We start from the raw sequence: 144,179 nt of genomic DNA, 5'->3' as shown, positions 1-144,179 counted from the left end.
ATTTGGTTTCCTGTACAGGGGGCGTGTCTGAGCACTGGTTTTCCACTAAGTCACATTTAAGACTTGTTCAAAATGAATGATTCGTCCATGAACGTGAATAAAGAGATTAACTATTGTGAGTGTTGTGCTCCACTTCCTTTTTAGTGTTTTTTTATCGAGTATCTCATACTCCCTGCAAGTCTCTGGGCTCTGGGCTAAATACTCATTAATTAACAAGGTTTTACCCAGTGATCCTTAGCACTCATCTTCCCAGGCTCCGCCCTCCGTAAAAAAAAAGGTGTCTTCCAGACTTAGCTTTCATATTCCATTGTTAAACAGTATTTTGAGATAGACATTCATTATGCATCTGTGTAATGCAATGTTTGAGTTCTTTTCTCCAGTCTTTCTTTCATGACTGAGGTTACATAGTGATCCTTCTGCAAACGCACTGGCGTCTTCTTATCTTGGATTCTCTCTGCCCTGTTGGGGAGGTGGTAGCTCTACTTAAACTCAAATTGCATGGTTTGTGTACTTCATCCACCACTGTTAGATTAAAAGCTGGAAATCTATTAATAAAGATGGATTTCTTTAAACCTAAGCATATATCAGAACCAAGTTCTCACCTCCAGTGCTGGAAGTAACAAAATCTGTGTGAAGAACTTTAAAAATTAAGCCAAACTGTGTGACAATATTTTATTGGTTCAACAGAAGCTGTCGATAGGCCATTTCAGTAAGAGATGCTGTGTCTGCAGAACTGAACTGATGGCTAGAGGCTGATATTATTGAACGATTAGATGCCTCAGCCTGGGCAATACCCACTGTACTGACTCAGAAAAAAATCTGGAGTGATCTAAAAGTGTGTGAATCTCAGTGAACTTCACCAAAGCAATTTTTTAGACAGCTATCCCTTTTCCACAGATCATGAGGTCACAATTGAGAGGTGTAACCATATTCTCCACAATCGATCTTCCAGAGATTACCGTAAAATTCCACTACATGTAGACAGAAGAGCCTTGAGTGCATTCATTATCTATTAGAATCAGGGGCAAAAGTTTTGCTATGTGCTAACTTTGGCACTTTCAGCTTTCCATAAACCGATTCTTATAGATTTTCCAGGGATCCAGTTCTCTCTGGATGAATGCATTCTGTTTGCTGACTCTGTTGCTGATATCAAGCACATCCATATGCCCCATGTGTCCATATGCCCCCTAAAAAAAGAAAATACTGGAATAAGGCACTCAAGAGCACCATTCTTACTGTAAAAAAAATAAATTCTTGGGACACCATTCATTGTGAAATTAAAAACATGCAGAAAAACACCACATGCCACCACAGGAATGTTTTAATTTCAACTTTTATTTGGCAGGCAAATGAGTGGAAGTTGAAATTCTTCTAGACCCTACCATAAAATATAGAATAATATGAGAAACATTAGACAAAAGCAACAAGTGGTGAAAGCATATCTAGAAAACACAGAGCGAAAATTCCAAAGCTCATAGAACGTAAATTGGGATGTTCCTCATTTTGTACCTCCGCATACAGAGCGCCCTCCTGCGAACCAGACAAATTCTGCCCTATTACTGATCAGAGTTGTCAACAGAAAGAAAAAAATATGCTTTGTACTTGTCACATGTACTTTACAGCACATTGCAAGTCTTTCTTTCCGTATCCCTGCGATATTACTAAGCTGGGTTCAGAACACAGGGTCAGCCATGTTACAGCACCCCTGAAACACAGAGAGTTAAAAGCCTTGCTAAAGGGGCTTGAATCCACTGGCCTTCTGAGCTACCACCTCGTAAAATATTACTCCAGTAAAATTGCTCCCCTTTCAAAGTACAAATGTCTTCAAATGTATCCAAAACACTACGAATCAATATGGTTATAATGCAATATAATTTTTGCCACAAGACTATTTGATTAATCAACTCAGTTTATGTGAAAAGACTCGAACGTTACTCTCAGCACACCAGTTTATTAATAGAATGATATTAATTGGTCATTCATTGATAGATATCTATTAAAATGATCATGATCCCAAAACCTTGAAGCTGAACAATTTCTTTTAGGACTAAATGAAATAACAGGATTTGTGATTCAGGCATTTTTGGTTTAAAGTTTTTTTTTTGTATTATCACTCTAAAAATGTTCTGCTTGCTGTTGAACTGAATCGGAACTGGATGTCCGTGCTAAGTAGATACCACCAAGAATCAAAAAAAGAGCATGCGCTCAACCCTGATTGGTGTCTTGCTGCATGCCGGAACAGTTACGTTTTTATCTGCTCCTGAATAAAAACGACTCATTTTGCAAAAAGTACGATATATGACTGTGGTGAAGTTCAATCTCTTTAAATGAAAATACTTCAGATAGTACAGCAACATGAAAAAGCTACTTAAGCACTAACAAATACATTTACTTCATCACAGTCTACCACTGCAGTTTAAAGTGTGGCTGGATGAGAATTATATATATTTATGGTGTGCACAAGCCTTAGTACATCTTTTAAAAATTGCACATAGTGTTCCAGTGGCAGTTCCAAGAAGTACTGTGTACTTAGGTGTTTTGTCAACAACGGTACCAGAGATCCAAAATTGCCAAATAGTTCCTGCATTGTAGCGCCTTGCAATGTGTTCAGCTCAATATAACACACGATTTTCTTTGGAAAAAAAAAGGAGCTTGTCTTGAACGAAACAGTCAACTTGGCCACTTGAATTGCTCTGATCTCTTGTTTCGGTGCTGATTTGAATCACAGCAGTAGCATTTGCATTCACAACTTACTTGCATTCAGCTTTGTAATTTCCCAAAGTAAAATGTGTGCCATTATATGAACTCATTCTTACCTGCAATCTTTGTACGCGAAGTTCAGCAGACATTCGCAAGCTCAGGGACACTGCGCATTGCATTTTTGACTTGATTTGAAATTTGTATTGCAAAGCGCGATTCAATTCAATTTATTTTTATTTGTATTGCGCTTTTAACAATGAACTTTGTCTCAAAGCAGCTTTACACAGATAATGTGGTGATGAAGAATGAATAAGATGTTCTTTAGAAGTGTAAATTAGTCCCTGATGTGTGAGCCGGTGGCGACTGTGGCAAAGGAAAAACTCCACAAGATGGCAGGAAGGAAGAAACCTTGAGAGGAACCAGACTTAGGAGGAAACCCATCATCATCTGTGTGGCACCGAATGTCCATTTATTACAGATAAATTATGTTAAAATGGATCAGATGCAAACTGTAATCCAGAGTCAGTGTAGCAGACTGTTGACATCAAGTACAGTCCAAATCCAAAATCCTCAGAGTTCCTCTTCTTACTCTGTAATTTCATGGATCCCCAGGGCATTGATGAAAAACATCCCCAGCTGCACAGACTGGCCTCCAATAGAAGAGAATCCAGAGGCAGGCCAGGACGAAGTGGGAAGATCCGAGGAGAGGAGAGGGACAGGACAAGTGGTCACTGGAACCTCAGGATCATGTTTAACTCGACCGAGATAGCAATAACCGTTCATGAATTCAAATCCAACTCACTTTCTCAGCAATTTGGTCTCTCATCATTCTGACTTTTTTTGTCTCCAAATGCATAGAATAACACCATATTTGTGGAATGTGTGATGAAATCTATGCCTCTCAGCTTTGGTCGTTTTCTTATCGTGTTTGCAAGAGTGTAGAAAATTCTCAGTGCCTCTCTTCCAAGTCAATGTAACAAGCTTTCAACTTTTGGACCAGTCATCTCGATCAGCGTGACTCACCAAAAGATAGTTTTCAATCGTTTGAACCCATGTTCCGAAAGTATCGCAAGTATGTAGGAGGAAGAGAAACCGAAGTTCACGACAGCCAGTTAGTTGTGTAGAGCAAATTATTCAGACAGAATCGACTGAATGTGAATGCACATCTTTTTACTAAAGACATACTCTGCCCTAGTAGATCATTTCTATTTTTTTTTGGACTGACGTGCATCTATAATGGAAGCATAACTATTGCATGCCGTGCCTATTGCACCGAGGAAACAAATATTTTTAAATGGTTTTATTGTAAATTATCCTGCGAACATCGACACCTAAATCTGTAGTCCGTTGGATGTTAGGATCAGAGCAGACTTTTTTTTTTGTACAGTGTTTGCATAGCAAATTAATTTCAAGTTACACCCATGCTGTTAATTTTTGATGCTGATATAAAACAGCCTTTGTTTGCCCCAATGGTTTTGTCCAAAATGTATCATCGTGAAACATTCCACAATGACGTTATCTACATGCTTGTTTGGCCAATCAGGTCCACAAGATAGGTTAAAACACACTGGTTCTATGCCTAAAGAGTAAGTATAGTTATATTTGTTGCGCTCACGCAACAACGAAGCCTAAGAGTATACAGTATACTCCCCACCTTACGAACGAGTTACGTTCTACAACGACCGTTCTTACCATGAATTTGTTCGTAAGTTGTTACTGTGTTTGTTATTGACTACGCATTGACTAGATTGATCTCCTAATGATGTAAGAGCTATAAATACTATTAAATAAACAATAAAATATACTGAAACGAATCTAAATATTCGAAATACTGTATTCAATATTTTGTACTAAGTAATAAAAAAAATCAATTAAATGATAAAAATCAATAAAACATTTTATTCGACCGAGTCCAGTGCGCATCATGTAGACTCGTTAGGGTTGACGACTAGCTCACGTCGACTCTCCTCCATTTTCAATTTTTTCGACTGGAAAATTTCACTTTGCGGACAGGTTTGTTCGCATCCGTGAAAGTTCGTAAACTGAATATTCGTAAAGCGGGGAGCGTCTGTACTTATATCCGTGAGATTAGTTTTCAAGAAAATACATTTTCAATTATTTAAAATCTCAACCTGTACTAATTTTCTAAAAAAAAATTCAAATATACAATATGACATACATGCACATACAGTGGGGGGATCATTATTTGATCCCCTGCTGATTTTGCAAATTTACTCCTTACAAAGTAATGAACAGTCTGGAATTTTTAATAGAAGGTTTATTTCAACAGAGAGAGAAAGAATAACAAAAAAATCCAGAAAAAGTTTTTTTCACACAACCAAATTAATCTTGTCCCTTTAGGAAAGAACACCTAATGTCAACTTATTATGAGTATGTTCAGATCTACAATCTTGTCCCTGACGTCCTTTGACAGCTCTTTAGTCTTGCCCATGGTGGTGGAAAGGTTAGAATGAAAGAGGTTGATTATGTGACAGGTGTCTTTTATTCACATAACGAGTTGAAGTTAGAAGTACTTTCCTAAAGGGACAGGACTCATTTTGTTCTGTGGGAGTCGGAATTCTTGCTAATGTGGTACGGGATCAAATACTTATTTCACTCAATCAAATACAAATGAATTTACAACCTTTAATGTTTTTTTTTTATAGATTTTTTCTTTTTGTATTTTGTCTCTCCCTGTTAAAATAAACCTACCATAAAAAAAAAAAATCTAGATTGTTCAATTCTTTATAAGGGGTAAACTCACAAAATCAGCAAGGGATCAAATTATTATTATTCGCACTGTATAGGAAAATCTTTCTTTGGGATATAAAGGGTTTATACAGAGTCAATCATTGATGCTAGTTGTGATCGCATATTTATATTTAACTTGTAACATAGAGAAACTGTTCAACTTTTTAGTCAACTTTTAAGAAATGAACTATTATTTAAATGAAACATTCAAAACAATGAATTGACAATCACCAACAACCAAACAGGTTATCTGAATAGTGCATTTATGATACATTTATATGCATTGTATGAATAGTTTATAAAGCAATGTTTAAGAACATATAAAATGCTTAGGCAAAAATGCATGAGGATTGCTCCACTTTGTCTTTATGTAGAAGCAAGAATGACAGCCATCAGTTATAGTTATCTTAAGGAGTTTAGGATTAAGGTCCGTGTAAGACCTATCAGTTTTTTTTTGTTATTATTATTTAAACATATAAATACAACTTGGCTTGAGGGACTCCTGAGGCAGCTGACGGGTACCGGCAGGCCAAGCGAACTGCAGCCCGGGTGGTTGTCGAGGCAAAAACTCGGGCCTGGGAGGAGTTCGGTGAGGCCATGGAGAAGGACTATCGGCTGGCCTCGAATAGATTCTGGCAAACCGTCCGGCGCCTCAGGAGAGGGAAGCAGTGCCCTACCAATGCTGTTTACAGTAGAGGTGGGGAGCTGTTGACCCCAACTGGGGATGTCGTTGGACGGTGGAAGGAATACTTCGATGATCTCCTCAATCCCGCCGTCACGTCTTCCATTGAGGAAGCAGAGGCTGAGGGCTCAGAGGCGGACTCGTCCATCACCCAAGCTGAAGTCACCAAGGTAGTAAAGAAACTCCTCGGTGGCAAGAGATCCGCCCTGAGTACCTCAAGTCTCTGGATGTTGTGTGGCTGTCTTGGCTGACACGCCTCTGCAGCATCGCGTGGCGGTCGGGGACAGTGCCTCTGGAATGGCAGACCGGGGTGGTGGTCCCTCTTTTTAAGAAGGGGGACAGGAGGGTGTGTTCCAACTATAGGGGGATCACACTTCTCAGCCTACCTGGGAAAGTCTATGCCAGGGTACTGGAGAGGAGAATACGGCCGAAAGTAGAACCTCGGATTTAGGAGGAACAGTGTGGTTTTCGTCCAGGCCGTGGAACACTGGACCAGCTCTATACCCTCTACAGGGTGCTGGAGGGTTCATGGGAGTTTGCCCAACCAGTCCACATGTGTTTTGTGGATTTGGAAAAGGCATTCGACTGTGTCCCTCGTGGCGGCCTGTGGATGGTGCTCCGGGAGTATGAGGTCCGGGGCCCTTTACTAAGGGCTGTCCGGTCCCTGTACGACCGAAGCAGGAGCTTGGTTCGCATTGCCGGCAGTAAGTCAGACTTGTTTCCGGTGCATGTTGGACTCCGGCAGGGCTGCCCTTTGTCACCTGTTCTGTTCATAATTTTTATGGACAGAATTTCTAGGCGCAGCCAGGGGCCGGAGGGTGTCCGGTTTGGTGATGACACGATTTCGTCTCTGCTCTTTGCAGATGATGTTGTCGTGTTGGCTTCATCAGACCAGGACCTTCAGCATGCACTGGGACGGTGAAGTGTGAAGCGGCTGGGATGAGAATCAGCACCTCCAAATCCGAGGCCATGGTCCTCAGTCGGAAAAGGGTGGCTTGCCCACTTCAGGTTGGTGGGGAGTTCCTGCCACAAGTGGAGGAGTTTAAGTATCTTGGGGTTTTGTTCACGAGTGAGGGAAGGGTGGAACGGGATATTGACAGACGGATTGGTGCAGCTTCTGCAGTAATGCGGTCGATGTAGCGGTCTGTTGTGGTGAAGAAAGAGCTGAGCCGCAAGGCGAAACTCTCGATTTACCGGTCAATCTACGTTCCTACTCTTACCTATGGTCATGACCTCTGGGTCATGACCGAAAGGACAAGATCCCGGATACAGGCGGCCGAAATGAGCTTTCTCCGCAGGGTGGCTGGGCGATCCCTTAGAGATAGGGTGAGAAGCTCGGTCACTCGGGAGGAGCTCAGAGTAGATCCGCTGCTCCTCCACATCGAGAGGGGTCAGCTGAGGTGGCTCGGGCATCTGTTCCGGATGCCTCCTGGACGCCTTCCTGGGAAGGTGTTCTGGGCGCGTCCCACTGGGAGGAGACCCCGGGGAAGACCTAGGACACGCTGGAGAGACTATGTCTCCCGGCTGGCCTGGGAACGCCTTGGTGTCCCCCCGGAAGAGCTGGAAGAAGTGGCTAGGGAGAGGGAAGTCTGGGCATCTTTGCTTAGACTGCTGCCCCCGCGACCCGGCCTCGGATAAGCGGGAGAAGATGGATGGATGGATGGATGGATGGATGGATGGATAAATACAACTTCATTTGTTTTTAAGTTATTGGCATATTTTTGTGACTGAGTTAATTGGGTTTGTGGTAAACTCAAACAACCTGGATGTAATTCAAATAATTATCCATCAGCACAATGTTCATTGTTAAAAGCGCAATACAAATAAAAATTCATTAAATTGAATTAAATTGAACATTCTGGCTTCATTCTGAGATGTATGGACCACTATGTGCTTTTTTAAAGCAGCAAGAGACTAACAGTAAGGCTGGATATAAACAAACAAAAAAAAATTGACAAGCGCTTTCAGGTGCTGTTGGGTTCGAATCCTAAGAGAATTTCTATTAAAATACCACAGTACAACTTTCCACCAGCCACACCCTCACTTAAGCCACACATTCATCCTAGCAGCTCCCCGTCCTACTAATCATGCACACCTTACTCTCATCAGCTCACACTACATAAGCACACACTTCCAAACACTCCCTGTCCGTTCTACCGATTAGTCTGGAGAACTTCACTGGACCTTCTGACTGCTCTTTTCATTGAAATATTTCGTTGTGGATATATCTATTGAACTGCTCTTTGCCTGTGCATTCTGTCATCCCGTGCTTAATGCTGGTTTGGTTTATCTTCATTCCCTTCGTTATTAAACACATCTTTGTTCTGTTGAACTTCGGCTTCTGCTCGTTCTTCCAGCCTGACACTTTCCCCAGAGATTAGGATTGGATGGTAGATTTGATGTTAGATTAGAAATATTGTGAACTGTAGGGCATTAATCATATTTGATTAATTTACTTTGTGTGATTAAACAAATAGAGAAATGAATAAATAATTAATTCTCTCTTTGTATGTGTGTGATCAGAAACAAAAAAAAAAACCTTTTATTCTTTCTCTGCTATTATTATTACATAAAAAAACTTAAAACGGAGGCCATGTAATTCATAGTTTGTTCTCCAATTACGAATCAAAAACAAATGATTGTAACATACACTGAAGAAGATACTGTGATTTACTTATTTTTATAAATCTTGTAAGTTAATTGATTGTTTGTACTAATGACACATTCATGCCACTTTTGTCTAATATACGCTTTGTTCTAATAAGTAATTGGTGTTATTAAGCAATGTACAGGCCAACAATGAGCAACATTACATCTATTGGAATGTTTTAAATGTCAAAATTCAGAACTGAGGCTGAAAACACTGACATTAACATTAACACCAGGAGATTGGAGCTCCTCATTTATTTACATTAAACACAGGAATTTAGTTTTTGTTCACATACAGTACCTGTGAAAATCTTGGAATTTCTTTTATTGGTTTTGAAACATGCATGTTCTTTTTGTTTATATACAACAAAAAGTAAAGTCAAGAATTGGACAGTGAATGACTGGAAGAAAGTTCTGTGGACAGATTAATCTAATTTTGAGAGTTTTCACTCTAAAAGAAGAACGTATGTAAGAGAGACCATGGGAGAAGATGTGATCAGACTGTCTCACCGCCACAGTCAAACATAGAGGTGAAGCTTAATTGTTTGGAGTTGTTTTGGAGAAGGGGAGGTTGGATACATATTGTGAGTCAAAGATAAACTGAAGCAACATGGCTACCATTCCATATTTCAACACCATGCAATTCTGTCTGGAGTGCCGCTAAATGAAAACAACTTCACAATAAGCCAAAGCATACATCCAAGCTCTGTAAGTGAGCAAACAGTTGACTGGAGTTTTATCTACTGTATCATAGAATGGCCTGTCCAGTCACCGCACTTAAATCCTATTGAACTGCTCTGGGATGCACTGGGTCTCAATATCAGTAAGAAATCTCCCAACTAGTGAAAACACTTTTGGCAAGTTTTACAAGTAGTTGAAGTTGAGGGTTTGGAGAAATGTTACTTCAAAGTAATATGTTATATTACTTTGATGCATATAAGTAAAATAAACTTGTATTTTATTTTTACGAATGGTTTAATTAAACCTTATTCGATGTGGGTATATTTTGTAAGCATTTAAACAAATGGCAATTAATGTCGATCAAAATGTCATTTGAAGCATGCTTTGTTTTGACTTTAGATAAATGGATGGAAGTGTAACGTTAATGGTAAAACGTAAGTAAATAATTGAATGTAAAAGAGTAGCAGTTGAAGAGAATTAAAACAGTATTGCTATTAATTCTAATAGAACTGAGTGCTTGCGTGACATTGGGTTAATACTCTCGCATTATTAGCACAACAGATTACAGATAATAGACTCAAGCAGTAATTAAGACTGTACCACTGCCAAAGTTCACCATCAGGAACTAATGTTGGGTTTGGTGACCTAAAAAACAGACAGAGAAAAGGTCTGTATGGGCAAATTAAATGTGTATAAGCAAAACAGATTTATTTGGCAACAATAAATAAATGGCTCTGAGCCCTTCGGCACAGTCAAATCTTTTTAAATAATCTATTTTAACAGTTTGCAGCTATAAGAGAATGCTCTTCTGTTGTAAGAATGCTAATATTCTCTCTCTCTCTCTCTCTCTCTCTCTCTCTCTCTCTCTCTCTCTCTCTCTCTCTCTCTCTCTCCTGTCTCTCTCTCTCTTTCTCTCTCTCTCCTTTTCTCTTTTGCATTCTTTCTCTCCCCAAGTAAACACAAGTATAATACAGCTCATACATACTGTATGTTTAGGATATAAATTACTTTCATAACTATGATGTAAACCAGAAAAGAAAGATGTAAAATGCAGATTTGTATGCTCAGTATATTAGCAATCAATCAAAAATTCAATCAAAATTATTATTACCAATCTGAATTATATTAGGGATGTGCATCACCATGACTGAGGCCAATGCAATTCGCATCTCGATGCATAGACAACGATACGATACATTAAAGATGCATATATAGCGGCTACTGATGCGATGCGATTCACCCCTATTAAAATGCAGCGCGTCCCGATTTCGATTTCTATATCCGAAAAATATCATAAATTTACTTAAGTGCCTTCTGTAACACTTGGACCTTCCACAGGCAGGCCTTTGTAGTGCAAAAAAATAAAACAAAAAAATATTAAATAACCTAAACTTTATTTTCCTGCTCTGTCTCCAGGAAGCTGCAGCTCTACCTCTGCCATGTTAATCTGTATTCTCAGGACACGCCTCGGTCTCCGTGGTGTTGTAAAAACGTCATAATCATATAGCAGCACTGATGCTGAGAGAACCAGTTTAGCAAAGAGAAATCAATTTACATATAAAATATTGGTCACTTTTTAAATAATAAATATCTTATTAAAAATATTATAAATATATAATTATTAGTATATATATATATATATATATATATATATATATATATATATATATATATATATATATATATATATATATATATATATATATATATATATATATATATACATGCATCACGATTCAAATGCCAACTTGTATCCGATGCACACTTTTATGCATTTTTATGCATTAGAACAGTAACTTTTATGCACCAATGTGAACGGGTGAAGTTTTATTTAGTTCTTTTAATATATTTTTTTCTTAATTAAATAGAAAATGATTTATTGTACACAATAATGGCTTTTCACACACCTCAAAGATAGCATGCTCCCCAGTCCCGCAAATGTGAGGTGAAAGAATTTGAGCCAAAAAAAAAAAAAAATATATATATATATATATATATATATATATATATATATATATATATATATATATATATATATATATATATATATATATTTGTATTTATTTATCTATTTCTTTTTTTATTGTAAATCATCAACATGGCCATTAGCCTTCAACCACCTTATCTGCTTCACCAGCTAGAGAAGTAAAAAAAAAAAAAAAACAGCACATAATGTGTGTAATCATTATCATGTAATAAATGAGTCACTGTTAATGATTTAAGCATTGCTTACTAACAATGTATGACCATGACATCACCTTGCTAAATATTTTGGGTTTTTGTACTTTCTCACTGGGTATTAAATTCTGGATATAAATACAGACGTGGTTTCATATTGTGAGAATGAAAAATTCTATTATTTTATTATAATCGATTATTCGGATAAAATCCTATATATATATATATATATATATATATATATATATATATATATATATATATATATATATATATATATATATTATGTTTTGCTTAGTATAACTATATAAAACCTTAATTCAGGGTATTCATGTTCATGTATAAAAGTGTACTTTAAAACGCCACATTCTGAGTTTAACTATCTATAATTTAGACATTTTAAAGCTTATAGTAGCTGCTTGTTGAGGAGTGCATGGGGAATTTCTCATTTCAACAAATTCACTCATGCTGAGTTGTTTCTTTCTGTAAAAAACATAATAATAAAAAAAGCATTCGAGTACGCAAGGTGAAGCAATTTGTGTTAATCAACATTTATATTTTATTTTTCAGATGGCAAGTAGACAACTATGCTTAAAACAATCTACAGTATATAAAATATAATAATTATTTTGACAATTTCTGTTAAAAAAAATGCACAGACATTTTGTTCAGTTGTGAAGATATAAGCATCTAGAATATATAATGAATTTAATAAATACATACATTACATATAGGAACATTAAAAACAGGCATTTAAACCTAGTAAAGCCGCAGTAAATCACGTTTGAAAACAGATTAGTTATTGTTGTAGTAGGCAAATGTTATAAAAAAGAGAATAGAATGGAGAAACATTGCAAGCTAACATGCCTGATTCAAAAATTGGTGTACAAATCTATAAGCATTCGCTGAAACCCACAACAGTGACTAAAAATGTGATCGTTTACTGCTGCAAATTGCTGCTTATAGATGTAGTGTTTGTTTGCACTGTTTTAATTTAATCTATCACTATGTCGTGAGTGAGCTGATTGCGCGACCTGATGCTCGCGAGTCACGCCAGAACAGATCCAGTGCGACTGTCTCGAAGTTACAAACAAACAGTTCAAACAATAGAATTTGTTTAAACTACTACTTTCACATGATAAGGTTTATACAGTTTTTGCTGATCGTGCTGATGTTTCGTTTTTATCCGTGACACCGGTGTGGTTTTTCTTTTTGTGACTCATGCATCACTGTGGTACTTCTATTCCACACAAGCTTCACTTTGCATAACTTGCAGGTACAATTTTCCTTGTTGAGTTTACTATAAAATGCTCTCATGCCTTGGATGACTTGGGACCTGTTCCCTTGGCATTTCTCAAACAGCTGTATTATCTTGCCGTCACGCTAAACTAAAACATGAGCAGTCCAACTAATCAATAACAGCATTCGTTGACAACAAATTTCATTATAGATTATTATCAATTTTTTTCGATTATGTGTTGCAGCTCTAATATATATATATATATATATATATATATAGTGAGGAAAATAAGTATTTAAACACCCTGCTATTTTGCAAGTTCTCCCACTTAGAAATCATGGAGGGGTCTAAAATTGTCATCATAGGTGCATGTCCACTGTGAGAGACATAATCTAAAAAAAAAATCCAGAAATCACAATGTATGATTTTTAAACTATTTATTTGTATGACACAGCTGCAAATAAGTATTTGAACACCTGAGAAAGTCAATGTTAATATTTGGTACAGTAGCCTTTGTTTGCAATTACAGAGGTCAAACGTTTCCTGTAGTTTTTCACCAGGTTTGCACACACTGCAGGAGGGATTTTGGCCCACTCCTCCACACAGATCTTCTCTAGATCAGTCAGGTTTCTGGCCTGTTGCTGAAAAACATGGAGTTTGAGCTCCCTCCAAAGATTCTCTATTGGGTTTAGGTCTGGAGACTGGCTAGGCCATGCCAGAACCTTGATATGCTTCTTACAGCGCCACTCCTTGGTTATCCTGGCTGTGTGCTTCGGGTCATTGTCATGTTGGAAGACCCAGCCTCGACCCATCTTCAATGCTCTAACTGAGGGAAGGAGGTTGTTCCCCAAAATCTCGCAATACATGGCCCCGATCATCCTCTCCTTAATACAGTGCAGTCGCCCTGTCCCATGTGCAAAAAAACACCCCCAAAGCATGATGCTAACACCCCCATGCTTCACAGTAGGGATGGTGTTCTTGGGATGGTACTCATCATTCTTCTTCCTCCAAACACGTTTAGTGGAATTATGACCCAAAAGTTCTATTTTGGTCTCATCTGACCACATGACTTTCTCCCATGACTCCTCTGGATCATCCAAATGGTCATTGGCAAACTTAAGACATGCCTGGACATGTGCTGGTTTAAGCAGGGGAACCTTCCGTGCCATGCATGATTTCAAACCATGACATCTTAGTGTATTACCAACAGTAACCTTGGAAACGGTGGTCCCAGCTCTTTTCAGGTCATTGACCAGCTCCTCCCGTGTAGTTCTGGGCTGATTTCTCACCTTCCTTAGGATCATTGAGACCCCACGAGGTGAGATCTTGCATGGAGCCCCAGTCCGAGGGAGATTGACATTCATGTTTAGCTTTTTCCATTTTCTAATGATTGGTCCAACAGTGGACCTTTTTTCACCAAGCTGCTTGGCAATTTCCCAGTAGACCTTTCCAGCCTTGTGGAGGTGTACAATTTTGTCTCTAGTGTCTTTGGACAGCTCTTTGGTCTTGGCCATGTTAGTAGTTGGATTCTTACTGATTGTATGGGGTGGACAGGTGTCTTTATGCAGCTAACGACCTCAAACAGGTGCATCTAATTTAGGATAATAAATGTAGTGGAGGTGGACATTTTAAAAGCAGACTAACAGGTCTTTGAGGGTCAGAATTCTAGCTGATAGACAGGTGTTCAAATACTTATTTTGCAGCTGTATCATACAAATAAATAGTTTAAAAATCCTATATTGTGATTTCTGGATTTTTTTTTTTAGATTATGTCTCTCACAGTGGACATGCACCTACGATGACAATTTCAGACCCCTCCATGATTTCTAAGTGGGAGAACTTGCAAAATAGCAGGGTGTTCAAATACTTATTTTCCTCACTGTATATATATATATATATATATATATATATATATATATATATATATATATATATATATATATATATATATATATATATATATATATATATATATATATATATACATTTGTGGGGGTTGTGGGGGAATATCTGTCCAAAGCAGAATTTCTGTCAGTAGAATGTACATATGGGTGAAAAAACTCATTGATGAAACTTCTCTATCTAACACTGTACAATTCCTTTACCTCATTTTTCTCAATAGTCTTGGATGAACTAGCATATTTGATTGAGAAAGATGGTAATATAGACGGTAGAAAGTGTTGCTCACCAGTGTTAAACTTTTGACTTTTTTTTTATTATTTTATTTTTTTTTTACTAAATATGCTAATTACATTACATTACATTGGTCTATGTAATTAACTATAATGTGATCTAAAACAATTTTTTTGTGTGGAGTGAAGAAAATGTGTTTTGTTATAAAATATAAAAAAGTTAAAAGCATGGAATCCAGGTTCAGTGGATAGAATGAGTAGAGAAGGAACATAATATAAGTTATTTCTGTGTGTTTGTCAGAAAGGTGTGGGATTCAGCAACAATTGTCATTTGAATTTAGATCACATAGGCTTGTATGTGAAACCAAAAAAGAATGAATAATAAAATAATATGATTAATACAGAGCGCTGCATGACCTGTGGTTCTTTGTAAGCCACTGAGCTAATGCAGTTCCTTCATCTGTGGGTTTGATTTTTTTTTTTCAGTAATGTAGGTCATTTGCAATGATTAAAAAACATGCATTTAAGCCTACTCATACGTTACATAATGATGAGCTCAGTCAAGGCTTTGCATTTAAAATGGTTTATGTATTTTCAAACCTATTATCAGTCTAATTAATAGTGCTTTATCTCATTATTTGTAGGCAATTATGTATTATTCCTGAGTGCCTATGAAACAAGCCTCGAGTGGCATTTTCTCTGGAAGTCAGCTTTTTTATTTTCTTCAATAAAAAGCTGTAGCTGTAGCAAACCCTTATCCTTTTGGATAGATCATTAATTAATTGACTCAAAGTAACACAGTGAGTTTATGCTACAGTTTAATAGCCTGCAAGATACGTCCCCTCGCTAACAATTACATTTGTTGTAATTGTTTTTTGCAATATAAACTCCAAACTAATTCAGGTGCATATAGTCAGTCAAATATATCATCATCATCATCATCATCATCATCATCATCATCATCATCATCATCATGATGCATTCCTGCTACAATATAATGGTTTTATGGTCATAGTTATTTATAGCAAAGCAAAATATATTCCAATTAACTTCAACAAATAAAAAAAAAAAACTAGAGAGCTTGATTATGTGACATTTAAATATTAAAGTTGCTCCTAAAAAATAATAATGGATATAAAATAAATAATAATTATTATCATTATTTGTTACCAAGTAATTAAAGCGATCATCATTAGAAATAAAATGAACCTGCACTTAAAAAAGCAATAATTTTTGCGATTCCATCCGATTTTTTTGACAATAAACACTGATAAATGTAAGTTTTGCCACTTATTTAAAAAAAAAAAAAAGATTGGAGAAAAAAATCCTAAAAACAATAATTTTTAATTAATGAATAGCCCTTCAGTCAAACTGGATATAAAGAGCACATTAAAAAAAATTATGTACAATCGCCCCAATAAAATTTACTAATTAATCAAACAAACAAATAAAATACATTTGTTAAAAAAAAAAAAAAAAAAACAATCATTCTAAGGCAATTCTAAAACATAGGATTAGAAAGTAGCTTGCTATTTAGCTGGCTGTATCTAAACTGATCAGTACTGTGGTAAAGATCATTAATACAATTTCTATTAGCCGAAGCGAAATACATTAAATATTCAACAAGTACTTTAAATTAATAAGAAAATATTGGGGGTTTCAAGGAGGTATATTTGATTGTGAGGGGCAAAGTGATGATTTTTTTTTTACAGTCTGAAGGACACAGCTTTTTGAATGCTTATTTGTTCCAGGAGTTCCTGAGCCTTTACCCAGGCAGCAGGTGCAGCGCTGGTTGTTGATCACTCATTAATTATCTATTGTAAAATAATTCCCAGAAAGCATTACAAATCAACAGAATGATAGAATCAAATCAACAGCTATAGAACGACATTGTTGACAAAGGAAACCTGTGTTTTGGAAAATTGTTGTCCAACATTTTTATACTACAAGGAAGATTTTGTTATTTTGAAAAAAAAAATCATTAGGCATTGTTAAAACTTACAAAGATTAAGAAAAAAAGGATTCATAGTAATTAGAGGGAAATCCTTCAAAAAAAAAAAAAAGTAATACCTGCTCCCACTATAGTTTAATATTCCTGTTTTTTTGACCAATACACATAGAACCCAATGTGGTCTTCTACTATTGCAGCCCTAAGGTTTGACATGTGCATTCTGAGATGCTTTTATGCTCAACGTGGTTTTAAAGAGCAGTGATTCAAGTTACTTTTTTCCTCCTGTCAACTCAAACATGATTTCAAACCCAATAAGACATAACAATAAGACATGATTTCCACCTGCAGAACTGGTTCATGCTTAAGCTTTTAGTTTTCCACACCATTCTGCATGGTTTCTGCAAACTCTTAAAAAGTCTCGAATAAAAAAGATCTAAATTTTAGGCTTTAAAATGTATTTTTGAAAATAAAAAGTATTTTTAAACAGATCCTAATTTTCTGATGTCCATGTAACATTACATCTAATGATCATTAAAATGCTCCCACAGCACTTTAGAATGTTTTTTTGTTGTTGTTGTTGTTTTAGTTCTTTCGCTAGTCCAAATATAATTTGCTGTTTTACGACTACAAGTGAGACCAACATGAAACAGCTGATCAGCTTTCTGTTATTGGCACGAATCTCTTGGATTTTACTGCAGACGTAAAACAGATTTTATTGTTTAGATATGGGGAAGTGCAAGTTTAGTGATACTTGAAAAACTTTTGAAAAAAATAAAAAAGAAATTTAGGGCTAATGCCAGTCACTAAAACTTATTTGTGTGTGTTTTATGTCGTGATATACTCTAGGTCTTAAATTGTATTCTTATGGCCTTCATGTGGTCTTAAAAAGTCTTATATTTGACTTGGTGAAACCTACAGACACTCGGTCCATTAATGCTAGAGACTATAGTGCACAGGAATGTCTAAAGGTTTGATCTGGTGCTAAAAGCTCTGCCACAGTCCAAGTCCAATGTCTGATTTTAAAGCTACATAAAGTTTTTGAAGGTATCTACATGATTTATGTATTGTGTGTTTCCACCACATGCTTAGCTGCACAAACGAGCAGATGTACCTGTGTTCCAATTATAGTGATCCCTCTGAGTTCATGCTGTCTTTCCCCGAGTCCCTGCTTGCACACAATGTGCAATGTCCTTAACTATTATGTGACAATAAACGTAGCTATTAATCTGTTTATTTCTCTCTCTCTCTCTCTCTCTCTCTCTCTCTCTCTCTCTCTCTCTCTCTCTCTCTCTCTCTCTCTCTCTCTCTCTCTCTCTCTCTCTCTCTCTCTCTCTCTCTCTCTCTCTCTCTCTCTCTCTCTCTCTCTCTCTCTCTCTCTCTCCACACACATGCTACTCCAGAGGCAACAGTGATCCTGACCCCTTCTGCTGCCTGATCCTTCCTGATGCCCCACTTCTGGTTAAAGTTCTCACCCGAAAACCACTCACTGTTGAGAGTCGCCCAAAGGAAAGCCTGAAGATACATGTGATTTCTGTTACTAACACTAGAAACCATAAAGATGGCTTTGGGCTGAAAAAGATATGAGCACCTATTGGGACACCTGACTATTCCAGCCTAATGGTGTAACTGGTGCTATTCTAACAGCATGCATTACTACGTTTGCGATTTCATTATTAACAGCAGATTAGAACAAAGAGCAAACCTGAAATGTTTGAGGTGTTTCGAGTGGCATACGGGCTATAAGAGTGGAAGAACATCACTGGAAGATTAAGAAAGATCAGGAAAACCTTTAACAAGCTCAACCCCTGAAAATGTCAAAACCGTTCGGCAACTGGTGCATGATGATCGTCTGAGAATGAGCCACTTGATCTCACTTTGCACCCGTTCTACTCAGCAGATTTGCCTCCTGGGGACTTCGCACTCTTCCTGAAGATAAAGATCCAGCAAAAAATATTGCTGTTTAGACACCATTGTGGAGATCCAGAGTGAATCGCAGATGGTGTTTGACACACTTCGAAAAGAAGACTTTCAGGACACCTTCCAGAAGTGGCTGCGCTGTATTGCTGTGCAAGGGGACTATTTTGAAGGTGACAGTGTGTGAACATAGATAAATAAAGTAATATCTTGTAAACAGAGCGAGTTTCGAAACCTTTTGATATAACCTCGTATGTGACACTTCCCCGAACTGTCGCCACAATTGTATAGGATTTGTCTTTGGATGTGGGAGCATTCGTTTTTTTTCTACTTGAACTAGAAGACCCAAACTTGTTTTAGCATGACAGTGCCCCTGAGCGCAAAGATAAAGATATGCTATAAAGCTCTGACCACTTCAAACAAATTAAACACATTTTGGATGAATGTGAATGCTGACTGCACCTCTGGTCTCCTCAACTACATCAGTGGCTGACTTTATAATCACCCTTGTGGCTGAATGAGCACAAATCTTTGGAACCACAATCTAGTGGAAAATCTTCCACACGTTAGTAAGAGCAAACACATCTTACCGTCTGGTGTCCACAAACTTTTAAAGCCAAAAGACCCTCACTTGATTTTAAACTTTCATTCAATGTGTGTGTGTGTGTGTGTGGGTGTGTGTGTGTGTGTGTGTGTGTGTGTGTGTTACAGAATGATCGGCCAATTCGTCCGAATTTTTGTGGTACAAACAACAGAATTTAATGTCATAATAATTGCTTACTGTGGAATGAATTATTGAATGAACTATTGATGAACTGAACTATCACTGATTTACTGTCAATGTCACCTCTGGCATTTATACAGTATATAAAAAAATGTACATTGTGAATATATTTCTGTAAAACTGAACTGCAGGTATAGAGTTCTTAACAAAATAAATAATATACTAAAATAAAATATCAAATTTATATCAAATAAATACTATCCAGGTGTACCCAGGTCAAATGCAATGAAGAGTTGTGTGTCTGGGAAGCAATTAAGGCATATTTTTTTTTCTTTTGGGAGATTTCTTTAAGCTGTTTTTATCAACATGTTGAGTTGATGTGGAATTTGGGAATGTGCTTGTTTGGGTCTTGTCTCAAATCTTGTACTTCTAAAGCATATGAAATAAAGAAAATTCTGCAAATAATGTAATAAAATGTCTATCAAATCATGCATGCAAATATATTTATCAGTTTGTTTATTTATTTAGTTATTTATTCAAACATTTCAACAATCTTACAATGAGACAAAAAATAAATACTGTACAGTGTATGTATGTATGTATGTATGTATATATATATATTATATATATATATATATATATATATATATATATATATATATATATATATATATATATATATATATATATATATTACTACATACGCAACAGCACCTGCTAGTGGACAAAAAAAGCAAAAATATAATCAAGAAGAAATGATGTCATATCGTCATATCGGGACATGTTTGTTTGCATTCATGATGCTGTGCGAGAAAGTGTGTAATTATGAGCCACTCCAATGAATGTTCACCTCTAATAAAAAAAAGTGTCTGATGTGATGGATCACATTTAGACACATTCAGACCGATCTCCACAGACAGATACAAACACTTATCACTTTGGCAACTAATCTAACTAAAACCGCTCCCCTAAAATGCTCAAACAGTTTAATTCTCTCATTTCTTTTCTTCCTCTTGTGCATGCACACTCATGGAAACATCTCCCATCACTTCATTTCCTGTTCATGTAATTGAAATAGCAGTAGCTAAAAAAATTAGGTGGGGTATATTTCATATTTTGCCTCTTACTTTGTGGTAACAGTTTAAAAATGTGTCAGATACTGTATGGCTCGAAAGGTCAGGTGTCCCAATACTTTTGTCCATCTTTTGCAGCCCAAAGCCAAGTTTTTATTATTTTTAATCATCAGCACTGGATTTATAGAAGTTTTACTTTTAATTGAATCTGTCCATATAATAAGCACATGAAAGGACTAAGTAATACACTCGCATACTTTTCAGCCTGTAATCCCCCCCCCCCTCCCAATAAATAAATAAATAAATAAATAAATAAATAAATAAATAATAGAGAAAAATTCTAAAATCTAAAATTTTTTTTTTTTTCTTCTTCTTCTGGAAAAACACTAATTCATTACAGCAGGTCATCAGAGCATTTCTATGTTACTTGGTGTGAAGCTGGTTGCCTAGAATCCCATTAATCCTCATTAAACCAAAGACATGACCAATTAGATAAAATGGGAGTGTAATAGATCAAAAATGATTTGATTTATTACATATATAATTCTCACAAAAAAAAACAAATCTTCCAAAATGTAATAATGGCCAAAGATCGAGGATTTCCTTAGACACACCACTGGCTTTAATGTAACAGTTTTATTGGTTTCGAACCTGAGGCATTGATACAGAATTCAATTATTGTGATGTTTATATCACAGATTTTACACCAGCTTTGAACATGTTTAGCCAATAAAGTTTTGTTTTTTTTAAAGAAACTATCTGTTTTATAATAAGCCATTAATCCTCTCTGAAACTTCAGAAGCTGGGTATTTGCTAAGCTGTATTTCTAAGCTGCTTGAAGCTTATTGAATTGTTAAAGCTTGATGGTTTAATTAAAAAAAACAGGAAAAAAAAAAAAAGGGAAAAGCCATAGATGAAGCAGGCAGCAAGATTGTGCAGCTTTTCAAACTGGATTTAACATACCTGTTCAATTCCATTTCATTTGTTGAATTTGATTACATGAAGGGGTTAGTTTGCTCTCATCTCCTACACTTAAAGAAGCAGGTGCAGTAGTGACTCAACTTGCCCCTTGGTGTAAATGAGAAGAGGAGGTGTGTGTTCTTGGAGACCTGTGATTAAATCAAAGGTGTATTCCGACCTCACAGTTAGGATATGCACCAGGCTCAGTATGAGCCTTACCAGGAAAAAGTAGCTACTGCAGATGAAATTAAGATTGATGCAGATTTTAACACATTTCTAATAAAAATAATATTAATTATAATAATTTTGGTGCTGTTTAATACTCAATTCTGATTGATGAACACCTACTAGATCTCAAATGGCATTTGAAATTAGCAAATGAGGCTTGAGATGGGATGCATAAGTTGTTTCCACTTTGCCTAATAGCCACATTATCGCCTGTCCGAACACTGTCAATTATTCCTTATATATAAAATGTATTACAGCATTAAATACACCATTCATGCAAAAGGATACATGTAAATCAAAAAAGAAGAGAAGGTACAACAAAATCAGATTTTAATACATGATATGTACAATATATAAATGTAGTCTATACATAGTATGTACACACTATAAATATTTTGGTCTGTTGTGAAATCACTGGACATGTATCCACCCTGTTTCTTATGCATGCTGATGATTTATTCAGTCCAAGAACTCCAGATGTAACAGCTCATATTTTATTCAATTTCTTCTTACTCGGCCCAAGTAGTTATGCATGAGGGCAGGGAATGAGTACAGCGGCAAAAAGAAAATAGCAAATAAACAAAATGGACATAATTAAAGATGCATTTCCATTTCAATCCCAAACAACTACATTTTAAATTAGTTTCTTTCACAATTCCGCTCCACGGCTTTTCTGTCTCTACCCATCTCAAAGCATCCAGAGATCCAGCTGTGTGACGCCGCATAAAGATAGAAGACTTCGACCCAGCAAGTATCCCGAGGCAGCTAGAGGTTGTGCCAGCTCCAGTCGTGTCCCACACGTCATGAAGATTTTGGACATTGGACTTTAAGGATAAACAACTTGTTAATCAATAATAAAAAAGTTTACATAAGCTGTTTACTTGGTGTCCACCTCTCTGACGACTTGTCCTGGTCCCTGCACACCACTTCAGTTGTTAAATCAGCTCATCAACAACTCTACTTTCTGTGCAGACTCAAGAGGTTTGGCCTCGTCCTCAAAGTACTCACCAACTTTTACAAATGCACCATCAAGAGCATCCTAGCTGGATACCTGAGCGTCTGGTACAGTAGCTGCACAATACAAGATTGCAAGGCCCTACAGAGAGTCATAAGAACAGCGGAACTCATTATTGGACATAAACTCTCAGCCTTGCAGGTCATCTACCACGCACAGTGTCTGAGGAAGGCTCCAAAAAATCACAGCTGATCCCCTTAACCCAGCACACAGCCTGTTCAACAAACTGTCATCAGGCAGACACTTCTGGAGTATTAATTCCAGAACCAACAGGCTAAAGAATAGTTTTTACCCTCAGAATCACCATCGAACTGTAATACAGTCTCACTGCAAACCACATCTGCTGACTGACTTGGTTAGATTTCATACATATTTGCACTGTTTAACAAACTGTGACTGATCAATTCTTCATTCTCAGAACTCTAAATTATATATATATATATATATATATATATATATATATATATATATATATATATATATATATATATATATATATATATATATATATATATATATATTTATATTCTTGAAAAAATATGTAAGACGGAGGATAACAAAGAGAATGTATTTGTTTGGTGTGGCAAAAAAAAATTAAAAATTTAAAATAAAAATAAAAATATATATGCTATTTAAGGGATGGCATCTAAAATTGCTATAGAAACTAAATTGAATTGAACTGAATGGAATTAAACGTGTAGATGCCTGTCATCTTAATGCTGTAGGTTTTTCAGAATTCACTCATTGTGAATTCTACACCTCTCACACTTCACCCAAACCTGGTCATTTTATGTCCATTTTAGGCCCTAGTATAAAGTATTTATATGAGTGTATTAAGTGTTTATTTGTCTACAAGCTACCATTTTTTGGTTTGTAAGAAAGTTCGCATGCACAGATCCAAATTCCATTTAAAGATCACCCAGTGCTGCCAGTTGCATTTCAGATTCCCAGCTGCGAATTAAATGTGGGCCAATTTACACACTTTTGCATTTAGAACAAACCTGGCAGGGACAACACACGTTATTTTAAACATGTCCCCATGATGTTGAAATCTTTCTCTTTAAAAAAATTTAAAAAAAAAGGTAGAAGATTGATGAACAATGCATGGTTACTTTTCTTGAAACATTTCGCTTCACAAAGCACGTCTTCAAAGGAGTTGCTAAATGCTGTCTTTTCCTTTCTCTTGAGAGCTGGTACATTTTAAAAGGCTGTGATTATAGTGAATTAGTCTGAACTCTGGGGCTCATAAAAACACTTTCGCGCATATGACTTCCGTGCGGCAGCTGAGTGAGAGAGCGAGAGAGAGAGTGAGAGAGCGAGAGAGAGAGAGAGAGAGAGAGAGCGAGAGAGAGAGAGAGAGAGAGAGAGAGAGAGAGAGAGAGAGAGAGAGAGCGAGAGAGAGAGAGAGAGAGAGAGAGAGAGAGAGAGAGAGAGAGAGAGAGAGAGATAATTTTTTGGTAAACAGTCTGTGTCCTGTAAAGGTGGAAAACAAATATGAATTATATACGCAGTCTATATACACAATATGGACAACATTTGTACCTGATTATTGAACATCCCATGCCACATTTAGTCTCCATTTGCTGTTATAATAACCTCCACTCTTCTGGGAAAATTTTCCACCAGATGTCTGAGTGTATTTATGGGCATTTGTATTTATTCAGGCACAAGAGCATTGGTAAAGTACTGATGTAGGTGAGGTAAAGAGGTCTGGGCTGCAGTCAGCCTTCCAATCCTTCCAATCCTTCCAATATTCATTCAATACAGTTGAGGTTAGAGCTTTTTATAAGGACACTCAAGATCTTCCACTTCAACCCGTGTTGACACAATGCCCCTGTTGGTACTTGAGCAGATCCTATGTCTGCTAGTTCAAGTGAAGGGAAAATGTCATGCTACCACATCATATACAACTGTGTGCCTCTAACATCAACCATGATACTGCGTCATTTGTTTAAAATCCATCTCTATTAGCGAAATATCCTCACAGACATTAATGCATTGTAAAGAAAATCAGGATTAAAAAAAAACCCATAGTAAATGTACCATTAATCAATGTGCCTTACTGGTCACTGTCTATCATTAACTAACCTTAAAAGCAAGGTGAACAATAAAATGAGATTGGCGGTGAGGCACTGTTGGAAATATGACCTCACTTCCTGTTTGGCTACTTGTCAGATTAACTTTTTGATTGATCTGATATTGATAAGTGGTAACTCAGTGGTTATTGCTTTGGATTACTGATCAGAAGGCCCAATATTGCCAAGCCGCCACTCTTCGGCCTTGAGGAAGGCTCTTAAACGTCTTTGCTTATGGGGCGCTGTATCATGGCTGACCCTGAGCTCAGACCTCAGCTTCATAACATCGCTGGGATATGAGAAGAATTATAATTATAAAGCACTTTTTTTTCCATTTCTTTCCCTTTTTTTTCTTTTCCATGTTTATGTAGAATATTTTTTTTTTTCTAATATCAAATCAAGGTGATATCCAAGAGGACAAAAAATGCAATCATGGTATTATTAGAATTCGGTGTGATCAAAGAAAACAAGGAAATTTTAATTTTTGTGCTGTGCATTCATCAATCTTGTGTTGTGAAGGAATTCTTGCAAACACATTTATTTATATATATATATATATATATATATATATATAAACACACAGATGTCTGGGCTTTTTGCACTTCAAATGAAGTCTCACTATAAACACAGGGAAAAGTAAATGAACATCCAAGTGAAAGAAGATCAAAAGAGAGCAGGCCAAATTCTTTAATCGAATTTTCCTCTTTGTTTGATACTTGGGAATTAGTTAACAACAAACGACCGTTCCCGTTTCCAATTCAGTGGACAAATGAGAGGCATCTCTCTTTTTTCTCTTTCATGTTAGCAGCAGCTCATTTAATGACTTTTAACTAAGAGCTGTTTTCATTTCATCAGAAACCTTCTGGACTTCCAAGACATCTTAAGAAAATGACAGCTCTCAGGCTGAAGGGTTGGAGGGGTGTGTGTGTGTGGGGAGAGACAGATCAGATCAGGTCGCTGATGTTCTCATGTCTAGAACATCGTAGCCCTAATCCAGGAACACACACCAGAGGGGACCACACAGCAGATGAGAAAAGGAGTACTCAAACACAGCATGAAGACATTTCTTCTTTCTCGCTCTCCTGCTGTTTTCCCAGAATGCCCCATGGAGTGCACAAAAGGGACCAAACAAGTCAGACAGTGGAAAAAAATGTGATAAAAGAAAGAAAAGGGTGATGTGTTATTAAGCAGTCTCTGAGAGGAATATAAAGGTAGATAAAGGGAACACGAAAAAAAAAAAACGCCAAGCCAAGCATTCTGTGACAAAGCATTATTTTTACTCCAATTTTTTTTTTACCTCCATGTTTGAAGTCACTTTGCTTGTGGGTACTATGTGTCTTACTGCTGAAGTCTGTCTGGGAAGATCTTTGTAAGTTCTTTGTGCTTGATTTCATGTACCTGTTAGCAATGGGTGTAGCTGGAATGCCAAATCTCAAATATACTGAGAGGTGTTCACATCGTTTTGGTTATATAGTGTAATTACACAAAGCAGAATGTTTGATTCAGCCATGAAACTCTATCTATGTGCTGATCTATTGGTGCGCTGATCTCAAACGTACCATCTCTATCTAAGATTATCCACCTTCGTATTTTCTCATATATATTTTCTCATATCATCTTTTATCATATTTTATTTGATTTTATATTTATAGTGATAGAAGAGTATCTGTGAGAGTGAAAGGGAAAGTTTATAGGACTGTGGTGAGACCTGAGATGTTGTATGGTTTAGAGACAGTGGCATTGAGTAAAAGACAGTAGGTGAAGCTGGAGGTAGCAGAGCTGAAGATGTTGAGGTTTTCGTTGGGAGTGACGACGATGGACAGGATTAGAAACGAGTTTATTAGAGGGACAGCGCATGTAGGACGTTTTGAAAACAAGGTGAGGGAGGTGAGATTGAGATGGTTTGGACATGTACAGAGGAGGGACATTGGGGTATATCGGTAGGAGAATGCTGAGGATGGAGCTACCCAGAAGGAGGAAAAGAGGAAGACCAAAGAGGAGGTTTATGGATGTGATGAGTGAGGACAGATGTAGAGGACAGGGGGTATAAAGACAAATGATCTGCTGTGGTGACCACTAATGGGAGAAGCCGAAAGAAGATGAAGAAGATTTTATTTTATATTTATAGACCATTTTATCCAATGCACACATTTCTGAGTGGCTGATCAAGTTTACATTTTTCTGCAAGTTGTATTCTGCATAAAACTATGTTTGTGACATAAAAGAAATTTTGAATTATGATTATCTAGAAAATTCTGATTAAACTAAACTGGGCACTATTTCTGCATGAACTACAGGTATATATGTTCCACTGACAAATCCATACAGAATTGCTGCAAGGGTTAATCTTACTCTATCTCTTCATCAGATTCTTAAAATCTCTATGTATGACAGTGGAGTCTTCAGGCTTGTAGCAGTCCACCAACATCAAATCTATTTACACACCATTCCAATGAATTTTCTTCCCAAAAGTTCCCATGGTCAAACAAGAGTTAAGGAATAAAACATGACAGGTTGTGCTGGTCTCCAGCAGAAAAAAAAACAGTGATGTATGATGTTGCCCATTTCATATATCCACTGAATTTGCTCTTCCCATGCTTCAAGGGTTTCCCCTGGGTACTCTGGTTTCCATCCTCAGGCAAAAGACATGTGGCGTTTAAAATTTTCTGTATTGTGTGTGAAGGGGTGTACAGTATAAGTGTATGTGTGTGTGCAATTGTGCCCTAGAATAGGTTGGCACCCCATCCAAAGTGTCCCCTACCTTGTGATTACTTTTAATAAATAAGCTCCAGTCACCCCTGTGACCCTGAAAAATGGATAGATGGAAGGATGGACGATGTGTCGTATTTAATATACAAAAAAAGGTTTTGTATAAATTCTTAATTAGATTCAGGAATCTAACAATTAAACATATGATGTTTAAGAAATGGCTTTAATCAGTCTATGATGTATGCATTCTCAAAAAACAGAAATTCTAGATGCCTTTATGTTTTCTGTGAAACCTCTCATTTTTAAGATACATGGAACTCAAACCGATTGTTCCTCAGCCCAGAATAGCAATTTCAAGTCTATTCATCTTGGCACTTCCTGTAAAAGACCTCCTGAACCCACTCCTAACACATTAATTCAGACAATAGTTCTCAGGTAGGTCTGTGCTGATTCAGCAGAAATTTTTTGCTACTTAATTAAAAAAGGCCCTAAGATGAGCTGGTGCAGATAGACTGGTTAATCACTTCTCAGGAGGATAGAAGGTGAGAGGTGCAGTGATAAATAAGCACTAAAAAGTGGAAAGTGAATCAGGGAACACCAGAAAAGAGAAGTGGAAAGAGGAGGGAAGGCATTCAGAAGTGTCAAAAAACTGTTTAGATGTATAATTTATGTATCTATAATGATGAGAAAGGGAAAAAGATGGACAATTGGTTATAATCCTTCACTTATTTTAACAGAGATCTCAACAAAGGCAGGTGAAATACTTTTGTACTTTTACGGGAGTCATATTTTACCGATCTCTACTTTAACTCAAGTACATGGTTTGTGTACTTTATCCATCACTGCTGAACACCTTTGAGATGAACTGGACCAATGACTGCAGACCTCTTGTGCCTGACTCACTTAAACTACTCGAATGAATATTCACAAATCCCCACTTCAATATGTCATGGATATCCTTCCTTCCATGGAAATGATGTGGAGCTTAAACAGAGCAGCAAGTATGGACTAAATATGGAATCAAATATTTATATAGGTGTGATGATCAGGTCTGCAAAAATGTTTGGCCAGATGTATATCACAGACATTACAATTTGCTACCAAATTAAACTATAAATGTGCTGGTGTATATTTAGAGATTTTACTAAGAAGTACACCAAAGCTACTGTAGTTCAAGTACCTAAAGAAAAGTACGCTAGATTACCGTAATTTCCGGACTATTAAGCGCACCCAAATAGAAGCCACACCCACTGAATTTTCCAACGATTTTTATTTTAAACATAAATAAGCCGCACCTGTCTATAAGCCGCAGGTGTCTACACTGAAACTAATAAACTTTACACAGGATTTAACGAAAGACAGTGTCTGTTACACGACTTGTATCTAAACAGTAGCCTACCAAGAAAGTCATTGTTCACTGTCTTCCTTCTTCCTTTCACAACTATTTCTCTTGGGAGTTTATCTTTTGGCATCGTCGTGCGTTTAAAAATCACCATCGATGAAGCTTTTCTCCCGATGCTGTGCAGCTCAGAACACAGGTGAAGTGTGTTTTCATGCCCGGTTGTTTTCAGCGTGACGAATGATTCACATTTCCTGTAGACAGTCCGAGTGAGAGGCAGGTCAAACGTCAGAGGAACATCATCCGTATTTATGATGTGGTGCGGCCCGATTTATGGGAGCGCATCTGATTTAATATAAAGAGTTTCATTGGTGAAATGTTATGGGGCTCAGTTTTTTGGATTGAAGTTTGTGAAAAACCCAGGAAAAATCCATAAATAAGCCGCTTTGTTGTTTAAGCCGCGAGGTTCAAAACGTGGGAAAAAGTAGCGGCTTAAAGTCCGGAAAATACGGTACTTTAAATAGCATATGTGAGTATATGAGAGTTGGGAAGTGGTTGCCCAATGGTTAAGATGGTGGACTTTAAATACCAGCACCACCAAGCTGCAACTGCTGGTCCCTTTAGCGAAACCCTTTACACTCCCCTTAATGTACGGATTTTGATTTATGATTAGTTTTCAATTTTCTTGAACATGAACACGAACAAGCGAGTCCAGTAATCTCATGCTAACTTTTTTTTAATCTATTTTTATTAATCACTTTAACTGTGTAGCACTTCTACAAAAATATCATCGTTTAATAAAATAAATAAATACTGAAACTCACTTGGTACAATAAAGCAGCTGTTTTTTTTTGTGTGTGTCTTACTTTATTTAATTTTATTTTAAGACAATTGCTGAAACATAAGTAAGAATCCCCCTTAAGTCTCCTGAGATATTTAATTCTACTTGTTAACATTTCTTCTGGTGGGGGTCAAGCTGCATTGCATCATCTAAATATATCTAGTTTTAAAATGAATATAGATTTAATAATGTTAGGCAAAGGTAAACTTTGACCTCAAGAATAACATGAAACATATGAGAATTCGACATGAAATTGCATGTAGGATCCTAGTCTGACTTTTTTTCATGGAGAATACTTGACTGGTGATATCAATGCATCTGATCCTGTGCTCTATTCTTGGAGTTTTGCTGATGGCTATTGAGCTGCTCTTTATGCTAATACCATTGTGGCTAATGTAAACATTGTGACCTCTCTTACTCTCTATGACTTCCTGTTTCATGTAGTAGTAATTAATCAAGGCTCTTGGATTTAAGATCTTGAATCTTAAGGATTTTTACTGACTCATTCTGTAGAATTTCCTTTCACGGTATTATATTACATCAGAGTGGAGTTAGATATCGTTGAGGTCAGAGGTGATTAAGCCCTAAGGAGGAGAGCGATATATCAGCCAATTAAATGCAAAAAAATGTCAACCCAAGTCCTCATTTTCAACTCCATACATAGAAAAATGCTAATTACAATTGCACACTTTTAAGACACTGTCATTTTAAAAATGTTGGCAGATATAATCCACTGTTTCATGACGTGTTTCATGCCTACTGTTTCTATGTTATATGTAGCTTCCACATAGGAATTGTTTGCAAAACTGGACTACAGCTAGCAGTATGAGAGATATATTAGGACAGGCATCACACTTCCCCATGTTTGGGGGGGAGGAGGAGTAGACAGGACAGTTAATAGGGTTGCCAGATTGGACATTTAAAAACAAACACTTTGCTGCCACCAAGATTTTATTGTACAGCAAATAATAGGATTTAAATCTAATAAAATACAGACTGTGTGCCTGTGATGTACAGAGCTGTGGAGAGTTTAAGGTATTTTGGGAAAAACTCAAAAAAGAATTTTTATTAATAAAGTTTAGTTAAGGTAAATCTTTCAGGGGCACCACACACCCACTCCCTCACCCACAGACACGCACCCACACACACACACATAGAACACTACTGTAATTAGTAAAATCCATCACAGGTGTGTAACTTACATTTGTCTCATTCATACAACTGAGCAGTGAAGTGTTTAGGGGCCTTGCTCGGGGGCCCAGGAGTGGTATGTCTGGGATTTGAACAAATTATCAATGCATTGTGTGTGTGTGCATGCCAAACCCCTTTGTCTTGTGCCAAAAAAAAAAATAAAAATTAATTTAATAATATTTTGGATTTTGAGATTTATTTGGGATGAGGATTTGGTCTGGAACATGGCAGGTATATTTAAAGGAAATATTCGATTATTATATCTATATTAGATGTCTGCAGCAACACAGTTGATAAAAAACAGTATAAAAACACAAACTAGCAGCTAGACTTTATTCTGGATGACTATATGTAGTTGGCTCTCAATTACTTAAAATACATATTATATAATAAACCTTTGAGATTAGATCAAATATGATATCCATTTAACGTAATGTATACTATAACTCTGCCAAATTGTATTCCAGTCCCTTCAAACTCTATGATCACAAGCTAAGCATCTCTAAGCCAATATTCACAATTAACCTACACGCTCAGGTTCCTTGGTGCTAAAGACCAGTTTGAATGACCTGGATGACTGCAAAACTTCAAAGCTAAACCTCATGCTTCATGCTGTAATAGATTCTCTCACATCCTTTCAGGGATTGATATACACTGCTCTGTAATTTAATGCTCTAATGTGTTCGGAGACTTTTTTTTTTCTGTGTTTACTGCAGGCAAACTAAATACGCACCCATTTTCGGCTTAGATCTGACCTACCAAACTTCAGAAGTGCTCTCATTCAGCTTTATCAGATGATGTGTATTGGGGTTTACTCATACATATCATACACCTAAGAGCTGGATGCCCCCTATTCGTAGTTCACAGACTGTAAAAAAAAATCCTCCTGGCTTTGAAGGAATCATATTTATCCCATGGTTGTTATTTGAACCAAATGTGTTGTGCTAGTTCATTTTTTTTTAACAAAGACTCAGAGATAAAAAAAAAAGAAAGAAAATGTAATCAATTATAATTCAATCTGAATTCCTGACTGGTTTAACCAAAGTCATAGTGCAGCGAGGTTTAAGCTGGATAGGTGTGTGAGTTGCATTAACATGGACATCTAAAATGTGTTTTGCTCAGCCTGTTCCAGAAGCTTTAATTGAAGCCAATGTGTACATCAATAATATGCAATATGTAGAGGATTCTATGTTTGAGGAATACTCAGAGGCAAGATCATTCGGAAAGCAATGCATTAGACCACAACACAGTCAAATTCTCAAATCTGATTGGTCTGAAGATATGGATTAATCTTTTATAGCAAAAAAGGCCTGGATAAGATTTCTAGCTGTAAATCAATGGGACAAATGAATGGATTTTTTTGAATAGGGCTTCTACACAGGGACTTGTATGAAGGCCACAATTATATGTATATTTTTTTATTGTTTACGGTGTGTATATATATATATATATATATATATATATAAAATTTTTTTTTTTTTTTTTTTTTTTTTTTACAAATTTCAGTATAGGTACAAATTTCGGCATGGAGGGAATATTAGGGAACATTACAAGCTTTGTTTCTTGTGAGAAAAATAATGTGGATTATGTTCAGTTAGTCCTGTCCAGTTGTGGACAGTACCGAAGTAAATGTAATTTGTTACGGTACTTAAGTAGCTTTTTTTGCATATCTGTAATGAAGTATTTAAATTTGGGGAGACTTTACCTTCACTTCATTTTAAGACTAGTATCTTACGTTTTACTCAACTACATTTTGCAATATCAGTCGTTTTTTTTATTTATTTATAAGTGAATAAAAACTGGTCAAGCACACACTAAGCCACCAAACAGGGTCGAGTGCACACTCTGTTTTGAACTTGTTTTGCAAGCAGAACATTTTAAGATATATAAATTATGCAAAAAACTCCCGACTCGAACTCCACACAACACCCGTGGCCTTTTTGATTTTTTTTAAGTAGTTATGATAATGGCTCATAATAATTTTAACAGATAACAATAAATTTTTTACTCATTTATATCATTCTATCAATAGATTGTTGAGCTTAAAGCAACATTTGTGTATTTTCCCATAAACTGAGTTGATTAAGCAAAGTGTCTTGTGACAAAAATGATAAAAGGAATATTATAGCCAAAATAAATTATAGTATATTGGATATTTGAAGGCAAATACTTATCTTAACATACTTTTTCTCAAGTAAACATTTAAAGGGGTTTTACTTTTACTAGAGTAATTTTTTACCTCAAGTATCTCTACTTAGCTCAAGTACATGGTTTGTGTACTTCATCAATCACTAGTCCTGTCATGTACTGATGATATACAAAGATGTAATTACAGGTAAAATCGTTTCACCTGAACCCTATTTTCAGCAAAGCTGAAAATGAAGAAATGAAACAGGGTCAGAAGATCTATAAACTACAAACCTACAAGGCTATAATTAAGATTACAATCAAAAAGGCTTGGTAAAGTCATGTACACTAAGATGCAACTGAGCAATATGAAGTTTTTTCCAGGCTGTGACCTGATTAGTATCTGTTAAAAACGTATGCAGTTCTTGCATATTGCATAAGTGCCAAGCTCCATTAATTAATACATTTGTCATTAAGTAATAAATCACTGCTCTCACACTAGACTTCGGAGACCTGCTGTGAATATGGTGGCAATCAGATACAGTATATGAATAATATAATAGTTTGTTTATCTGTACATGTCATGCAGAGTTTATATTCTTTTAAATCTAAACCTGGATGCTGTGACACAACTTCCTTCAGTGCTTCATTCTCCTAAGGGGGTTCTATTAGTCACAGTACTTCACATTGCAATAATTTGCAGGTCAGAGTTCATCATATATAAACTTTGCAATGTAGCGAAAAGCAAAACCACTACCGTGGTTCGTTCATCACCATTCTCATATGCTGAATAAAAATCAGTGGAATGCAGCTAAACAAGATTCAGATCAGTATTAATAGAAAAATAAATACAAAAATCAGAATTTAACAAAATTCAACAAAATTAGCAAAACCTGATATAGGAGATAGGAAGAGGTTTTACAGCTTGAGTGTTGTTGTATTCAGCAGCCATGTCTGTAGGTCATGCTTAATTCTGGGGGACACAGGTATTAAGATGACGGGACCATCCTTCACTTGGTCTGCTTACCCAAGAACAGAAAATTTTACCCGCATAAATAAAATAGTAATAAATAAGTAAATGCATAAAAAACCTCCTGTCAGCTCCTGTCCTCCTGTCAGCTGCAGTGTTCTGAAAGTAATCTGACTAATTATTGGCAACATTTCTGTGAGCATCAGTGAGTACGTCTTTCACCCAGCTGCATGCTCCCTTTGTATTTATGCCTTTAATATAACATCTTATTGACTGCATGGTTTGAATTCTTAAAGTGGTAGTCACTCAAACAGAACGAATTTCTCTGTGAGACAGAGAAAATGACTGCAGAGAATCGAGCGCACCAAAGCTCTGTTCCACCCTGCAGGAAAACCTCTAACAGAGGCGAGGGAGGCTAATGAATGATTGGGAAAAGTGCAGAAAATGCTGACGAACCAACGAAATCGTGCAATAAAAGTAGTGCTTTTTTCTTGAGGTAAAAAGGGGTAGGGGCTTGAAAAAAGAACAGGTGAGACTTCTTAAATGATGAGGTCGATCAGCTAAAGCAGTGCTTAGAGATCTCATGATTATCTCAAATGGGTGATAATAATTATCACCATATTGGTATTCTCTGGCCAACATTCTCTTTGGGATATTTGTAGAGCCTGGAGAAACCTACTGAGCCTGAATCCTGGCAAAAAGACAAAAAAAAATAAACTAGTTGGGGTCTTCTACCTGTAAGCTCAATGTAAGTAGATCTAATATAGATGTTAAGTGCATAGTATTATGTAAAAATTCAAAATGAAATAAGCAAAAGGTCCATCATAGACACTCACCCACAGTCAAACTCACAGCAACAAACCAAATAAGTAGTCAAGATTAGGGCTATTTACATAACAGGGCACCCTGATATGATCCTGCATAGAGTTATGAAACGTATGTATGCAAAAAAACCTAAACATACTTTTGGATATATTGATTTCTTTCCTAACCTTGTCTGTAGTAAAAGTCTGTAGTTTTAAGAGGTTAATAAAGTTGAAAATCCCAAAATTGTTTGCAATCACCATCATACATTTTTACAAGGAGAAAAACCAGAATTAGTTATGCGATTCATCTGACAGTTTTTTAAGGATCATGTCATTTGTAATAAATCATTCATGTAGGTGTTATCTACTCCACTAGCCATTTGACCACCAGCCTTATAAACTGGTAAATAATGAATTTTAATTGATTTAGCTTTTCAAATTTTGAGCAGAGCTACAAAACCATGAGGGGAGATTTATTTTTTTTCATTCATGTGTCTATCAGTGAACAGTTATTAACCTCAACAATAATAGAATTATAATGAATTGATAATAATTCTCACACAGATGAAGATGGGTTCCTCTCAAAGCTTATTCCTCATACCATCTCACCGGAATTCTTTCCTTGACACCGTCTCAACTGGCTCAATCACTGAGGAGAAAATTTTAGGTATTATTTAATAATGTTCAATTTTATACACACATTTTATTTTATTCTGTAAAGCTGCTTTGGGACAATGTCTGTTGTTAAAAGTGCTGCACACATAAAATTGAATTGAATTGAAGTCAGAGTAAAATGATTGGAATAATTCTACCTTTCTAGCTTTGGATTTGATATTAGTAAAATAAGGAATATAATTGTAACGGTTTTTAAAAGCTGTCAGGAACTGTGAGTGGAAGGACCTAAATGCAGGACGCAGGCTGATGTTCAGAAGGACAATTTTTAATGAGAAGGCAGAGCAAAAATCCTAACCGTCCAAAAGATTAAAAGGACGCTAGGAGGCTGAAAACAGGATAGAAGGAAAAACAGAACCTCAAACCTGGAGACCCAGAGCAGAAGAGACGAGAAATAGTCTGAGCAAAATGTCAGATAGCCGACAAAAAAATGTAACACAAAAACGACCGGCCGAATCTGGAAAAAAGGAGAGTTCGAAAAAAAACAAGAGATCCAAAAAACGCAAGTAAAAATATTCCACAGGGAAAAAGGGCATGAATGTCTCAAGACAGATGAATTGGAATGCTGACTGCACCCAGGCCTATTCAATTCACCTAGATCAATATCTTACTGTACTGGTTCCCTGGTGGTCTAGTGGTTAGGATGTGGCGCTCTCACCGCTGTGGCCCGGGTTCAATCCCCGGTCAGGGAACCGACCCCAGCCATTAGGGTTGCACAAGCCTTAGTGCCGGTCCCAAGCCCGGAAAAATGGGGAGGGTTGCGTTAGGAAGGGCATCCAGTGTAAAAACATGTGCCAAATCAAACATGCGGATGATCTGCTGTGGTGACCCCTAATGGGAAAAGCTGAAACAAAGTATCTAACTGTACTAATGCCTTTGTAAACGAATGAACTCAAATCTCCACAACCACACTTGCTGGAAGATTGGTAATAGTAAACTGGGACTAAATGTTTAATGGGATGTTTAAAAAGCACATTCAAATCTTGTATAAGTGACACACACTCAACTGTTCACAAGATAAAAGAAAAAGAAAAATCTTTTGCTTCCTGTTCCAGTTCTGATGATGTTTGTCAATGTACAAGGGGTCAGCATGTTCATTCTGATTGCTTTATACAGCTCCAGTAAGCTGTGATGCACTGCGTGTTCAGAAACATTTCTATCAGAGCCAGCTTTACATTATTTTTCTTTAGCAATTTGTGCTATACTAGGTCTTCTGTGGGATCGGACCTGGTGGGCTTTCCTTCATTTCTCACATGCATCAAGGAGCCTTGGGTGCCCATGAGTAGCCTTGGGTTGAGGAAATAAAATTGCATGAAAAAGGTGGCTCACCTTTTCCAACTGTCAATTTCAGTTGCAGTTTTTATTGCCTGCTGAGATTTTGTACGTGATTTTATCAGCATTCGGCACTTTAACTAGAGCTGGTTGACATCTGGCATCTTTATCTAACAAAGTGTGATATATGGATGCTAAAAAATGTATAACAATAATGATAATAATAATAACAATTACATTTGGCAAATTTGATGTATTATGTACTTTTTGTACACACACACACACACACACACACACACACACACACACACACACACACACACACACACACACACACACTTAGAATCTCTGTGGGCAGCTGAAAATGGGTGTTAGTCTGAAAATAAACAAACCTTGGACTCATGACAAAACGATGTGTCTGAAATCTCACACCCATGCCTTATTGAATTCATGCACCACATGTCACACTTTATTTAACGTTCAAAATGAGGCGATGAATCTGTTACAAAGTGAAAATGAGCTGTCACATTTTTAGGTGAAAGTAGAAATGAATAAACCCAACAACGTAACCAGAACTAAACTTAGACACAAAAATAAACCAAACAAGTCTCTGTGAAAATATGAAAATATCCCAGATAACAAAATCGTATCTTCAAATACATCTAAATAATTTTATAGTTAATTTCTTCAATTAAATGTGAAGTATTAAGAATTGGAAAAGTTCCATGAATACCTAAAAACAAGTGTTACAACTAATTGCATGATCGCTGCAAATTTCACAACATTGACAACATTGGTGCACCAATATTATGTAGAAACCTGCACATAATTCAGCATGCTTTTTCCCATGATGAACTGACACCTCACAGCTCCATTTTCCCTGAAGGTATTTGTGTGTTTGAAGTTTTTCCAAGAACATGACCAGGATAAAATGTTTGATAACGAGTGGCGAATTAGATTAGGAAAGATTAGATTAAAAAGGAAACCTTTTGAGATCAGATTTCACAGTGCTGCCCAGATGTTGTTACTCTTTATCAAACTTGGTATAACCATGAACAATCAACTGTCTCTTCTCACATTGCCAATCAAATGTCGTTTCTTTTTCAAAACGCCAGAAGAATTCATGTTTCTACTCAGGACACTCAGGTTCTTGCTCAGATCTTCATTAACTCAAGACTGGACTACTGCAACTCACTCTGAAAGACTGATCCATGATGCTCACCTACAAAGCTAGAAATTAACCAGCACCGTTCAACCTCATAGAGTTTATCTCAGCTCATATTGAACCACTCTCCTTCCAATTCTCAGCCACTGCTCGACTGGTCCTAACAATGGTCCAGATACAAGGAAAACATTTCCTCCAGTGCAGTGTTGGTTAGTAATCCACCAACAAAGAATTTTTCTTTTTTTCCTTTGAGAAATGAGAAGGTTCTGATGCCCAGAGCTTGACTGTGATGAACTGTCTCATCTACCTGTCCTATATATAATAATAATCTTATTTGAGCCTCAAAGAGCATTGCCAGCTCTTGAGAGTTGTATGCCAGACTGCTCAGAACTGAAATCATTCTTTCTTCATCTAACGAGGGTAAAATAGTCCATCATAGCTGATAAAGGTCAAGTGCGGATGTGGCTCTGATGGACTGATGCTGGGCTGTGCTCTGAGCAGGGCAGGAAAAAAACATATTTCTATGAGGTTTTCAAAAGCTGAATTTGATTTTATGTAAACGACATAAACATCAATTAGAGTTCCAATTTTTTTTGTTATAATTGTGTGCCATAGATTAAAACATCATAATATTATTTAATTAAGTGCATAATCTAGGTCTCAAATTTTTAAGAAATTGAAGTGTGTTGGCTTTAATAATCCAGTGTTCTGTAGAAAAAATATCCATATAAACCCATTGGCCATTTTAATACAAAATACCTGCACAGCAGGTTATTCATGCAATTATCCATTGTGCTAATTAAGTAACAGTAATGTGATGTATGAAATGATGTAGATAAAGGTCTGAATACTCTTAGTGCACTGCATATTTTATTCTGAAGCTTTTCAGAGTAAAATATGCAGTGCATTATGCATATGCAGTGCATTAAGAGTATTCAGACTCTGAAGAGCTTCAGAGTAAAATATGGAGTGTGTGTAGAGTATTTAGACCCCTTTCACTTTTTTAAATTAAGATTTTTTGCAGCTTGATACCGCAATCGTTCATATTAATATTCCACATAACTCTTTACTCAGTACCCCATAATGACAAAATAAAAACTGAATTCTAGAATGGTCCATAAATTTTTTCATACAATTATCACATGTACATAAATATTCAGTATGGTATGTCGCATGGATTGAAGGATTTTCTGCCATCTTTCTTGGTAAATCCTCTTAAGCTGGGTCAGTTGGATGGGGACCATCAGTGGACAGCCGCTTTTAGGCCTCTCCAGAATAGGGTTCAATTCAGGTCTCTGGCTGGGCCACTTTAGGATATTCACAGTGGCCCAGACTGAGATCCTGAGTGCTGTGGAACTGGTTTTTATTGAGGATATTTCTGTACTTTGCTTCATTCAGTTTTCTCTCAACCCTGACCAGTTGCCAAGTCCCTGCTGCAGAAAAACACCCCCACAGCATGATGCTGCCACCATCATGCTTCACTTTTGGGATGGTTTTGCACAAATGATAAGCGGTGCCTGGTTTCCTCCAGATATAACATTTAAAATTGAGGCCAAACAATTCAACCTTTGTTTCATGTAATCATATAATCTTTTTTCACACAGTCTGAGGTACCTGTTGGTAAACTCCAAGCAAATTTCCATGTGTTTTGCACTGAGAAAAGTCTTCTGTCTAGCCATTTTGCCGTAAATCCCAGTTTGGTGGAGAGCTGCAGTGATGGTTGTTCTTCTGAAACTTCCGGGTCCCGATTCATCGGGTTCTCGGTCACCTCTCTTACTAAGGCCATTGTCCCAGATTGTTAAGTTTGGCCGGGCGATCATTTCTTTAAATAATTCAATTTGAGAATAATGGAGGACACTGTGCTTTTGAAAATCTTCCGTGCATCAGAAATTTTTATGTAGCCTTCACCAGATCTGTGCCTTGAAAAATCTATTTAAAAGATGGTAGGCTGCAACATAACAAAGCCAAGGGGTCTGAATACTTTCTGAATGCACTGTATATGTGTATTTGATTGTGTGTTGCACTGGTGGAAAAACAAAAAAACATTACAAAATCTATCCACTTTAACTGTGGTAAGCAGAAAAGCATCTCATAATGCACAGCATGCCAACTCTTGATGTAGACTGAATGCAACAGCAGAAGATTATTCCAGTCTAGTTCTATTCTTGTAAGTCAAGTGCAGGAAGCTGAGACTTCAATGTGTGAAGGTTCAGAAAATCTGGACAATTGAAGATCTGGTGTGAAGAAAGGTGGAGGGATGGTAGAGGAGTGTTTCGGTCTGTTGATCAATAAGAAAAAGTTTTTTTAATGCTGCTTTTGCCAAACAGATTTGGTAACCCTGGGTCATAATGCTTAGAAGGAGTTTTTAAAGTCATGCATGAAAAAATGAGTCTTACAGTTTATTAACTTTTCATTTTTCTGAAAATTTACTTTAACCTAGAGTTTGTTAGGAACAAATTTCATTTGCAAATGTATCTCATCACTGAACTTTTTTCTCTTTCCAAAAGCTGGTTGAGGGCTTTGCTCTATAGTTAATCATTTGCAATCTTTCACAATGACTTGCCTTAAGCAGAGGGCTTTCAGTAGGTGGTGCAATTACAGCCTCAGCAAACGGAACATTAAGTTACAGCCTCATGCACCACCATATTGTGTTTTCTCGCATATGTACTTCTGGCCTGCAGTCAGAGAAAGCAAGAGAGAGAACGATAGAAAGAAAAACAAAGGAGACAGATTGAGTTGAGACAAATGAAAAAAGATAGATGGAAAATGACAGATTGACGAAGAGGGATGAAGGCAGAGTGCTTAGAGGATGTCAGTCAATAGACAAAGACAAGATACAGCTATAAAAACAGACAGTTCCAGATGGAGTTATAGCAAAAGTAGAGGGAGGGTTTTAAATCTGCCTTTAGACTTAGAGTAGGTCTAATGGATATTGAACTGGCGAACCGTGCCATATATTACATGTAGGAGATGTATGTTGTTTTACCTGTCAATAGAGGTAACACAAGCTACACTATATAGACACCTGACTATAAGATTCATGTTTTTTTAAACATTCTATTTGACATTTAGTTCCCATTGGGTGTTATAATAACCTAAACGTTTCTGGGAAGATGTTCCACTATATTTTGTAGTGTGCTTGTGGAGATTTTATATCACCCAAATAAAGATGGGTTCCCCTTTTAAGTGGGTTCCTCTCAAGGTTTCTTCCTCATAACATTTAAGGGAGTTTTTCCTTGCCACAGTCACCATGGCTGCTCATCAGGGACAAATACACACATCGTTCACCATAACTGTTACATTCTGTAAAGCTGCTTTGAGACAATGTCTGTTGTGAAAAACACTATAGAAGTAAACTTGATTTGACTTGACTTGTGATTAATCAAACACAAGGGTAGTAGTAAAGTCAGGTATTGATGTAAGGTGAGGAGTCCTGGGTTCCATAGGGTTGAAGTCAGAGCTCTATAGCTGGCCACTCAAGATCTTCTACTCTAATCCATGTATTAATATCTTCATAAAGCTCGCATTGTGCACAGGACTATGCATTTTCATAATGGAACAGTTTTGCATTTCCTAGTTCAAGTGAAGGTAAAATTTTATGCTATTATCCAAAGACATTCTATGCATTTGTGTGCACAGTGACAAGTTTCTTGTAACAGTTTGGGAAAAACCTATACCAGTTTATATATTATTTGTGCAGTTTTATTGTTAAATCCTTGTTCTTAAATGTTAATTTTGCATGTAAAAAAAAAGATCGTCACGGTAGCGATGATGTATTTAAACCATCCCACATCCTTCAGCTTGTGGCATTGACATTTAATTTAGCACAAGGGGAAAAGAGGTTTAAGGATAAATTCCAGTAACCAAGGCATTAAGAGAACTGGATCAAAGCCTGATCTGTTTTTTTTCCCACAAATATTGTCTCATTTTTGTGCATTATCGAAAAGATTTTCTTGGCCACCCTCTACTGGAGAACAACCCATTACTGTTAAATAGCAAAACAAATTAATACAATGTCAACCAAATAACATAGCTTTGCATATAACAGTTCCAACATACACGCTATTCCAAACATCATCCCACACGCAATTAGCAGCAGCTAATGATATCTTCCCCGTGAATAAATTACAAATCTGTAGACTGTCTTGTTTATGCTCATTACTGCACTCCCTGGGTCTCTTACGTGTCAACACACTGTTACAGCCCATCACTTAGCCCCTCTCACTTTTTAGCGTGTCTCCATTCTATCCGGTTCAGCCGAGCAGCGCCAGTAATGATGTACTGCAGCGATGCATCAGTCTGAGTGACAAGGGTCATTTTGCGAAGTCTTAGCAGACAAGCTCATAACGGCAAATTAGCCTGGCGGAATGAAACCAACAGCAGTGACAGACATCACAAGCCACTCAATTACTGTCCAGACACAAGCAGGCTCAGCTTTTTAATAACCCGAGGTGGAGGGACAGGGATAATGAACGGAATTCGGATGCGCCCGGGATGAGTGTTTAGGGATCATGAGTCAGGAGGAAAGTAGAAGGAAGGATACGATAACTCCAACGAGACAGGTAGGAGGGTGAAGAGTAGCGAGAAAGTCGATACTCACCACATGCCAGAATTCATTCGAGTGGGAAAATTCAAGCTCAAATGCATCTCAAACTTATTTGTACAGTACACATGCATATATATACAGCAAGAGTGACCTATTTGAAAAGATAGACAGACAGGTAGACTAACATACACAGCCAGAGGCATAGACAACATCTCTCCAATTCTAAACTCACTCTCTCCTCCTTTTTCTCCTCAGCTGAATGCACCAGCCTTCCTGCTTCACTGCGCTTGCTGACAGAAAATTGGCCAATTAGAAGAGCCAAGGGCCGTCGTTCTACTGGAAAAAGAAAAGAATCAAGCTTGGCACGATAAAATTATCTATATATATATATATATATATATATATATATATATATATATATATATATATATATATATATATATGCAAACAGTTACATGCACATAAAGGGCTAGGCTAGGACTCCAAACACATATGGCACCATTAGTGGCCATGCTGGAAGCCTCCATACTCTTGACAATTAGTTTTGTGTTGCATCAGCTCACGGAACGACAGAATCAGCAATACAGATATGGGCAGTTGTGCCTGCGAGGGAGTTTGGGATTTGGAAGGGGTGCAAAAATGCAGCAATTTGGTGCATTGTGGGTAGTAGAATATAATGGCTAAAAACCACAAGATTTGTCTTTGATTTAATGTCTAAATAAAGCATTACATTTACTCTTTGGTAATTGTGAACATTTGAAACAGTGACTGCATCGCAGCAATTGCACAGAAGAATCTGTTTTAACTGATAAAAAAAAAATGATAATAAATATTTATATATATATATATATATATATATATATATATATATATATATATATATATATATATATATATATATACATATACAGTGAGGAAAATAAGTATTTGAACACCCTGCTATTTTGCAAGTTCTCCCACTTGGAAATCATGGAGGGGTCTGAAATTGTCATCGTAGGTGCATGTCCACTGTGAGAAACATAAAAAAAAAAAAAATCCAGAATTCACAATGTATTATTTTTTAACTACTTATTTGTATGATACAGCTGCAAATAAGTATTTGAACACCTGTCTATCAGCTGGAATTCTGACCCTCAAAGACCTGTTAGTCTGCCTTTAAAATGTCCACCTCCACTACATTTATTATCCTAAATTAGATGCACCTGTTTGAGGTCGTTAGCTGCATAAAGACACCTGTCCACCCCATACAATCAGTAAGAATCCAACTACTAACATGGCCAAGACCAAAGAGCTGTCCAAAGACACTAGAGACAAAATTGTACACCTCCACAAGGCTGGAAAGGACTACAGGATTTTCATACATAGCACTGTGTTTTGTTTTGTTTTTCCACAGTAGTGACAAACAAAACAAACAAAAAAAAGACATCTAGTGAGTACCAGTTCTGCTGGTGGAAATGGCTTGTTTAGAGAGCCAGACTTAAACGTTAACTTGAGCAACCATGGTGAGGAGAAAAGCATGAACACACAAAATGTCAGAAAAGTACATTATTAGCAAAAAAAAAATAGATTTCACTTGGACCTTATCAATGACCCTTACCACAAGTTCATACAAACAAATAGGCTGCTTTTTGTAAGACAATATCTGTCTGACATGCAGAATAAAATGTGCACTGCGCCAAGAAACAAGTTAAATTATCACACCATGTATATAAAATGTTGCATTGAGGTAATTAGATTAATAATGTTACAGTGGACATGGAAATGTCTGATAACATATTTGAAAGGGGGTGGTTTGGTTATAAATAAAAAAGCTTTAGTGATCAATTCATAAACAAAAAACCTCTGGGCCAGAACCTACAGCTCTCAGTAAATCCAGTCCAAAATCAAACAAATTTAAATTCAAATCTACAAAATTCAATCAAAAAATTTAAATGTTTGTTTAGCAGTTTTTCATCCTCTAACAAACTAATAACCAACTAAAATAATCTCCACTCTTGTATGATACAGCTGCAAATAAGTATTTGAACACCTGTCTATCAGCTAGAATTCTGACCCTCAAAGACCTGTTAGTCTGCCTTTAAAATGTCCACCTCCACTACATTTATTATCCTAAATTAGATGCACCTGTTTGAGGTCGTTAGCTGCATAAAGACACCTGTCCACCCCATACAATCAGTAAGAATCCAACTACTAACATGGCCAAGACCAAAGAGCTGTCCAAAGACACTAGAGACAAAATTGTACACCTCCACAAGGCTGGAAAGGGCTACGGGGAAATTGCCAAGCAGCTTGGTGAAAAAAATTCCACTGATGGAGCAATCATTAGAAAATGGAAGAAGCTAAACATGACTGTTAATCTCCCTCGGACTGGGGCTCCATGTAAGATCTCACCTTGTGGGGTCTCAATAATCCTAAGGAAGGTGAGAAATCAGCCCAGAACTACACGGGAGGAGCTGGTCAATGACCTGAAAAGAGCTGGGATCACCGTTTCCAAGGTTACTGTTGGTAATACACTAAAAATGTCATGGTTTGAAATCATGCATGCCACGGAAGGTTCCCCTGCTTAAACCAGCACATGTCCAGGCATGTCTTAAGTTTGCCAATGGCCATTTGGATGATCCAGAGGAGTCATGGGAGAAAGTCATGTGGTCAGATGAGACCAAAATAAAACTTTTGGGTCATAATTCCACTAAACGTGTTTGGAGGAAGAAGAATAATGAGTACCATCCCAAGAACACCATCCCTACTGTGAAGCATGGGGGTGGTAGCATCATGCTTTAGGGGTGTTTTTCTGCACATGGGACAGGGCGACTGCACTGTATTGAGGAGAGGATGACCGGGGCAATGTATTGCGAGATTTTGGGGAACAACCTCCTTCCCTCAGTTAGAGCATTGAAGATGGGTCGAGGCTGGGTCTTCCAACATGACAATGACCCGAAGCACACAGCCAGGATAACCAAGGAGTGGCTCTGTAAGAAGCATATCAAGGTTCTGGCGTGGCCTAGCCAGTCTCCAGACCTAAACCCAATAGAGAATCTTTGGAGGGAGCTCAAACTCCGTGTTTCTCAGCGACAGGCCAGAAACCTGACTGATCTAGAGAAGATCTGTGTGGAGGAGTGGGCCAAAATCCCTCCTGCTGTGTGTGCAAACCTGGTGAAAAACTACAGGAAACGTTTGACCTCTGTAATTGCAAACAAAGGCTACTGTACCAAATATTAACATTGACTTTCTCATGTGTTCAAATACTTATTTGCAGCTGTATCATACAAATAAATAGTTAAAAAATCATACATTGTGATTTCTGGATTTTCTTTTTTAGATTATGTCTCTCACAGTGGACATGCACCTACGATGACAATTTCAAACCCCTCCATGATTTCTAAGTGGGAGAACTTGCAAAATAGCAGGGTGTTCAAATACTTATTTTCCTCACTGTATTATATGTGCAGTTTGCAATTTGCTTGAATATTCCTAACACACTAGCAGAAGCTCATGTTATATTATTATAATATATTAATATTATTATATTAACTATTTATTAATCTCATACAAAATAAATATTTTTAATCGCTTTCCATAATATATTAGATCGATTAGATAGATTAGATCTATTCATAGATAGATAGATAGATAGATAGATAGATAGATAGATAGATAGATAGATAGATAGATAGATAGATAGATAGATAGATAGATAGATAGATAGATTTTCATGTCACTGTGTAAATCTAGGGCAAGTTTTATATCCTAAACAATAAATACAGAACAACATCCTGAATTTGAGCATTGACACACATTTGTCTGACCTTTCTTTGGCATCTCATACAGAAAAACAAAGAGAGAGTGTTTTAAATATATATTTTTTTCATTACATAACACATTGTAACTCGGCTCAATGGGCCAGATGTATGCCCTGGATGAGGCCCAGCTCAGAACACAACTTGATGCGGCCACAAAATGCGCTTGTAATGTATCTGAAATTAACATTCAATTTGCAAAGGCTGTAGCTCATTACGCAAACGGCACCGGAGACTGCCCACAAAATGCAATGTGTGAGAGTATATTAGGATTTCAAAGCCACTGCCAAATGTTGCGAATGTAGAACCAACCACAGAGCCCTTGTAACTAGAGAGGAATTTTAGGATGGTGAAGATCAATGTGGTGATAATAAAGTGTCAGACTGGAGCGTCGGGACAATTAATTATGCATCTGTAATAAAGCTATAAATGCAGTTAAAAGTCTTGCATCTGAACAGAACAGTTTTTTTTCCATTAGAACCCAGATGTTTATGTGACACACAGTGATGTGATCCATTTTTATAGCTACTCTGCCATAAAGCTCAGATCAGTGGAGTGTTGCAGTAATGGTTGACCCTTTCTCCCATCTCCACACATGATCTCTGGAGCGCAACCAGAGTGACCATCTGGTGTTCTTCACCTCTCTTACCAAGGTCCTGCTTAGTTTAGCCAGGCATTCTACTCTGTTCCAAACTTCTTTAGCTGCACCACCTACATACATCATCTGTACCAGAAGTATCAGTTTTAACCTCATGAAATGACAAAATTTGTGTTTTTGTGCAAATTAAACAGGTAAGAAAACACAAATTATATTTGATGAAAAGGATTAACAAACGTAGATGTCCTTGTAAGTGAACATGTGACTAAATCAGTTTCTGTTCCTGTGTCAGCCATGGTTGAAATAAAAAAACAGGAATATACACAAATATATTTGAGCTTGTACAACTTGCTGCAGATGCAGTTTGAGAGCTCTGACTCATGCACGCTCTGATTAACCAATCAAGAGACAGGAAAATGCTGATGTGTTTGGATCACTTCTAGTGGGCCTCAGAGTAAGCAGTTAACAGTTAAGGTGAACGATGTGTATTTATCCCTGATTAGCAGCCATTGCGATTGTGGCAAGGAAAAACTCCCTTAGATGTTATGAGTAAGAAACCTTAACAGGATCCAGACTTAAAAGGGGGACCCATCCTCATTTGGGTGACACCAAGAGTGCAATTATAGTCTTTAAAACAATACAGAACACTGGAGAGTGAGAACTAATATGAGCACTGGAATGTAACATTGTGAGTAATGTACTTTCTACAGTCTTTTACAGTAAATGGTGGTTTCAAGAGATGCCAGTTGTTGGCAAGCACCCATCCCCACTCCCAACATTCTAGTTCATTGTTATTTTTAAAACAACAACTGCAATCAAGGTCCACCATCACCCTATCCTAATAGAAAAAAAGTAATTGGCACCTGGGAAAAAGCCTGTCACATTAACAAAAACACATCATAAGGCAATTTGGCATTTTGATAATCTCCTCCCTTTTCCTACACATCGAGAAGTAAGTTAAGGGCATTGCTCAAGTGCCCAGCAGTGGCAGCTTGCTAGTGCTGGGATTTGAACTTGTGACTTTCCGATCCAGAGTCTAATGCCTTAACAACTGAACTACCACCTCAGATCGTCCTCTGTGTAGCACCGTCACCCACCATTTTCTAATCTCCATGACAACTCCGTGATAACACCTTACAAGAAGAAGTCATGAGAATAACAATTGCCATTTGTTGCAAAAAAAGAGGAGAAGGAAAGAATGTAGAGTTCCCAGGGAAGGTTAATCAGATATTAGTCAGAGATACGGAATTCAAATTGGAACAATTTGCATTCAAATTGTGACTTTTGTAAGTTTCTTGATTTAATAACTTTTTCAATCTACCTGGAATTCAAATTCAACATCATGGTCACATCTGGAGATGTAGCAATTAATTGCGATTATTCCGAGCAGACCTTTTCTGCAGATGCTTTTATCTGACATTTCCTGTTCATTAATTACTGATATTTGACTAACAAACCTGTGGAAAGAAATTATTCAATATATTTTTTATCCATTTTGAGCTGAGGAGATTATGTTCTGGAAGCACTTGTTCACACAGGTGAAGTTTTATCTGCAGCTGCACCTGCAGGAGCATAGCCCAGATCATTTCTGTACATTTCGACTTTTTCTGAAATCAATAGCTGTAAATTGTGACGCGCATATGAGGGGAAAAATAGGAAAAGTAGCGAATGTGGAAAAGGTTAAGGAAAAAATTATACAAAGCAAAGAAACAAGACAAAGAAACCAAACACTAAATAAAAACCTAGAAATCCGTAACCAGGTCATGACACGTAACAAAAACAACATGGAAAGACAACAAACAAAAGACAACCAGTGCAGTAATCAGTAAGACTTAAAGCCATGTACTACTCAGTTGAGAAAAGTGGTGCTGTAGTGGTGCAGTAGCTTGTAGAAGGCAAAGTCAAGTCAAGTCAAGTTTATTTGTATAGCGCTTTTCACAACAGACATTGTCTCAAAGCAGCTTTACAGAAAACAACAGTGAAGGTGAATGGTGTGCGTTTGTCCCTGATGAGCAGCCGTGGCGACAGTGGCAAGGAAAAACTCCCTTAGATGATATGAGGAAGAAACCTTGAGAGGAACCAGACTCAAAGGGGAACCCATCCTCATATGGGTGACATCAGTCTTTGTAATATCCTGACAATCTGACTAGATGATTGGACAATTGGAAATTCAGGAGGAAGTTCACTAGTCACAGTAATGCCAGTATTGATAGTAAAACCAGAAACCATCAATTTTTTTTTAAGTTTTTGTCTCTGGAATTAAATATAAAGCTAAGCCATGAAAACCATCAGGATAAAGATAGCAAGAATGAATTCATATTAATGGATTTGTTACTGAATGAATCCAAAGTTAGCCCTGTTAAACATGTTCAAACATAGAGACATTAAAAAAGATGCTGCTGCAACTGCAAACAGTGAAGTAAGAGTGAGTGTGTAATAGAAATGTGTTTAATGCACTCATGGCTCAGTCAGAATATAAAGCGCTACATGCAGTATATAGATAAGCATGACCTATAGACTAAAGTGTTTTGAAAGAACCTATCAGCACACAAATAGAATTTCATTTCATTTTTATTTTTATATACAAAGCAATCGGATATATAATTGTATTGCTCTGTATGGACCCTGGTCAAACTCTGACCACAAAACTGAAGGTACACACTGGGAGAGCCAAACTTGTTCATGACAATGCTCCTGTGCACTAAACCAGCTCCATGAACATGTGTCTTCACATGGGTTGGCATGGAAGATCTTGATTGGCCTGCTATTGAACATCGATCTCGACCTTTTTGAATATCTTCAAATGAGGATGAATTGGAAAACTGACTACACCCCAGTTCTTCTCACCTCACCCACATCATTACGTGGATAAAGAGATTTATAAAGAATAAATCACAATCCAAACTGGGTGTGGCTGAAAACTGTATTACATACATTTCGTTTTTGAGTTCTGATTAATTCACTTTGCTCTCCACAGGCTATGGCTTTAGAGGCTCTATAAGGGACCTCACACCGACATTTTTGGTGCTGAAACGACAACTAGAGTTTCTCTATAGGGAGAAGAACCCCGAAAAGGGGGTAAATTGCTCTTGGGATAGATGATAGGTGCTCTGTGGGGTAATATTAACCATGTTCGAGAGGTTTGAGTGACTTTTCTTGGTGTAATGCACTGGGCAAGATAAAACACACTCCACTGTATGATCTCCCCTCTCATCATCCATGAGATCACAGGGTTCATGTGTAGCCTAGCTAGGGGTAACTGGGGATACTTTAATCCTCTACTAAGGGAATGTTTAGCAAGGTCATCACTTTGATGTGAAAGCTTCTGCTTGAATAACTTTAATTGAACGTGGGCTGGTAGTGTTGCTGCGTTGATCCACGTGATTTTGAGTTGATTCGCTTTCTAGCCAATGGTATTCCTGTGGTTTGAAATAATCAGTGCCGAAAAGGCTGAGGAAAGAGATTTTATTTAATATTTTAAAATATTTTATACTCTCTCCTCATCATGCTATGTCTTATTTGTACTGAAAAAAATATTGTCTCTTGAGGAGGTTATGCTCGAGGCATTTACACCTGCTTATTCATGCAATTATCCCATCAGTCAATCATGTTGCAGCAAAAAAGTGACATCACTAACCTTGACGGTGGCATGGATGTTGATGCTAGACAGAAACGATCCATGCACAGCTCTAAACACTGTTCTGTTGAGAAAGGTTTTAAGCTGACAGGAAGTGTTACTTAGTTTAAAAACATCCACTCTTGATAAATATGCTAAGCAGAAAAGCGCATCAGAATGTATAGGATTTCTCTCCAATCAGCTGTGAACATGTTTCGGAGTCTAGCTGAACTACCATTCAATGAAAGCTTCTCTGTGTGACGTTGAGACTGTTGTTTATAAAAAATCAGAAGATTGGTAGTTTGTGAAATATTCAGTCTATCTACTACAAACAATTATGCTAATGTTTCTACATGCTATACAGTATATCTCCAAAACAAGAGTATATGGTGTTTGTGTATTCACTGGTGACAAAATAAATGATACTCATTACTGTACTTATGTAGCTTTTTTCCATATCTGTACATTTGCAGAGACTTTTACTTTAACCACTATATTTCAATGTCAAATATCTTTCTTTTGACTACATTTTGCAATATTAGTTAGTCCTTTTAGTGGATAAAAACTTGACTGGTCAAACAAGCAGCAATCCACCCATCAGGGTCGATAGCGCTCTCTGTTTTGAACTTGCTTTGATTGGTGCTTTTTGGTATCTATTAATCACCAACATACAGTTCAGCATCAGTTCAACAGCAAGCAGAACATTTCGAGAGGAATAAATGATGGAAGAAACTACTCACTCGGACTTGCAATAACAACCGTGCCCTTATTTTAGTGAGTTTTTAAGTAGTAGGAAATAAGGTTTTTGGCTTGTGATAATTTGAATAGATATCAATCAGTGTTTGACTCATTAATATCATTCTATTAATAGATCAGTGTGCTGAAAGTCACATTAGAGTCTTTTCACATAAACGGAGTTGATTAAGCAAAGAGTTATAGTTAATTAAACATTATAGCCATAATAACTCATAGTACTTTGGTTACTTATGTACATTTGAAGGCAAATACTTTTGTACTTTCAATCAGGTAAAAGATTAAGGGGACACTTTTACTTTTTCTGGAGTCATATTTTACCCACTGTATCTCTACTTTAACTCAAGTACATGGTTTGTACTTGACTAACCCTAACCCTAACCCTAACCCTAACCCATCCACCACTGTGTATTTTGAAGCCATACATCGATTCTGACACATAAAGTCTTCATATTCATTGCAAACCATTACAGAAATAAATACATACAGAATTCATTCATTCATGTATATACACAAATTTTCATATATTTTATATAGTTTCTACTTTTTATTTATCTACTTTTTTCATCCTTAATTCTATTCCTTTTTATGCTTAAATGCTGGACCGTCGTAAAAAGCATTTCCCAGCATGTGGTACTCTGTATGTATGTGTATGTGACAAATGAAATTTGATTTGATTTTGAATATAGATTTTAAATCATAAATAAATCCCTATGTGTAAATTTACCTGAGACGAATTGCAAAACAAATTTTACAGTAACCAATCATAAAATGGAACTCGTTTTTTTGTATGAATTACATATTTATTTATTATAGTTTTTCGTTGGACTACAGTTTTTGCATACATACAGGTTTATTACACATGAGACTATAGTTTCCAAATTTGTACTTGGAAACTATAGTCTTATGTCTAATAAACCTGTATGTATGCAAAAACTGTAGTCCAAAGATTACCTACTGTAGTGCTCCCTCCACAGTAACCTTGTGTATCTGTAGGCTGTCCATTTGTATCTGTTCCAAGCAGCAGTGAGTGGCCTCCAATTGATGAGAACTCCATTCGGAAGTAGGGCATCTGGATCGATCCAGCAGGTCAACGGTGCAGAAGGGGTCAGGATCAGGTCAGGATCTCTGAAGCAGCATGTGTGTGCACATCTCTGCCAGCAGCATGATAGTTTAAGTTTCGGTTTTGTTAATTAGCAGGGCTAGGATGCCACCATATGTAGCAAAGAACAAACTCATGTTTTCTTCCGACAAGCAAGTGATAAAAAAAATAATAAATAAAATAAATAAAAGATCCTAAACTTTCCCATTTGCTTTTTTTTGTTTTCTCTTAGGCCTCTCTTGTTATTTGCACTTGAGTGCACCGTGGCATCGCATTGTTTTTCATGCCATCCTCTTGCCATGGCTGTACACTCAACCTAAGGCCAGGAAAGACCTAGGGTTCAGTGAGCAGCACACAGATCATGCCTTACCGAAGCAAGGGTTGCTCCTCAAGGGTAATGCTGTTGTCAGAGACACAGACATAAAAACATCACCCTTGCACTTCTCTGCTCTTATTTAGCCATCCTTTTAGGCTAAGTGACAGTAATTTTATACAAAGGAATAAACATTGTGAATGCAATCTACCATTTATTTTAATTATAGGATAAGTGGCGTTTTGTACACATAAATTCGGCTTTTAGTTTAATTACTAGGCAGTGAAAACACAGCTCTTTAAGTAATTACTGGCAATGCTGACGGAATTGATGAAAGGTTGTTTTACATGAATTGCCCTCTCATTTTAGTTTTAATTTTAAAAGTAACGGCTTAAAAGATATATTTACCTACAGTACATTATAAGCTAAAATAAGCAAAAAAACAATGGCAATTAGATAAAGACCATCTACTGTAATTAAATCGGATGGCATGGTGTAGGAAATCAAGATAGTCATAGTCATGAACAGAGTGTGTTACTCAATGAGACATGGAATGGGAAAACAGCTCATTTAGCAGACTCAGCAATAATTTAGAGTGTATGGTAAGGGAAACATATTCAAGCATGCTAGCGATACTCTTGAGGGTGGATGTGGAACCAGTTAATGTTGTAGACTCTACAACATCAGGTAATGTTCTAGACTATAATGTGGATTTGGAAACCACTCAGGCATTCCATTGGAACAAAGTCACAAGCCTGCTGTTGCTCTAGAAAATTTTAAACATATGTAGTCCTGAGGCAGCAAGGCAGATGGAATCTTATTGACAAAGGTGTTTAGATCTGAAGGTTATGAGTTCAAATCCCAGCCACACCAAGCTGCCACTTCTGGGCCCTAAAGCAAGGCCCTCACCCTTACCCCCATAGCTGCTAAGTTGTATGAATGAGACAAAATGTACATCGCCATGGATAATGGCGTCCACCAAACACCCTAAATGTAATATGAAATGTAAATGTAAGCAGGAATATCCTGACAGTATTTACATTTATGCAATTTTGGCAGAGACTCTTATCCAGCACAACTTACATATATGAGGTGCCATGTTGAACATCCAGTGATCAGTATGAGAGAATTGTACTCAACGCACCAAATTTTACCTGCTCTAATACAAACATTTGTATGGTCCTGTCAACCAGACAAAAACATGAACATGATGAATAGGACATGTGGCTTTGCATGTTATTATTGACAGTAAATCTGTACTGCTATGCAAGCTGCACATTGCTGAAAATATATCTCTATATTTAAAAATATATCTATATCCAAAAATTTTATAGTATTGTCCCATGAAAAGATATACTAAAATGGTTGCTGCAATTTACTCACTTTTTTGAGGTACTGTATGTGAAGAATAGAAACACAGGAAATGAACATGCAGAAGAAGAATGCTGAGGTTGGAGCATTCAGGCAGGTGGAAAAGACAAAGGCCAAGGAGCAGGTTAGACAGAGTGATATGGAAACGGATGATCTGTTGTCTGGATCAGCCGCAAGAAGAAATATATATGTTTTCTGACCTGCAGTATTCCATATATTGAATGCAGTTGTTCATGTGATGATCTACACATTAGTATAATGGTATAAATTGTCTTTACAATCTACTCCTCATCAATTCCACTATATAGTGTATTTATCCAATAAAATATGATGAAACAGTGTCACATGAAACAGCTGGACAGACTCGGCAGACCCAAGCGTACTGTGAGGGTCTGCTGGGAACGTTTGGCCGAGCCTCCTGTCAGAGAGATCTTCAACTCCCACCTCCGGCGGAGCTTTGACCAGATCCCGAGGGAGGCCGGAGATATTGAGTCCGAGTGGACCATGTTCTCCACCTCCATTGTCGAAGCGGCCACTCGGAGCTGTGGCAGTAAGGTCTCCGGTGCCTGTCGAGGCGGCAATCCCCGAACCCGGTGGTGGAAACCGGAAGTAAGGGATGCCGTCAAGCTGAAGAGGGAGTCCTACCTGGCCTGGTTGGCTTGTGGGACTCCTGAGGCAGCTGACGGGTACCGGCAGGCCAAGCGAACTGCAGCCCGGGTGGTTATCGAGGCAAAAACTCGGGCCTGGGAGGAGCTCGGTGAGGCCATGGAGAAGGACTATCGGCTGGCCTCGAAGAGATTCTGGCAAACCGTCTGGCGCCTCAGGAGGGGAAAGCAGTGCCCCACCAATGCTGTTTACAGTAGAGGTGGGGAGCTGTTGACCTCAACTGGGGATGTCGTTGGACGGTGGAAGGAATACTTCGAGGATCTCCTCAATCCCGCCGTCACATCTTCCATTGAGGAAGCAGAGGCTGAGGGCTCAGAGGCGGACTCGTCCATCACCCAAGCTGAAGTCACCGAGGTAGTAAAGAAACTCCTCGGTGGCAGGGCACCGGGGGTGGATGAGATCCGCCCTGAGTACCTCAAGTCTCTGGATGTTGTGGGGCTGTCTTGGCTGACACGCCTCTGCAGCATCGCGTGGCGGTCGGGGACAGTGCCTCTGGAATGGCAGACCGGGGTGGTGGTCCCTCTTTTTAAGAAGGGGGACCGGAGGGTGTGTTCCAACTATAGGGGGATCACACTTCTCAGCCTACCTGGGAAAGTCTATGCCAGGGTACTGGAGAGGAGAATACGGCCGATAGTAGAACCTCGGATTCAGGAGGAACAATGTGGTTTTCGTCCAGGCCGTGGAACAATGGACCAGCTCTATACCCTCTACAGGGTGCTGGAGGGTTCATGGGAGCCCATGAACCCTCAATGCCCAACCAGTCCACATGTGCTTTGTGGATTTGGAAAAGGCATTCGACTGTGTCCCTCGCGGCGGCCTGTGGAGGGTGCTCCGGGAGTATGGGGTCGGGGGCCCTTTACTAAGGGCTGTCCGGTCCCTGTATGACCGAAGCAGGAGCTTGGTTCGCATTGCCGGCAGTAAGTCAGACTTGTTCCCGGTGCATGTTGGACTCCGGCAGGGCTGCCCTTTGTCACCGGTTCTGTTCATAATTTTTATGGACAGAATTTCTAGGCGCAGCCAGGGGTCGGAGGGTGTCCGGTTTGGTGACGACACGATTTCGTCTTTGCTCTTTGCAGATGATGTTGTCGTGTTGGCTTCATCAGACCAGGACCTTCAGCATGCACTGGGACGGTTTGCAGCCGAGTGTGAAGCGGCTGGGATGAGAATCAGCACCTCCAAATCCGAGGCCATGGTCCTCAGTCGGAAAAGGGTGGCTTGCCCACTTCAGGTTGGTGGGGAGTTCCTGCCGCAAGTGGAGGAGTTTAAGTATCTTGGGGTTTTGTTCACGAGTGAGGGAAGGGTGGAACGGGAGATTGACAGACGGATCGGTGCAGCTTCTGCAGTAATGCGGTCGATGTACCGGTCTGTCGTGGTGAAGAAGGAGCTGAGCCGCAAGGCGAAACTTTCGATTTACCGGTCAATCTACGTTCCTACTCTCACCTATGGTCATGAGCTCTGGGTCATGACCGAAAGGACAAGATCCCGGATACAGGCGGCCGAAATGTGCTTCCTCCGCAGGGTGGCTGGGCGATCCCTTAGGGATAGGGTGAGAAGCTTAGTCACTCGGGAGGAGCTCGGAGTAGATCCGCTGCTCCTCCACATCGAGAGGGGTCAGCTGAGGTGGCTCGGGCATCTGTTCCGGATGCCTCCTGGACGCCTTCCTGGGAAGGTGTTCCGGGCGCGTCCCACTGGGAGGAGACCCCGGGGAAGACCTAGGACACGCTGGAGAGACTATGTCTCCCGGCTGGCCTGGGAACGCCTTGGTGTCCCCCCGGAAGAGCTGGAAGAAGTGTCTAGGGAGAGGGAAGTCTGGGCATCTTTGCTTAGACTGCTGCCCCCGCGACCCGGCATCGGATAAGCGGGAGAAGATGGATGGATGGATGGAAACAGTGTCTATTTTATACCACTGGAAACATGCACACTGAATTCACCTGTAGTAATTATATTGCTTATACATTTTCGCTCCACACTCAGAAGAACAGCACTTGAAGAGTCCCATGAGAACGTGGTTGATGAACAGAACAATGCTGAATTAGTGTGTGTCATACATGATTAACACGACTACACACAGCTGCACAATCATTTAATGAGCCCTGCATGCATCGAATAGCAAGTGCACACTTTTGCAATTAGGGCAAAACACATCACAGGGGCAAAGACAAGCATGTCACTGCTATGATTATGACTGCGAGCAGGTAAACAAGCAGTGGTTTGGACAGCTTGGCAGATTTGCTAAGTGCGGATTGCAAAAAAATACAACTATGTGCATGTTTATATACTGCAATCCAAAAATATTGTCTAGGATCTAAAAGACATCAGTAAATTGTGGCTCTCTGGACTTAGAAGCACAACGACATTTCATGGTTGACTGTAGTTTTTATACTAGTAATTTTGCTATTTTCTTATTTAGATAATAAAAAATCTTAGGACTTTAGATATAAAGTTTTTTGTGGCCTACAGCACTTTTACTTCTACATTCAACATTCAGCACAATCAGTTATGCTTTGGGAGCATAGTGAAAATGGTTAATGAAGGACACCATCCTCACTCATCCATGGAAACCATTTACATCAAAATGTGTCATAAAATGTCACAAATATCCTAAAGGATCACATCCACCTCCTCATGAACTGTTCACCTGCTCATGAACTGTGTTTCTATCAGGCAAGAAGTTCTACAGTATTATATATCAGTCACAGTAGCAGTTCATCATCTATTATTAACATCAGACAGGCAGACGGATGAGTGGATAGATGGGTGGGTAGGCAGGCAGACAGACAGACAGACAGACAGACAGACAGACAGACATGGTGTTCTACAGACAGACAGACAGACAGACAGACAGACAGACAGACAGACATGGTGTTCTACTGTATATAGAAGTTATATACTATGTCTCTCTCTCTCTCTCTCTCTCTCTCTCTCTCTCTCTCTCTCTCTCTCTCTCCCTCCATCTCTCACACACTGAAGCTTGTTAGCAGAGTGCAGAGTCAGCACTGTGAGTCAGCAGCCTGTAAAGTACGAAGCTGATAGAGAAATAGAGACCTTCCTGATTTTTCTGACATTCTCCAAACAACGGGTCTTAAAGTTAGTATAAAACAATGTGCTGCTGATGTTACAGTCATACACATCTCTACACATCTTTATTCTGCTGCTGTAGATCAATAAAGCAGAAGAATTTAGCCAACTGCTTTATATTTCTTTCTGCAAAGAAATGAAAGAACGATGCCTCATTCTTACAAACATGCACATGACACCATTATGTAAGAATCAGATATGGATTTAAATGAAATCTCAACGGTGATCTGTCAGAGAGGCTGTTGTTCCAGCATGTCAGGTTTTTAGTAAACTAATGTTGAGGTTTAATGATTTTTTAAAGAAATCCTTAAATCACAAACATCTTGCAAAACAAACAGGATGATCATTAAGACTAGGCAAAGTTTTTTCCTTCTTGTTTTCTCATAATTACAACTTAATTTTCTTGCCATAAGAAAAGTTGTTTTCTTGGGATCTCTACATAACTACAGGGATTTTCTCATTATTATGACATCAACAATGTGAATTTGAAATAACAAACATTGTTTTGACCAGTACTTAATTTTTCTGTGTATTTAGCATAACAGCATGTTCCTAGAAAAAAGTAGTCATTACTACTTCCTGTTTTAGTGTCACACCAGGAACTGAACGTCACGTCATAGTAATATTAGGGCTGTCAATCGTTTAAAATATTTAATTGTGATTAATCGCATGATTTTCATTAGTTACCTCACATTAAATCGCAATTTAATCTGTTCTAAATGTACCTTAAATTAATACTTTTCAATATTTTTATACTCATCAACATGGGCACAGAAAAATATTGATGCTTTACGCAAATGTATGTTTCCTATTCGTGAAAACAAACTCAACATAAAGCATGAAGATAAAATATTGAATGTGAAAATTTATTTGAATATAAAAATATTCATGTAAACGTTTTGAAGTAAATATGGTGATTTAAATTAAGGAAATTATCATGACACCAAATAAAACCTTTGCTATGTTTTCATGCGGAGAGTTAATGAGGTGATAGCGGAGAAATTGCACATCCTATAAATTTTATATGGATTACATAATCAGGGAATGTTTGTATTTTATGTGAATTGGTTCATTTAAAAGTTGACTTTTCAAGTTTTCTAGACATATATTTATTATGTATGTGAGGCAAATATTTACTGAGTTTCAGGTTGTTTTATTTGTGTGTCTCTGAAGAGAGAAGACAGAGATAGCAGAGAGCGCCCCCTGTCTGTTTGCTTCATTTTACAAAGGCACAGCGTTTTGTTGTTATTATGAGTGTATTCAAATAAAAGTAGACACTTTACAGATTTGAATGATGTATTCCTCTTAACTGTACGATCAAAAGTAGTGAATTAAAATACTGATACCAGAAAATCTACTTAGGTACAGTATTGGTACTTCGTTACTTCCTACCTCTGAATCAAACCAGAGATTAAGATGATATTTTCTGTGGAAAAATTAGTTGTAGATTATGATAAAGATTTCAGACGTCAACGCGTCCTCGATTCGATTTTCTCGTGATACAAACACGAAAAGAGAAAACGTGTTTTTATATTGTGATAACAAGAACCTTTTGTTAAGGTGAAAAAAATTGTGATCATGAGAAAATTAATTCTCTAACAAGGGAAAACTAGAAAGAGAAGAAAATTATAATGTATAGCCTCTTAGGACTTCTGTAGTTTCCTGTAGGATGCAGAAATTTTACAACAAGGACATTGACGAGTCGGTTTTCTCATTTGGTTTGCAGGAAGCAGATCGTAAAATAGGTCTCACTTTTGACTCTCCTGCTTCAACGCAAAGCCAGTAAACTGCAACGCGTGAAGGCTCCTTAAACAGATTATGTACAGCTTTAATCATAAGCGGAATGAGAGGATTATTGTTGTAACTTTAATGTCGGCCAAAGAATGTGAAATCGACTCTCTCGTTCTCGTTTGGAAAATGATGCTGTGTGACAAAAGTTGGAGCAAAGCTTTAAAGTGTAATGTCATGTTAACATTAATTGATTCCTAAACTGAGAAAACTCATATTTATTGCATTTCTTAGAAGCCCATATCCAGAGAGCACCTTTCAATTGTCTCATAAATGAACCTGATCAGTTGCCTTGCTTTAGAACCCAACAGTAGCTTAGTTGCTCTGGGATTTGATCTCACCATCTTCCAGTCTAAAGTCCATCATCTTAATTATTGAGCTACCATTTTCAACATCAACAACAGCAATAGTGTAAATAATAATAATAGTAATTATTAACTGCAATAGAAAAAAGAAACAAATTTGTTTATTGCTTGATTATTAAAGTGCTGATGGAACCAGCATACTATTTTTTTTTTTTTTTATGACAAAAAATCTGAATGGATTTCACATATTTGCAACTGAAGTTACACTACAATGCCACAAGTATATGGACACTTGGCAATAGCTTTGTACAGTATGTGCTTTTTGAACATCCCTATTACATATTTAATCCCCACTTGTTATAATATCCACATTTCTGGAGCAAGATACTGCATTGATTATGGAGATTTTTTTTTTCTCATTCACCCACAAGGGCATTGAAGTCAGCACTGTAATGTCAGACACTAATGTAGGGTGAGGAGGCCTGGGGTGCAGTCAGCATTCCAATTCATCCCAAAGGTGTTCAATAGGGTTGAAGTGAGAGCTCAATAGGTGACAGGCCAATCATGTAATAGAGCTTGCTTTATTCACAGGGGCATTGTCATGGAACAGATTTGGGTCTCTTAGTTCAAGTGAAGGAACATTTTAATGCTCCTGCTTTATAAGACATCCTCTACAATTGTGTGTTTCCAACATTGTGGTAACAGATCGAAAAACAACCACATATGGCAAGGAAAAGTCAGGTGTCCCGGTGGAGGTTGTAACTGGCCGTTAGTAGTTTAGTAGTTAACGCATTAGACATTGCGTATGAATGTTGCACCAAGCTGCCACTCCTGGGGCCCCTGAGCAAGGCTCTTAACCATATAGTCGCTCAGTTGCATGAATAAGATAAATGTAATTCGTCGTAGATACGGGCATCTGCCAAATTCTGTAAACATAAAAATGTGTTCTTTTGTCCATGTGTATTTATACCAATGTATACGTTTTTTCTTTCTTTAAGTTTTTTTTACATTTGAAATAGTTTTAAATTCTAAACTCTGGAACCAAAAAAAATTAAAAATTAAAATAATAATAATAATAATAATAAATATTATTATTATTATTATTATTATTATTATTATTATTATTATTATTATTATTATTATTATTATTATTATTATTAATTATTATTACTATTATTAGATATTTAATATAACTATTATAGCTTTTCCAGTTTTAAGTTCAAAAACTCCATCTCTTTATGTACTTTATATAATAGTACATAAGGAATCACTTGATGAAATGATGCAACTAATATTAAACTACTTTGTACAGAATTGGCCAATTGGGCCACTACGTTTTGTGAGTGATGTAAGAAAACATCTACCATCTAATCTGTGATCGATGCTTAGGATTGACAGCCGGCCTGCCTCAGCTAAGCAAAATGATGAGCATTATGCTAATCACAATGGATTTGCTACGGCTCTTGAGCCAAGCTCAGGTGGATCGCTAGATGGACTAGACAGTATGCCAAGCCATAGCAAGTCATAATACATGTTTTTGGCCAGCATGCGGACACCAGAATATCTACTGAATGCTTTGTGGGTAAGACAATGCTTCTGTATCCATTAACTACTCCATCATTACTTGTGGCATAGTGCCATTTTGTGGAAAAAGATCATATTCAGTAAATCTCAGACATCTCTGCAGAGCCCAGCTTATCCACAATCTACATAAAAGCATGTATAATATGCATATGAATGAAAAAAGTCAGTGTATTGAGTTTGGATCAATTTAGCCTGCAGTCAAAGCTACAGGTACTTTCACCATTGGCCTGCAGACAATAAAAAGGAAAAAGCTATGAACACTAATAGAAACAGCAGGACTTCAGTACTGCTGAGACCTCCCAGAGTCATCTCTACTTACAATAAAAGCATGCCAGCCTACCTCTTTCTGACAGCAATCATACACATGAGGTTTTGACATTTCGGATTCAATTATAACAGACAGTCAGGGGAGCTGGCACCATGCTTTCGTCTCAATTTAAGACAGTAGAGACAAGCAGGCAGTGTCATTTGAGACACAACTCGCACTGGAGGCTGAATTTCAAAGAAACATTTGCTCGATATCAGTCTGGTTCAATCTGATGCTTAAATGCAATAATGGCCATGGGAGTATCATAAAAGGTGAATAGCTGGGATGGAAAATAGTAAAACAAACTTCAGTGTGACGGTGCTATTAGCAAATGACTTTGTTTAATTCCTTCAGCAAGTGTCAAATAGTGACAATAATTGCCAGTAAATAAACACAATGGAAGCTTGTTTGGAAGATACAGTTTACTAATTTGGCAAAGGTATACAGCCTAAAAATGAATATGGATGAGGATTGTTCTTGCATCCAAGTTTCGGAAGACATGCGTGGGGTGGATTTTAGTCACTTAAAAACAGTCCAATAAGATTGTTTTTAACTGTTTGGGTTCATGTAAATTACTGCATTTTGGATTTTCTTGTTTACAGTTCTGGATGTTTAACAAAAACAGACGATAGATTTGCCAAGATAACCTTCTTGAACCTTCTTTTGATTTGCTTCGAGAGTCTTGGATGATATTGATACATAACTATAAAAAAAGATTATGAGAGAATCTCAAAGGTGTAAAAATGCTTCTTTTATGCATGCATCTGTATATCTATCTATTCGTCATATTGCATGTAATGCCCAAAAGACGGCTCTGTGAACCACAACAAGAAAGCAAACTGCATGCAGTCTGTGGAGGAGCGGTGATGAATGTGACTGAATCCCAAAACCTACTGCAGCTCTGGGGTGGATGAGTGGCAGAAATGCTGCTTCTTAGGAGTAAAATTAAAGTTAAACTTATAGTATTATCTTACATACTTTTGCACTAATGTAAACTTCACCTCCACAGTCAGGGGAGTCACTTAGACTTTTCCCAGAGGATCATTAGGACTTTTCTCTCCACTGTACCTAACCATACCCTCAACAAACAGATCTGTACACTGCACTTCTCTGAAACATCAGCGCAGCTCTACCCAAGAGCTGGTATTGTCACTATAATCTTTTAATGAATACCTGCTATTAGCTCTCCAGAAAAAAACACAGGAGAGACAGCATGTGGCCAGCACTCTGCTTACTGAGATAAAACCCAATAATGATGTGGAAAGCATTTTTTGATGCACTTGAGCAAATTTGTAGGCATGAAGGCATGCACTTTTACTATCCTGCACTATTACATTTATAGCATTTGGCAGACACTGATATCCTGAGAGACTTTATGAACTGAAAGGCTTTACATTTCTATTTACATTGCTCCAGGGAACAGTAGTGACAGCTTGGTGATGAGATTTGAACTCCAGTAATCCAATGCCTTATCCATTAAGCTACAACAACATCAACCTGTCTAACTAGCAGACGTGAAAAGTAAGGAATTACATTTAATCACGTTACCGTCATCAAGTGTTTTTTTGTGTAGTTCTACTTTTTAAAGTCATTTTTACAATCTGTAATTTTACTTTTACTAAAGTATGTTTTGTTTGAAGAAATGTACTTAACTACATTTTAAAACATATATGTTACTGACTAATAATAAATTAATTATTTAGATCATTAAAAAAGGAATGTGAAACTACTGTACTGATTAATGGGTGGGTGCAAAACCTGCTAAACTCTCAAAAAAGAAAAATGGAGACTGACAAGACAGACACCGGTGCTGCAGACCCGGTTGAAAGCGCAATGCTGTCGAATTGAAAGTTGTTCAATGCGTGCAATCACTGTCTAAATTCTAAATCTGCATTTGCGATTCCCTCTTATTATCTTAAATGACATTATAACAGGAGATACAAAAGTTCATCTCACATTAGACGCAAGTTATATTTTATATCTCCTTTTTAAACTACACTATAATTCCCACCCCACCTGTTGAAACAAGTAACTCTGTATTTTTTTAAATGAGCTACTTTTTACTTTTACTTAAGTAAAGATTCCATTGAAGTAACAATACATTTACTTGAGTAGAATATATTATAACTCTTTCCAACTCTGCTCACTAGAGAAGCACACCAAGCCTGCTATAAAAATCTATGGACACCACAGGTATTAGTGTCTATCAGAGATTTACATTTATAATTGCATTTAAGGGATTTAGCAGACACCCTTATCCAGAATGATTTTAAACAGGGGGTTAAGGGCCTTGTTCATAGGCACAGCAGTGGCAGCTTGGTGGTGCTGGAATTTGACCTTCCAATCCAGACTACACTGACATACCACCTCTTTGGAGCTGTAATGGAATACAGCTGGACACCAGTTTTACATGTGATCCTACAACCTCTGTGTTTGCTCTCTGGCAGTACTTAGTGCGGCTTTCGCATGTGGCTAGGCAAAGTTGATAATTGACAAAATGACTGTTGCAAAAAGAATGGGCATTAAATCCACTGCTATAAGGAAAGCTGCAGAATTCCATCAACACTTATCTCTCCCTCACTTATTTTTTTTGGTGCCATCCGAGCACAGTGGACTTCATGGGGCTCATGCCATGTTCATGTATGTCAACATTCTGCAAATGTACCATGCCTTAGGCTGAAACACTAAAATAATAAAACAAAAAACTGTTTGTAACAATGTACCTTTAAATAGTTAACACCTTTTGAGCATATTTGAGCACAAGAGTGGCAAAAAATTAAAAAAGAAATGGCTACATGTTCTGCACACGAGTAACTTATAGGCTGCTAAATTGTTTACGGGATTAGAAATGAGTCTGAGGAACAGCGCATGTACTACATTTTGGAGACAAGGTGAGGAAGGTGAGATTGGGATTGAGATGGTTTGGACATGTGCAGAGGTGGTATATCGGTAAGAGAATGCTGAGGATGGAGCCACCAGGAAGGAGGAAAAGAGGAAGGCCAAGGAGGCGGTTTATGGATGTGGTGAGGGAAGACATGCAAGTAGTTTGGCTGAAAAAGGCAGATGTAGAGGACAAGGGGGGGGTATGAATATGGATGATCCGCTGTGGCGACCCCTAATGGGAGAAGCCGAAAGAAGAAGAAGAAAAAGAAGAAATCGTTTTTACAGAAGGCATGAAATATAGAACACTAATAATCCTAAGAAATAAATAATAAACCTATTTTCAACAAAAAAGGCCTGTAAACACAAACAAATGAGGGTAAAAGTAACCTGAGTGGGTAAAAGCATGTGGTTTAAGCCATAATTGGAAGAGAACTGAAGCAAAAGCTGCCTTAAAGGCAAGCCGAGGGGCAATTTCCAAGTAATTTAGAGTGATTCCCAAAGACTTTGTGGTCATACAAACCTAGAAAACAGTCCTCCCAAGCGTCACATACAAATATATACCTCTGAAACCGTTGAAAATGCAGTTCCCTAGACACACTCCAAATCTGCTAAAACATCCTTAAAATGGCCACATATGCTGCCTCACACTTCCGCAGGCCTCAGTGAGAAAAGCTTCCAGAGCAGATACAGAAAAAAGATGACTAAAAATGGAGGGAATAGGCAGCTAGCCAGAGGTCTTGAGTTGCTCGTGTGTTCTGGCGGTATTATATGGCGTTGGACCAACGAACACATGGAGGCAGCTGCAGCTAAGGGTTTGTCACAAACAAACAAACCTAAACCTTGTCTCTTCTACATTCCATTTCTATTTTCTTCAATCATTTCCACTCTTTATTCCTCAAAAGCAAGCAAATGATGTCCTTATCAGCCTCAAGGATCCTCCAAAAAATAGGCATAAAATGGACAATAGGAGTGTTTGTGGTGGAATGTGATTAAAAAAAAAACACTCTGAAACCAAACAACTCAGCAGAGAGCCAAGTGCAGTCAAGAGGGTCTGTCACTGTTTTATATATATTTTTTGCTGCTAGCTCTGTAACACAAAGGCAACGTCTCTTTTGGGGAAACGGTGGACAATCGGAAGACTAGAGACTCTCTCAGTCTTTGCTCTAGGGCAGTCAACCGATATTAATGTCAGAAAAATGCCTTTTCCTGGTTCACTCAGTATCATGGACGGTAATCCTACCATTAGTCTCAATAAGGGACCAATTGCTAGCAGGATGGTTTGAGGAGGGGGCTGTTATAGTCTGTTATTGTGGACCGTGATTATTGGACACTAATGAGACACCTAGAGGCTACAGGTCGGAGAAAACCAGGCCAAACATAAGCCCCCGGCAGTGCCGGTAGCATTAGAGATGGACTACCATCAGACTGCGTTCCCATGATAAAGGGTTATGCGATTTTATTGTTGTACACAATATATTGTTACTCTTCTCCCTGGAGGTCAGGCTTCTATGGAATTCTTAATGGTGGTCAAGAAGGATTTGAAGGCACCATAGCTGATTTGATTACACTAGAAAAAATGTTATTACTTCCAACCAGGAACCATTCTGTACTAAAAAAAATGTAAGAGAACTTAGAGAGTTTTTTTTATATATATATATATATAAAGTTAAATAGACTCACAATCGAGCCCAAGCTTTTAAAATAGAATATAATACAGTCCATTCATAACACCAAAGGGAATTTCTTTAAATCTTCATTTTTTAATATCTTGTCAAAAGCAGAGGAGTAATTTGACCACTGGAGAGGTCACTTTAATTCAAGGAGGGTCAGTAGGCATGCTCCTGTGTGTGCATAATTTTGGAAAACATCATAACAGCATAAATATTTCTTGTTGATGAACCTTTTAATGTCAGCATTTATCAATCTATGAAGGAAAAAACATGCAAATACAAGTACAAATAAAAAAAACACAAAAAAAAAGACAGACAGGCCAGCAAATATGATTAATTACACCCTAAAGAATCAACACTTCAGTTTTGTCTAATCATCCTAAAGATAGGCATATAGTTTTCCAATTATTTTTGGTACTCAGACACAGTTTCAGCATTTAAATTTAGGCTAAAACATATTTGTTTAGCCTTTTGTAAGATAGTTTTTCATAGGTAAAAGCAAATCTGAAGGGATCATAGAAATAGTGTGTTTTGGTGAACTGGGATATCTGTTGCTGTCATTCCCCAAATCTCACATGTTCCCTCATGTTGTTTAATGGTGGTGTGGTCGTGTTCTCTCTCTCTCTCTTGGGTTAAAAATGCTCCTGAGGAACGAGTAAACAGTGTTTTTGTCCCCTTCTTCTCTTTATATATGCTTGATTCATCCCAATCAATTTTTAACTGGAGACTTTTGGTTCCTCATCAACAGCCAGAGATCCATGAAGTTTCCTGAGCAACACAAGAACTTTAAAGATGAGTTTGGACTAAGCTAATATTAGTTAATTGTATAAATGTATAATAATAGGTAATTGTAACAGTATTGAACTTTTAATATAGTAGGGATTCCACTGGGAAAAAAATCCAGCCAAAATGGTAAACTATAGCACCTTTTTGGGAAATCAATCAATCTATCTATCTATCTATCTATCTATCTATCTATCTATCTATCTATCTATCTATCTATCTATCTATCTATCTATCTATCTATCTATCTATCTATCTATCTATCTATCTATCTATCTATCTATCTATCTATCTATCTATCTATCTATCTATCTATCTATCTCAGTAACAGGTGCTGGGCAAAGCCACCGATTTACTGTAATGTCTGCATCAAACAGTTTAGCACTGGTGTGGGTTTCCTCCAGGTTCTCTGTTTTTCTTTTACTGCCCAAATACATACTGGGTTTGGCCAATGAGAAGATATTTTTTTTTATGTGCTTCATCATGTGTTCCAATTGTTTCCATGAAGACATATTTCCCATTAAAGAACATATGAAGGCATTTTTCCCATTGGTTTCATGTGCTTCATCATGTGTTCCCATTGGCTTGTCTCTTTTGGTCAGGAACATTAGTGACCAGCTCCCACCTCAGCTCTTTAACCTGGTCAGGTCTCTCAGAGATAAAAGTGTTTACCTTGATTGCACTGCTCGGAAGACCGAGGATGAATCGTGAAACCTGGATATAGGGTCAGGATTGCCGAGATCGGGAACGCAATTGCATTGAAATGTACTTGTGTTAAAATGTACTACAGTCCCCATTTAATAAAGCAATTCCAGTGACAGCAAGATAGCTGAGTAAGAAAATGGAGCTGTGGACAGTGATGATAGATGAGAAGAAAAAATCATTGAGTTGCGGACATGAAATGCTTAAAGACGGGTAAAACAATGGCATCCAATTGACTTCATTTGCAGTAGACCTTTGTGTCATGGTAAGTCCCTGAGCTTCAAAAGATTTGATTGAGATTGACCGGAATACAAATAGGGCCGAGCTCCAGGCTGGCGCACTGTGTGCCTGTAGGAACTAAATTACATTGTTCCTCGCAACAAACAGAGAATGGTGGTTTTTGACATGGCACTGAAAGCAACGAGAAGGACCTATCCTCAAGGACACGCTTATGCTTTATTCATTATCTTCTCATTTCTCTAGCTCTCGTCCTCTCTCTCACCCTGTCTACTATATCACAATCATGCCAGGAACATTTCTTTTTTTTAAATCAGACCTTCACGTCCTGAACACACGTCCAATTACAATGCTGCACTCAACACACGTGCTTTCAGCCTGTGGGCATGGATTTGGCCATGAACTCCTGATTAACTGCGATCTGTACCGTAGATGAATGAGGATCTTAAACACATCGTCCATTCAATTAAATTCAATAAAAAAAAAAAACACTAATATAATTTCTTAGCTCCCTTGTTTATAGTGGAAAGTCAAAACCACAAACTTTATGCAGTCAATGTAACATGTTTTGCATGTTTTATAAAGCAAAACACGATTATGACCCCAGGACATAATGATTATCCTGTCCAGGTTCTAGTGGTTTTGCTGCAAAACAGCTAAAAGGCAAGACACAAGGCAAAGTGTAAGGAGAGTTGTGAAATAAGATCTCGCAGGACACAATGGCAGAACTCCCAATGCTTGTTGTTCAGAGGCATTAAAGTCTATATAAAGCTAATTTAAACTAAACCCTAGGTGCTGTTGCCAGGAGGTTCGGACTTGGCCATAGACATACAGACAGCTTCCAAGAAATTGATGAGCCAAACGTACACTATGGACAAAAGTATCGGGACACCTGACTTTTCAAACATCCGGGGCGCATACCGGGCAAGGCCCCGCCCCCACCTCGGTTACTCAGACCACATCTCTGTTATGCTGATCCCAGCATACAGACCACTCAGCAGGCGTTCAAGACCAGTTCGGGAGCAAGTGAGAACCTGGCCAGCAGGATCCATGTCTGCTCTCCAGGACTGTTTTGAATGCACTGACTGGGACATGTTCACGGAAGCTGCAACCAACGGCGATTTCATCAACTTGGAGGAATACACGTCAAAAGTGACCAGCTAAATCGCCAAGTGCATTGATGACGTGACTATCTCCAAGACCATCACTACACGCTCCAACCAGAAGCCGTGGATGACCGCCAAGGTGCGTGCGCTGCTAAAAACAAGAGACTCTGCCTTCAGAGCAGGGGACAGGGCGGCCTTGAAAACAGCAAGGGCCAAACTGTTCCGTGCCATCAGAGAGGCCACTTCCAGGACAGCGGAGACACCTGGCGCATGTGGCAGGGCATCCAGGCGATCATGAATTACAAGACTACATCACCTGCTTGTGACCGTGACGCCTCCCTCCCAGATGCGCTGAACGACTTCTACGCCCGGTTCGAGGTGCAGAACAACATGGTGGCGAGGAAGACCATCCCTCCTCCCACTGACCAGGTGAAAACTCTATGCAGAGTTTACCCACGGAAGTCTGCTGGACCAGACAACATTCCTGGCAGAGTGCTCAGGGAATGTGCACAACAGCTAGCAGATGTCCTCACTGACATTTTCAACATCTCCCTGAGCAGCACCACTGTTCCTACGTGCTTTAAGACGACGACCATCATTCCTGTGCCGAAAAAGTCATCTGTCTCCTGCCTCAATGACTATCGTCCCGTTGCACTCACACCCATCATGATGAAGTGCTTCGAGAGGCTCGTCATGAGGCACATAAAGACCCAGCTTCCACCCGCACTGGACCCCATGCAGTTCGCATATCATCCAAACCGCTCCACGGACGATGTTATCTCCACAACCCTTCATCTGGCCCTCACCGATCTGGATAACAAGGACTCTTATGTAAGGATGCTGTTCATAGACTTCAGTTCAGCATTCAACATAATCATTCCTCAGCACCTGATCGAGAAGCTGAGCCTACTGGGCCTGAACACCTCCCTCTGCAACTGGATCCTGGACTTCCTGACTGGAAGACCTTAGTCAGTCCGGATTGGAAACAGCATCTCCAGCACCACCACACTGAGCACTGGCGCCCCCCAGGGCTGTGTGCTCAGTCCACTGCTGTTCACTCTGCTGACTCACGACTGTGCACCAATGCACAGCTCGAATCACATCATCAAGTTTGCCGATGACAGGACCGTGGTGAGTCTAAACAGCAAGAATGACGAGTCAGCATACAGAGAGGAGGTGCAACGGTTAACAGCCTGGTGTGGAGCCAACAACCTGTCTCTAAACGTGGACCAAACTAAAAAGATGGTTGTTGACTTCAGGAGGGACGATCACACACACCCGTCACACACACTTTTCACACTCCTACCATCAGGGAAACGGTTCCGAAGCATTCGGGCCGCCACATCCAGACTGTCCAAACACATCCAAACTGAACTCTCTCACACACACACACACACACACACACACACACTTACACACGACTGTGTGACTGATCTGCACAAACCGGACTCAACACCCATCATACACTTCGCTCACCCAGGTTTCAATACCAATCACACTTTTCACTATCGCAAAATGTTTACATGCCGTCTGTTGCTGATTCCGGGACTTGTTATTTTGCACAATATTCTGTCCAAATCCTTTGGTCACTGTTCACTTTATTTTTGATTGCTGCTACTGCTGAATTGCACAAATTCTGTTTACATCTTTCTGTTTACACTGCACCTTATTCTGTTACGACAGGTTTTACTGGCGGAGCTATTGCTGTTTTTATTTTTATATTTTGTGTATTGTGTATTGTCCTGCACTGTCCTGTGTTGTCTTGCACTGTCTTGTGTTGTCTTTTGCACTGTTTGCACCAGCTGCACACATGCACTTTATGTGGCGAGGATCTTAGTTCTCGGCCCTGTGTTTTTCTGTACTGTACTGTTTGTTTTATTTTGTTCTTTGTAGCACCTGGGTTCAGAAGGAACGTTGTCTCATTTCACTGTGTACTGCATCAGCTATATATGTTTGAAATGACAATAAAAGCTTCTTGACTCTTGACTTTTGACTTGACTTCCAGCTAAATTTGTCTCTTCCTGTTCTCATGGTGTTCTAGGGACACAATAGTAGAATGACTTTTGGATTCAATAGAATTACATTTTCCCTTTACTTGGAGACCCAACACTGTTCTATGGTGACAATGCTACTGTGCACAAATTGGAGCAGGGAAGGTTGGAGATACACTATAGGAACAAAAGTATTGGGACACCTGATATTCCCAGCCATATGTGTTTCTTCCTAAACTATTACCACAAAGTTGAAGGCACACAATTGAATAGGGTGTCTTTGAATGTTCTAGCATGAAATCTTCCCTTGACTTGAACTAGAAGACCCAAATTGGTTCCGGCATGACAATGCCCCTGTGCATATAAATATATGTTATTCGAAGTAATAGTGGAAGATCTTCTGCTATAGAGCTCTGATCCGACCTTATTGAACACCTTTGGGATTAATTGGAACACCGACTGCACCCCAGTCCTCCACACGTCACCTACATCTAACTTTAGTAATACCCGTGTGTCTGGATGAGCACAAATCTTCACACACATTTTAAATCTAGAGGAACATCTTCCCAGGAAAGTGAAAGGAATTTTTAAGAGCAAATTGGGACCAAATGTGGAATATGATGCTCAAAAAACACATTCCATACTTATTCGCAAACCTTGGCAATATAGTGTATTTTCCAATGAGAGGAATACCGAACTAGCATGGCTACTTTAGTACACCATACTTCAACTACAGTATACAAAAAAAAATACTCTAAAATTTCCCTTTACTTAGTGACCAAAACCTGTTCTCGGATGTCAATGCTCTTGTGCACAAAGAGAAGCAGGGAAGGTTGGAGACATATTCTGAGTAAAAGAAATAAAAACCAATATGGCTACCATACCATACCATACCATACCATACCATACCATACCATACCATACCATAACATACAATACCTCAACACCATGCATATATACGTTCAAGCTCTATATATAGAGTTGGCTGAGGTTTTATATATAATGGAATATACTGCCCTTTCACCATACCTCAATTCTCTTGAACTGCTCTGGTATGAACTGGATCGCAAGGACAGGAAAAAACCTCTAACTAGCAAAGAATACCTTTTGGGAAGATTTATCAGAGGCATAGCAAGTATTTCAGCCAAATGTTTGGATTAACAAACTGTCCAGATGCCAAGAGTCTGTAATTCATGCTAAGGGAGGATTTTGTTAATGAAAATGTACATTTTCACATCTTCACATTTTCCCACAAACCCCTCGCACACACACTTCACCCTCTTGCCATCTGGAAAAAAGTACCAAAGCATTCAGGCTCCTCAACTCCCAGAATTTAACTGTATCAAACACACACACACTCAACCTTGTGTACTCAACTGTACAAACTCGAACTTAAATACACACTCAAATACTCAATTAAATTCATATACATCAATGTCAATAGCACCACCCATATTGTATCTGTTTACATGGTGTTTTGCAAATTTACCCAATTGCGTTTTTTGCCATTTTGCAAACAATTTAAAATGCCATCAAGTGTATGTGTTTATAAGCACCTTCTGTGTTTACATTTCTTTCATTTTTGCTCTTTGTACTGTATGACGTATTATTGTGTATTTTGTCTACCTGTCCAGTACTGTTTGGTTTTGTATTGTCTGTTTACTCTAGGTTGCACACGATGCACTTTATGGGGCAAAGACAACTTCCTTTAGGTCGTTAGCTATATCTTGTTTTATGTGGCACCAGGATTCTGCAGAAACAATGTTTTATTTCACTGTGTACTGCATCAGCTATATTTGGATGAAATGACAATTATTCTTTCTTAAAATACACTTACATTTATATGCTATATTTCCAAAAGTATTTGGTCACCTGACCTTTCCTGCTATATGTGGTTCTTTTCCAAACTGTAACCACAAAGCAGGAGGCACTCAATTCTACAGGTCTATAGCATGGCAATGCCCCTGTGCACAAAGTGAGCTTCTTGAAGGTATGGTTTACCATATGAAATATAGTGTATGTTTGTTTGGTCGAAGTAAATCTTTATACAGTTAATTGAGCTAGTTTGTTGCATAGAAACTTTAAAGAAATGATAAAAGACCTCGGATTTCGAAATTTGGACGTACACTGTATATTTTAAGGGCGGTAAAGTAAATAACACTGATTATCTTTTCATCATGGCACCTATTAGTGGGTGGGATATTATTAAGCAACAAGTGAACATTTTGTCCTTAAAGTTGATGTGTTAGAAACAGGAAAAAAGGGTTAGCGTAAGGATTTGAGCGAGTTTGACTAGGGCCGAATTGTGCAAAACTGCAGCTCTTGTGCGATGTTTCCAGTCTGTAGTGGTCAGTATCTATCAAAAGAGGTCTAAAAAAGAAACAGTGGTGAACCTGCGACAGGTTAATTGATGCACGTAGTGAGCGAAGGCTGGTCCGTGTGGTTCCGATCCAACAGATGAGCTTCTGTAGCTCGAATCATTGAAGAAGTTAATGCTGTTTATTCTTAACGGGTCAGGACACAATTTTTTTATTGTACTATTCCACTGTATTTTATTATATGCATGTTGTCTGTTTGTTGTTGCACTGTGGAAAAAACAAACCTTTCAACGTAACATCATGCATGTAATAAACCTTGAACAATATAAAAATAAGTCCCTGCATGCTGTAGTAAAAAGTTTATTGCTACATGACTTATCCTGTCTAGGATGAATTGAAAAAGCTTTAAATGATTTAGTAAAACTGTTAAAATGTGAGTTTTGCCTGCTGTAATAAGACAAGAGACACATTCGGATGTGTGCAGCTAAATCTGGCATTAAACCATGCACAGCTGTTTAGTTATTAGAGCTCACTTCTCTGTCCCCATTATGAAAATAAACTCATCTAGACCCAGATAAAGTCATTGTCAAGCTCCCAGGAGAGGAATGCTCATAGGCAGAATGCTGTAACTCATTGCATCTGCTGCATTTGGCTGGGCAGTACGTGCACCACAGGGACGTTCAAAACCAACGACCCTGTCCAGTTTGCTTTGACAAGTAAGCACATTGCTGATACTTATGCACTTGGAGAGACCAAAATCTCCTATCAATTCTGATTTTTCTGTAATATTCCTAAGTATGCAAGCCTCACGGCTGTAGTTGTTGTCCTTGGATTAATCTGTGTCTCTGGTCATCCCGATGTCACAGATGCACACTTTTAGCCAGCCCTCTTCCTGATTCCAATGAATGCATTAGAAGAATTGGTACATTATTAGAATTCCTTAACAATGGCAAATTTCCAGGTTGATTTTTAGGTCATAGGCTGAAGGAGGTAGGATCGAAGAATCAAAGAGGTATCCATTAGTGTTTTCGGGAAGCAACCCCTGCCTTTTGAACATGTTTGTGAAGTCTTGCCAACCACTGGTGCAGTTTTTGGCAGGCTCAGTAATCACACCAGCTCAGGGCAGCACTCCTCCATACACTTAGAAGGCTCAGTCTACCAAAAAAACACTTATTATTTAGCAACAACTGTCCTTTTCTTTCAGGACTTCTTGAAAACCAAAGACAACAAAAGGAAGATCAAGAGTTTTGTAAAACGTGACTATGCATACACATGCGAATTACTGTTAATGTGCGCAAGCAAACGTGACCGTATGTAAAGATGCAACTGTCCTTAAGATATCTCTCTATCTATCTTTCTATGTCTGTCTGTCCCTATCTATCTATCTATCTATCTATCTATCTATCTATCTATCTATCTATCTATCTATCTATCTATCTATCTATCTATCTATCTATCTATCATCATTACAGTTATTCTTTGGGTATTGGTTATACAGGTATTTATTCAAGTACAAGTAAACTAGTTATTTTTTCACCTTTGCTGTTAAAAGATGTGCGACAGAAAATGTAAATTGAATTGCAGCCTTTCTAACATCATTGGCCTTTATCTTTTGGAGCTCTTGTAAAATCTTTCTAATATTACTATCACGTTCCAAAAACAACATGGACATATTGTTTCCTTCTTTCCTGTCCATGCTTCCCTTTCCTCACTTCTGAGCTTTTGCCTTTCAATGGAGCAGAGCAAACGAAACAAGAAAAGCGAACAAGGACATTTACTAAATGAGATGCAAATATCGCTCGTTCACTGAAATGTAACATTTAAGCGACTCGTTGATGACATGATTCCCATCTGAATTAACGGTAGAACGGCTCTGCCTATACAGAACCCTGATTACACAGTAACTTATCCTCAATTAAATCCTTACTTCACATTCTTAAACACTGATGTTTTGGTCTAAACTAGTGCTAACCCACCCCCAAACTGTCTAATTGCATAGCATAACTGTACTTAATTGCTGCTTTTGTCCATAATCTAGCACTTTACCTCTTAACGACAACTGGATTTTATTGTCTCTGTGTGTGTACATTATAGAATGACAAAGAAGTTGAATCAGATCTGATATTGCTCATCGCATGACGTTTTGAAAGCAAGCCAGATTACTGAACTTCATTCAAGAATTTACTTTTTAACCATGATTTATTTAATAATAAAACAATATATAGTATTCCACTTTGCCTTCTATAAATACTGCCTATGGGGATTACCTTTATCTTGAACACAGAGTCCCTCTCATATTTACAGGAATACAATTAAGATTTATCCAATAAAAATTTATTATTTTAGATATCGTAATTAAATTACAATAAAGAAGGGGGTAGCTAAGTGGATAAGACTCGGATCAGAGGGTCACTGGTTTAAATTATAGTACCCCAAAGCTGAAAAACCTTGAACAACCCCTTAATGCTCAATTGCTCAGATGAATAACTGAGCTAACTGCAAGTCTCCCTGGACAAGAGCGTCTAAAAATTCCATAATTATAAATGTAAAAATGTATAATTTTCAGGATCAGACTGTGTACAGTCCAATACTATGTAAGAATATATCCAATCTCTGATACACGGCAAAAATATAAGAAATCCACATATAAGAAATAAATGCATGATTTAGAAACAAGATTTCTTGAAATAAGAAAGCATATCTATTATTTAAAAAAATAATAAAATTTCTTAAAATAAGCTATTAAACACTTATTCAAAGCTTATTCGAATTTGTTTTTGTTTTTTAAACAGTTTTTAAAGTTGCTTTTTTTGTTTTTATTTGTATAAAAAGATCTTAAATCCAGAGCTAAACAAAAGAATTCCTCTTAATTTAAGAATTTTCATCATTATATATTCTGTTTCAAAATAAGAAATAATTTAAACTAAAAACAATATTACTATTAAAATCTGAAATCAAACTACAGAACAATTTACTAAAAATAATAAGTACGTTGTATAAAGAATAAAGTTCCAAAAAATAAGTCATACTGGATCATTTTGGAAAAAGTGTGGTGACTGCAGACTCTTTTAATTTGGTTAGGTTGCAATAAATGTGTTGGTGTGGACATAAAACAAGCATTTGGAATAAATCATACTAATGAACAAGTCCTAGGTTGTTATTTTTTCTTTTCTTTTTTATTAATTTTACTGGGCAACCTTGAAAGCAGTTATTACAGCTAAAATAAGGTTTGCCCCAAATGATGTATCTGATAGTAATTAAGCTGAATTTCAGGTAAAATAACTAAGCTTTAATAACTGAGTAAAAAATAATAAATAATCTTAAAACAATCATAATAATCTGCAAATTAAATTTTAAGTCTTGACTACACAAGGAGTTTTTGCCATGTTGAATATGTGCATATTATCCAGCCATACAACTTCAAACAAAACACTCTAGAAAACACCTAAAACACCTAAAACATTTACTACACACACTATAGTTGCTCATCAGGAATAAATACACATCGTTCACCTCAATTTTTTAATTCTGTAAAGCTGCTTTGAGACAATGTACGTTGTGAAAAGAGCTTAGAAATAAACTTGACTTCACATTCAGTCCCCATTTGCTGTTATAATGACCTTCACTTTTCTGGGAAGATGTTACACTAGATTTTGGAGTGTGCTTGTGGAGATTTGTCCTCATTAACTACAAGAATGTTAGTAAAGTCAGGTACTGATGTGGGTGCGGTGAGGAGACCTCGGGTTCAGTCAGCGTTCCAATTCATCCTACAGGTGTGCAGTAGGGTTGAGGTCAGAGCTCTATAGCAGGTCACTCAAGAGCTTCCTCTTCAAGCCATTTAAAGTTTGTGCACAGGGGCATTGTCATGCTGGAAAAGATTTGAGTATCCTAAATCAAATGAAGGTAAGATTTCATGCTTTTGCATTTTTTTGTGTGGTAACAATTTGACGATGATCCAGATATGGCTGGAAAAGTCAGGTTTGCCCATATAGTGTATTAGACACAAAAAGCCCACTTTGTTTAAGCACATGTCTCGTTAGTTATTTGCCGATCATATAATTGCAATAGCAATACATGTTCTAGAAATGTGCAAATGAAGCATTGTTTTTAGCTGGTGAGAGTAAATGTACAGATGAATAAATTAAAACCAGAGACTGAAGAAAAGAATTAATCGGGAAAATGTGTTGAATCCAGCAGAAATCAGTGGTCTATAATGTATGACCTTACCTTTGTAGCCTGGAATATGATGTGCCATTGTTAGCAGCTCTTGCTGGGCACTTCAGTGACAAACAAAGCCACTTACACTGAAGGCTGTGCAAAGCACAAACATCCACAGCTAGGGAGCAATTATCACTCCCACTCATGCCAGCTGGCAGATCATTTGGGTGAGATTTAAAAAAACGTGGCACACCTTTTTAGGGAGAATGAACCACAGCAAACACTATACTTAATTACCACATGCTAAAGTCACTTCCCATCTCTATTACAGCATCGCCAGACATTTCCTGCCCTCAAGCCTGACACTGAGAAAGCATTATAGTGTCTCTGATGCAAAAAATTCAGTTTCCACTAATACCATATATCATTTCATAATAATAATTTGAGTGCTTAATGGTTTTGATAACATAAGTTCAAAAAATTTCAAGATGCCTGAAAAATTTTAACATTTAACCCTCCACAGTTCTATCAGGTCCAAAAGCAATATAGGTCCAAATAGCAAATGTTCTCTATAGCAATGGTCCCCAACTTTCTTTACACCACGGACCGGTTTAATGTCAGACAATATTTTCACGGACCGGCCTTTAAGGCGTGGCGGATAAATACAACAAAACAAAATGATACGACCGGCATAAAAACCGGTATTTTCTAAATATAATATATGTGAATCCTTTGTGTTGTTTTTTGTTCATTTTGCTCGCTTACTGGTTTGAATTAAGTGATAATGTATTATGTGTCGCGGCCGGATCCCCTTTAAGAAGGTAGGTAAGACATGTGACCGAGGCATCATGACATGCATCAAGAGTGAGTCATAGACAGATGTGGAGGAGAGAATCCAGTCATTTTCCAAAATAAAACATCGTTTAGAATCAGATAATAAATAAAATGAAGTGCGGCCCGGTACCAATTGACCCACAGACTGGTGCCGGTTTGCGGCCCGGGGGTTGGGGACCACTGCTCTATAGAATTATTTAAATCTTATGCATTGTAAAAAATAAAGGTAAAACACAATACACATTTTATTTGTTGCATTTTTACATTTACAAACATTGCCTGCTGCTGCTCTAAATACTTTTTTATTATAGATTCATTGTTTTCTATAAGAAAATACTTATGAAACGAATGCACACTATAATAAGAGGTCATTAACGGTTTGATTGTAGCTTGATTGTGGTTTGATAGATAGATAGATTGTTGTCTATCTATCTATCTATCTATCTATCTATCTATCTATCTATCTATCTATCTATCTGTCTGTCTGTCTGTCTGTCTGTCTGTCTGTCTGTCTGTCTGTCTAGGTGCAAAGTAATACATTTATGTTATCTTCTACACAAAAGAAAAGGGGCCACAGCGCATAGTCCAGTGTTCCATTATAAAACTATGTGCAATAGTGGTGTAACGGTACACAAAATTCACGGTTCGGTACGTACCTCGGTTTTTGAGTCGCGGTTCGGTTCAGTTCCGGTACAGTTCGGGGAAGGGCGGTGGATGCAAAACATAAAATTGCTTTTTATTGTTATAATTTTATTTCATTGACTATTATTATTATTATTATTATTATTATTATTATTATTATTATTATTATTGTTGTTGTTATTAACATTTATAAAGAACATTTTACACTTTTACACAATTATTATATTGATTACATGTAGTAATGTATTAAATACCCACAAAATAAATTGATTAAGTAAAATTTTAATAAATAGAAAAAATATATAATTAAATCGTTTACATTAGTTAGGCCCCATTTAGATAATAATGAAGTTTATATATGTTTCTAAATAAATATTTTTCTACTTATTTCAGCATACTTTAAAAAATGTCTGCATAAAAAAAACAAGATAATTAATTAATTAACAAGGTTTTGATTAATTACCTTTGTTTATTCATTAATTAATTAGTTTCTTTCATCCTTCATTCATTTACTCCCTCGATATGCGGATGTGGCTGCTGAAAGAAGCTAATGACATTAGGAAATACTGTTGCCATAAAGTCAAGTCGAGTCAAGTCAAGAAGGGGTGTAACTTGGTTTGTGACAATGTTTAGAAAGGTGGTACTTGTTCAAGTAGCATCCACAAGAACCCATGGTTTCCATGCAGAACATTGCATATAGCCTAGCATTTGCTTCTCATCTCTGCATCTTGGTGCATTGCTGCCTGTAAGCTGACTCTCCATGGTGGATGATGCACTCTGACCACTCAGCAGCTATGAAGCCCCATCCGTAGCAAGCTATGATTCATTACTTTTTCAGCAGTTTGTGCTTCATTAAGCTTTTGTGTGGGATCAGACCAAGTGAGCCCTTGGTGCCCTTGACCCTGCTGTCCTTCCTAAAACCACTTTCTTGTAGATACTAAAGACTATATACCAGGAACCCACAAGACCTGTTGTTCTGGAGATGCTCAGACCCAAACATCACAATTTCTTCCTTGATCAAAGTCACTGCTCAATTGCTGACTAATATCTTATATCCCACTCCTCCTTCTTCTATGTGGCTGCTCACATAAGGGGTCACCACAGCAGATCATCCGTCTTAATACCACCCTTTCCTTTACATCTGCCTCTTTTAAACCAACCATCTGCATGTTTTCCCTCATCACATCCTTAGACCTTTTCCTTGGCCAACACTTTTCTACGGATATACCCCATGTCCCTCCTCTGCACATAACCAAACCATCTCAATCGCACCAGTTACCAAAATGTCCTACCTGCCTTCTCCCTCTAATAAACTCATTTCTGATCCTGTTCATCCCCATCACTCCAGATGAAAATTGCAGCATCTTCAACTCAATGATTTCAATGTCTGATTGGTGCATGTCTTATAATTGCATGTGCAATTCTACATGGTCCATATTGTAAAGCATAGTCCGTGCAGTCTCGCTCTATTTCTCGACGCCATTCTGTAATTGATTCGGGCGACTAGCAGCTGGTGATGAGGATTTTCTTGCCCACAAGGAGTATTGCTTCAAAAAGTTCATGCACTTTTCTCCAGGAATAAAAAAAATAAAAAGTATAGATTAAGTCTGAGCCTAAACAGTCTGAGTCGAAAAAGCCCTCTGTTAAAGCACCCCCAATTGCGAATGTCTATTTTAGCAAACCTTGTATAACACGTCTTTCTTCTGTGCCCATGTGTCTGTATGTACTCCCGGGTCCTATTCTTGCCAGTCTGATCAGCGCCTGCTGGGAAATTCGTCCAATTATGCCCTTGTGCCCGACGAGCCTGTACAGCGCGGCCTCCCTTTCTCTGCAGTCTGCCATTCTTTCTGCAGAAATGAACATTAATAATGCAGCTCCGTTGTTTGATTAGGACAAGCTCTCTTCCTCTTATTGTCTTTCCTGTAGATGTTGTTTTGTGGTTTGCGTTTTCTTTTCTTTTTTTCCTGGGACTCAATATTCTCAGTCGCTGAATCAGTCCATATCTGATGCCACGCTCTTTGTTTTGTACAGATATTAAAGTATGCAGAGTGCTTCTGCACATGTACTGGGTTATTTCCAACACTGTCAAAATGAGCTAGAAAGAAAACAAACTCTCCTTCTTGATTCTGTACCACCAGTGGAATCTCTAACTCTGCAGCTCATTACTGAGTTTTCTTTGTCTTTGTCTCTCTTTCTCTCTCTCACACATACACACATTTCAGCGACTGGTTAAGAAGCATGTCAGTTGTGCACCTACAGGGCAACTTGGCATCAAACACTAAATCAGCCTGAGCAGACTCACAGGAAAAATACCTAGCTACACACACACATCATCCAGAAGACACATGGGTTATAGAGTGGATCGGGCTGCACATGGAAGTGCCGAGACAGTCAGAAAATGAGTTAAAAGCGAAGAGCACTGCAAGTGCGAGTATGACCGAGATTAAATTGGAGGAACAGAAAATTTTCCCTGATCACGCACACGTACATGCTTACAGATCTATAAATTACACACCGCAATTTCGAAGTGCGAGTATCCTAAACGTTCCCTGGAGAGAGGAAGGCCGGTGACGCATATGCGATTGCGGCCCGGCCCTTTAAGAAGCTGAGCATTTGCAAGCTGTTAAGCTGTCCATCGTCGATCGATGACCCCTTTACAATGTTCTCTGTTTAGTTGAAATATTTGTCTGCAGGGCCAGCAAACAGCCCCACATACACAGGCCTGAGGTGTGTTCAGCTGAGTGCCTCTGATGAATAGTTTCATTAAAGGCAGAGATCTGAGTCCTAATCGAGTCTTCAGAAGCTGCAATGAATGTAATTCTTCATTACATCTAACCAGAAGTGTGCATGTGTTCGTTTATGTGTGTGTTTTTTGTAACCACATCTTTTTTTTAATAATTCGTTAGCAGTTTAATGTGTGCATAAAAATACTATGCATATGTACAAGCAATGGCGGAGGAAATATGGAAATTGTGTTGCCTTCAGAAAAATGTTGATATTTCTATACATTCCTGAATATAATTGGTCTCAAATACATTTAAATACTGTAATGAAATCAGTCCATGTATCAAGTGGGTGATTTCAGAAGTGAACCTCTTCTGAAATACACTATAGGGACAAAAGTATTGGCACACCTGACTTTTCCGGTTAAATGTGGGTGGTCCCCAAAATGGGAGCATGACAATGGTCCAGTGCACAAAGCCAGCTTCACGAAGATATGATTCACAAGGGTTGTAGTGGAAGATCATGAGTGGCCTGCTATAGAGCTCTGACCTCAACCCTTATATAAGGCTTTAAAAAGTAAAACGCACTACTGCTTGTACAAATGATCCTAGAGTTAGAACTTTGATGTACTGTATGCGTCTCCCTTCTCTCAACAGATGCCTTACCTTTGCAAATGGTCAACAGTGTCCAGTTGTCTTGTTGTTGGAGCGTGTATTTTCCTTCTCAGTTTTTGGTGTTTCAAAGCCCAATTTTAACTCGTCTCTCTCCTTTTTAATCGGTGTCACCAGACACTAAAAACATAGCACACCGATTAGTTTAATCAGCTCATCAGCTGCCGCAGACACATGTACTGTATATACTGTAACATTTATACATTATGGTACTGTAAGTTGCTCTGTTTTGCTAAATTATGATTTGACGGATTTGCTAAAAGATTTGAGAGAGTCTGACAAGAGCCGAATTGTGATGTCTAGAAGTCTGGGTCAGAGCATCTCCAAAACTGCAGCTCTTGTGGGATGTTCCTGGTCTGCAGTGGTCAGTATCTATCAAAAGTGCTCCAAGGAAGGAACAGTGGTGAACTGGGGACAGGGTCATGAGCCTGAGGCTTACTGATGCATGTGGGGAGCGAAGGCTGGTCCGTGTGGTGCGATCCAACAGATAAGCTCCTGTAGCTCAAATTGCTGAAGAAATAATTCTTTTAATGATGGGTGAGGACTGTTTTGGAAGCAAAAGGGGACCTACACCTCAGTATACTAGGCAGGTGGTCAGTATGTTATGCCTGATCAGTGCAAGTCGGGGGCTACCTGTACTGTCTTTCATCCACCCATTCACATTTTTGCAATTAAACTAAACACAGGCCCCTGTACCCCTTAAACTTTCCTGGCTTTGTCACTGGTTGGCTTGTATTCATGTTCCTATACAATAAAGAGGCTTTTATCCGGTGTAGAGCACATAGTAAAGTGCTTTATCTCAGCTCGTACACTACAGGGATAAAGCAGAGTTGTATGGATTGTCTGTGGAAAAGCCCTAAGGACTGGTTTAGGAATCACTGACACAATCGGGGTGTACAGAATAAATGTTTCTTTGACTACTGCCAGTTGAAAATATAACACACTTGAAATTGTATTAAACAGCGATATATATTCAACAGTGTGGATTTGGTGAGATAAGCAGTCTCCAGCAAACATGGTCAAACAGTACCCAAGCTGTCACCTGTCACAGCACACTGGCACCTCTGCCTTCACGGAGTTGTGGGCGAATCGGTGCTTGCGTTTCTGGTGTGAACTAGGAACCACCTGCGCATGTCACATCCAGCCGAAGTGCTTATTATAGGAGATCTTGCACATTTTGACAATCCCACTGGAATGATTATATTTTTCTGTTTGGTTTCCAGCACATGAGAAGAACATGACTATTTCTGAGTTTTGTGAACATACAGAGCACCACTGCTGAGCAAGCCATGTTATGAATTTTTTAAGTGTTCCGTTGGGTTGTATTGAGGGCTGTGCTTTTAAAAAAGACATGATACAAGAGTGCTGATAATATTCGACTTAATCCAAATGAATCTCTGTATACCAAGTATACCAGGCATTTGTTCTGGAAGGAAAATGTCTAAAGATATAGATTTATCTACATTTACTTAGATTTGGACCTTGATAAAAATCTAAAACATTAAAAAAAAAGCACTGGGGGGAAAAGCATACCCTCAAAGTGTTCTTTGTTTTACCTGAGCTAGGGTTTCACTGCCCTCTGGTCTTGCCTGATTCATCCTAATGTCCTACTTCTTCCCTGAGATTTCTGTATACACACATCCATGCTGTAGTCAAAGGTTTCTGAACAACTAACCATAAGATTCAATTGTGCTTTAGAACAATCATAATTAGTCCCCAGTTGCTCTTACAACAACCTTCAATCTTGTTCCACTAGATTTTCAAGTGTTCTTTTGTAGATTTGTGCTAATTCAGCAAAACGGTTGTTAGTAAAGTCAGGTACTGATGTGGTTGAAGTGAGGAGGCCTGGGGTGGAGTTAGCATTCATTCCAAATGTGTTTAATAGGGATGAGGTTTGGAGCTTTATAGCAGGCTACTCACGACCTTTCACTTCAAACCATGTAAACCAGATCTTCATTGAGCTTACTTTGGGCAGTGTTATGCTGGAACAGGTTTGGGTCTAAAGGGAAGCCTGATAGTTTTTTTTTTTTTTTTTATTTTGGGAGGGAGACAAAAATAATAGTTTTGTCACTATAGTGTAGTTTCCTGCGTCTTTGGTAACGGACATGTAGATGTGGTCGGAAATAAAAAAAAAATAAATACAAATAAAAAAGCACTCAAGAAAACAAATCAGAGACTGTACAGTCTTTACTGAAATCATAGCAGACAAATTTAAAATGGGAAGCAAAATCTTGAAAGAGAAACCGGTCAGGGGATCTATGAACAGATCAAAAAGGACTAGGCAGGAAACGTGACCGTGAATACAAAACAGGGCCATTTTAAAAGGCAATCAGAATAAACACAGCTTGATAATGTCAGTAGTTTGAGTGCAGGACTAAACGTATTATTTACAGCTAGTTTGAAAACCTTTATAAAGGAAGTGTGTGAGAAAGAAGGAGAATAATTGAACACACCTGTGCTCAATCAGGAGTTGGGTGAATTGGAACGTACAGCATGTGGGAAACATGGGCTGTGGCAGCCATATTTGATGGCCACACTGTATGCTGGGAAATTGAGTTGCTAGTTTGCTGTGCCTTGTGTTGAGCAAAATGAAAATAATGCGAAAAAACAATTTATTTTAAATAAACAGTCACATGTCAGTGAAAATCCAAAAACATTTGCTTTGTAAAGTTTTATTTCCTAAAATACGAATCAAATTGTACACCACAAATACTGCATTAATCAACACAACAGCCTCTTCACCATACCAGAAAAAAACAACAATCAAAGTCGGTCAACAAAAAAGACTACCGTAATTTCCGGACTATAAAGCGCACCCATATATAAGCCACACTGAATTTTACAAATATTTTTATTTTAACATAAATAAGCCGCACCTGTCTATAAGCCTACACTAATGTCTACACTGATGAACTTTACACAGGCTTTAACGAAAGACATGTTACACACAGTGTAACAGGTAAAATATGTTGCGCTTCCTTTAGGAGCATAGCTATATTTTGGGAATAGCATGCCACTGCATTCCCCCGGTATTACTGCGTGTGTGTAAGACTGAGGATTATGTGCTTTTTGTTTTCTGATGCTCATTTCTAAGTTTCTTTGACTAACCCTTAACGCTGTTGCAACGGCTTGTATCTAAACAGTAGCCTACCAAGTAAGTCATTGTTTACTCTCTTTCTCCTTCCTTTCACAACTATTTCTCTCAGAAGTTTATCTTTTGGCATCGTCGTGCCTTTAAAAATCACCCGATGGAAGTTTTTTTTTTCTCCCGAAGCCGATCAGCTCAGAACACAGAATACAGGTGAGGTGCGTTTTTTTCGTTTCCGTTCAGAAATTAAATTGGTCTAATGTTATGGGGTTCAGTTTTTTGGCTTGAAGTTTGTGAAAGCGGGAAAAACCCAGGAAAAATTTATAAATTAGCCGCTTCGTTGTTTAAGCCGCAGGGTTCAAAACGTGGGAAAAAAGTAGCGGCTTATAGTCCGAAAAATACGGTAAGTAGTAAAGCAATCTTTCAAAAAGGTATTTTCAATTAACAAATAAAATGAATATCATGTCACAAAGTAGAACAACCATTAAAATTAAACAGACAAATAAAATGAAAGTAGTAAAACCAAATATTAAGATCTCAGTTTTAGAGCCCTGGCAATATTTGTATTCAACCTCAACAAAAAATGGTTCTCAAAGTTTTTGGAATTTATTCAAGCTTTTTTTTTAACTGAAAATGAGGCCATCTGTATTAAAAAGTCGCTTACAGGCCACAGATGTGTGTAGGAGAGTGTTCAACAGAGTTGCAAAATCTAATTGGTCATGGTCATTTTCAGTTAAAATATAGTGGATATATTAAATATATATTAAATAATAAATGTAGTTGTGTAGAGGTTAATTTGCTTATATCTTTAACACTCAGTCAAACTCAAAATGACTTACGTCCAGTAACAAAGTGCATTTACTCAAATGCTTTACGCCACTGTATGCATGTACACTACATGTAAATGAGAGTATTTACTATTTCAATGCAAATACAAAAAGAACAAGCTAGTTTTACCCTTCCCAAAAATTGGACAAACAGCCAAGCTGACACAGAGAAATATGTAAATGTATGGGGGGGGTTTAGCAACTTCCAGAACATGCTCTTCTATGTAAACTGATGTATCAATCACAGTTGGAGATTAGCTGCTCCGCCACTGTAGCCTCAGTTACACCAAATGGATTCATCAACCACACAAAGGCCCAGAAACAGCAGGGTGCAGGAAAATCACAGGGCAGAGATGTGTTCATTAAAGACTTCCAGTGAACCATTTGCAGGCACAGATCCTAGCGAATGTGCAGCGATCTAAATATTCCTTTATCCTGCCACTGATCACTGAAGCCAGTGACACGACGAGGGGAGCATGAGATGGGAAAGAAAGCATTCATGCTGCGATCTGTCCATCCAGTCCCGAAAACGGCGTGATGGGGTGTCAGGCCACCGCTTGTCCTCATTTACACCACCTGATGCGTGCATTCAGGCGGGACGCTGGTTATCAGTAGCGGCTAATTGGCTTGCTGGACCTGTAAATGCCTCGTTTGACAGCTACACACATCCTAATCACCCAGCATCTTTCCCAGTAGCAGGCGGAATTAACTAATGGCAAGAAAATAGAGGAGAAAAAAAGGAAGGAAGAAAGGGAAATAGTAGTAGTAGATTACTTTGCACCCAACATGCAAGTGTCATATGTATTTATTCAATTTACAAACTAGCCTGTCCTAAAAAACTAAACAAAATATAAATTAATAAAACGTTCACTAGCTTGTTCTCCTCCCACATCTTTTGCACGCATGCTCACAAGTTGTCAAACATTGTTTGATTAGCCCAAACTAAAAGTCTCCTCGTTAACTGCTGTCCAAATGTCCAAAACCCAATGAGCACATAATGTTAGCTAAGAGACAGGCTGATGCTAATGAGGAGCTGCAGATCAGACATGTTCATCGAATGCCTTTTAACTGCAGACCCCAGCTATAACAGGCAACAAGCCGCTAATTATCCAGTGCAAAGATAAGGCCTTCCTGGTGTGTCAAGTGAAAAGTGTGATGAGCGAGGAGCTAAAATCTGTTCGGGATATCACACATATACAGGATGTACCATATCACAGGTTCACACACGGTGCATTTATGAAAGAAGGAGAGAAAGTGAAGGACTTGGGTGTATAAACTTGTGTGTGTGTATGTACTGTATGTGTACACTTCACTCCCCACGTCACTCCGACGTCACGGACCTTGATATTTCCCTCGTAATATATATATATATATATATATATATATATATATATATATATATATATATATATATATATATATATATTTATAATGCCAGGTGTGTTTAGATCCTTGATTGTGTACTTTCTGTGCATCTGGAGGATTAAATCAGCATCCAATAAAGTCAAAGTCTGCAAAAAAACATTGGATCTCATTTTTTGTCAAAAAACTACTGTCGTCATTGTGATGGCTGCTATTATCTGTGCATAAGATCAAATCTAGAGTATTAACATTGAAATGTATTAGCTATCTAGAAATATCCAGAATATTATAAGTAGGTTTGGAGGATATACTGTATACACTGGTTTTAAATTTCAAATAGTTAAGTTTATTTTACTAAATATATAATATATATAATACTAAATATAAAAGGTAATCTGTTTAGGGATCAATGATACTACCCAATATCTGTTGAATAACACTGTACATAGGGATCTTATTTATGATATTGCTATTCAACATGTCAAACTCGAGGCCCACAAGCCTAATCTGGCCTTCTATTTAACTTGTGAGAGCCTAAAAGTCATATGATTGTCTTAAAATAAAAGTCTATTCTGCTTTACATTGTACAGTGATCATGAAGATGCTTTTTACTCATCACATGTACCCTTAGAGGACAATGAAATTCTTTGAATATGCCAGCAATGTGAGGAAGTTGTGTCCAGAGCACAGTGGCAGCCATGATCCGGCCCCCATGGTGCAAAGAGGGTTAAGGGGCCTTGTTAAAGCACGCAAGTAAATTATGGGGTTCCATAAGGTTCAGTTCTAGGCCCCCCTGCTTTTCACAATATACATGCAAGTCATCGGATTAGCTTCTACTATTATGCAGATGATACCCAACTACATATCTCATCAAAACCAAACAAAACATCTAATTTGGCTTAGTTAACTGAGCGTGTTAAAGAATTAAAGGATTGGTTGACGCATTACTTTCTATCATTAAATTCTGATTAGACATAGATTTCGCTCTTCAGCCCAAAAACTAATACACAGAAGTTCCAGCAGTTTAATTTGCATTTAGAAGGATGTTCTGTAACTACTAGTTCAATAGTAAAAGACCTGGGAGTTATTTTAGACTTGTCTTTTGAAAATCATATCACCCATATTACAAAAACAGGCTTCTTTCACCTTAGAAATATTGCTAAGATAATAAACATGTTGTCTATATCTGATGCAGAGAAGCTCGTCCATGCGTTCATGACCTCCAGACTGGACTATTGTAATTCATTACTAGGTGGTTGTCCTGCATCATTAATAAACAAGCTACAGTTTCTCCAGAATGCAGCAGCCTGAGTTCCCACAAGGTCAAGAAAATATGACCATATAACCCCAATCTTCTCATCCCTACACTGACTACCTGTTAAGTTTCAAATCGACTACAGCTACTACTGTTGCAAATTACTTACAAAAATACTAAATGGTTTGGCTCCCATGTATCTCTTCGTCTTCTAACACGCAACAATCCGTCACGCTCCTTCTTTAAGAACTCAAAACTCCAGAGTTCTAGTAGTTCCTAGAATAGCAAGGTCCACTAAAGGCGGTAGAGCATTCTCACATTTAGCGCCTAAACTTTAGAATAGTCTTCCTGACAGTTTTTGGGGCCCAGACACACTCTCCTAGTTTAAGTGCAGATTAAAGACGTATCTTTTTACAGAGTCCTACACATAACACACATCACATATCCTAACCTTGTGCTCCAGTACATCTGATCACATGCACATTATCAACTTGTGCTTATTAATATCATGAACAGCAGCTACGCTAATTCCTCTCCACTGCTTCTCTTTCTCTCCCCATCTCACCCAGCTCCAGTCGTGTCCCACCTTATGAAGATTATGGACCTTCAAATAAGTAGATGCCGACCCCACAAACATCCTGAACCATCTACAGACGTACCAGTGCTATTTGGATCCCACTTCATGTGGAGTTTAGACATTGGACCTCTGAGTGTTTAAAGTCTCTGTCATGGAGAAGCTGGTGTTGGATCTATGATGATTTCAAATGCTGAGCTATTTTATGAGTTGTTTAGTAGCTTCTGGTTCCACAAAATTAACTGACTGTATAAGACTGTAGAAAGGACATTACTCATAATCACACACTCCAGTGCTCATGGTTGTTCTCACTCTATGGGGTTTTTGTATTGTTTTTAAGATTTATAATTTCACTCATGATATCACCCAAATGAGGATCGGTTTCCCTTTCAAGTCTGGTTTTTCTCAAGGTTTTTAAGGAAGTTTTTCCTTGCCACATTCACCCCGGGCTACTCATCAGGGGTAAATACTCATAATTCACTTAAGTGGCTAATGAGTCAATTAAATGAGAGAAGGGGTGACGAGGCGCGCTCGAGAGAGTTCGGGAGCAGAAACGGTCGTGCGGGGAAAAAACAGTAAAATAACCGCTAAACGCGTGTTATCTTGGTTTGTTTTCTCGTGTGAGTGAGTGTTTGCTTGTGTGAGTGGGCCCACTACTATTTTATGTTGAGATTTATACTTTTGTGTGATTATAAGTGTTGATTTAGAGGTGCAGTTGCACTGTAACGGAAATAGTTAACAAAACGAGTGTTTAAGTATTTTCATTTGAGTGCATATTCTTTGCTGGGTAGTTGTTTTACCATATTTGAACTGTTTATGTTGTGTATTCAGTAAGTGTATTGGACAGTAATTTATTTTGTTATAATTCCTATTGACTATTGTTATTCATACCTATATATTATTATACATATGTCAACTTAATTATTTAAATATAAATATCTATATATTTTATAATTCATATCTCAATATATTCTACATAGCAGAAAAAGAAATAAAGAGTTTAGAGTTTAGGTATCAGAGTATTCTAATTTCTATAGTCGAGAGACCCCAAGTTTTTGAACCCGTCGCCCCACCCTAAAGAGCTTAGACTTGACACAACTAAGTAGGGCAGGGGGCGCTACATAAACTGGTAGCCCGTACGGGGACTCTCTTCTTTCCTCTGGTACCCTAAAAGAAGACATAAAACTTTGTTTAATACCAAGTTGATTTTGGAAAAGAAAATTAACCCTTTCCTACACTTATTTGTAAACTCTTGGAGCATGGCTTTCAGAAGTAACCCTCTCCTTCAAACTGAACTTACCAGATGGTGTAGTGAGGTAGGGATTGACCAAAGTCATGCGCTGCTGCTGACCGGAGTACCAGCAACTACTGAAGTGGCACGAATTGAGGAAGTGGCACAAGGGGTAAAAGCCTTTGGAAGAGTGCGTGTTCGAGATACCAGGCATGGACCCACCCCAACTACTCTGTTAGTGTTATGTGAGTGTAGAGAAGTCATAGATGCCACACGCTGTCCTACCAAACTGCTGCTTGGTGATGGTGAGGAGGCCTGGGAGATCGTTGTTCCCACTGAAAGTGACTCACCACCTGCCACCCCTGTAGAATTCACCAATAAGCTGTCAAAGTTTCTCATGGATGAGGGAAAGTCTATGACTGACTTACAAGCTCTGTTTCCTTCTATTGGTTCCAATACCAGTTCCCCTGAGTCAATTATTCGTGCTGTGGGTGAGATCCTAGAGAAAGCAGTGAAACCACAAAGTGACAGCAATGCTTACCGTCGTTTACATACCTTCTCGGGCACTGTTCCCACCCCTGCAGGAGAGGAAACCCTGGAACATTGGATCGAGCAGGCCAGAATAATGATAACAGAATGTGACTGCTCTGAGAAAGAAAAACGTCGGAGAATTGTAGAAAGTTTAAAGGGACCAGCCCTTGAAATTATAAAAGCTGTTCGTCTTTCTCGTCCTGATGCCAGTGCCCTGCAGTACCTGGAAGCACTGGAAAGCACGTTTGGATCCTCAGAGTCTGGAGAAGACTTGTATTTTGCTTTTCGACTACTACGCCAGTCTCCTGGAGAATCATTATCTGATTTTTTTAAAAGGATGGAGAAATCTCTGACCAAAGTTGTTCAAAGAGGAGGTTTGTCTTCGACCAATGTTGACAGAGCAAGAGTAGAACAGCTGATCCGAGGAGCTGTTGAATCAGACATGATGCTCCTGCAGTTGCGACTAAGGGAGAGAAAAGAGCGACCACCTACTTTCCTAAACTTGCTGAATGAAATCCGTGAGGCTGAAGAGAGTGAAGCCACTCGGCGTAAGATCACTGCCACCGCAATGCCCATACACCTGCAGGGAGAAGAGAAAATTAGTCCATCAGTTATACGGGAGCTCAAAGTAGAAATTCAAGAGCTCAGGGCTCAGCTGAAAGAGGAATGTCCCACCGCTTTACCTGCTTCTTCCATGATGGTAGAGCCCAAGACAAAGATAAGATATACAAATACCACAGACAAGCACGAGACAAAGAATGATTCAGAAGTTCAAGCTTTGAAGAAACAAGTCCAGCAGTTACAACAACAGCTAGCTGTTATGAGTGTTGGCCACAGTCATCCAATTAGTCATACACCATCCTTGCCACAGCCTTCCCCAGATCCTCTTAGACAAAAACCTGTCAGGAACAGGGATGGTTACTTTTGCTATAGGTGCGGAGAGGACGGACACATTGCTACGAAATGTCAAGCTTGTTCGCTCTTTAAGGAAGGCTAAAGAAATAAAAAATGATCCAAACTACAATAACCGTTCTGGAGATCGTACCTGCTTTTAAAAAAATAGCCACATACACACCTATGAGCCAAATGGTCTACCAAAGGGTTTGGTGGGATCCGCTTCGATGGTGAAAGTGAAGATTTGTGGACAGTTATGCGAAGCTCTTTTGGACAGTGGTTCTCAGGTCACTCTTGTGTTTGACTCATGGTATTCTCAAAACTTACCAGATGTGCCCATTCATCCTCTTACTGGGTTGTCTATTTGGGGACTTGGCTCGTCCAGTTATCCCTATAAAGGATACATTGTTGTAGATGTTTCATTTCCAGTGTCTCCCACTGGTGTAGAAGAGTCTGTATCCATCCTTGCTTTAGTCTGCCCAGACCCCAAAGGTCCTCCACAGTTTCCAGTAATAATCGGCACAAATGCCAGTTTGGTTTGGTTGGTCGACAATGCCTGCAGCATGGGAAGAGAGATTACGGTTGAAGTTGGCTGAACGAAGTAACGTGTTCTCCTTCGAAGAATGGGATGTAGGTTTAGCAAAAGATGTTAATCACCAGAACAGATTAAGTGATTCCCGACCTTTCAGAGAACGATCTCGTCGTTTCGCTCCAGCCGATATTGATGTTGTACGACGCCATCTTAAAGATCTCCTAGCCGCTGGTATTATCACAGCGTCTAGAAGTCCTTATGCCTCTCCCATTGTGATAGCTCGGAAAAAGAGTGGAGCTATAAGAATGTGCATTGATTATCGAACCTTGAACAGCCGCACTATCCCTGACCAATACACCACACCAAGGATCGATGATGCTTTAGACTGTTTGTCTGGTAGCAAGTGGTTCTCAGTCTTGGATCTACGTAGCGGCTACTATCAGATAGCCATGTCTGAAAAAGACAAAGAAAAGACTGCCTTCATCTGCCCACTGGGGTTCTACCAGTTCGAGCGCATGCCGCAAGGTATCACTGGGGCACCAGCCACTTTTCAGAGGCTTATGGAGAGAGTGGTCGGTGATATGCACCTCCTGCAAGTGATTGTCTACCTAGATGACCTCATTGTATTTGGCCGCACACTCGAGGAGCATGAGGAGCGACTGATGAAAGTTCTTGACCGACTAGAGGAATTTGGTCTTAAAGTATCTATAGACAAATGCCAGTTTTGCCAGCCACAGGTGAAGTATGTGGGGCACATTGTCTCAGCAGCAGGTATAGCCCCGGACCCAGAGAAAGTAGCAGCTGTAACTCACTGGAGAACACCTACCGACTTAAAATCTTTGCGATCATTTCTTGGGTTCTGTGGGTTCTATCGTCACTTCATTAAGGGTTACTCTGCCATTGTAAGACCATTAACTGAGCTCACGAAAGGCTATCCACCTACAAAAGGACGAGGCAAGCTGGAAGGAAAGAAATATTACAATGAGAGAAATGTTTGGTGAGCGATGGGACAAAGACTGCAAAAATGCTTTTAAGAAAATCATACATTGTCTAACGCATGCACCAGTACTTGCTTTTGCTGATCCAACCCTGCCTTATGTCCTCCATGTCGATGCTAGTCTGAGTGGTCTGGGTGCCGTCTTAAATCAAAAACATCCTGAAGGTCTTCGGCCCGTGGCTTTTGCGAGCAGAAAGCTGAGTTCCTCAGAACAGCGTTACCCGATCCACCAACTAGAGTTCCTGGCATTGAAGTGGGCGGTCGTAGATAAATATCACGATTATTTGTATGGTGCCCAGTTTGTTGTGCGGACAGACAATAATCCTCTTACCTACATGCTGTCGAGTGCAAAGCTGAATGCAACTGGTCACCGCTGGCTAGCAGCTTTAGCTACTTATAATTTCAGTCTCCAGTATAAGCCAGGTAAACATAACACTGATGCTGATGTGCTATCCCGTTACCCTGTCACTGATGATGATGCTCCTAGCTTATGGACTGAGATTCCACAATCTGGTGTAAAAGCTATATGTCAGTTAGCCAGTCTTCCTTGGGATGATGAATCCACCAGGCTTGTAGACCAGCTAGGTGTTCCACCAGATAGCATCCCACTTGCATACTCCTATCCTGCTCAGCTGGAAATGGGACAGATGGAGCAGTTGACCAATTCAGACTTAAAGAAGGCACAAGAACAAGATCCTATCATAAGTGTAGTAAAACAAGACATTGAACGTGACAGAGCATCTGCATCTGTAAAAGGTTCAGACCCAAGCCTTGCATTTCTACAGCGTCAGTTTCCAAAATTGGTCATTAAGAACAACCTACTGTACAGAGTCAGTAAACGCCAGTGTGGGAAAGAAAAACTACAGCTTGTTCTGCCCAAAAAGTACCACCTTGTAGTCATACACTCCTTACATGATGAAGCAGGTCATCTTAGAGTGGAGCGGACCACTGAGCTACTAAGAGATTGCTTCTATTGGCCACGTATGACCATGGACATAGAGCATTACATCAAGAATTGTGGTTGTTGCATTACTAGGAAGACCCTCCCTACAAAGTCTGCCCCATTGAACCATATTACCAGCAATGGTCTGTTAGATCTAGTGTGCATTGACTTCTTGTCCCTAGAACCTGACTCCAAGGGCATTTCCAACATGCTTGTAATAACTGATCACTTCACCCGCTATGCTCAATCATTCCCAACCAAAGACCAGCGAGCAGTGACCATGGCTAAGGTCCTTGTAGAGAAGTTCTTTGTTCACTATGGTTTACCCTCCCGTATTCACTCTGATCAGGGAAGGGACTTTGAAAGCCGACTAATACGAGAGCTCCTAGGAATGTTAGGAATCCGCAAATCACGGACAACACCTTACCATCCACAAGGTGACCCACAACCCGAACGCTTTAACAGAACCCTCCTCTCCATGCTTGGAACCCTGGATCCAACTCAAAAGAGTAAGTGGAGTCAACATATAAGTTTGCTGGTACATGCGTACAACTGTACAAAGAACGAGGTGACCGGTTACTCCCCTTATTACCTGCTCTTCGGACGAGAGGCTCGATTTCCCATCGATGTGTGTTTTGGCATACCTACAGAAGGTGAGAGAGGAATTAAACACCAGCAATATGTTGAGAAAATGAAGTCTGAACTCCAGAAAGCCTATCAGTTAGCATCTGGGACTGCACTGAAAAGTCACCAACGAAACAAATGATTCTATGACCGAAAAGTGAAACACCAAATACTTACCGTAGGAGATAGAGTGCTCATCAAGAACCTTGCCTTCACTGGAAAGCACAAGCTCCAAGACCGATGGAATTCCTTACCCTATGTTGTCACGGAGAAGTTCAAAGACTTGCCTGTATACAGACTACGGCCTGAAAGTGGAATGGGAGGTGATAGGACTATTCACAGAGATCACCTGTTACCCATTGGAGACAATGTGAGACTGTTTAGGTCGGATGGTTAGAACAAAATTATACAACCACCTGTAACCAGAGCACAAACAGTTAAAAAGAGACAAAATAAGCTTGTGAAGGAAAATGTTTCTCTTACTGAATGTGAGAAAGTGGATACTTCAGAAAGCGATGATGATCTCTGTTACTACCGCCCAGATCCAGTCAGCATACTGAGTAGGCCGCCTACTTTTCAGCTTACAGTAGAGCAAGAAACTGTCTGTCAGGACAATGATCAAGGCCAGGAGTGTGTAATAAGAGATTGTGTGCCAGAAGATGACCCAGGAATACTTCCTGTTCAACTTGTGGAAGTGGAAGAGGGTCATGAATTAGAAGGGGGAGACGATGGTCCCGAGAATGTCTCAGAACATGAGACAGAACCTTCAGTGTGCCGCAAATCTCGGAGAGAGATAAAGCCTTTGATTAGACTGACCTATGATGAATTAGGCTGACCCTCAGATAAACCATTAACAGTTATTCATATAGGGATGGTCGTACATATTGAAGGTACGGTTAAGGTAAAGAAGAAAGTCTGCAACACTGTATGGTGCCATCCCATGGCCCAGTGTCCCCAGTGTGTCCTTTCGAACCCCTGCCCTGCTGTCAGAACAATAGTTCAGATGTAGAAATTTTTTTTGCTTCATGAGGGCATGAGAAGTTAGAAGGGGGCGAGTGTAACCCTCTTATTAGTTATGTTTCTTTTACAAAAAAAATGTGCATATAAAAGCTACAGTCATATTTATTTAAAAGCTTATTTTAAATAACTGCCCATATTCAGATATTTGTGGCTGAGAAGGTTTGTTTTATAATAATGTTTAAGTACACTATTCATTAAACTATCTTGTGTTTGAAGAGATTAACATTTTTTTATGTGTTCTGAAAAAATGAGTGTGTATCCCTTTAACTCGTCCATGGCAGCGAAAAGAGTTAGGTTGTATTCGCTAAAGTTTGGTTAAAATGCACCTGGAAGACATGTGCTGATTACTACCTAGTTTTACTATCTTTTCTGTGATTGGATGTTAATTATTTTATACCCACCCATGCATATGAGAGTGTAATGTGATTGGTGGCTAATGAGTCAATTAAATGAGAGAAGGGGTGACGAGGCGCGCTCGAGAGAGTTCGGGAGCAGAAACGCTCGTGCGGGGAAAAACCAGTAAAATAACCGCTAAACGCGTTGTGATACGAGAGCTTTTTTCAAAAACAAACAGGGAAAATAAGAGCTAGTTTGAGTGTTTCAGGGAGAGGTAGGTCTTCAACCGTCATTTCAAGATAGCTAGTGACTCAGCTGTTCGGACATCCAGGGGTTCATTTCACCACCTTGGTGCCAGAACAGAAAAGGGTATTTGATGTACTCCTACCACACACCTCATTTGTTGGATGTTTGCCCTCTACAACGCTGTAGGCAGCTATTAGTTTTAGTAAAACATCACATCTGTTATACATGTTCATACTTATGGTAATAACTTGCGTTTGATATTTGTCTTTGTTATTTACTTGATTGATGGACACTGTTGAGGAAGTGGTAGCTCAATGGATAAGATGTTGGGCTTCTAGGAAGAAGGTTATGGGTTCAAATCCTAGTGCCACTACTGGGTCCTTGAGTAAGGCTCTCAGTTGTATGAATCATTACAAGATCATTGTAATATGCTGTAGATTTTTCCTAATCTGATTAATTGTATGTTGTATGTTATAATAATACAGAGCAATAATTCAATATTTACATCTATGCAAATGCCTGTACAAAATTTGTACCTTAAACATGGTAAACATGAAATACTGAGACAGTTATTGAACAAAACATTAAAAAGCAGTCACATTTATACAGTCTTACAGTTACAACCGGCCTTCCGAGGGCAGACATAATGCTGACGTGGCCCTCCATTGAAATAAGCGACACCCCTGTGCTATTAGATTAGTCACATGGCTCATGAGAATTTTTTACTTTAAAAATAAAAAAAGAATATAAAAAAGAATATTTAATTAAAAAGAGTGCCAATGTTTTTCCAGCAGCATCACATAACACCTAGATTTTTCTCTTACAATGAACAAGGAAAGATTAAAAGAAAAGCAACATCAGCCACTGCAGAGATAATGGTATGCAGGAGTTTGTTCTAAACGAGAGCCAATCTGCTTCCTGTTGGCATTTACGTCATGTGATTATACGCAGCGAGACTCCGAGATTCATCTTCATTTTTTTTTTAAAGCCTTGTCATCGGCGGTGATGAAGAAGGATAGAGACGATGAAACACAGCAGGCTGTGTGTGTATGTACATGAGGAGAAACTAGACGTAAATATGCTTAGCACACACATTATCCTGTTAGGGCAGAAATAACACTAAAGGCCAATTGACAAACGCGTGCTTCGAAAGAATCAAAGAGCGGGGTTAGGAATGAATTGTTCTGCTTACAGTGCCTTTAGGACATTACAGACATAAAACACTTGAAATATGTAAGGATAAGGAAGAGGAAGCATTAATGCTTGACTGACTTTCAATGCATTGTGTGTGGTCTTACAGTATAGCCAAACATAGATTCTGTAGGTTAGACAAGCTTATAATTAGACAATGTTTTTCAAAACTAAACAGTAAGCATCTGAGTATTTTTTTTATGTTGGCATACATGATTTAGAACTACATTTGAACAGTTTTGCACTGAACAGCTGATAGCAATAATGATTACAGTCAAATGAATGGCTATCCAGATGTCACCCAAATAAGGATGGGTTTTCTGTTGAAGCCCATGCTGATCGGTGGTATAGCGAAGTGTTTAATGCATTGTATCAGAAGGTCATAAGTTCAAACCCCAGCACCTCCAAGCTGCTACTGCTGGTCCCTTGAACAAGGTCTTCAACCCTCGACTACTTTCAAAAATGTGTAAATTGCTCTGGATAATGGGGTCCACACTAAATATGAACATTGAGTCTTTTCTTCCTCATAACATCACAAGGTGTTTCTCTTCACCACCTTTACCTCTGTCTCACTCATTATGGATACATTTATTAGGGACAAATTAGTGAATTTATTTAAAATTCATATTCATAGTCTATTTTTTGTTAAGCTGCTTTGGAACAATGGCCATTGTTCAAAGTGCTATGCAAATAAAAAGTGAATTGGATACATACTCAAGCCTCATAAGCTCACACTTCAATAACCATCTTGCCATTTACAATCACTGTGACACAATTTACGTCAGCAGTGAGAGTCTGTGTTTTTATTAAGCATCATTTTTTTTTGTCATAATTTGTCTTCATACACTATATGGACAAAAGTTTGTGAAAAGCTGACCATAAGTTTGGTATGTGCTTAACGTCCCATTTCACGTTTGTCCCCATTTGCTGTTTTAATAACCTCCACTCTTCTCTGGAGTTCCAATAGATTTTGGAATATGGATTTTTATGGAATTATATTAGAAACACCAATCCACCATGTCAAGTCCACCATGAAGGTACAAACAGTCATTTATTCATCTTTTTTCTTCTTGTAAGAGTTACAGTGGATGCAAGGTGGAATGGTATGCACCGACTCAGGTTATGTCTACACTACTTTCTTTCTTTCGGTTTCTCCCATTAGGGGTCGCCACAGCGGACTAGCCGCATGTTTGATTTGGCACATGTTTTTACGCTGGATGCCCTTCCTAACGCAACCCTTCCCATTTATCCAGGCTTGGGACCGGCACTAAGGTTTGTGCAACCCTAATGGCTGGGTTTGGGCCGCAGCGGTGAGAGCGTCGCATCCTAACTACTAGACCACCAGGGAATACACTAATCAGGATAAACCTGAAAACAGTATTTACATCTAAAACAAATGCTCTTCTTCCACATTATCGTTTTCAATCTTTTTTTTAAAGTTGCTTATCCACAATAAAATTTCTGAAAACGCTTAGATCTCTGTGCTGCACATGAGCAAATGCAAGACGCATTGACCTGCCCCATTTCTGACTTATTGACTTTCCTGCTCTTTGAAACCTTGTGACAATGTGGAGAACTGCAACACGAAAACAGTGTTTGCAAATGTATCCATTTTGGGGAGCATTTTCGAAAAGCTACGTTTTTGTTAACTGAAAGACACAGAGTCTCAATGTAGACAGGAGGACAAAACCGAGAGAAGAATCTGCGTTTTCAAACGAAAACCTTTTAGTGTGGACATGGCCTCATTCACATTCAATGACAATTCACAGTACTGGCCTGTTTTGGGAGGATGGAGAAAACTGGAGAGCCCTAAAAATAAGGGGAATGTATGAATCACCACATAGAAATGTATCTGAAATTGAACTGAAGTAGGGAGGTGGCGCTGCTGTTCATTGTGCCAAATTAAAACTTCTGTTCACTTAATAGGTCTGTTCACTGCAGGCCATTCAAGATCTTCATAACTATACAAACAATATTGTCATGGAGCTGGCTTCGCTCACAGGTACATTGTCATTCTGGAACAGGTCTAGGTCTTCTAGTTTAAGAGAACATAAAATATAATTGCTCTTCATCCAAAGACATCCTACACATGTAATTGTCTCCAACTCTGTGGTAACACTTTGGAGAAGAAACACATGAAGAGTCAGGTGTCCAAACTTTAGCCCTGTCGAATCGAGGAATGTGTGCAGCCTGGCAGATGGCTTGAGAATGATGCCCAACCAGGCAGGAGTTGAAGAGAGTAGAAACATCAAGTTCTTCCTTTTTTTCATTTTTGTAAACTCTTTTTCAAAACTACTTAGTTAATATTTAAAAAAAAAACAAACAAAACCAAACACAACCACTTGAGTTGTTTGGACTTAGTTCAAGTGGGTGCGTGCGCACACTACAGGGCTCCGTCTCTCACTGGCATCTGGCAGCAAAACAAAAGCACTTAAATAGGCTGCAGTAAATCACACACAGGTGAAGGCGGGTACTCGTTAAACTCTTTCTCTCCGCAACTCTACTCCCACTTCAACAGCGCTTCATGCCCTCTTGCCATTTATGTCATCAAAGTTGTTTTAGAACAAACTCATACTACTTACTGATTTTCCCAGAATGATGTCTAATTATGTGTGAAATAAAAAGATTTACTTCTGACCAACTGTTTATTTCTAACGGCAGGGTGATAGGGCCTGACGAAGCAGACAAGCCTGGTTTATTCTCCATGTATGATGTGTGTGTGTGTGTGTGTGTGTGTGTGTGTGTGTGTGTGTGTGTGTGTGTGTGTGTGTGTGTGTTTGCACAAAATTAAAGGCAAAGCAAGTGGCATTGTTCACCCACTCGCCTGCATCATTTATTTGCATCTGCCCGATTGCAGCTCTCATGTTGAAGACAAAAGCAAACCAGTTCATCAGGTTTGCAAGCAAAACTGTAAATTATGTATTGATTTGATGCTTTGCAATGCTAATCAATACAGTAAAACCCCATTGTACAAGCAACCTATAGTACGAGCACACGGAGATACGAGCAACCTTGCTCGCAAATTTTTACCATGTTTCACGAGCAAATTTCGAAGGCACGAGCAAACCCACGCTGCAGGTTCCCCATTTTCGCAGAGGGCCGCATCAGTCGTTAAGTTGATGACGTATCACTCGGTTGCTCTCGTTGCTCAGTGCAGCAAAAACGTAACTTTTTTTAGTTTTATTTTTTTATTTCACTAGAAATCTTTAAAAAAGTCTCCCAAAAAAGATTTGTGATGGTGCTGTGAAAACGAAAGTAAATAGAATTACATGGAAACCGAGGAGGTTACGAGCGTGGTGCGCGTCTCACACTCGCAATCAACCACTACCACATGGGTCAGTGTTAAATTATGTTTACATTATGGTAATTTGCGGTGTATTTGTTTGTTAAAATATGCTACAAATAGTTTTTATTTGCAGAAATAAGCGATCGAATGAGATCTCGGAACGGATTAAAATTACGAATTAACGAATAAGAACGAATTATGTTCGTACAACGGGGTTTTACTGTACAGTACACTGCTCGGTCCACTGTTGTCATATGTCAAATTTGAAAATGTGCTACACAAAAAAGACCTTTCAACAGTTAGCATTTAATAACACTCTAGACTACTGCATGATGTGATTTGTGACTTTCGTTACTTCGTCATTGTTCACAAACAAAATCATCAAAATGTTTAGTCGTGTTGTCAGTATGATGCTGCACAATTTCAGGATTTCTTAATAGAAACTTGATCACAGTGACTTAAAAAAAATTCACAAAATTTGACTTCTTTCTATTTGGCATCTCGAAATTTTAGCAGCACAAATTTTTTATTTAATTGCATATTTGATTTATATTGATTGCAGGAGACCAGACAGGATTCACACTTTTACTGTACTGTAATAGTGATCATTCATTTCCTAGTTGGTAATCTACTTTCAGAATTTTTAATTCTGTGTTTTGCTCCGTCTGTAGTCACTCTCCAAATGAAGGTCTACAAAATTTACCTTTAACCTGTTTTAGAGAATTAGTTGATTATTGGTTGATCTGATGGCGTTCACTCGCCTTCATTAGTGACATTCAAGATTCATCTGCGCAATTAATTAATTCAAGTCACATTTACCAAAAAGAAATGTTTAATAGAAACTTGACAGATGATGTCAACTGGTTCAATCGTTTTGCATTCAATGACTTATGCAATGAACTGATGCTGAAATGTTTTGGGGGGAAAAAATATTCAGGTGAAACCAGTATAATATACAGTGAGGAAAATAAGTATTTGAACACCCTGCTATTTTGCAAGTTCTACCACTTGAAAATCATGGAGGGGTTTGAAATTGTCATCGTAGGTGCATGTCCACTGTGAGAGACATAATCTAAAAAACAAATCCAGAAATCACAATGTATGATTTTTTTAACTATTTATTTGTATGATACAGCTGCAAATAAGTATTTGAACACCTGAGAAAGTCAATGTTAATATTTGGTACAGTAGCCTTTGTTTGCAATTACAGAGGTCAAACGTTTCCTGTAGTTTTTCACCAGGTTTGCACACACTGCAGGAGGGATTTTGGCCCACTCCTCCACACAGATCTTCTCTAGATCAGTCAGGTTTCTGGCCTGTCACTGAGAAACACGGAGTTTGAGCTCCCTCCAAAGATTCTCTATTGGGTTTAGGTCTGGAGACTGGCTAGGCCATGCCAGAACCTTGATATGCTTCCTACAGAGCCACTCCTTGGTTATCCTGGCTGTGTGCTTCGGGTCATTGTCATTTTGGAAGACCCAGCCACGACCCATCTTCAATGCTCTAACTGAGGGAAGGAGGTTGTTCCCCAAAATCTTGCAATACATGGCCCTGGTCATCCTCTCCTTAATACAGTGCAGTCGCCCTGTCCCATGTGCAGAAAACCCCCCCCAAAGCATGATGCTACCACCCCCATGCTTCACAGTAGGGATGGTGTTCTTGGGATGGTACTCATCATTCTTCTTCCTCCAAACACGTTTAGTGGAATTATGACCCAAAAGTTCTATTTTGGTCTTATCTGACCACATGACTTTCTCCCATGACTCCTCTGGATCATCCAAATGGTCACTGGCAAACTTGAGATGTGCCTGGACATGTGCTGGTTTAAGCAGGGGAACCTTCCGTGCCATGCATGATTTCAAACCATGACGTCTTAGTGTATTACCAACAGTAACCTTGGAAACGGTGATCCCAGCTCTTTTCAGGTCATTGACCAGCTACTCCCGTGTAGTTCTGGGCTGATTTCTCACCTTCCTTAGGATCATTGAGACCTCACGAGGGTGAGATCTTGCATGGAGCCCCAGTCCGAGGGAGATTGACAGTCATGTTTAGCTTCTTCCATTTTCTAATGATTGCTCCAACAGTGGACTTTTTTTCACCAAGCTGCTTGGCAATTTCCCCGTAGCCCTTTCCAGCCTTGTGGAGGTGTACAATTATGTCTCTAGTGTCTTTGGACAGCTCTTCAGTCTTGGCCATGTTAGTAGTTGGATTCTTACTGATTGTATGGGGTGGACAGGTGTCTTTATGCAGCTAACGACCTCAAACAGGTGCATCTAATTTAGGATAATAAATGTAGTGGAGGTGGACATTTTAAAGGCAGACTAACAGGTCTTTGAGGTTCAGAATTCTAGCTGATAGACAGGTGTTCAAATACTTATTTGCTCCAAAGCTTTTTATTTTTAGCTAGCTAGCTAGCTAGCTAGCTCAACCAACTATGAAGTATGAATGGGATTTGTCTGACTGTAACTCCTGGTTAACTCAATATATTAGCATATATCCTTTCTTTCTTCTTTTTAATTAATAATATTAATTATAAACGTAAACTTAAGACATGACAAGAAAACAGAGTTTTTGTTGTTGGGAAGCTTTTTCTTAAAACATCTATAATATATAATTTAAAGCTTTATTACAGACCCATTGTGTCAATGTAATATTCATTAAAGTAGTACATGAGAAATAATGGAGTCATTATGAAACCAAATCCCAACTACATTTACCTGGTATTGATATTGTTTTGAGCTTAGTCATGACTGCTTGAAGTTAATGACCAAAATGCTAATTCAAATTAGCATGCTGGCAGGGTGCTTTTTAGCAGCTGTTTAGATAGATGATCAACAGAACAATTTGGCCTTTTTTCGAAAGCTTATTACTCTTTCCCCCCGCTACGTTGATCTAACCAATTTGCCCTAATGACAAAGTGACATTTCATGTGCCAGATTTGTACAAAGGAAATATTTTTCCATTACGAATAACAAGACCTTGCGGAAGAGTTCAGGAAGTGAATATATACTGAAGTGAACATAACCGGATATCACCAATGCATACATAAAGTCCTTCCAATGAAAGATACCTTTGTTTGACACATTTACAGAGAATTAAGCTAAAAGAATTTGCAGAAGGTGCTATAATCAGTGGGAGATTATGCCTTGAAAGCGTGGACCGGTGTGGATCAGACATGACATGGCATTAAAGTCTTTCATTTGTGAAGTGTAGCTTTTGTGAGGGACGACGAGGAGTGAAGGCGTAAGAACTTGAATAATGGTAATGGGATTTAAGGACAAAGACATGGGCTAAATAGGGAAATGGGATTTTTTTTAATATGAAAATTGGAGAAAAAAACAGTGACAGAGAAAGCAAGCAATTAATTGGATTAAAATTTTTTGGATAAATAAATAAATAAATAAATAAATAAATAAATAAATAAATAAATAAATAAATAAATAAATAAGCGGTTATAAGATGTTTTTTTGTTGTTTTATTCGATTGCTTGCCTGCTTACCTGACTTTATTTCAAACCATCTATCTATCTATCTATCTATCTATCTATCTATCTATCTATCTATCTATCTATCTATCTATCTATCTATCTATCTATCTATCTATCTATCTATCTATCTATCTATCTATCTATCTATCTATCTATCTAGTAACCTAGAACAATTACTAAAATAAATAATAATTGGGGAGGTGGTACCTTAGTGTGGTTAAGGCATTAGAATTTTGACCCAGTGGTCATGAGTTCAAATCCCATCCACACCAAGATACCGCACCTAAACAAGGCCACTTTGTGGTAAATGAACATTTCATATTCAAATATCTTTTTTTATTTAGCACAATGGGACCCTAAATCAACAGTCTACAGTATTGGTCAATGCATAGAACAGGAATTATTTTCTAAACTAACACTATATCTGTGCAAAGGTAAAGAAAAAAGTGGTAAACTGAGGTTCACAGTAACTTGTCATGGGATCACTGGACATGGGGAATATATTAATTGATGCTCATATATTAAAATCACCAAAACTACCATGTCCATGCCATATTCACCATGAAGGTACAAACAGTCACGCATGATGCAAGATGAATAGCATTCACACTCAAACCCATTTACACTTAATGATGGCCTATTTTAAAAGGTGGGAGATAACCAGAGAGCTCAGAGAATGAGGAGAATATGTGAATTAGCACATAGATAGTTATCTGAACTTAAACTGAACTGGAGCAGTGAGGTGGCTCTGCTGTTCATTGTTCCAATATAATGCTACTGTATAAAATATTTAGACTGCAATAATCATTCAAATATAATCATTTCATGAACCTCAGCATCATCGTTGTGAAAGACAGTGCTTAAAGACCTGGTGTCACTGCTGGTTTTCATTTGAAACTAAGCAGGAGATCTGATATTTCATGTTTAATTAGTCTTCAAGTGACTATCAGATGAAGCTCCAGCTTGGTTGGAATGAAAACAGGGTGCTACAATAGGCCTTCATGACACGTCTGACATCAATGTTAGCTATTTGAATACTTTTGTCATGCGATTTATAACTGTTGAGAGATTGATTGATGCAGTGGGAACTGTAGTCTGATGGCAAGACATTTCTTTCACTTCCCTAGAGAAAATGAAAAACTTTCAGTTAAAAGCTGTGGCAGAGAAGTGAGTGGTAAAGATCACATTCACACCTGATTACACACACACACACACACACACACAGTTGAGGGTTTTCTCTCTCTCTCTCTCTCTCTCTCTCTCTCTCTCTCTCTCTCTCTCTCTCTCTCTCTCTCTCTCTTATCTTTCTTTCTTTTATATATTTTGTTGCTCACTGAAACAGAAAACACGTAAGCACAAGTGTCTGATCTTTACCACTCACTTCCCCTGGCTCCAGCTTCCATTCACAAATCGGTACTTGACCACACTCCCACTGCCACAAATGCCTAATGTGGGTTTTAGCAATTTTATAAAAAAAACTTAAAAATCCATTTCTTGAATGTGTCCTCAAAGTCTTCCTTTCGAGGTGTGTCGAGCATCTCTGAGGATCTCTGAAACGATGCCAAAACCTTTGAGTTGGATCTTCATCTTCGGTAAAAGGGCGAAGTCCGCAGGAGCCAAATCTTGCGAGTAGGGTGGGTGCAGAAGTAAGATCATGTTAATTGTTCTTCGACGATCCTCATGCGCAAGTTGCTGAATGATTTCGACATTTTAGGGGGTTGAGCTTGTCGACGGTCTTCCTGATCTCTCTTCGTCCCCCAGTGATGTTCTTCCGCTCTTGAAGCGCGCATGAAACTCAAAACTCCGCAAACAACTCATTGCAGCATCGAAGTATGTCAAATGGATATCATGCCAAACGTTCTGGTGACAGATTTGCCAGGTTTCATGCAAACATTCACGTTTGGTCTTTGTTCTAAATAGCTGTCCATGGTAACACAGGTGGTCAGAATAGCACCAGGTAACACCATCAGACTCAAGACTTTTTGATACCACCTCATATTTATAGCGTTTTATATCTTTGTAGTATTGCACTGTAGCTTTTAAAGCATTCCAATACCTGAGCCTTGATGTTAGTGGCTTCACTATGGGAGCCAGGACTCTTTTGCCTTTTACAGCCAAAATGAATCATTATACCAGCTAATAAACTTATCAATGACAGCATGATTACATGTTTATGTGTTATGCAGTCTTTTCATTTTATTCCTCAAATAAAATCAGCCTTTTTTTTTTTTTTTCTTCTTTAAATATTATTTGTCCAACAAAAAAATCTATTATCCGGCCTGGCAATTTGTGTGTCATTTAAAAGTATTCATTGAGCCGTCTGGTTAAAATGAGCCTCTCACATGTTCAATAGGCCAGTGGCTGCGACCTTTTAATGTCTTTTGGAGAACATCAGACCTTTTTTTTTTATTATTTTGCATGATTGTACTTTATAATCGTCTACACTAAAGCATGCTTGATGATTATTTTCTATGATGTAGTTTTTATTTAAAATAAGAAAGAAATTGCAAAACTAGATCATTTAATAATATGTAGATTTACTTTGGCCAAACAAATATATAAATGTACAAATTTTAAACTTTATTTTGATTTCAAAATCGTTCCTAAAAGTTTAACAGGATAAAAGTTTTACAGTCTTGACATCCAGACAGTTTGTTTCTCTGAATATTAAGATGAAATTCTCTGCCATGCTTCTTGTCAAATTTAAAAGCCCAAGTTTTTATTGCTAGTTCGAGATTTCTTTCTGACGTTAAGATCCAGTTAATTCCAGAGCAGTTCAATAGGATTTAGGTGACCATTCCATGATAGATTACACTCCAGACGACTGTTTGCACTCTAAATAGCGCATAATTACAGATGTACGTTTTAGCTCAGTGTTTCGTTGAATGGTGAAGTGGCTCTATTTAGCTGTAGAGACCAAATAGAATTGTTAAAGGAAAAAAGTCTCCAACCTTCTTTGCTCCAAAACCATCCCAAACCATTGAACTTCCAGCTCTATGTTTGATTGTGGAGGTAAGGCAGTCTGCTAACATCTTTTCTCCTCTTACATAGGTATCACTCTGTAATTAGTGTTTTTGTTAACAGGAACTGTTTGTGTTTGTGCACACACGCACACACACACACACACACACACACACACACACACACACACACACACACACAGTGGAACCTCCATGCTCATGACCTTGACACTCGATACTTCGTGACTTTTCATTTGAAACTTGTGAAATTAAATCTGATAGTTCGCAAGAAGCTGCGAGTGGCTCGAAAGTTTAAAGTAAAATTTAGAGTTTGAACTAATAAATTACATAATAATGTGTAAAAATCTATTTTATTATTGTATTACTTATTTAAAATAGTAAATAAAACGTTTATGAGAACTAATTCACATTTTTGTTGAGTTTACAGTACATGTACAATTCCCTTGAAAAAGGAACCATTAAAAGGAGAGTAAAAACCTTAAGATTTTTTTGTTACTCGCAAAGGGGTCATAGAACGCTCATGAGTATCTATGTTGCACTGTAATATATATATATATATATATATATATATATATATATATATATATATATATATATATATATATATATATATATATATATATATATATTACACATGTATATCCTGCGATCTATTTTTACAATTTGTTCATATCTTAATTGAAAGATTAAAAAGAGAACAGAGAACAGCCTCAGCCTCAGCACAGTGACAAACAGAAATACATGTATATATACACACACACACACACACACACACACATGTATTTCTGTTTGTCACTGTGCTGAGGCTAAGGCTGTTCTCTGTGAGCACTCCTGTCTGACTGGTGCCCTTGACAATGTCATTGTTAAAACACATACTCTTTCAAATTTAATGAAATCTAAAGCAATGTCACAGCCAATCAAAAGCCTTTTTATATTGTTATGTAAAACCCATCACAAAATAAACAGTGAGTAATCAATGAATATTCATCCTGACACAACTGATTAGGCTGTTTTTGCCTGGTTACACACATTGTGCTGACTGCATTAGCCCACGTGCTTGACCTCATCAGGATTGAGCCGAGCCTGCTGGAAGTGCGTGACGCAAGCTGGGACATACGATGCATACGGGGACACTTACAGAATGCTCCAGGGTCATGTTCAATAGCCTAAGTAATCTTCAGCCTGGGTTTCATTCACACAGCCTTTTACACTTTCTACAACATTTCTGAAGAACAGTATGGACATTGTCTGTTTGAGGGTTTTGGGACAATTAGGGAATTATTCCAATGTGTCAGATGGAAGACCAGTATGTATATTATGTCAGTATGGGTGTTAGGGGAGTGTTAAGTAGCTAGAGAGAGTGAAAAAAAAAAAATGATATAATAAATAGGCCAGGGGTAATTACATCCCTCAACTGAGGAGCCTGTGGAAAAGTTTTAGTTTATGACATCAGGGAGGCAGAGGTTAACATCCCTGGCTGGTAATGCATGGCATGATTTCCTACTGAAACACTAATCTCCTCTGTGGCTAACTGATGATTATAAAATGCTGTTCATTAATCATCTGTAGCCATTGGTGATTGGATATTATGAAAAGAAATTTGTTTAGCCAAACCATTAATAGTTGATAATTGAAGTCCATCTGTGAAACAGTTCTTGGACCCTGATCACCACTGCTTGCACTTATAGTGTGTTGAAGCAGGTCTGGCAGGTCTAGAGCTTCTTGCTGCTTTGAAGCAGAAATTTCATCAGATTGTAATAGGTAGGATCTGCTCATGAACTTTAAAGTTATGGTGAATTGATTGGCTTAGCTCATCTCCCAAAGGGGAAATGGAGAAGCCAGTGAATGTGTGGTAAAAATTGAACTATGTGTGGAACGTGTGCTGGACATTTACTGTGTATGAAAGAAAATTAGCATTTGATGTCAAAGTAAAGAAATACAATGCATGGTAAGATGGAACAGTGGGAATTCTTCATACGGAGCAATTTAGGAAAAAAAGATCACTTTATCAAGACTTTGTTTTTATATAGAAGATAGAAGAATTTTAGATAAAAAAAAGTTTATTATTATAAGTACAGGTCTGTTCCACCATACAGTAAACTTTTACTCTGTGAAACTCTCAGCCTAATTTGTAAATTATATATTTTTGTATAGTTATATTAAGACATAAAGAAATTATAAAGACAAGGAAAAAAGACACCACACATAAATGAAACTGCAATTGCAAAAAAGTGTGTGCGTTGTAAAAGAGTAAAAGGTGACATAAAAATGTTTCGCTCTGTTTATAAGAAAAAGTAAATTATTTATCTACGTTTACACACTGTTACCTTAAAAACACCCCTCCCCTTGCACAGCAATACAGCACTCCCAGCATTCCTGCCACTTCTGGAATATGTCCTGAAAGTCTTCTTTTCAAAGTGTGTCAAGCAGCTTCTGCTATTCACTCTGAATCTCAAAACTGGTCAAAACTAGATCTTTATCATCTGGAAGACGGTAAAGTCAACAGTTGCCAAATCTGGCGAAGAAAAAGCATGATTAATGGTTCATTCATTCGTTAATTTTTCATTTCATTCATTTTCTCCCGCTTATCCGCAATTCGGGTCACGGGGGCAGCAGTCTAAGCAGGCCCCCGCCTTCGACTGCTGCCCAATCCTCACAGCACCGTCCCTTACGGTCCCTCCTGCAGGTGGTGAGCCCACGGGAAGGCGGCCCCACGTCACTCCGACATCACGGACCTTGATATTTCCCTCGTAAGGGACCCCCGGAGCATAGAGGGTTAAGGGCCTTGCTCAAGGGCCCAAGAGTGGCAGCCTGGCGATACCGGGGCTTGAACCCCAGCCTTTCCGATCGACCACCCAGCGCCTTAACCGCTGGAGCCACCAATGATTAATGGTAGTTTCTTAAATGCAGTTTTTATTTAAAATAAGTGCGGAAGTTAGATCATGTGGATTGTTCTCAGACGATCATCATGCACAAGTTGCCAAATGGTTTCGGAATTTTCGGGGGGGTTGAGATGGTTGAAGGTCTTCCTGATCTCTCGTCATCTTCCAGTGATGTTCTTCCGCTTTTGAAGCGTGCGTGCTACTCAAAACACCTCGAGTGACTCATTGCAGCATTGTCATATGTCAATCGTTTGTCATGTCAAACGTCTCTTTGGCAGATTTGCCCAGTTTCACGAAGAATTTCACATTTGCTCTTCGTTCTTAATTGAAATCACAGATCTGATAATGCACATGGTCAGAATAGCACCAGTTATTACTATTAGTCCCAAAACCTTTTGATACCACCTCATATAAAGTCTGCAGTGTAAACATGGAAGACATGCATATGCAAAGTCCTGCACTGGAAGACTAGGTCAATGTTGTTAGTCCCAGTTTTAAAGGTGTGTATGTGTGTGAAAATATGTAGAGGTTGATTGTAGTCTATGTTGTTATTTGCATAATCTGTGTGGTGGTCTAGTGGTTAAGATGCGGCGCTCTCACCGCTGCGACCCAGGTTCGATCCCCGGTCAGGGAACCATCCCCAGCCACTGTCAGTGCCGGTCCCAAGCCCGGATAAATTGGGGAGGGTTGCGTTAGGAAGGGCATCCAGCGTAAAACATGTGCCAAATCAAACGTGCGGAGGATCCGCTGTGGCGACCCCTAACGGGAGAAGCCGAAAGAAAGCTTGTGTCTGCAGTAATAGGGAAAGAAAGTAGACGGGTGTTGTTCACAAGTCTGATGGCCTGTGAGTAAAAACCTGTGGGTGTTTTATAAGACCAAAAGCCTTACATTCAGTAAAGTATCATGTCAATGTTTTTGTAGGCCAAACTAAACTACAAAGCCCTGGCAGATGTTGCTGATATTTTTTCTACTTATATACCGTAATTTCCGGACTATAAAGCGCACCCATATATAAGCCGCACCCACTGAATTTTACAAATATTTTTATTTTTAACATAAATAAGCCGCACCTGTCTACACTAAGGTACTTTACACAGGCTTTAACGAAAGACACGTTAAACACGGTGTAACAGGTGAAATATGTTGCGCTTCCTTTAGGAGCATAGCTGTATTTTGGAAAAAGCATGCCAGAAGCGAGCTCTCCCTTTACCCAGACTCAACGCGTTACAACGGCATGTATCTAAACAGTAGCCTACCAAGAAAGTAATTGTTCACTGTCTTCCTCCTTCCTTTCACAACTATTTCTCTCGGGAGTTTATCTTTTGGCATCGTCGTGCGTTTAAAAGTCACCTGATGGAAGTTTTTTCTCCCGATGCCGTGCAGCTCAGAACACAGTGAGGTGCGTTTTTCCGTTTCAGTTCGGAAACTTCATTGGTCTAATGGTATGGGGTTCAGTTTTTTGGCTTAAAGTTTGTGAAAAACCCAGGAAAAATTCATAAATTAGCCGCTTCATTGTTTAAGCCGCGGGGTTGAAAACGTGGGGGAAAAAGTAGCTGCTTATAGTCCGAAAAATACGGTATGTATATCGATCAAATGTCTATAAAGAGCAAAGTACATTTACAGCACGGCTTATTTACATTTGCAAAACTCAAAGAGTTGAACAAAGCAAAACAGCTAATGTCGAAAGCCACAGTTGCATTTTCAGCTCATTAATTTCACAGACCTGCTGCAAAAATGGGCGGCGACCAAATATGCCATCACGTGCCAATGTTAACATATACATCATGTTGAATATGCATTAACCCCACAAACCAGGCAGATTTAATGATAATTTTATAATATTTAAACTTGTATTGTCTTCGTCTAGTGTCTTCAGAAAAGGCCATGCTCTATCAACTGACCAAACTGGAACTTGTAGTAAAAAAAGCGAATTCTTTGCACTGATTGGTTGTTTCCAGTTTCTAGTGTGCGTATTAGTATGAATAGAAGTCAGCAGAACAAGAAGTGTAGTAGCAGCCTAAAGACAAAAGTGTTAAAAACACCTTCCAAAGGTGTTGTGCATAGAATGCACAAACAACTTTATTACAGCTCATCCATTGTGAAAAAAAATAAAAAATAAAATCAGTTCCTGCAGACACAATTACATCAAGATTTATAGCATTTGGCAAAAGTTATTACCCAGAATGACTTACAAAGTGCTTTCATCAGTAAATACATTTTCTATTCTGGTTCATTAGAACACGGACTAAAAATAAGATCAGTCTGAAAGTGTGTTGGGGAAAAAAAATAGTTAGAAAACAAGGTTTTTTTTTTCTTTAGAGATGCTAGGCACTGCTGGAAGACAGGTCTTTAGATATAATTTATAGACTAAAGAGCTTTTCGATTATCATGTGGAAATTTATTTTCCCATCTTGATGCTAAAATAGAGAAGAGGTGGTAGTGTGAAAGGAACATGAAAAGGTTTAGTCATGAGGCTGCATTCTGTGTCAGCTGCTACAAAACGGCTTTTTCCCTTTTACTTGACAGCAGTACTGTACTGTATTTAGGTTTTAATTAAATAACTTGTTATGATTTATTTTCATTTATAGATTTATTTTTTTTAATTCCTGCCTTCTTTTTAATAATTCGAGTGAAACAACAGTTTTATTAAATCTTTATTCAATTTGTCTGTGTAATTATTAAGCTGTTCAAACATACCAATGCAATCCTTAAACAAAAACGACAAAAACTTCATGTACTCTATTATGCAATTTGTGGCCACTTTTCTTGTGTTCATGCTTGTGTAAACACATGAAAAGGCTCGTTTCGCTCATATATTCTGTTGTTCTCAACTTCCCACTGATTTGTGAGAAACGTCGCAGGAAAACAGAACACGGAATGTTTAGAAAAGATGCTGAGACGAACTGAAGGAAGGACGTGCTGAAAATGAAGATTACAGTAATAGAGTATAAAAAGAGTTTATATGAAATGAATGAATAGCAAGACACAGTGACAAACAGGGAAGATTGATGAATAGGCACAAAGACAAAAAAAAGGCATAAAGATAGAGATAGAAATGAATAGAGGAAATAATAGAGAGTGAAAAATGATTTCTGAACCTCTGACATAGGGGACGTCATGGCGTTAGGACTGTTCAAGAAATAACAATTTGTGTTTATGTCTCTTCTGGTTTGCGAGCCAGACTGTTACATTAATTAAAGCACAAAAGATAGAAAAGTTGTATTTATGGGAGGGTTGTGTTAGGAAGGGCATCCAGCAAAACACGCGGATCATGAACTAGAATTTAATACCAGATCGGTCGAGGCCCGGGTTACCAGCGACCGCCACAGGTGTCGTTAGCCAACAGGGTACCGGTGGAAATTGGGCTACTGTTGGCCGAAGAAGGAAAAGGAGAGGAGGAAGACGTCTACAGAGACAGCAGGGAGAGAAGTATAGGAGAGTGGAGGTTCTGGTGGGTACTTTAAATGTCTGTATTATGACTGGTAAAGGGAGAGAGGGAGCTGATTTGATGGAGGGGAGAAAGGTAGATATGTTGTGTGTTCAGGAGACCAAGTGGAAAGGAAGTAATGCCAGGAACATTGGATGGTGTTTAAACTGTTCCATCATGATGTGGATGGAAAGAGAAATGGTGTAGGGGTGATTCTGAAGGAAGAGTACAGTAAGAGTGTAGTGGAGGTGAAGAAAGTTTTTGATAGGGTGATGATAATATGTCATCAGTGCCTATGCTCCACAAGTGAGCTGTGAGATGGAGGAGAAGGAAAAAATTCTAGAGTGAGTTAGATGAAGTGATGGAGAGTGTACCTGGGAATGTAATGGGCATGTTGGTGAAGAGAACAGAGGTGATGAGGAGGTGATGGGTAGGTATGACCTTAAGGAGAGGAATGTGGGCAGATGGTGGTAGATTTTGCTAAAAGGATGGAAATGGCAGTGGTGAATACTTTTTTTAAGAAGAAGGAGGAGCATAGGGTGAAGTATAAGAGTGGAGGAACAGCATCGGATGGTGGTCTGTAGGATAGCTTTAGAGGTAAAGAGAAGAAGAGAAGGAAAGTGAGGACTGAAAAAAAAAAGATATTGGAAACTGAAGGAGGAAGACTGTAGTGTAAGATTCAGGGAAGAGGTCAGACAGGGGCTCGGTGGTGGTGAAGAGGTGCTGGATGATTGGGCAACTACTGCAGAAGTGATAAGCAAGACAGAAAAGAAGAACTTGGCATGACATCTGGAAATAGAAAGGAAGACAAAGAGTGGAATCAGTGGAATGAGGAAGTGCAGGAGAGCACAAGGAGAAAGAGGTTGGTGAAACAGAATTGGGATCGACAGAGTGATGAGAAAAGTAAGCAGGAGTACAAGGAGATGCAGCAGCAGGTGAAGAGGGATGTGGCAAAAGCCAAGGAAAAGCCAAGGTTTTTAATTAGATTGTTCAACAAAATTTTGAAAGGTGAGAGGTTGCCAAAGGAATGGGGAAGGTGTGTGCTGGGACCGTTTTTTTTTTTTAAGGGAGATGTGCAGACCTGCAGTAACAACAGGAGAATAAAGTCGATCAGTAGCACCACGAATTTATGGGAAAGAGCATATTTACACTTTTTTCACAATTCTGTGAAACTTTAATTGTCGTATGAGTAGCAGAAATTGGATGAAGGTAATATATATATATTGTATTTGGTTGGCACGTGTGCAAACTAACCTGACATGGTCCCATAATGTTCAGTGGCCTATTTGAAATGCTGATTGAAGCGGAAGATTTCCTGCTATAAAGCTCTGACCTCAAGCCCATTTGAACACATGTGGAATGAATTGAAAGAGTAAATGCACCCCAGACCTCCTCACCTCATCTACATCATTACCTGACTTTACTAATAACCTTGTAGATGAATGAGCACAAATCTCCATAAGCACATTTCAAACTCTAGTGGAACATCTTTATTATAACAGCAAATGAGGAGTGTTATTGTTGGGTGTTCACAAACATTTGTCCATATAGTGTGGACAAAATAATGTTGAACATTGTCACAAAAGCAGCTCGACTCCGTCACAAATACACATGGCAAAACGATGATTATAAGCAATGTTTATGTACAAATATTTCTGTCATATTGATCAGTTTTATTATTGAATCATCTATTTTCTATTTACATCATTGTAACTTCCAGTCAATCACCATTTCCTTCTTGCATAAATGGATGATGAGTTCAATTCCATCAATGCTCCATGCTGTTGACTTCTTTTTTATACAAATTAGAAACTCGGCTCTGTGTATCCACTGTCATATTACTGGGCAACACGAGAACTTTGAGGATGAATTTGGACAGTAATTATTATCAACAGTCTACTACAGTGGCTCAGGACCACAAGTTGCAATAAACCTCATATCACTGAACACTAATGAATAGACATATAATAGACATAATGAATGGACATTTGGTGCCACCCAGATGAGAATGAGATTCCCTCTGGGGTCTGGATCCTCTCATGGTTTCTTCATCATACCATCTTATTTGAATTAAATCATAGTGAGTGGAAAACGAGCTAAAGTAGTTTTTCTTTAGATGTTTTCCAGTAAAAAAAAAAAATGGCAAACTGTATTTACATCATCTGCAGTCGCTTTCACACACATCCACACTCACATCTACATCTACATACACACATCAAAAAGCTATATATTGTCTGTGCAGAATCTGCAAATGTGCAACCCAGAAAGCTGCTCCTAATTTTGTATTGTTTTCACCCTGTGCTTTCAAGTGCTCGATCCCAGACTGATCTGTCAGGGGAAATTCTGAAGCCATCAGATCATTGCACACACACACACACACACACACACACACACACACACACACACACACACACACACACACACAGCACACACACAGCACACACACAAGCATTTGCATGATAAATCTCATGGGACAGCCATTAGCTATATTGGGACACACCAAAAGGGTCGAGTACTAATTCTGAATCACGGAAAAAGCCACATTAGTCACCACTCTACTGTAACAAAGGAGGGTGTGTGTGTGTGGATGTGGATGTGTGTGTGTACGTGTGTTCCTATTTACCATGGTTACTCATGGGCCATACGGTCCATTAGGTGCGGCTAAAAAATGGCACTGAAATCACACAAACACATACGTGCATTTGTCAGCATTATTAACAGAGGAGCAGGCTTGCCACTATCTTCCTGAAAAGCTAAGGCATGGATGCCATGTTGGAAAGGTCACAAGCTGCCTTCCATCGCTCCTGTTTGTCTGTTTGATTAAGTCTGGCCATTAGGATGCTCGGCCAACACACTGGTTGTGTCCTATTACGCAGGCAGCCAGACTGAATACAAACTAATCAGGGGGAAAAAATAAGCTGCAGGAGAGAAAAAAAAAGGAAAGGCATTCGAGGGGAAAAAGAGATGAAAGAGATCAGAAAAGCGAACGGCATGCCGAAAGGGCAACTGCTGCCAGCTTGATGAAACAATCAATCAATGACGGAGGGAGAAAGTACTGTGAGAAAAATAAATGTAAAAAAAAAAGAAAAAGTAGGAAGGGAGTAGTAATGAAAAAAAAGAGGTAGAGTGCAGTAGACATTACAATTTTATAATTGATCCTGACAGAAATACATAATTTAGTGTGCGAGTAAGAGTCAGACAGAGGATATGGACTGGAGGAAAGAGAAAGGACACTTCCCATATCTTTCACAGCTCTAATCTACCTCAATCTCTCTCTCTCTCTCTCTCTCTCTCTCTCTCTCTCTCTCTCTCTCTCTCTCACACACACACACACACATATGCCAACACAACTGGCCTGAGTTAGGTGACAGTTTTAATGTGACAGATTTGAATTAACACAGCTGAATGAGTGGAGAGGCAGGAGGTGGAGACGCGATTATCATTCACCAAGCTATATAGACTGGATAAATGTGTGTGTGTGTGTGTGTGTGTGTGTGTGTGTGTGTGTGTGTGTGTGTGTGTGTGTGTGTGTGTGTGTGTGTGTGTGTGTGTGTGAGAGAGAGAGAGAGAGAGAGAGATTGAGATTGTGTGTGTGTGTGTGTGTGTGTGTGTTAGGTCCAGCTATTCTCTCTTTATCTCTTTGTCAGTTTTTCTCCCTTTCTGTATCTCTGTCCCTCTCTGTTCTGTCTTTCTCTCCTGAACTCAACATTATCGATCACTCAGCCACAATACATTCGGCTCTCATCAAAGCAATGTGACTGGGCCAAAAGTGTCCACAGGGAAAGTAAGCTGTGTGTAATAATCACAAGGAAAACAAACAAACGTGTGAACATAAGAACTGCTTGTGAAGACTAGTCAAGTCAAGTCAAGTTTATTTGTATAGCGCTTTTCACAACAGACATTGTCTCAAAGCAGCTTTACACAAATCAACAGGAAGAAACCTTGAGAGGAACCGGACTCAAAAGGGGAACCCATCCTCATTTGGGTGACAAACTAATCTCTGTGTGTGTGTGTGTGTGTGTATGTGTGTGTGTGTGTGTGTGTGTGTGTGTGTGTGTGTGTGTGTGTTTGCTGCTGTTGCTCGCCAGTTATTTGTCCTTGTTGTTGCCGTTAATTGTCCCATTTAACTCAAACGCAATCTTCAAGTACAAATGAAGTGGAAAATTGCCTAACCATAAGTTCTGGATCACTTCTCACTGTGTACTGCGGCTGAACAACGTTTAGGTGATGATGAAAAATTTCTTCAAAAAGAATCTACAATTAAAAAAATAAATAAATTTATAATATCATATAAAAGGAAGAAATATATATTATTATTGCTTTCTCTGAATTCTAATATCAAGAATTCTTTATTCAATATTTTTTTATAAATAAAACATTCAAAAATGGAAAAAAAAAATTTTTTTTTTTTTTTTTTTTTACTAATTCACTTTATATTTATTTTATAAATATTATTTTATTATGCATTGATTTGGTTTCTTCTTTATTGAATGTAATTTTTTTTTGTTTGCATGGTTTCTTTCCACGTATTTCCTTTATTTATTGACCTGTGTGTTTGCTAATTTAATTGCTTTCATTTTTTTTTCCCGACAGTGCGCTACTCTTCTCTTAGGAGCAGCTGGAGATTCTGCTTTGCTTCTCAAGTCCTCAGTTTAGTGTGCACCCTGCTACAAATATAATCTTTTTTTTTTTTTTCATCAATGCTACACCGTCATTAGCATGCAAATCACAGCATAATAAATGAAGTGTTGTTCAGTCAGGCGGTGGAAAAAACATGTGAATCGTTCTTCCGCAATGTCAATTTATTATTTTTTGTTACCTTAGTGTCATTTCATGATTACAAAACCAGCTCGCTCTGCTATTGTTTGGTGCTTGTAATTTTTGTAACTGCATTTTAATAAAGTTAAGGTATATATATATATATATATATATATATATATATATATATATATATATATATATATATATATATAGAGAGAGAGAGAGAGAGAGAGAGAGAGAGAGAGAGAGAGAGAGAGAGAGAGAGAGAGAGAGAGAGAAAGAGAGAGGGGGGGGAGAGGGGGAGAGAGAGAGAGAGAGAATATACATGTATAAATTATGTTCTCCAATTTAAAGTGATATTTCCAGTGATTTTTTGCTAATGTGTATTCACAATATTAACATCTTATATCTTGAATAATATTGTTAACTCATCATATTCACTGAGTCAGATTTACCTTTATATTTGGACACATTTAAATTTATACACACACATTTTTATGTCTTTATTAAATTTATTGAAATTTGCCTTATTAAACAGCATAACAGCAACTATTCCTGAAGCATAGACTCAATGACTCAAGCAAAAAGTCCTTTAAAGCAATTATAATGACATTTTATTTCAACCAGAAGGAGTGAATTCATTTTTTATACTTCTACTAATGTTTTTGTATATATTTCTAACATACACTATATTGCCAAAAGTATTGGGTCACCTGGTCATAAGTATGGTATGTGATTTTTGAGCACTGCATTCCACATTTAGTCCCAAATTTCTCTTATAATTCCCTCCACTCTTCCGGGAAGATGTTCCACTAGATTTTGGAGTGTGCTTATAGATAGTTGTGTTCATCAGCCACAAGAGTATTACGGAAGGCAGGTACTGATGTAGGTAAGGAGACCTGAAATGCAATCAGTGTTCCAATTCATCCCAAAAATGTTTAGGAATGAGATCAGAGCTCTATAGCAGGCCATTTAGGATCTTGCTCTCGAAAACATGTAAATCAGATCTGCAAGGAGCTCACTTTGTGCACAGGGGCATTGCCATGCTGGAGCAGGTTTGGGTTTCTGAATTCAAGTGAATGCAAAATGTTATTATTGCGCATCTAAAGACATCCTGTACAAGTAAGTGCCTCCAGCTTTGTGGTAACAAAAATAACCACATATAGCAGGAAAGGTCAGGTGACCCAATAATTGGAAATATAATGTATCTGCATTTGCACTTGTACCTATTGTAGCGTCTGCATAAGATCATTTGTTGATTAGTTGGATCTCATGTCCCAGACACCCCTTCTAACCCTTGACATCTGCATATAAATTAAATGGCCTTTTAAAACAGAACGTAAACCCTTTGAGACAGATCTTCCGGCAGCTTACTTTCAAGAACTTTTTCTTCTACTCTGATCTTCAAGAGAACATGGCAAAATATCCATCTTCTAACAACTCCTAACAGACCCATCAAGAATCTCCTTTGTCTGTAGCATCAGAACTCTTGTTCAACAGCAAAGCCAATGCAGGTAACCGTTTACCAACTTTCTGGATGAGCGTTTAAGTTCCAGACCCTTTATTTTGATTCCTTGATGATACTCATTAGGCTGTGGTCAATTGAGGGTAAACTTGCCATTCCTTTATTCTCTTTCTTCTCTCTCTCTTTCTCTCTCTCTCCATTTTCCTAATTTCTCTTTCCTTATATGCATGTTTGTGTTTAGTTTAGTCCTGTATTACGTGTAGTCCCATATATTAAACATCTTATGTTCACAAATGATTGTCTCTGAGTGCTGCTCACAATACAAAGTCACTGATTCTGCTACATGCTAAATTACACCTAGTACTGTATAAAGTAGGGAGTTCTCTCTTTTTTGGCCGGGTAGATAATCTTTGGCTGCAATGCACCAAAGTGTCTGTTTATATTGGAGTTTTTACATCACATATTGCCAGGGACAAATGTCTTCAAAGTCAGCACATGTGGAGTTATTTTAGCATAAACTCCATGTTGCTTGAAGCTGTAGCTTTACCCAATCTGATTGCAATTTGTCTACTCCGAGGCCTGATAAAAAGCATTTGATCACATCAGAATTCTTACATCCTTTGATTTACATTTACATTTGCGGCATTTAGCAGACGCCCTTGTCCGGAGCAACATACAAAAGGGCTTTGAGTCTCTAGAATTGAATAAATCTACAATAGTACACTAGATTACAAATAAAAGATAAATCTTTTTTTTTCACAATGCAAACTTAGAAAGTGCTAATTTATGTGTTTCAGGAAGAGGGAGGTCTTCAACCACTGATTGAAAATAGCCAGGGACTCGCTGATTGAGATGGTTTGGACGTGTGCAGAGGAGGGACATGGGGTATATCGGTAAGAGAATGCTGAGGATGAATCCACCAGAAAGGAGGAAAAGAGGAAGACTAAGGAGGAGGTTTATGGATGTGGTGAGGGAAGACATGCAGGTAGTTTGCTTGAAAGAGGCAGATGTAGAGGACAGGGGGGTATGGAGATGGATGATCCACTGTGGCGACCCCTAATGGGAGAAGTAAAAAGAAGAAGATTTATATGTTTGCATTTTCTTTGCTGTAGAATTTACACAAAAACACACAATTTGCCTTCATTTCAAATCGCCAGAACACCGTAATGCACAGAAAAAAGGCACAAAGGCATAAACCTGACATTCAAAAGTTATTCCTTCGTTCCTTTCTGCTTACGATCAATATGAATACCTGAAGAAACATCAGTATCTGATTAGAGTCACACCAGGGTATCTTCATTTACATTTACATACATGGCTTTTGGTAGATGTTTTTTTTTTTTTTTTTCCCAGAGTTCCCAGAGCAGGAAAGGGTTAAGGGCCTTATTTAGGAGGATTGTCTGACTCCACCACCATCATCAAGTTTGCTGACGACACTGTTGTGGTGGGCCTGATCTCCAACACTGACGAGACGGCCTACCTACAGGAGATAAAAATTTCCTCCTGCCAACCTTCTCCTGAACGTCAGCAAGAGTAAGGAGTTGATAGTGGACTTTAGAACAAAACAGGAACGGTCATATACCAAACGCAAAACATCAACGGGACCCCAGTGGAGAGAGTGGACAGTTTCCGGTACCTAGGTGTCCGGTAACCCACATCACACAGGACTTGTCTTGGTCCTGTCACATCAACACCCTGGTGAAGAAGGCCTGGCAGCATCTGTATCATCTGAGACACTTAAGGGACTTTGAACTTCCCTCTCAGGTGCTGAGGACCTTTTACACCATTAAGAGCGTTCTGACGAGTAGCATCACTTCCTGGTTCGGGAACAGCACCATGCAGAACAGGCGAGCCCTCCAGAGGGTGGTGCGGTCAGCAGAACATACCATCCTCACCAAGCTCCCAGACCCGCAGGACCTAAGTATGTATGTATGTGTATGTGACAAATACAAATTTAACTTGAACTTGAACTTGACTTTGGATCGCCTTAAAGAAGACTGCAAGTTAATCTGTTAAATCTGAGTAGCCTGAGATGTTTTTGGTCATTTTAGTTGGATACTATAGATTGAACATTTTGTGCTGAAAGTACAGTTTGTGCTAAAAACTGTTTGACTTTGCAGATGCAGTTTTAAAGAATGATGGCTCATCAGTTTTCTGAAGATATTAAGAGCAACAAAGAAGAGTATGGGATCCTTTCTCAGTCTGGTGTCTTCCTAGTGTCATCTCAGAGAATTCCTCACGAGGGATCGAACTCCAAGTCAGTATCTGAATTTCTGTAAAGTTACTCTGTGACAATGTTTACTGTTAATGTAATGTACAAATGAAAAGTAAAGTCTTTTGAAATGAATTGATATTAGTCTATAGAACCACAAGTGGGTACCCTCGGATTTTTATTCAAGTAATAACAAAGAATTAAAATGTTAATACAGAAAAAAACATTTATATATAAAATGTTATATATTACAGCAAACAAACAGGAGCATGTCGCAAAAATAAAAAATAAAACATAACTGAAATGAGAAATACACTATATAGATAGCTCTCTGAACATATGCTTTAGATGGGTTGGTGTGGAAGATCTTGAGTTGCCTGAAAAAGAGCTCTGATCTTAACCTAACTAAACACCTTTTGGGATGAATTGGAACACTGACTTCACCCAAGGCCTCCTCAGATAATCTACACCAGTACCCGACTTCACCCAACACCCTTATGGCTGAATGAGCAAAATCTCAGAATAGTGGAGGTTACTATAACATCTAATGGGGATTAAATGTGAAATTAGATTTTTATAAAACATAAATGAATCTTATGGTCAGGTGTCTATAAACATTTGTCCATACAGTGTATATCAATAGAATGCTTAATGTCAAATTTGTCAATTATTTCCTGTATTGTGTATGGAAATTTAATAAAACATTTATTATGATATATTTCATGTAGATTCCATAAAAGAGAAGCCTTGTTAAGTCAGCGTTTTAGGTGAAAATCAGTTTACTCTTTCATTGCAAAAAAAAAAAAAAATTCTTGTTACAAAAAAGCAAAGTAAATTGCCAATAAACCCACATTGCTCTTTTGACCCGTCACTCACTTACAAAGTGCACTGTTCCACCACATAAATTATACACAACACTGACTTGAGCGCTCTGTTTCTCTCTGAAACCTGACAACAGCCTAATAACTGTTTGGACTTCTCCATGCTTTTTTTCACCCCCAGGCTACAAATATGCCAATAAGCCAGGACTGCATTGTAAGTGTGGTGTCATTAGTTTTGGAGAAATATTTCTGTCAGAAATGTCAGGTTTTGAATGTGTTATATAAGTATAGTCTTTAGGGCATTATACTGGGACGAAAAATGCTCATAAAGGAAGGCCTGGCTTAATTCTATAACCGTCAATTATTTTTATTCATAAATTAATGAAAGGTTTATTCTCGAATAAATCAACTAACTTGCATTCTAAATCCATAATCACCTTACTAAAATAGGATACAGTACATAAAAACAGAACTGTCTATTCCCGAAACTGGGCTGGCATTCTACTTTTATCAGAGCTGTTAGCATTATTTAAAAAAAAGTGGAAAACTGGAGGAGCATAGACCAGTCCGTATAGCATCAGCAATTATTCATAGTGATCCAAGTTCTGGTGCTCAAAGAGCCGGTTTAGATTAATTCCACTCATAAATCCAGATGGGATTATAGGATCTTCTCTTGTGTAATGTATTGAAGATAGGGGCTTTAAGAAGTCCATTTAGAGATTAGGAGTTTGCAACCATGACAGACCTGACAATTGGAAAATTAGAACGCTCAGTCATGACAACAGATGTCATCTGTTTACTGGTGTGATTGCAAATGGAAATAGTCTAGTAAAAGCTCAAAAAGTCCAGGACACTTCCTGTCTCTCTGGGTTTAACATTCTTTTTGCACTAGCGCATTAAAATCTTCAATTAAATGGTGTACTTATGGCCTGGGATCATTCCAACTTCAAACTTACTAAATGCAGCCTCTGCTTAAGCAGCAGGTGTAAAATGTACCTGAAAACCATACTTGAGTAAATATATATATATATATATATATATATATATATATATATATATATATATATATATATATATATATATATATATATATATATATACAGTGTCCTTTTTTTTTTTTTTACTGAATTGTTTAATCTCTTCTTAATTCTGGCATAGTAAAGAGGCTGTTGTGTTGGTTAACGCAGTGTTAAGGGTGTACAATTTGATTTGTGTTTTAGGAAATAAAAACTTACAAACTGTTTTTAGCTTTTAACTATCGCGTCTTGGTGTTGAGGACTAGTGCGTCTTTGAGCCTACGTTCAATATAAGTCACATACTCATTGTTAACATACTGTTAAAATACTCTAAGACTTTTACTGAATCATATGAAATTGATTATTTTTACCTTGCAATTAAATAAGTTTTTCAGTAAGTATGTATGTATATATATATATATATATATATATATATATATATATATATATATATATATATATATATATATATATATATATATATATACAGTGAGAAAAATAAGTATTTGAACACCCTGCTATTTTGCAAGTTCTCCCACTTAGAAATCATGGAGGGGTCTGAAATTGTCATCGTAGGTGCATGTCCACTGTGAGAGACATAATCTAAAAAAAAAAATCCAGAAATCACAATATATGATTTTTAAACTATTTGTTTGTATGATACAGCTGCAAATAAGTATTTGAACACCTGAGAAAGTCAATGTTAATATTTGGTACAGTAGCATTTGTTTAAGGTCAAACGTTTCCTGTAGTTTTTCACCAGGTTTGCACACACTGCAGGAGGGATTTTGGCCCACTTCTCCACACAGATCTTCTCTAGATCAGTTAGGTTTCTGGCCTGTCGCTGAGAAACACGGAGTTTGAGCTCCCTCCAAAGATTCTCTATTGGGTTTAGGTCTGGAGACTGGCTAGGCCACGCCAGAACCTTGATATGCTTCTTACAGAGCCACTCCTTGGTTATCCTGGCTGTGTGCTTCGGGTCATTGTCATGTTGGAAGACCCAGCCTCGACCCATCTTCAATGCTCTAACTGAGGGAAGGAGGTTGTTCCCCAAAATCTCGCAATACATGGCCCCGGTCATTCTCTTCTTAATACAGTGCAGTTGCCCTGTCCCATGTGCAGAAAAACACCCCCAAAGCATGATGCTACCACCCCCATGCTTCACAGTAGGGATGGTGTTCTTGGGATGGTACTCATCATTCTTCTTCCTCCAAACACGTTTAGTGAAATTATGACCCAAAAGTTCTATTTGGTCGCATCTGACCACATGACTTTCTCCCATGACTCCTCTGGATCATCCAAATGGTCATTGGCAAACTTAAGACGTGCCTGGACATATGGTGGTTTAAGCAGGGGAACCTTCCGTGCCATGCATGATTTCAAACCATGACGTCTTAGTGTATTACCAACAGTAACCTTGGAAACGGTGGTCCCAGCTCTTTACAGGTCATTGACCAGCTCCTACCGTGTAGTTCTGGGTTGATTTCTCACCTTCCTTAGGATCATTGAGACCCCACGAGGTGAGATCTTGCATGGAGCCCCAGTACGAGGGAGATTGACAGTCATGTTTAGCTTCTTCCATTTTCTAATGATTGCTCCAACAGTGGACTTTTTTTCACCAAGCTGCTTGGCAGTTTCCCCGTAGCCCTTTCCAGCCTTGTGGAGGTGTACAATTTTGTCTCTAGTGTCTTTGGACAGCTCTTTGGTCTTGGCCATGTTAGTAGTTGGATTCTTACTGATTGTATGGGGTGGACAGGTGTTTTTATGCAGCTAACGACCTCAAACAGGTGCATCTAATTTAGGATAATAAATGTAGTGAAGGTGGACATTTTAAAGGCAGACTAACAGGTCTTTGAGGGTCAGAATTCTAGCTGATAGACAGGTGTTCAAATATTTATTTGCAGCTGTATCATACAAATAAATAGTTTAAAAATCATATATTGTGATTTCTGGATTTTCTTTTTTAGATTATGTCTCTCACAGTGGACATGCACCTACGATGACAATTTCAGACCCCTCCATGATTTCTAAGTGGAAGAACTTGCAAAATAGCAGGGTGTTCAAATACTTATTTTTCTCACTGTATATATATATATATATACATACATACTTACTGAAAAACTTATTTAATTGCAAGGTAAAAATAATCAATTTCATATGATTCAGTAAAAGTCTTAGAGTATTTTAACAGTATGTTAACAATGAGTATGTGACTTATATTGAACGTAGGCTCAAAGACGCACTAGTCCTCAACACCAAGACGCGATAGTTAAAAGCTAAAAACAGTTTGTAAGTTTTTATTTCCTAAAACACAAATCAAATTGTACACCCTTAACACTGCGTTAACCAACACAACAGCCTCTTTACTATGCCAGAATTAAGAAGAGATTAAACAATTCAGTAAAAAAAAAAAAAAGGACAGAGCAGTACCTTTTTAAAGCAAACTTTCAAAAAAGGATCTTTAATTAACAACTAAACTTACAGTATAATGTTCCAAAGTAGAAGAACCATTAATAATCATGGACAAGATACAGCCTCTTCTGCAGAATAAATAAGCCACAGCAAATAAAGTAAAGCCATGTAAAATGTCATTGGAAATAGTCATTGTCAATTAAATATATTGGAATAAAAAGTACATATATTATATCATAAATGGTTAGGGTGGTTGAAAAGTAACTTTTAAAAATGAAGTCTAAATTTCTAATACAAATTTATTGAAACAGTTTGTACATGTACTTTATTACATAGGAAAATAAAAACAAATCTTTACATTTCAACACAGGCACCAGTGGAATAAACCAGTATTCTGGTTCTGAAGGAAGTCGTTTGAAATATTGCTGAGAACCTCCTGAATCCTTTCTTATTCCTACAAGTCCTTTAGTGTGCAAGCTTTTGTCCTGTACACCTTCTCCTTTGCGTAGCCACACAGGAAAAAATCACAAAGTAAGATCTGGACTTTTTTGGAGGTTATTCATGAGGTCCGTGTCATCCCAGCCAGTGACCTGGAAAAATGCTGGTCTAAACACGCATGCACAGTAAGAGCAAAATATGGTGGTGCATCATTCTGCATGAAAATAAGATTGCCACGTTCTATAGTCTTAAAAAAATGCCTAGTTAATTTTCACCCACCTTGTAGTTAAGTAGAGAATAAAAGTTGCTTTTATCTTTGATACTCTTTAAAACTAGAGAGTTGCCAAATTATTTTGGTACAGTGACAATGTACATTTACTCAATTACTTTACACCACTGTTAGGCAGTATGTATTAGCACTAACTATCTAGACAGGGGGCCTAAGGGGGGGCCACAGGGGTGAATAGTGTCTTTGAATCGGTCCTAGGTGCAGGTGAGAACAAGCGATTGCATTTGGTACAGACCAAAACCATAGTGTGTCTTGGTTTCAGTCAAACCAAACATGTCCTAAGTTGACCTACGGATGTTTTTATGGGTTGTAGGCAAACTGTTCTGTGTAAAGTCACCTGCAAGGTGCAGACAGAGCCAAAATTTAGTGGAACAACTTTCCACTTTCCAAGAGTGAAGCTTATTAAAAGAGCAAATGAACAATAAATGTGAAACAGGATATTTTTAATGAACACATAAAAAATCGCATGTTCAAGTGTCCACAATTGTTTGTTCATATAGTGTATGTTGACTACATACTTCATGTCTGGGAACCTGCCAAACAGGCACACTGACAAATTGTGCTAATTATTTTATGAATTCTGGCCATTATCATCCCTGTGTGAGCATGACCAGCTGATTAAAGAGTCATACTGACATTTTGGTACATTTAATGCTTTATTCAAAACTGTATTAACAAATAATCATTAACCCCTAAATTACCTGACACTCACAGTGTTGTTTTTTTTTTTTTTTTAGAGATAAAGCAGGCTTTTCCCCCCTCATAGCCCAGAATATATCATTTTTAGAATTTTAGCAGGTTTAGCAAGTTTAGAATGTACTCCAGGTGCTACATTATTTACTGTGTAAAACTCAGTATATTTCAAATTCAAGAATCTGGGTCAAAGAATCAATTATTCCCACAGCAAGCATTAAAAACAGGAACAATTGTGGAAACAAAAAAATGATTACGGCTAAAGGCTTGATTAGACAAAAGGCTTGATTAAATGTATTTGTTTATAACCTAGACTTGAATAACTGTGTGCTAACTGTGTGGCTTTGTGAGAGAAAGCTTTTCCCCCTGCTGTAGTTTTTATTAATTGAGGTACTAACAAATGGCCTGCACCAGTGGATTGATGTAGGTGTTACACTTTTTACGAATGCAGTGGTGCTTGTCCTTGGGGCAAGACATTTATTTTTGAAAAAAAAGAAATATATTAAAACACATTTAGATTAAGAGCACTCTCTTTTTTGCTTGTACATCTGAACTTACTCATCACACGCCGAATGCTTACACTCTACTAGTGTCCATAATCTTCTCTAAACAAAAATCAAAACAATACATTTTACGGCGCAAATGTCTATACAAATACTGGACATGACATTTGACACATAATTTGAACACAGATCCTCTACTCTAAATACATAAACCTAAACAAGATGACTAAAACCCATTTAGGGCTCTCTCTTAGACGACACAGATTTATAACATAACAGTCAGGAATCACAATACACTGCTTAACAGATTACGGAAAAGTAATACAGAAATGCAGTACTATAAACTTTCCCTTTCACTCTTGCAGATACCCTTCAATTATAAATTACTCCTGTCACTCTTCTCCACCCACTTCACCCTGCCTGCACTCTTTTCTTTACTTCTCTAATACACTCTCTATTACTTGACACTGTTGACCCCCAGAGACCTGAACTCCTCCACCTTCTCCACCACTTCTCCCTGCAACTGCACCACTCCGCTGCCCTCCCTCTCATTCACACACATGTACTCTGTCTTACTCCTACTGCCTTTCATTTCCCTTCTTTCCAGTGCATACCTTTACATCTCCAGGCTCTTCTCAACCTGCTCTCTACTCTCACTACAAATCACAATATCATCCGCAAACATTACATTCCTGTCTGACCTCGTCCTGTCTGACCACTGCAAACGGGAAAGGGCTCAGAGCCGATCCTTGATGCAGTCCAACCTTCACCTTGAACCAGTCTGTCAGTCCTACTGCACACTTCACTACTGTCACACTGTCCTCATACATGACCTGCACCACCCTTACATACTTCTCTGACACACCTGACTTCCTCACACAATACCAAAACTCCTCTCTCCACCCTGTCGTATGCTTTCTCTAAATCCACAAACACACAATGCAACGCCTTCTGAACTTCTCTATTTTTCTCTATCAACATTCTCAACGCAAATAATGCGTCTGTGGTGCTCTTCCTCAGCATGAAACCATACTGTAGCTCACAGATGGTCACCTCTTCCCTCAGCCTGGTTTCCACTACTTTTTCCCATTTAATGGTGTCAACTTTATTCCACTGTAGTTACTGCAGGTCTCTCCCTTATATCTATCTTATATCTTCCTTATAACTCTCCCAGGTATCTTCCTCATTTTAAAAAAAAATCACACTCCTAAAGAAGCACACTCCTTCTTCATTCCTCAGGCATCCTCTCACCCTCTAAAATTTTGTCAAACAATCTTTGTAAAAACTCCACTGTCATCTCTCCTAAACATCTCCATGCTTCTACAGGTATGCCATCTGGTCAAACCGACTTTCCACTCTCCATCTTCTTAATAGAAAAGTCCCGCTTTGCCATCTTCACATCATCCAACCTTCTCCCTTTCTTATTCTTCTCATTAATCAGCTGCTCATAATACTCCCTCCACCTTCTCAACACACTCTCCTCACTAGTTAACACATTTCCATCTCCATCCTTTATTGTTCTAACTTGCACCACATCCTACCCAGCTCTGTCCCTCTGCCTGGCTAATCTGTATAAATTATTTTCTCCTTCCTAAGTGTCCAACTTCTCATACAGCTCTTCATACGCCTTTTCCTCTGCTTTTGCAACACCCCTTTTTACCTGCTGCCGCATCTCTTTGTACTCCTGCCTACTTTTATCTCTCTTCCAATCCAAATTCAGTTTCTCCAACCTCTTTTTCCTTATGCTCTCCTGCACTACCTTATTCCACCACCACGTCTCTTTGTCTTCCTTTCTATTTCCAAAAGTCATGCCAAGAGCTTTCCTAGCTGTCCCCCTTATCACCTCTGCAGTAGTGATACCAAACATCCAGCACCTCTTCACCACCACCGAGCCCCTGTCTCCCTCTTCCCTAAATCTCACACTACAGTCTTTTTCCATAAGTTTCCACCATCTTATTCTTTATATTTTTATTTCATGTGCTCTTATGCATAGCTTCCTTAACACCACACACAGCTAAGTTCATCATCAGTCACTAATTTCTCACTTTTATCTCAACCATGGTATATTTAAGCATTGGTTTCTTTGTTTTGCACCCACCAAAAGTTATGAACTTTTACCCAGATTATTAGTGCTATGGTCTGCAGATTTTGGCGCAAAGACTAATTATTGCCAAGTTTAACATTTCCGAGAGACTTGGTGTTAGTGTTAAGATGAATCCCACACTGGTTCTCTAAACACATTCCTATGTTGTCTATTCAGTGTCTATAGGATCTTTACGATGTGAGTGTTTATATACTTGCTGTTAACTCCATTAAACTGAAGAAGAACACATGCGCCATTCTGTGTGCTGTGTGATTCTTCCCTGATCAGAAAAGCACCACGGGCATCATAGATTGCATGGAAAACCTCTCCAAGAATTACGTTTTGTTGGGCATGATAAAAATCTAACACTTGGGTAAAAACTACATTATGCGGAAATATAAATCTGTTGTGCATTACTTTATAATTCATTATAGTCAGCTTACTTGTAAAAATATAGATAAAAACACTACTAGATTAGGAGCATTCTCTGTTGCGTGTACACCTGAACTCACCATCACGTGCTAAACGCTTACACTCTACCACACAGAATTATCAGCCAATTTGACAGTAGTTTCCTTATTTTCTCTAATTCAGTCATTACTTATTTAAAAATTATTGAATGTGGGGCAATATTTATTTCTCTCTTTTAAGCAGTGCATTGACACTCAGGGCTATATAGGCATTGTGGTACAAAAGTTGTCTCAGATAGCAAGGCAGAAGACCATTTAGTGCTTTATACTTTAACAGTAGTATTTTATAATCAATGCTAGATCTAATTGGGAGCCATTGTAGATTGAATTAGACATGTGATGTGGTCATATTTTCTGGTTATTGTAAGAAGCTCTTGCTGCTGCATTTAAGACTAAATGAAGATTACTTATGTTTCACTTACAAGAACATGTAACTACTTACAAGGCATTAATATAGTCCAATCTAGATGTAACAAAAGCATGAACTCATTTTTTTTGCCTCATGAAACGACATCATGTTTCTTATTTTAGCAATATTTCTGAGATGGAAGAAGGCTTTCCTAGTAATGTAATTCACATGAGCCTCAAAGAAAAACTAGTCAAAAAGTACACCAAGGTCTTTTACTGCTGCATACGATGATGAGACAGAAAGACCATCCAGGGATACTATGTAATCAGAAAGCTTACTTGTAGCTACGCCCAGACTTATAAAATCAAACTCTGATAAAATATTAATAAAAAAGTGTGGTCAAACAAATCAAGGGTTAAACACTAAACAACAAGCCAATGGCAGGACCAAAATAGAATCATACAGTGTTTGTTGCCATGGGAAAGTTTATGTGAATGGTGCAAACCATGACAGGGAACTCAAGGGCAGTTGGTCCATGTAGCACTAAATGTGTGTGTTTGTAGTCCATTTTTCTAATCAATCTGCTAGACTGGCTTAAAAGTAATTCCAGAAGAACCTGTTCACAAATAGCCCCACTGTGAGCAGCTGACTGAATCATTCTGCCCTAAAGAAATTCAGCAGTTTCCTCTAGGTAAAATGTGCTGCCACTCTTAAATCGGCCGAATGAGAAAGTAATCGAGAGAGGATTACAGAGCTAATGCGAGCAGAAGATGGAAGGTCAAGTAAAATCTCCCACTTGAATGGGATTAGAACGAACAGGCTTTTCATAAACCGTCTTGTCTTCTCATCCCTGTACAGCATCATCATACATTCAATATTAATATTCCAAAGCGAAGGTGCGTTCAGGACAGAATCACAAAGTAGAACTTAGCAGTGCAAACCTGCAGCTTACCCGCCCATCTACTGATACACACAGATGGGGCAGACAATATTGGATTTTTGAAGTGTTATTACACACCATAAAAATGTCAGTAAATACTTTGTCTTCTACTGTTCACAACGCATGGTTTCTGCTTCAGCAGTGTTTCTAAGAACTACCAAATGAAATGTTTTATGAAATGCTATGCCTTAATACAAACTATGTGTAGGAGCAAATATATGGTAGAGATTCATGTACATAGTAATTTAATACATGTAAATAGTAATGTAAACGTAAGGACGTCCAATACGCAGGCAAAGATATGATGTCATGCAATGTAAAGTGTGATGTACAAGTTTGTGAAACAAACTTTACTTCTAAAATAAGAAATTGTTGTCCTAAAGATGCCAAGGGAAAACTTAGGCTGAGGCCATCAGCTATAAATCCCTGACCTCTACTGCAGTTTTAAAAGTAACATGAAGTTAGAGGGGTGAAATCATCAACAAACCTGGAGTAATCAATAACAGCCAAAAACAGCAGATTAGATCATATTTACCAGCATTTTCTATCAAGTTCAGTATGATTGACATTTGCTCAGGGATTAATAAAGAAAAAAAAAAACACTTTGAATAGAGAGAAAAAGTTTGGCATATGTTGCACTTGCATAATTCTATAAAAACTTAGAGCACCAGAAACAGCATTCTCGGTGGCACAGACCTGAACTGAGGCTCTGTTTCAATTGCAATTACAGAACAACATATTATTAATAAAACTTTAAAAATACTTTTAATATTAAGTTGATAAAATATTTGCAATTTTTCAAAATTATGGATATAGCCTATATTACCCGTCAGTCCCGAACTGATCACCCACACCTGTTTCTTGTCACCCTTCATTAGCATACTGTATGAACACTATATGAACACCCGACTTTAAGAGGAACATAATTGTACCACAAAGTTAGAGGGACACAATTGTGTAGGATGCCTTTGGAGGTGGTTGCATGACATTTTCCGTTTCTTTTATCTAGGAGACACTAATCTGTTCAGTAAATTTGTGCACAAAGCCATCTACATTAACATCTGGTTTACATGGGTCAGAGTTGAAGATCTTGAATGGCCTGCTATAGAGCTCTTACTGAACACTTTTTAAGATAAATTGGAATGCTGACTACACCCCAGGCCTCCTCACCTCACCAATATCATTTACCTGATAATACTAACAACCCCGCGGCTGAATGAGCACAAATCTCAACAAACACACTCTGAAATATATTTTTAAAAGAACGAACGTTATTCTAACAAATTGAAACTAAATGTGGAATAAGATGTTGCCTTGCATATTGTCTCACATTTTTATTTCCATCTCCGCCCTTGCATTCACTTTCTCTTAATTATATGACAATTCTGGGACTCCATTTTCCATTCATAAACCAGCATGGATCCTGCAGCAGATACTCTGTTGTGACCAATCACCATTTTGCATGTATGCTATTAAAATAATTTAAATAAGATAGCTGAAGGAAAATAAAATTATTATTATTATTATTATTTTAATTTCACTCAGTCACTCTGGTCTGATTAGTCAAGTGACCAGACTCACCAGACTTGTTCTCTCTCTCTCTCTCTCTCTCTCTCTCTCTCTCTCTCTCTCTCTCTCTCTCTCTCTCTCTCTCTATCTATCTCTATCTATCTCTCCCTCTCAAAAAAAACATAAAAGATGTGAACTCCTTTGTTCTGAAATCTTTCCTGTCCTAATAAATCTCACTGAGACCTGTAACTGTTACACAGCACTTACGAATGAGATTCCTTCCATAAATTACCCAAAATTTTCACTAGCAATAAACCTCTTATTTTACTTTATTACATTTTTTTTAAAGTATGTTGAGCATTTAGTCCCTGTGATTGGGATTTGTAGCAGAGCCAGAGCTGGGATCCTGGATGTGCTTCACGTTAGAGCAATAAAGGATGGAGATGGAAATGTGTTGTCTAGTGAGGAGTGTTAAGAAGATGAAGGGAGTATTTTGAGCAGCTGATGAATGAGGAAAATGAGAGAGAGAGAAGGTTGGATGGTGTGGAGATTGTGAAGCAGGATATAGATAGGATTAGTAAATAGGAAGTGAGAGCAGTGATTAAGAGGATGAAGAGTGGAAAGTCGGTAGGACCAGATGACATACCGGAAGAAGCATGGAGATGTTTAAAGGAGATGGCAGTGGAGTTTTTAACTAGGTTGTTAAACAAGATCTTGGATGGTGAAAGGATGCCTGAAGAATGGAGAAGAAGTTTGCTGTTACCAATCTTTAAAAATAAAGGAGATGTGCAGACCTGCAGTAACCAAAAGAGAAGAGGTGACCATATGTGAGCAGCAGTATGGTTATGCTGAGGGAAAGCACCACAGATGCATTATTTGCTTTGAGAATGTTGATGGAGAAGTATAGAGAAGGTCAGAAGAAGTTGCATTGTGTGTTTGTGGATTTAAAGAAGGCGTATGACAGGTTGCCGAGAAAAGAGTTGTGGTATTGTATGAGGAAGTCAGGTGTGTCAGAAAAGTATGTGCAGGACATGTATGAGGACAGTGTGACAGCAGTAAAGTGTGCAGTAGGAACGACAGACTGGTTCAAGGTTGGACTGCATCAAGGATCGGCTCTGAGTTCTTTCCTGTTTATAGTGGTGATAGACAGGTTGACTGACGAGGTCAGACAGAAATCACCCTGGACTATGATTTTTGCGGATGATATTGTGATTTGTGGTGAGAGTACTGTAGCAGGTTAAGAAGCGCCTGGAGAGGTGGAGGTACACGCTGGAGAGAAGGGGAATGAAAATCAGTAGGAGTAAGACAGAGTACATGTGTGTGAATGAAAGGAAGGGCAGTGGACTAGTGCAGTTGCAGGGAAAATAGGTGGAGAAGGTGGAGGAGTTAAGGTACCTGGGGGGAGATTGAGATGGTTTGGACATGTGCAAAGGACGGAAATGTGGTATATTGGTAGAAGAATGCTGAGGATGGAGCCGCCAGGAAGGAGGAAAAGCGGAAGGCCAAAAAGAAGGCTTATGGATGTGGTGAGGGAGGACATGCAGGTAGTTGGTTTAAAAAAGGCAGATGTAGAGGACAGGGGGGTATGGAGACGGATGATCCACTGTGGTGACCCCTAATGGGAGAAGCCGAAAGATGTAGAAGTGTGAGCTTTAACTAATAAAGTTATGCCGGGATCTGTAGGATCTCAGTTTTCATAATTTCAGACTGTACGACAGTCAAAAACTGATGCACAGAAGAAAAAAGTAATCCAAAGTTTATGTGATCAATCCATGACACCATCAGTCCCGTGTTCTCTCGCAAATGGTAGCTAGCAGCAAACAAAAACAATCTGTATCATTAATTTTGTTCATGACATGCATTGATAATAAACATATTGTACAAACACTTCTTCCCCCTCCATAACTCAATTCATTTCTCTTCTTGATGTATTGTCCACCTGACACCTTCGACATTTTCAATGATTAAAAAAGTCATTGAATATGATGATATTTAACAACGTTCACAAGTACAAAATAATCTCAATTGAGACCAAACAGAAAAAATAAGGAAACAAAGAACATAACCTTAACCATGGAACAGGAATTGTAACAACAGCTATTCGGGACAACTGTGAGAAAACAAGTCTTCTGCTTCTTCATCTACTTCTTCTTCTGCTTCTTCTTTTTCCTTGATAGTCAATTGGTGGTTAGTAAATCAGCTTAAGAATACATTACCACCAACAACTGAATCAGAGTGTGAGAAACATTGAGTACTGTGAAGGAGTAGTTTAGATGCAAGTGCTAATCGAGTTGATAATGCGTAAGTGATGTTGAGAAATTTACTAGCTATAAGCAAGGACTCAGCTCTTATTATCTCTTTATAATATACTATGCTTAAAGATGCTTAGATAGAAAATAGAAAAAAAAATAGAGCAGTTTGTTGATGTTTGTATATGATAATATAGGCAAGTGTAAGATCCGTCTAACTACAGATGAAGAAAGGTCAGGGCACAATCTTCTCAGAAAAAACAAGTTTGGAGAAAAATAGTCCCAGATGTATGAGATGTATGCAGCCAGACATCTAGGTTGAAATTAGACAAACATACAGTAAAACCACAAAATCTAATGACTTTATTTGTCCAGCAAAAAAGGATGCACATGTTGGTTGAGATGTTCTGCTTATGTCAGCTTATTTTAACATGAATATAGCTGATAACATTTTGCATTATTTAGTATAAGATTAAGCTTTATTTTGCACTCCTATTATTACGTTTGTCCAGCTTTATTCCAAATATAGTCAAGCATAAAAACATGTATGGCAAAATAAAACCTTCACTTTAAGCAAAAATATTTATCATCTTGTGTACCAGACTTTATATAAGCTTCACATATTAAATCAATAGTAGAAGAATAAAAATACTAAATGAGAACAGTAAATATTAACACAAATATTAACACAGTGTGTGATAGAAGGGTATCTGCAAGAGCGAAAGGGAAAGTTTATAGGACTGTAGTGAGACCTGAGATGTTGTATGGTTTAGACAGTGGCATTGAGTAAAAGACAGGAGGTGGAGCTGGAGGTAGCAGAGCTGAAGATGTTGAGGTTTTTTTGTTGGGAGTGACGACGATGGACAGGATTAGAAATAAGTTTTTAGAGGGACAGAGCATGTAGGACGTTTTGGAGACGAGGTGAAGGAGGAGAAATTGAGATGGTTTGGACATGTGCAGAGGAGGGACATGAGAATGCTGAGGATGGAGCCACCAGGAAGAAGGAAAAGAGGAAGACCAAGGAGGAGGTTTATGAATGTGGTGAGGGAAGACATGCAGGTAGTTAGGTTGAAAGAGGCAGATGTAGAGGACAGCGGGGTATGGAGACGGATGATATGCTGTGGCGACCCCTAATGGGAGAAACCGAAAGAAGAAGAAAAAGAAGAAGAAAAAGATTAACACTTAGTGACGTGTGATTCAAACAAAACGCAATGCTGCTGAGTAACAAAGTCACTGGTCTATAATCCAGACAAGCATTCGGCTGCATTGTAGTATAACATAAAATAATTACAGTTAAATATTTTTTTTTAAGAGTAGCTCTTGCTGCCATTGGTCCAGTCATGTTAGTTGCTTATGTTTCAGCTAATCATTTTTATTAAACTTTATTTCACTGTTAAATATTCCTGCTTAAAAGGTTTGTGTAAATCCAGGACTCCAACACAGATGTGAAGTGGTAGAACAATAGATTGGATGGAATTCAGTATGAAGTGCCTTCGATGTGGAAAATTATTTAGTATTTTAAAGAAAAATCTTAATATATTAACAGTGAAACAGGGGTAATTATTATTAATTTTTTTTTATCTCCCAAGCATTAACCCCCCCACACACACACACACCATTCATTATATTACATTTATATCACATTTTGTGCATGTTTACTTTCCTTGTATGAATTACATTTGTCTGTTTCAGTAGCGAGATATGTTTACTGGCAGCCCAAACATATGCGAGAATGTATTTATTTTATTTTATTTTTTTGTTTGTATAGCCGGAGATAAAATGTCTTATTCTGGCCAAGATGCTGAGAAATCTTCAGCTTTAAGCTTGTTTACATCACATTAAATGTAAAGGTTTAGAGAATTTTCTTCTCCCAGACTTGGATCAAACATTAAATCGTAAAAAAATATACTGAAATTGTTGCTTTGTTTTATTCATTATTTTAAACAAGTTGCATTCGATGATGAAAATCGTAGAAAAATACAAGGCATGCGAGGCTTTGAAATGTTGGCACCACAAAGGTGTAGGTTCTTCTCTTATTTTAATAGTGATATAGTGATGTGAATATGATGATTTTGATTCGAAATCCCACTTTTTGGCCCATTACCCTTGGCTAAATGTGACATTCAATAACGTTTGTTGTATTTCAGTGAAATGCTCATAAAACAAAATATCGCATGAAACGTGTGGCAGGGTTTTTACGCGTTTGCCCTTGGCTGCAGCGATTTTTTTTATAACAACTATTTGGCTTCGAGACATAAAGCTTAATGATCAGGGCTGTCATATTTGCATACAAGGGTTTCAGGGGGAAGGAGGGGTATCGCTTTTGTGCAAGATGCCAGTTACAGCAGGTAATTAGAAAGTCTGGCAGTTGGGCCCATCATCATTGGCAGAGATTCTGCAGAGGGAGTGTGCACTGTTTCCTTTTAATGAGGCTTATCGCCATGCACTTTTACCCACCCCCATCCCCACCCTCTTTTTCTCCCCTTCACCCAAGACACTCCAATGCATTTACTGGGCCTAATCAGAACATAAGCGTACTCATTACATCCACTACTGAAATAAACCTCCTTTAAATGTCCTCTGTAATTACATCTCATCCCAAGGGGAAAAAACAGAATGATGACACAATGTGAAAGACTTAGGAAATATTTACAAAGTCAAATGGTTAGAAAAAAAAAAAAAAACATGACAGATGAAAGTAGTTTAGCTTGTTTATGTAGCAACAACATGTGAGGGCTGACTTTTCAGGGTCATGTGATGTGGCGCATGAACCATCTTTTTGTTTTGACAAAAAGCAAATGAGCTTTAATAGTGAAGGACTATGTGTACAAAAGTAAAAATATGACCAGGACACCTGACTGTTTTAGCAATATATGGTTCTTCCAAATCAAGTCAAAAAGCTTTTGCATAAACTGTTACAACAAATTTGGAGACAAAAAGTTGTATAGGATGTCTTTGGATGTGGTAGCAAAAAATATTCCTTTCTCTAGAATTAGAAGACCCAAACCTGTTCCAGCATGACAATGCCCCTGTCCACAAAGCCAGCTCCAATAACAAATGCTCTACTTGGGTTTGAGTGGCTGCTTTAAAGCTCTAATCTCAACCCTACTGAACACCTTCGGGATGAACAGGAACAATTACTGCACCCCAGACCTCCTCACCTCACCTACATTACTTTACTAATGCCGTGACTGAATGAGCATTATCAGCATTCACCACTGTTTCTTCCTTAGAGCACTTTTGATAGATACTGACCACTGCAGACCAGAACATCCCACAAGAACTGCAGTTTTCGAGATGCTCTGACCCAGACGTCTAGACATCAAAATTCGGCCCTCGTCAAACTCACTCAAATCCATATGTTTGCCCATTTTTCCAGCTTCTAACGTGTCAGCTTTGAGAACAAAGTTCACATGTTGCCTAATGAATCCCACTGATGAAATGATGAAAAGATAATCAGTGTTATTCACTTTACCGCTGATTATGTTATAATGTCAATGTTATACCTGATTGGTGTATATACTCTGTACTTATCTACTATTCTAGACTATATTTTATATCATCACTGACTGATTTTCCCTTTCAGGTTAGTAAATATTACATTTTCAAAATACAGCTTTAAAAATGATATATTTTTTTTAATATCTCTAAAATGCAAAAAGTGAAACTCGTATATTATATAAAGGCAGTGTGAGCAGGTGCCAAATCCTGCTGGAAAATGAAATCAGCATCTCCATAAAGCTGGTCAGCAGAGGGAAGCATGAAGTGCTCTAAAACTTCCTGGTAGATGGCTGGGCTAACTTCGAACTTGATAAAAACACAGTGGACCAACACCAGCAGATGACACAACTCCCCAAACCACCACTGACTGTGCAAACTTTACACTGGACCTCAAGCAACTTGGATTTGGTGCATCTCCTCTCTTCTTCCAGACTCTGGAACATGTCTTTGGCCCACTGAGCAACAGTACAGTCCTTTTTGTCCTTTGCCCAGGTAAGACACCTCTGACGTTGTCTGTGGTTTCAGGAGTGGTTTGACACAAGGAATGAATCAGTTGTAGCCCATGGATATGTCAGTGTGTGGAGGCTCTTGAAGCACTGACTTTAGCTGCAGTCCACTCTTTGTGAATCTCTCAAAATTCTTCAATGTGCTTCGTTTCATCTTTTTCTACAACATTTTTTCATTCCATTCAACTTTTTCTAATAATGTGCTTGGATACAGCACTTTGTGAATAGCAGCTACTTTAATGATGACCTGTTGTGTCTTAACCTCCTTGTGCAGGGTGTTAATGATCGTCTTCTGGACAACTGTCAAGTCAGCAGTCTTCCCAATGATTGTGTAGCCTGAACCAGACTGAGACACCATTTAAAGTCTAAGGAAACCTTTGCAGGTGTTTGGATTTAATTAGCTGATTAGAGTGTGACACCATGAGTCTCCGATAATGAACTTATTCACAATATTCCCATTTTTTGAGATACTGAATTTTGGGTTTTCATTAACTGTAAGCCAAAATCATCAAAATTAAAATTAATAAAAACTTGAAATATATCAGTCTGTGTGTGATGAATCTATATGATAAACAAGTTTGACTTTTTGTATTGAATTACTAAAATAAATCAACTTTTTAATGATATTTATTGAGATGCATCTGTATTAGTAAGGATTTCTGAATGCAAGGTCAGATTTAGATTTTGAGGTGGGTTGTCGATTTGCACAATAATAAAAAAAAGGTACCTTTATCTTCGCAGTGTTCATCATCTGTTCAAGACCATATTAAATGAGATATTCAGACCTCCATGTCTACCTCCATCTTTGTATTACTTGCAGGTATGTATACATAGTGCATGACCATCTGACAATCATTCCCATATGTGGGTCTTCAACAAATGTTGCCACATTCTTGAAAGCACTTGTGTGTTTTCCAGGGTTTGAGTGGAAGAACCTGAGTGTCCTCACTGACCTCAGTCCCACGGGTTGAATTAAAACAGCCTGCACCGCAGACCTCCTCATCAAACGTCATTATGTGACCTCATTAATGCTCTTGTGTCCTTATGTTCTTGAATGAACATTCATTTTCACAACATTGCTCTAAGAACTTGTGGAAGAGTGGAGCTTATTGAAACAGCAAAGAGGGACTATGTTAAAAAAAAAGCACATGATTATGATGCTCAAGAGTTTCTAAACTTTTTAATTGAAAACAAGATAAATGACTCAGACGAGTGGAGTGCGGATGGGATAATTAAACCAGCCTCTTCAAATAGCACGGAGAATGACAATAACTACAAATGCTGGTGCACATCCTGTACTTTATATAACATGCAGCTAGAAAAATATATTCAAATAAATGGCAGGGCCATAAAGAGACATAATGACAGTTAAGTAGAAAAAGGTTTGAACTTCAGCATTAATTTAAACTTTTCATTAATCCACAGAAAAATAAAACATAGAAAACAATGTTGGGATACTGTGCAAAATATAAATAAAAACAGAATGCAATGACTGGTAAATCTCATAAATCCATATTCTATGCACAATAAAAATAAATAAATAAATAAATAAATAAATGAATAAATAAATAAATAAATAAATAAATAATAATAAAAAAAAACGTATCAAATGTTTAAACTGAGAATGTATACCATTTTAAAGAAAAAGTTAGGTAATTTTGAATTTGATTGCTGCAACAGGTCTCAAAAAAGTGGGGACAGGGCAATGTCTACCACTGTGTAGCATTAAACCTTCTGTCCTCATTTTTTATTATAACTTTGATTATAACTGCTGAACAGTTTTGGGTGTTCTTTGTTGTATTTTTCGTTTAATGATGCGCTAACTGTTTTCAAACGGTTAAAGGGCTAGACTGCAGGCAGGCCAGTTTAGCACCCGGACTCTTTTACTACTTTAAATCTGTTGGTTCCTCCAATAATGAAGATTACAGCAGGGGGGAGGTCTTTCTCTTATAAAGCCCCGCAGTTATGGAACAGCCTTCCTATCAGTGTTCGGGACTCAGACACAGTCTCAGTGTTCAAGTCGAGGTTGAAAACATATTTATTCAGTCAAGCCTTTAATAAGTAGATTTTTTCTCAGGTAAAGGCTCAGATCTGGAGGGAACATTGATATAGAGTGTTTGGTGAACTGGGATATTTGTATGCTGTCGTCCCCTCACAGTCACGCGTTCACCCAGGTTTGTTGATGGTGGTGTGGTGGGTCGTCTCTTATCCCAGAGATCCCTCATGTCTGTGTTGCCTTCTGGTTCTCCCTTTTAGTTATGCTGCCATAGCGAGTCTTGCCGGAGTCCAAACTGCACAGTGACTTTAACTCTCATGCAACAATAGGTACACTTAATAATCCATATCCTTCTCTTCCTGTCACCCTCTTCTCTCTCTCTCTCTTCTCTCTCTCTCTCTCTCTCTCTCTCTCTCTCTCTCTCTCTCTCTCTCTCTCTCGGTCGAGTTAAACAAGCTCCTGAGGCTCCAGTGACCACTGTTCCTGCCCCTCTCCCCTCCGTGGATCTTCCCACTTCGTCCAGGCCTGCCTCTGGATAGTGTTCTCTTTGACTGGAGGCCACTCTGTGCAGCTGGGGAAGGTTTGTCATCAACGCCTTGGTGGTTCCATGAAATTCCGGAGTAAGAACGGGAGCTTTGAGGATGGATTGGACTGTAGTTGATGTCAACAGTCTCCTACACTGACTCAGGAATACAGTTCGCTTTTGATCATCATCACTGTACCCCGCAACATTGTATACCTGCCACAAATGGACATTCGGTGTAACCCAGATGAGGATGGGTGTCCCCTCTTGAGTCTGGTTCCTCTCAAGGTTTCTTCCTTATGCCATCTCGGGGAGTTTTTCCTTGCCACAGTCGCCACCGGCTCGTTCATCAGGGACACACTTACTCATAAAGAACATATTCATTTTTAATCACCGCATTATCTGTGTAAAGCTGCTTTGAGACAATGTTCATTGTTAAAAGCGCTATACAAATAAAAATGAATTGAATTGAATTAAATTGAACTACGAAGTTATGCTATTGTGATAGATGCACTTAGCATTGTTGTGCTCAAATATGCAAGGTCATCCCTGAAAAAGACATTTTCTGGATGAAAGCTTTCCTCTTTAGTCTGGAGGCTGTAGTGTTTATGGTTTTCAAAAAGAAATTCAAACTTTGATTCGTTCGACCAAAGAAACAGTACTCACTTTGCCTCAGTACATTGACTGGATGGTGGCATTTCTGGATCATGTTCACTCATGCCTTCTTCTTTGCATGACAGAGATTTAACTTGCATTTGTGGATGACATGGTAAACCATGTTCACAGACAATGATCTCTGGAGGTGTTAAGGAAACCATGCAGTGATTTCCATTACAAAATCATGACTGTTGCAGTGCATCCTGAAGGCCAGAAAATCACAGGCTTCTGATATTGATTTTTGCCTTTGTGCCTTGTGCAGAGAGATTTCTCCATATTCGTTGAAACGTTTGATGGTATTATGTACTGTAAATCATTAAAGCTCAACTGTTTTGTAAAAACAGATTTAGACACAGGTTTTCACAGATTGATGAAGCTCTGCCCATCTTTACTTTCAGATACACAATAACAATTAGTTGCAAAATGTTACCTTCAACTGTTTCATTTTAATAACACTGGCTTTTTCCAGATTTAAGTTGTCTCT

At 38.3% G+C, this 144,179-nt stretch overlaps 1 protein-coding gene and 1 long non-coding RNA gene across 2 annotated transcripts; both read left to right on the top strand.

Annotated features, from left to right (window-relative positions):
• Positions 1–47,947: 47,947 nt before the first annotated feature.
• Positions 47,948–52,649, top strand: LOC310731497. Its single transcript, XR_014535230.1, has 4 exons — positions 47,948–48,687; positions 49,231–49,574; positions 49,824–52,276; positions 52,352–52,649. It is a non-coding gene; the product is annotated as an uncharacterized lncRNA (long non-coding RNA).
• A 16,845-nt stretch (positions 52,650–69,494) lies between these two features.
• Positions 69,495–86,882, top strand: LOC310731560 (uncharacterized protein; the record flags this gene model as incomplete). Its single annotated transcript, XM_083551218.1, has 3 exons — positions 69,495–69,679; positions 69,713–70,024; positions 86,751–86,882. Exons 1-3 carry the CDS (start codon positions 69,521–69,523, stop codon positions 86,880–86,882), a joined length of 603 nt encoding a protein of 200 aa, XP_083407344.1. The 5' UTR covers positions 69,495–69,520.
• Between the last annotated feature and the right edge of the window lie 57,297 nt (positions 86,883–144,179).

The sequence above is a fragment of the Silurus aristotelis genome, assembly GCF_946808225.1.
Source record: "Silurus aristotelis genome assembly, chromosome: 9".
NCBI classification, from domain to species: domain Eukaryota; kingdom Metazoa; phylum Chordata; class Actinopteri; order Siluriformes; family Siluridae; genus Silurus; species Silurus aristotelis.
This window is presented reverse-complemented; position numbering and strand designations above follow the sequence as displayed.